The 130,009-nt window shown below is 44.9% G+C and overlaps 2 protein-coding genes and 2 pseudogenes across 6 annotated transcripts; 2 read left to right on the top strand and 2 right to left on the bottom strand.

The window, feature by feature from the left end:
* The first annotated feature begins 29,441 nt into the window (after positions 1–29,441).
* Positions 29,442–109,147, top strand: BICDL1 (BICD family like cargo adaptor 1). Of its 3 annotated transcripts, XM_045534688.1 has the most exons (10): positions 29,442–29,900; positions 36,445–36,660; positions 78,677–78,793; positions 81,723–81,869; positions 88,087–88,266; positions 88,987–89,205; positions 90,222–90,365; positions 99,575–99,705; positions 104,832–104,952; positions 107,735–109,147. In XM_045534688.1, the coding sequence occupies exons 1-10, from the start codon at positions 29,469–29,471 to the stop codon at positions 107,894–107,896; spliced, it is 1,869 nt and encodes a 622-aa protein (XP_045390644.1). In that variant the 5' UTR covers positions 29,442–29,468; the 3' UTR covers positions 107,897–109,147. The 3 variants fall into 3 exon arrangements, with proteins under 3 accessions (XP_045390644.1, XP_045390645.1, XP_045390646.1); XM_045534689.1 differs by lacking the exon at positions 90,222–90,365; XM_045534690.1 differs by lacking the exons at positions 88,987–89,205; positions 90,222–90,365.
* On the top strand, positions 42,514–42,639 carry LOC123626330 (annotated as a pseudogene).
* A 541-nt stretch (positions 109,148–109,688) lies between the features above and the next one.
* Positions 109,689–111,804, bottom strand: LOC123625979 (annotated as a pseudogene). The gene has a single exon (XR_006730699.1). The product of XR_006730699.1 is annotated as an uncharacterized LOC123625979 (transcript).
* RAB35 (RAB35, member RAS oncogene family) lies at positions 109,689–126,717 on the bottom strand. 2 transcript variants are annotated; one of them, XM_045534691.1, is made up of 6 exons: positions 126,465–126,717; positions 120,967–121,017; positions 117,952–118,075; positions 113,566–113,690; positions 113,353–113,477; positions 109,689–111,932 (listed from the first exon to the last, which is right to left on the bottom strand). In XM_045534691.1, exons 1-6 carry the CDS (start codon positions 126,514–126,516, stop codon positions 111,804–111,806), a joined length of 606 nt encoding a protein of 201 aa, XP_045390647.1. In that variant the 5' UTR covers positions 126,517–126,717; the 3' UTR covers positions 109,689–111,803. The 2 variants fall into 2 exon arrangements, with proteins under 2 accessions (XP_045390647.1, XP_045390648.1); XM_045534692.1 differs by lacking the exon at positions 113,353–113,477 and having other exon boundaries at positions 111,826–111,932; positions 126,465–126,646.
* Positions 126,718–130,009: the final 3,292 nt, after the last annotated feature.

Genomic DNA, 130,009 nt, shown 5'->3' with positions numbered 1-130,009 from the left:
CCTCTGTGCAAGTTAGCGGATGTCTGCATTCTATGCACGGTCCCCTTACGGCTCCGTGGATGTGGGTCAGGGACTCCTAGTCTGGGGACGAGGGGATGGGAGTCATCAGAGGAATAGGAATAGATCCAAGAAAAACACGACAAAATGTGGAAATGTTTCATAAGAGCTGCCCTGAAGTATTAAGACAAGCAGAGTTGGGGGGAGGCAACCATTGTTCCAACTAAAGTGTCAGCCCCTTGGGGACAGGGATTGTGTCATCATAAGGACTCTATGAAATCAATGCAACTTATCACCAGCTATAGACTGAAAAAATATTGCCTCCTGCATACACACATGAGAGTTTTTCCAATACTTGTAGATGACATTGTAATAAATAAAATAGAAATCTTGCTAAGAATCCTTAAATCATGGTAGCTGTTAGTCATGACGTATTTTCCCAGAGTGCTCTACAATCACATGGAGGTCATTGGGCCATCAGATACCCTGTTCTACAGCCTAGAGGGCTCTTACCCACTCCCGCCCCTCCTTCTGTGCCTGGCCAGCTCTTACTCATCCTTGTGTCTCGCCTTAAGCAGGAAAGCCTGTCTTGACCCTCTCCAAAAATTAGATCACCCCATTACACATCACCATGGTTCCTCTTCCATGCCTTAGCCCCAAGCACCTGTGTAATTAATTAATTGTCGGATATTTGTCTCCCCTTTCTCTATGAGGATTGGGACCATGTCTGTATTCCCAAACTAGGAATAAATGTTCATTGAATGGGTGATGGGTAGACAAATGGCCTGCTCGGGACAAGGACTTAGAGAACAAGTAATCTGTTTGAATACTTTCATTTTCTTCCCATTGCCTTATCGATTTTCACCAATTTTGCGTGAACGGTGTTTCGTGCGTCCCCCACCCCCACCGCCAGGTTTAATCCCCGTTGTCAACCCGTGTTAACTTCAGGCTCTGAACACAGAGATCGCTGTCACTTCCAATTTGCCCCTCAATGCATTTTCTTTTAATCATTCCCATGGTAGGAATTGGGAGAAGGGGAAAAAAACAGACACGTGGGTAGGTTTGGGGTAGGGACGTGATGGGGAGGAGGGGAGGAGAGACTAAAGGTGAGTTAACTGGATAGAAATCAGGGAGAATCGTAGACCATTTAATTTCCCTTCCCAAACCCCTGGGCTGACCAGACAGAGCCTTTGAGGGGAAACTTGCTCTTTGCTGCCATCTGGTGGCTATGATTGGAGCAGCTCCTGAAGAAAAAACTACCCCACAATTATGCAGCACCCACTGTGTTCAAGGTTCTGCACCAGGAGATCTATAATATTAATAATTACTTACATTTTTACATTCCTTTAGCAATGACTAAGCATTTTCCTATGCATTATTTCAACTCATCCTCTTAGCAACCATCTGAGGTAGGCCCTGAGTAGGTAAAATTATTCCCAATTTACAGATGAGGAAACTGAGACTCACCTTGCACAGGGCCTTGCAGCTGGTGAAGATCAGAGATCGTATGAGACTGAAACCAGGTTCTCCAACTCCTAGTTCACTGGTTACAACAAAACAGGTACGTATTACTTCCTTGCTTTTGTTCAGGGAATAAGACAGGAAAAAAAAATACTACATTCTTCAGCATTGCAGGTATGAAGACTTTGACAAATCACAAAAAAAAAAAAAAAAGAAAAGGAAAGGAAAATGGAATAAAAAGAGAGAGAAGGAAGAAACTACATCTCTACATTTTTTCCCAGCTCTAAATTTATTGATTTTAAGTAATCTCCCCCAATTTTAAGATTCAAATCAGTGAGAGACAAGTAAGAATCAACTAAGTTCTTCACTTGAAGCTTGGTGTTGCAAGGAACCCTGAAAGTCGCACAAATTATTCTTCCTTCCTAAGTAAGTGTCCTCCACCCAGTGTTCCCCGATCTTATTGTACACACAAGCCCACTGGGGATCACATTAAAAAGTAGATTCTGATTAAGCAGTTGGGCTGGGCACCTTGGAACTTTACCTGCCAAGTTTAATGCACTCCTCCCAAATGGGAAAAAACAGGACCTCAAGTGTACTTCAGTATTCTTGTATTGCCATATGGTATACTGCCAAAGTCTTCTTGTTGAGGCAAGTCTTTTGTTGGTACTACTTTAAATTCTAACTATAAGGACCATATCTGTTTTATAGATCAAGGCTTCTCAACCTCAGCACTAGTGGCATTTGGGGCCAGATAAGTCTATGTTGTGTCCCATACATTGTAGGATGTCTAGCAGCATCCCATCCTCCTACCTACTAGAAGCCAATAACATCACCCCAGTTGTGACAACCAAAAATGTCTCTAGCCATTGCTGTTGTCCCCCAGGGAGGCAAGATCACTCTCCATTGAGAACCACCAGTATAGATCAATGACAGCTTATAATTCAAGAATGCCCACCACCATCTGTTTGTGGGAGTATACATTGGCAGAAACCATTGAAGAGTGGATTTAAAAGTAGGCTCTGGAAAGCAATGATTAAAATATTTTTTCGTTGGAAGGAAAGGAATTTATTATTTATAGCCCTGGAAGTGTAATAGATTCATTAGGAATAAAGGTTTCACAATGTATAAGACTGTATTTTCCTCAAGTGATAGACACAGATTCAGTGGCTGCCAGCTCCTAACGATCCCTGAAGCAGCCGTGGGCATGAGAAACTCTTGGGTAATTGAATTGAGGTGTGGGCATCTGGGTTAACTGGCTTAGTCTACAAATAATTTCCTGGACTACAGCAATTGGTCCAAGAATGAGCCAATCAGAGTACTTGACTAGAGTTCTAAGTAATCTGAGGGGGCTGGGTCGGGGAAGAGGGTATCTATCCTCTCTGGTCATAAGGTTATAAAGATGGGAGCCCAGTGTCCAACAGTCACGCTCTTGCCTAAGGAAGAAGTTATTCTGGGGAAAAAAAAATGAAGCCAATAGACAGAGAGAAGAATGGGTAAGAGATACAAAGAATCCTTGTGATGTTCAAGTCTTGGCCATTCCTGTGGCCAACTCCAACCAGGACACTCCCCTGGTTTCCTCCTATGAGCCAATAAGTTCTCTCTTTATTCAAGCTAATTCATATTGGATTTCTATCCCTTGTAACCATGGGATCCTGCTAACGCACCTTGGCAAAGACGTAGAGAATGACCAAGAGCACTGGTAAAATTTTGACACGTAAAGCACCCCAAGGAAAGAATCCCTGTGCAAATTCGATGGGTGCAAATTCACCTATGGGCCTATTTTGTACATCCTAGTGTGGTACTTGCAAATGCTCAGCAGCTATAGCTGTGTCTTGGTGTATATAGATAGCCACCACCATGGTCCTCCTTTGCTTAAGGTTTTATGCTTCCCAAAGCTTTCGGGTTCATTATGTCACTTGCCTTGCACCACAGCTCAACCAGACAGAGAAAGGAGATTTTATCATCCCCGCTTCCAGGTGAGAAAATGAAGACACCATGAGGCTAAATGACTTTTTTATGTAATTCAGGGGTTTGGAAAGAGATTAGCCGTTCTCAAATTCAATCAGTCACGAACTGTGTTATGAGTGAATCGATGCTAATGGTTAAAGTACTGAAGCTTGAGAATGATTCATCTACTTTTAAATAATACATTATCCCTCTAACAACCTAATTCTTGCCGGCATTTAATATGTTTTCCTGAGTGGGAGAAAAAGGAATGGAATCACAGCTGGCATATTGGGAATTCCCACGGGGGTGACCTGCATGTATGTGTGTGTGTGTGTGTGTGTGTGTGTGTGTGTGTGTGTGTGTGTGTGTGTGAATGCCCGACCGAGTGCATCCGACGAGAAAACAAAGTGCAGAATCAATTGATGAGCCAGTCCGGGAAGTTGCTTCCAGCTCTAAAATTTGATGATTCACCGGAAGTAAACAATGACTCGATGACATTCAAATCAAAACTCACCACTCTTCCCTGTCCATGTGTCTTATTAAAAAATCACTCACTTCAAAGAGTGGTAGGATGATCCTAAAATGCATTATCCAAAAAACCAGGATACTTTGTTTTAAGAGGAAAGGGAATGGAACACCAGGCAACAGATTAACAGGAACTGTGTCGAGCAGACCAGAACTCAAGTTACCCGAAGTCTCTGTAATGCAAGAAAAGTCAATTTACAAAACCAGAAACCGCCAGCCCTGCCCCTAGGAACGTCACTCTAAAGCCGGGTTGGATACGTCCTGGTTTCCGTTCCCCCAGAAGCAGACCCTGAGACAAAGATCTGGGTTCAAGTGTTGTGTTTGGGAAGTGAAAAATGCACATTGTAAGGGCGTGGGGAAGTGAGACTAGGACAGAAAGGCAGGTAGTAAGAGTGTGTTGTCATGCTAGCTGTTACTCTGGGCAACTGGAACATGATTCCTGTGGTGGCCATAGAGATGAGCCACCCACATCCTGCCTCGAGAAAGGACTTGATGTCCAGCCCGGGGCGTGCGGTCAGCAGACAGCCTCCAGCTGTGAGCTCCCTCAGAGTCAGCCTGGGCTGCAGAGAGCTGTTCAGCCCACGGTCGTGCCCTTCCCAGGGCAGCCTGCACCTGTTGACCGAGCAAGGCAAGGGCATAAAGGCTGGTCATCTCCACCTGCTTTGGGACACTTTGATGAGCAGTCCTTGCTCTGGAGCTCCCCACTGGGTTGGCCAAACCTTTGCCAAGCCTGCACTGCAGCCGGATTCTTTCCTCTGCTCAATTCTGCTTCTTCCCATTGATCCTTAATGAGCATTTTGTACCCCCAAACTCCATATCAGCATCTGCTTCCAGAGAACCTAACCCAAAACCATGCCTCTGGGGAAACTCGAGGAGTAAAACAGAACATGCACCTCAGAGATTCATGGGATATAAAGCAGCCACTCAATCTCTAGCATCTGAGATTCCTGGGGAGCCCAGTTTCCAACATTGTTGGCAATTCTTTGCTCAATAGGGGTGTTATTAAGAACAGTTTGCCAGGACACCTATAAGCAAAGATTAGACTCATAAACAGGCTGCATCTGAATTGCCATTGGGTGTTCTTAGATGCACAAGGCCCGCTGGGTATACATTTTAAAGCACCATTTGTAGATCTATCTTTAGTCCATACCTCCCAGCTTGGGCTCATGAAACTAAGTACACCCACATGGTAATTTGAAGGGCAACCTTGACCTTGTGAAACACACAATTCCAGTATGTTGGTGGATTTCTAACTGGTGGCCTAGGAGAGGCCTTATTGTATATAGATCCTGTAAGTCTTCTAAGTTCGTTTAACACATATTTATTGAGCACCTGCCATGTGACACGCAGTTCTAAGCAGTTCTAGATTCTAGAAGGAAGGGATCAGAGAGGACTGTGTCTCTGTATCTGCATCTGGCCACAGCGTCAGCTTATAAACCATTCTGTGTATCTTTGTGCTGTGTGTCGTTCTATAGAACAAAAACCAAGTGCCTTCGATGTGCTCCACACCACGCTAGGCACAGGTGCATTCGAAGATCACAGAATGGGAGAAATCATGGTCAAAAATAAAGGAAAAATGTTATGCCTCACTTGTATTTATTTATTTATACCTTCCTGTGTTCCAGAAAAGATTTAAGGCAGCTTACACGGATACATAAAACATAGCCAGATAGCATACATTATAAGTAGGAGTGAAGGAAGAAAAAGAAAAACAAAACGAGAGCGAGGATTGAAATGGGGCCAGAGATGAAACTAACACGGAGGTAAATATGACAACTTTCTCTGTGCTCATAGCCTGGTGTGATCACTGGTGCAGTAGATGCTGTTGGGGCCCTGCCCAGATTAGCTAGCCCCAGAAGTTGCTTCCAGCTCTAAAATTTGATGATTCACCCAAAGCAAACAATGAGTTGAGCCCCTCTGCACTCGTCTCCATATGCCAATAGGATGCTCATTGTGACTCTGAATGAGAGCTTTGTTCTGGCAGTAGCAGCCCACCTGGTCAGCACGCGGGATAGCTCAGAAATCTCAGAGAGTTCATGTCCCTAGAAGCAGCCCCCACCCGATCAATGGGATGGAAGTTGGTAGATAAATTTCCAAGCGCCCTCTCCCCTCTGTTGAGATAACACTGAGCTCTGGTTGTCTAGGGCAGTAACCTGCTTGGTAACACACCTTTTATTGGCTGTCTTCCTCTCCGTGTCTCCGTTTTCCCCCTCCCCACACTGTCCTTTCCTGGGACCACCTACCAAGTAGACTACTTATCTCAGCCTTGTCTATTTATTGTAGAACTGCAGGTTCCTTCAAAGTTTACTCCCTGTCAGAATTTTCAGGAATGCACAGAAAAGGGTCACATATACTCAGAAACAAGTCTAGTCCGCTACCAGGTTTGGGGGATTTTCCTTCTTGCCTCCTGTTCAGGACACCCCTACGTCAACCAGGCATGCTGCTACTACTGCTGGTTGTGACTAGCTTGGGTGATTTCTGCTTTACCCAAAGGATTTCTCCACCTTGTACCACTGGGTACCCATTTTCCTGCCAGGCACTGTTGCCTCCTGTCAGGTACCAACCGACCCAAGATGCTGAAGCTATCTGATGTTCAATGGTGACATTCGGTAGAGGGGAATGCCTCCTATCTGCACGTTCCACCATGGTCATGAGATGCCAGAACGTTGCTTGGAGACAAAAAGAGGTTTGTATCAAACGACCCTCTTTTCATCACATAACCCTGTAAAAATCCCTTTAATTTTTACTTACAGGCAGAATGTAAAACTCAGGCATGGTAAGCCCATAAGGACTGGTTCTGAGACTTAATCTGAGTGACAGGTACCCCACTATCCTCGAAAATCACTCATCCAAACTCTGGACAAATCAGCCTCATTGTGAGTCAAACTTGTCTGACTGGCATTGTCTTCTCTTTTGATGTCTCCCGGGAGGTCCCTAGGTCCCTCATGTAAACAGTATCCATGCCAAATGTACACGTTGTCTTGGAACATGAGATTATTAATTAAATACTGTTGAATATTAGAAAACATCTATCAAAACTAATAATCAGTTTTTAGGTCTTCTCTCTGGCAATTATTAGGGGAAAGGGTGAATTATCCATTGAATCCCCTTCTCCATCATCTTTATGAAAAATGCATCTGGTTACTGCTGTGCTATAAAACTATCAATGGCTCCCCATTGCCCTTAAAATAAAATGCAGACTTCTTAATATGACCTACTGGCTTCTGCTAGCTCCTGTTTGCCAACTCCATCTCCTATGCCTTCCCCTTTTGCTCACCACATCCTAGCCATATGTCTTCCTTTCCATTTCTCAAATACATCAAACTGTTTCCCACCTCAAGGTCTTTGCCTCTGCTGTGCCTTCTGCCTGGAATGCTCTTCCCGTGGCTCTTGCATGGCTGACTCCTTCTGATTCTTCAAATGTTATCTTCTCAGAGAGGTTGGCCAGCCACCTTACCTAACGTAGAACCCCCCTCACCATTTGATGAAGTTACTCTTCGTCAAATCACTGTATTTCCTTTTTCTGTAGAACTTACAGAACCCGTGATTATCTTAGTCATGTGTTTTCTGTCTCCTTTCACTGGAATGTAAGCTCTATGAGGGCAGAGACGTTGGTTAATTGCTCCTAAATCCCCACCATCTAATGCAGTGTGGAGCACTATCACCCCAAACTGAAAGTATATCATTAAATTATGAGTTAACAAGCAAGGAGGCCAGCACAGACCCTTAATTTTCCTCATTTAAAACATTTCAATGATTATATCATAAGACCTGTCTTAATGATTCTGACCCTGTATGAGCACCAATAGCTGGCATTGGAGGAGGAAAACGTCATCAAACTCCTGCAACTCAACCCATAACCAATATCTGTGCTGGGCGAGAGTCTAAGGAAAGGTCAGTAAAAGTGGCAAACATAACATTCCTAATCAACTTTTTCACTTGGTAGCAAAAAACCATAAAAGTCCATAGTACCTGCTCAAAAAAGTTATTTTGAATAATATATGAAACCACAATGAAAAAAGTAAAAAGACACAGATGAAATTTATTTTAATAATACATTTTATTAAACCCAATATAGCCAAAATATCCTCACTTCAACATGCGATCAATATAGAAAATGATAAATGAAATATTTTATATTCTTCTTCTTGTACTAAGTCTTCGAAATCCAGTAGTTCTACACTTACAGAATACCTTAATTGGAATATTAAATTTTTTTTTTGAGACAGAGTCTCACTCTGTCACCCTGGGTAGAGCGCAGTGGTATCATCCTAGCTCACTGCAGCCTCAAACTCCTGGGCTCAAGTGATCCTCCTGCCTCTGGGAGTAGCTGGGATTCCAGGTGTGCCAGAAGGCCTGGCTAATTTCTCTATTTTTAGTAGAGACAGGGTCTTGCTGTTGCTTAGGCTGGTCTTGAACTCCTGAGCTCAAGCTAATCCTCCCAGCTTGGCCTCCCAGAGTGCTAGAATTACAGGCGTGAGCCACCATGCCCTGCCTGGAGTTGTCAAATTTGACTTGGAAATAACTCCTATGTATTTAGATTTCATAAAATTTATAGTTGAAAAAGTAGGTTCATATACCTAAGTATTCCAAAGATACTTAAAAGCTTTCCAATAACTGAATCAAGTATCAGTTGTTTAATTAATTTAAAATAGAACTTAATTACATTATGCTAAGCAAAAGAAGCTGGCCACAAAATGTCACATATTGTATGATTCCATTTATATGAAATATCCAGAATAGGTAAATCCATAGGGACAGAACATAGATCGGTGGTTGCCAAGGCCTGGGAGGAGAGGAGAATGGGGAGCTTAATGACTATGGGGGTTTTTTGAGGGGTGATAAAAATGTTTTAGAATTAGATAGACATGGTGGTTCCATGACATTGTGAATGTACCAAATGCCATGGAATTGTTCATTTTAAAATGGTTCATTTCATGTCATGTGAATTTCACTTCGATTAAAAAAAAAATCAAAAAAACAAAATTTAAATAAAATCACAACTTCAGTTCCTCAGTCACAGTAACCACAATCCACGTGCCCAATAGCACGAGGCTGTGGCATTGCAGGACACGGGACTAGGCTATTCCTATGCAGAGTCTACGGCTTTTGAAATTATTTATTTCTGTTTTCGTTTCCCGGCACTTCCCCAAAGCTTTCAAGGTGAAGTGTCCCAGTTACTTCAACACCACCTGGCAGCCACTGAAGTGTCACGTTTCTATTTCACAAGAGGCAGCCGTGAATCTGATTGCTACTGTTCCACACGATTAGCACGCTCTGGGTGACAGATTGTTAGGTTTGCCACGCTTCTGAGCGGGTTGTGATTCTTTCATCATTTCTCTGAAGGGCATGGAGCCGTCCAGAAGCTCGTGGTCTGTGCTTCAGGGAATGACTTATCACGGTTCTCAGCAGCCGTCGCCTCCAGGGAATTGCAGAGGAGCAAGGAACTCACACAGAGCAGGGACGGTGCGGGTGGTGACATGTATGAAAAGAGCAGTTCAAATGATAGGGGTGTGAAACTTCCAGAAACCCCAAGGATGATTCGTGGGACTCTGAAGGATGTGATGAGCTCGCCTGGGCCATCCCAGACAAACAAGAACAATTTGCCCTTTTCCTTCAACTCCCCAGAGATAAAGATCACAACCACTCTTGTTTTCTCATTGCACTGAATCATACCTCTCAGGTGTCAAGAAGTATTTCTCTAAGTCTCACCCAAACCTCTCCTATTAGTTTATCTGTTAAAACCTCTTGGGTAAATCTGACATCATTGAATGATGGCTGTTCCCTGAATGATATCAGGACCTGTTACCTGGAAATAACTCTTTAGCATTTTCTCATTTTTGATGCTTCTACATCTCAATATGATTATCCAATTTGTAGCTTGCCTGGGCTGTCTCTTCTCTCTCTTTCTTGTTGCTCATTGCTTTTCTCTCTCTGTGTGTCTCTCTCTTTCTCTCTCTCTCCTTTATCAGATTGGAGAGAAGAGTAAAATAAAACTTCCATTGATCAGTTTTTTCTTGGCCAGCCCAATAGTGGAAATGTAATCCAATTCTACCTTTCTAATATTGAGGTGAGAGCTATCAGCATAAATCTATACCTCTCTTATTTATTTATAACATAGGCCTTGGGTAGTTTCTTTAAAAAAAAAAAACAATAATAAAATGCAAACCATGGTAGCACATTCAATCCTGTTGCTGACAAAAGCGATGGCCTTTATAGATGCCTCAGAAGAAATGACAAATATTCCCAAAAGAACTGCTGTCATTCATACCTCTTTTAAGGTGAAATTTGACTGTATGCAATGTTTCATTTACAAACTTTTGGTTGCAAATAACAGAAATGTGCTATGGCTAGCCTAAGCAAAAAGAAAAAATGAAGGAAGAGGAGGAAGTTAATGAAAGGGTACTGGAGGTATTTTATGGGAGCAAAGGAAGAGTTTGATGACTAAAATTTAGAAAAAGGGGAAATCAGGGTAAGTTTTGAGGATTTGGTAGCAGCACATGAACCTGTCATTAACATCACTTTATTCCAGGACTCCCAGTTACATTTGACTTTCAGATAAACAATGAAAAATTTTTCAGATAAACAATGAATGTGTCCAAATGGGACATACACTAAAAAAATTATTTGTTGCTTATCTGAAAGTCAAAGTTAACTGGGTGTCAGATCTGTATTTTTACCTAATAATTCTGGCAATCACACCCAGATTGAAACACCTATTCTCTCTTCCTTCCTTTCAGTAATTTTAGCTCAGCTGGAAACTACCCTTCCCTGCCTCCTTTGTACCAGAAGTAGTCATGTAACTAGGTTCTCATCAACAGAATATGAGTGGAAGTGGAGTGTGTCATTCCCACCCAATTCCTCTTTCCCCCTTTTCCGTAGGCTCAGATGCTGTGTTGGTCTTGGTGATCTAGCTTGTACCATGCAGATGAAGATGGCGCCTGCCCAGGGAATGGCAGAGCAACAACACAGAAGGAACCTGGGTCCCCATTCAGCTTCATGGAGCAGAGCTGCTGTCTTAGTCTATTTTCTGTTGTTTATAATACCTGAAACTGGGTGATTTATAAGGAAAAGGAATTTATTTCTTACAGTTATGGAGGCTGAGAAGTCCAAGGTCAATGGTCTGCACCTGGTGAGGATCTTCTTGCTGGTGAGTTCTGTCTGCAGAGTCCCAAGGCAGTACAGAGTATCACATGGCAGGAGGGCTGAGCATGCTATCTCAAATCTCTCTTCCTCTTCTTACAAAGCCACCAGTCCCACTCCCATGATAACCCATTAATCCGTTAACCCTTGATCCATGAATGGATTAGTCCATTCATGAGGGCAGAGCCCTCACGGTCCAACCACCTCTTAAAAGCCCCACCTCTCAATACTGCCACATTGGGGATCAAATTTCAACACAAGTTTTGGAAGGGACAAATACTCAAGCCACAGCAGGTGCCTAATCTCCGTGGACAAATGCCTATTTATGGACTAGAACACAAGAAAGAAACTTCTAACTTGTTTCAGCCCCTGTATTTTGGAGCCTGTTTATTACAGTAATGTACCTATGCAATAATAGAGCTGGGATTGTTGCACAGGATCTAAAAGACTTTACAGTTCCCGCAAAGGATGTAGTCATTCAGAAACCCAGCAGGTTGCAGTTTTGATACACCGAGGGAGGCTGAAATGGTTGCACTTTTACCTGAATTCCTAGGAGGGCTGGCAATCTGTTAAGATCTCTGCCTTCCTTATTTCCAGTAATATCCTTACAGTAATAGGCGACCATCTGTGTCTCGGCACCAAAAACTCCTAAAACAAATTCTCCGCTTACGTACTGCACTTCCCATTTAGATGTCTCCTTTGTCTTCCCTGCTAAACAGTGAGCTCCGTGAAGACCAGGATCATCATCTACCTCTTCACTGCTGTGTCCTCAGCAGCTACCATGGTGCCCAACACAAAGGAAGTGCTCAATAAATAGGGGATGGATGGAGGGAAGGAAGGATGGACAGATGGATGGATAGAAAGAAGAAAACTAGAAAACTAGATTGTGGTTGGTAGGGGGAAAGGCTTTATGGAATTTGTCCCCTTGAACTCTGAATTCCTACTGTCCTGACTTTCTCTGAGTCACTGTCACAGGCACTTCTCCTTTTTCATCTCCCAATCTAGAGGCTTGCCTCAACAGAAGTGTTAAGTCATGGGGGTATGTCTTTAGGACCCTCCTTTTTAGTGTTGTCTACAATCTTACAACCCTCTTTCTAAGCACCTAGAGGCCTGATACTATAGACTTTTCCTTTATCACACTCAAATAATTATTTTCCTGGGTCCTACTTTCTTAGCCTGGTTAGAATGCAGAGCCTGAGGCAAGGATTAAAGTGCTAACAATTTATTTAGGAAGTAAAAGCCTACGGAGGTGAGGATGAGGGAAAAAAGGGAAAGGAGGCCAGGGAGACTGTGAAGCACCATGATGCGTTTCACACTGGCCAGGAGTCCCAATCATCCACCATCCAGATGGCTCAGCAGCTTGGCTTGCTGGGCAGTCTTTTCCAGAGGGGTCACAAGGAGACACCGTGTCTAGGAACAGGTCCTCGAAGGGGAGAAAGGAGAGGGAATGTACCTGCTCAGCTCTTTCCATCTTCCACTTCTTAGTGGTCAGGATTCATCATCCCTTGGGAAACTCTAACTCCCCCGTGCTTCTTGGTTGTGCGACCTAGCACCTTGCAGCCACGCAGGCTGGAAAATTCCCATGGTATGCACGGCATTACAATGGAGAGGCAATTCAGCGTGGGTAGGCTGCTGACCAGGACGGAAGAAAGAAGAGGGTAATCAAGGGAACCTGGGAAGGTTTATGACCAATTCAATCCCCCTGCACTATTCAGGTTCACGCATACCCTTCCACATTGGGCACCACTGCATCTGTAAGAACAAAGTTGCCCTCACTCTTTCCTAAAGAGGGGAGGAACAAGTGCCATCAGTTATAGAGCCTGCCTCTCAACGAGATTGCCAGTCATCAGCTCCAGGTGGGCACAATATTCTTCCTCCCTACCCCCAACGATATTCACATCCTAATCCCTAGAGCCTGTGAATACGTTGCCTTACATGGCAAAAGGGGTTTTGCACATGTGATTAAGGTAAGAGACTTTGAGAAGGGAAGACTAGGCTGGATTATCCAGGTGGGCCTAATCTAATCCCACGAGTCCCTAAAATCGGAGAACTCTTCCCAGCTGCGGTCAGAGAGACGCCACAACAGAAGAAGGGTCAGAGTGTTGCCTCGTTGCTGGCTCTGCAGTTGGAGAAGCCAGCCCCTAGCCCAGGAATGTGGGCCATCTCTAGAAGTTGGAAAAGGCAAGGAAACAGATACTCCCCTAAAGCTGTAATCCCTAAAGGAATACAGCCCTGATGACCCCTTGATTTTAGCCCAGTGAGATCTGAGTTGGATTTCTGGCTGATAGAATATTATATAAGAAAATTAATGTGTGTTGTTCTAAGCCATTGAGTTCACGGTAATTTGTTAGCGCAGCAATAGGAAACTAATACACTGTCTCTCTTGCCATAGCTAGTTCTAGGGCCATAATAGAAACTTATCATCTCTCTCTTCTACTACCCATCTAGATTTCCCTCATCTTCAGCTAATGCTTTAGTTGGTCTTAGTGATTTTCCTGGTGGGGTTACCCAGATATTTACCCCCAAGGGGTGTAAGTGTTTAGGTGCCCCTGCCAGGTCACAGTTGTAACTGCCTGTGAATAGTCATCTCAAGGATGGAAGAGTCAAATGACGCACTAGTGAATCCTTTGGGTTCCAGGCATTCTGTTTCCTGCCCCTGTTGAGAAGTAGTGGCCCTGCTTCCCCACGACAACCAGAAATGGTTAACCCAGGCAGTACAGCAACTCCCTTCTCTGTCTGTCGATTCGATGATATAGGAACCCAAACTAGGTACTGTATATATATAGTCACAGCATCCAATTCAGTGGAACACTCACGGTGTCCCCTGGCCTAAGTGTTCTTCCAGAAATTAGAAACTCTTACCCTACAGAGCCCAAGGTCACAGGGATGAGAAGCACAAAAATCTGCAAGTGGGTCACTGGGTGTAACTGTGACAAAGACCACCCCCTGTTTCCCAACCCCAGTATACTAGCTCTAGAGGCATAGTTCAATATATGACTTGTTAGCTCAAGGAATAAACCACATCCTTCAAGACGGCAAGGTATGGTTTGCCAGCACATTTACTGGGCCTTCAACAGGTATTAGAAAATGTATATTTTATTACCATCCAAGTATGGTGAGGCTGACAGATCAGGAGCCAATTGCCATTGGAAAGACAGTTTGTTCCTCACAGTGTGCAAGGGGAGGGGGCACACCACATCACTCAGGGCAACATGGGGATGTGCCAGGGTCAGGCAGGGGGCAGAGGAAAAGGGGAAACCGTGGGCAACAGCCTTTATTGTGGTTTCCATAGGAACAGGTGAGGCAGGATAAGCAGGTTTAGCATTAGCTAATTTGAATCATTTCGGCAGGCTCTGGGGTCTAGTAGGGACTGTCTAGGAAGTTGTCTGGGACCTGGCCCTGGGGTGATTAGGGCAGGGAAAGAGTGGCCCAGAGTGTGAGACCAACAGAGGAGGGGGGGTAGGGAGCTATGGCCTCTGAGTGATCAGTATGCATCTGAAAGGCTCCGTATCAGCCATTTACTACCTCTAGGAATCAGCTAGCCCCAGGAGGGCAGTCTCTCTAGGTCCCAGATATCAAAACATCAGAAACACATGGTTAATGCAATAGGCCATTCCATCACTCCATCAGACCAGCTATTTCCAGGTGACAGGTTACATGGTAATACCAGTGAAGCTCATAGCCACATGCCCATTATCACACTTCCTCCACTGTAAAATAGCTCCCTTGGCCCCCAAGGTTGTGTAGCATAGACATCTTCAGGCCCCCAGATGGTGGTGCTAGTGGAGACACTTGGAAAGGGGAAGCAAACCCATATCTGGACATAATAAACTTAAAAGGATGAATTTCTAATTTCTCCAAAGTGAGAGTGGTCTGATAGATGTCCTAAACCTGCCACCTGGTGGCCATGCCTGATCCCTCTGAAGATTGGTGCCATATTGATCTCTCCTGCTAGCAGTTGGATGTTCAGCAATGGCAAACCTACAGCATCTTTGGTGGACCCCTGTTGTTGGACCCATGCAATGGTCTCCATCCCTACTGCTGTGGTCACTTTGTTCGTGGGCCCATTGTACAAGCTATGGGAGCAGTCGACAGTAAGCCCCATGGAAGACAGAATTTCTTATTCTTTCTTATAGAACCATCATAATGTCTTTTATAATACACAGTGGTTACTCAATAAATATTTTTGAATTTGATTTATTTCTTCAACAAATATTTACTCAACTCCCACAATGTGATAGATAGTATTAATAAGATAGGTTAAGAGTACCAGCTAAACTTATCACTGTGTTGCAGGTTGGGTTCTCTGCAAGCAGACACTGAAGAATTTTGGGGGTGCAAGATGTTTAAAGAATGGGAAGAGGCAGAAGTCAATTTACAATGCAAGCCTAACAGAGTATTAGTTAACCCAGTAGGAAGCTCTTGGGCCAAGATAGCCACCCCATTAAATGCCCTCATCCTTTTAGCCCAGGTGTAGGCTTCCCTGGAAAGGGTGTGACCTTAGGTAAGGCTGGCCCTAAAGGAGCTGACCCCTGGAGGCCATCTGCTGACCATCCTCCCCACTGCTGGGCAGCAAGTTCTTCCGTAACAGGGGACCTGAGTGGCACATCACTGTGTCTACCACATCCCTGTCTCCATATACTTGCAGGAACCAGCTCCTCCGTGGCTCCAGGGGGCCTCTCTTCCTGATGGAGAACCCAGAGGAGATGGTGACTGGGATGAACTATAGCCTCTGCCACCACAATTGTCTCAAGGCTGTAACTGATACTCACCTTCAGCCAGTGATAGGATTCAGACCCTTATCGCTAGAACTTAGATTGCAGGAAATTCTTTAGGGGGAGTTCTTGGCATCAACATCTGTGGGGAAAGTCAAGGAAACAGGATTGGACGGAGGGTGAAGTTGGAATACCTCACAACCATTTCAGCTGATGCCACAGGGAACTCTGAAGCTGTGTTTGCCTGATTTTTTACCTAGCATAATGTCCTGAAGGTTCATCCATGTTGTAGCATGTATTAAAATTTCCTTCCTTTTTAAGACTGAAAATAATACTCTATTGTATGTATATACCACATTTTGTTTATCCATGTACCCGCCAATGGACACATGGGTGGCTTCCACCTTTTGGCTATCGTGAATAATGCTGCTATGAACACAGCTATACAAACATCTCTTCGAGACCTTGCTTTCAGTTATTTTGGGTATATACCCAGATCTAGAATGTTTCTGTCCAAGATGGGTTTCTGTCTTATTGGCTTACTTCCTTTTAGGCTCAAATAGAGGTGAGGGTGAACTACCTACAGTCTCCTTGGAGAGGCAAGTCTGATAGATCAGAACACTCTGGTTGGGTCAGGTTGATGGATATAAAACCTGGTTCATGATTAATTTAGAGCCAATATATGCCATCCAGTAGTTTCTGTTTTTTCCACCAACGGGGAATAAAACATCCACAAAGGAAATTTCCTACACGCTGCTTGAACCCACTTCACCTTTTGTTATCCCAAGCCCAAGGTTAGTTAATCATAAACAGGACTTTGAGAAACAGTCTCCATGACTAAATAAATAAATAAATAAGGCTAAGAAGCACGCAGGGGGCCAACTCATTAAATTACACTGATGCTAATGAGGGTATTTTGGGGGTGATGAGAGGAAAGGGCCACGGTTAAAGAAAAATCTACTAAGAGTCTAATAGTATTTCATTTTGTTAGCCTGGTTATAGACTTAGGCTAAGCAATACCTGAGATTTCAGACAGCAAAAATGAAAAAGTACATTCTTTATGAATTTTTAAAAACAACTCAGCCTACTTGTCTAGGACCTATAAATTAGGATGAACACATACACTTCAAGGTTTATTTCTTCTGTTTTTGTTAAGGCTAAACCTAATCGGCATGACTCAAACTTGAAGTTAAAAGCAGCATCAGATCTTTGGAGCTTTTCACTTCACTGCAGGTAGCCAGCTGGAATGGGAAAGTGATCAAAGTAAACTTAAAACCTCAGAATTCTCTTAAGGAAATTCTCAACTCTGAAATTCACACACACAGAGCTCTGTGCAAGCGGATAATTGATACTGAATATATTAATAGCAAAATTGTATGCATGCTTCCTAAAATAGTAGAATTGTACCTCGGGTAGTTCAGAAGGAGGCTAAAAAATAGATAACAGAAAGATCTTCATATCACAAAAGACTCATTCTTAATCATCATTTGAAATAATACTAGATGACTATGCTGGACCTCCCAAGAATATGTTTTGAAAAGATCAATCAACCCTAAGGGTTACATTGTTATTGTTCAATTTTTACTGAGCTGTAGGATACCAATGTTGGTAACTTTTATGTTCTTGGGATATCCATTTTTGTGAAAACAGTTGTATGTGACGCTCTATCCATTCTCAGTGTTGTACCATGATTCCATACCTTAGATGATTTGCCTGATGTGCATTTCAATAAGAAACAGAAATTGGCAAAGAACAACACAAAACAAACAAAAACCCCAGCATATCTCTGACTTTCTCCACAGTTCTCCTTTTAAATGTTAGCCTAACGGCTGACAAATTCAAGACCCTCTTTCCTTTTTCCCTTTAGCAAAGAGGAGATCATCTGCAATTTTCAAAAGAAGCTGCACTAGTAAACAAAGGAAGATCCAAACCCAAGAAAAGAAAAAAGCCAAGTTGAAAAATACAGGTTTCTGAGTTTCTGATCATGTAAAAGCTTGCTAGCATACTGAAACAGCTGGTCCTGATCTGACACCCTACTCAATTTCCTCATTTCATTTTTCTACCCCTTGTCCTTTAGCTCCTATATTTATACTCACCCAAAAAGCGTCCCAGTCACCCAGAACTTCAAGAGAAAAGTGAATGAAAGACAAGTGATGTTGGTCCCTGGGCCCATATGAGCAATGTACTTTTCAATCTTCTCCAGGTAGCTTCAACATAGAATAGCTTCCCCAGCCCTAGGAAATGATCAAGAGTTTGTTTCCTACCGTAACAGTTTGTGGTTATTTTGAATTTAAAATATCTATTACTTAAGAGTCTAATGAGACTCCACAAACTAGTTTGAGTCCTGAAGACTTCCTCTTAGACTCCAAGTAAAATTCTATTTGTATGAAAGAAAAGTTAAGTTTTATTATGGAAGTTGCAGCTGTCTTTGATATAAAATTGTATCATCACTTTTCACTTCCAAAACTTCAAATAGCTGAAACCAACCATCCAGATTTATTTTTAGACATCTCAAAGAAGCCCAGTTACCATAATAAGTGTTAAATTAAGGGCAAGCACATTCTAAAATATTGTTACTACTGGTTGATGTAAATGACCAGTATAGCAGATGAGCTTAAGTTAACACAGATTAAGTTCTCTTTTTTACGGTTAATTACAACCGAGTGATAAGCTCATGTGTGTATCATTCATTCATATCTGGATGTTCATCAGAACCACACCTAAACCATCCTATTTAAACTACATTCTAGCTTACCACCCCAGTTTTTTAAAAGCAGTCCAGAGCCTGTAAAATCAGTCAATGGTTCTAGAATCTGGCAACCAGCATTTTCAGAAAGTGTTCTTTGATATTTAATAAAATCCTTCAGTGCACTTAAAGAGTAGTTGATCACCACCATCTGTAAAATAATAGGGTATATTATTACTTCTCTCAGGTTAAATAATCCTATTCACTCACATTTTCTTTGTAAGTTCTATTTACCAATTGTTTAGTCATACTTTGTGATTTTTCTGAACCATAAGCTAGTTTTGGTGTCATATAGTAACACATAATTAGAAAGTAGCAAAGTGAATGGTGACTAGTCCAAATCCTTGCTTCAGTTTCCTTGGCCAAGACTAGTTTTGCTCCAGAAGAAACAGTCAATGTCTGTCCTAGGCTTTGATCAACTTCATTTCATGCTATTCTTCTGCCCTCGGCCCCAAACTTTGCTTATTTATGCTTACTGTTCAATGGCTAACCCACACCTGAACCTCTAATTTGGCCCCAGAATTTCCCCAGTCTCACTCAAACCCCTAAAGATTGCATAAAACCTCTTGAGGTCACATAAGTGCAGAAGTTCTTCCTATCATAGGCCCAGAATTCTGAAAAGGGACAGTGGAGAAAACAATAGACCAAGTGACACCAAACAGGCCTCATATGACACAAAGTTTTGTTCCTTTAGGCCTCTCTCAGTCAAGTAAATTCTATACCTTGAGAGCGTTGTTTTGGATGTTGGCAATACATTTCTAGAAAGGTTAAAACATACGCATAAAACATACACATATGTTTTAACCTTAACATAGGCATAGTCATTATCAGTCATGACTATATTGGAGCAATACATTTCTCATATTGCTACAGTAAATCTACTGGGTTATAGGAAGGCCAGATCTTGGGGTACTACCTCGGGAGTGCTGGTTTTGTCTCACCATAGTATAAAATCCAGAAGGTGTGGGGTGCTTAGAAGCAAGGGAAAGGGCACCAAAAGAAGAGGTGAGAAGACAACCAAGATAAACCACTCACAACTTTGTTTGCACTTTGAGAACAAGAGTTATGCAAGCTGGGCACTCCAGCCTGGGCAGTACAGCAAGATCTTGTCTCTTAAAAAAAAGAAAAAAAGGAGTTATGCATATTTCAACAGAAAAGAAGCCTATGTGCTCTACAAGGTCAGACTGTGTCTACCAAGAGATCTCTTAAGGTAATATTACCTTGGAGAATTTCCCATCAATAACAAGATTCAACACTTACATAGTACTTATTATGTGCCTGGCCCTGATCTGAAAGGCTTAGAAATCTGATTTTGCCAGCACATCAAGAGTGGGTCCATATTTTAGAATTGGACTCACATTAATTAGGGTTTACTCAATCCAACATTTAAAGCCAAGATCCAAATTATTAATTTATGATTTTAAAAAATTTAAGGTCTTGAAAACCAAAATTCTAAATGTTGGCAGAAATAAAAGCATTCTCCTTTTGTGGGCAGAGAAGCCAAACCACAATCAGAACACAGCTCAAGGAGCATATAATTAGAACAAAGAGAGTTAGATGAATGAGCTGAAAAAAAACATCCCTCAACTTAGCTTTTTAGATATACTCTGTTCTTCTTGGGATGGCCTCACCAGTGAGTCAGTAATACTAGAAGTCCGTTGCTGAACCATGTTTTAACAGGACCCCCATATTTACCTCTATGATGCTTCTTTTTCTATTCTTCCAAATAAACCAACTCCCCTCTGATAGACAACAAACTTTTAAATTGTGGTGAACCCCTGAATTCAAACCTTGCTCTGGCTAGGAGTGAAGGTATCTCTCTGTTCTGCTACATTGTATATTTATTTTATAGATCTTTCTCTTTTGTACCACTAGAATAGTCCTGTTTATAAACTCCAGGGAGTCTAGCACAGGCATTACACAACCCAAGTCCTCAGTAATGTTTGTTGAAAGAATGGGAGTGAAGGAATGAATGAGTGCATCCCAATGTCAACTGATTTAAAAATATTTCGTCTGCCACTTGGAAAACAGTATGGCAGATTTTAGGGAAAACATTTTTCTTAAAAAATTAAAAATAGAATTGCCATCTGATCTGGCAATTCTACTTCTGGGTATATACCCAAAAGCATTGAAAGCAGGGACTCAAAGAGATATTTGAACACCCATGTTCAGAACTGCATTATTCACACCAGCCAAAAGGTGAAAGCAACTCAAGTATCTATCAATGGATGAATGGATAAACAAAATATGGTATTGAGATACAATGGAATATTATTTATTCTTAAAAAGCAACGAAACTCTGACATATGCTACAATATGGATGGACCTTCAGGACATCATGCTAAGTGAAATAAACCAGTCACAAAAGGACAAACACTGTATAATTCCACTTATTTTAGGTACGTAGAGTAGTCAAGTGCCTACAGATAGAAAGTGGAATGATTGTTGCCAGACCTGGAGGCAAAAGGGAATAGGGAGTTATTGTTTAATGGAAACAGAATTTAAGTTTTGCAAGATAAAAAGAGTTCTGTGAATGGACGGTGGTGATGGTTGTGTAACAGTGTGATATACTTAACGACTGACTGTACACCTAAAAATGGTCAAGATGGTAAATTTTATGTTATGTGTATTTTACCACCACTTTTTAAAAAAAGCTTTTCCATGCTGATTCATGGCTTGTGTTTTTAAACCTGAGCTGTTTCCACAAAACCAACACATCAGCTCCTACATTTGTCCCCATGTTGTGGTGTAATGGGTCTGTCCTGTTGAATTTCACTCTGTCTGAGAATCCCTATTATATGGTGCTACTATATCAGCCATACCATAGAATTATGCAACATAGAACACAGCATTTCAAAATAAAGCCACAAACAATATTGCCACTACTTGCCAATTAAAAGGACAGACGTTCAATCAAGAAAATAAATACAGTATTCATGGCTGATAAACAAAGCAATTTGCTATTAGGTTGACACCAACTTTGACAATTTTAACATACTTGTTTTTTTAGATCTGCAAGAAATAAATCTACCAGCTGGGTGCAGCTGAAGAAAATCATTACAGGATTAGCAGTTTTCTGACCCACTTACTAAAAAAAAAGCTGAATCACTCAATTGAGACCCCAGGGAAATGCAGATTTTACCTTTGATGTATTTTTTTCATTTTTCTTCAATTAAATTAAATTCTGTAACCAGTTTTTGAGTCTTTGCCATCTCCTCTTTTAATTGGGTGATTTTATATATTTTCTTGAATATAAGCCTTTGCAAATTCTTGATTTTTTTTTTTTTTTGTAAATGCAAAGGTGTAATGAAACATGCGGACAGCTTTGTTCTATGCAATTATTTTCTGCACCCCTCAGGAAGGCCTGCTTCTCTCCCTAATCCCTTCCTTTATTAGATTGGCAGTGGGTGGGGAGGGGTAGGCTGTCAGGAAAAGGAGCCCAACACACTTTGCTGCAGATGGGAGTAAGGGAAGTTGGGGGAAATGGTCACTTCACATGTAGTCGTGTTGGCCCAATAAAGGCAAGGCGCTTCCATTCCCACAGGCATGGAGCCATGCTTAGCCCTCTCTACACCACCAATGGTTTTCTAAACAGAGAATAATTTTCCTTCTGCCAAGTATTCTCATTTCTCCTCCATCAATTGTAGCTTTCTTTCAGATGACGGAGAACTTTTAATTTTCAAGACCCACTGATACTTTTTTTCTTTTTTTTTTTTTTTTAGAGACAGGGTCTCACTCTGTTGCCCAGGCTAGAGTCCAGTGGCATGAATCATAGCTCACTGCAGCCTCGAACTCCTGGGCTCAAGCAATCCTCCCACCTCAGCATCCTGAGTATCTGGGTATGTGCTACCATGCTCAGCTAATTATTTCCTGTAGTGTGAGCTATACGTTTCCATGGTGAGGCCATGTCCAGTTTGCCCACCCTCTCTTATACAAACACTCATAGAATCCTCCTTGAGGATAGGGACCATGTTTTCTAAAATTTTCTAAAATCCTAAAGTTCTCATATAATGCCAATACCAAATCCATACCCAACCTTCGATGGTTACTCAACAAATATTTATTGGCCAACTGCCTTGATAACTATACAATCCAATGGATTTCTTTATAACTTGGGAACTTTAAAAAATTAATTTGCTCATAGAAATATTTCATCGCCAATACAAACTTCCTTTTCCCATTTGTTGTAAAGTATAAATTAAATTACCAATATTTGCCAGTGCATTCTATCTCCCCAGAATGCTTAATATGTATATATAGCCCACATTTACAGATATGTCCCAGACACAAACATAGCTACCTTCTCTAGGACATACAATTAAATCTGAACCCTTCAGAAAATAACAATGATTCTTCTGATCATCGGAAGACACCAAGAAGCCCATAAAGACTTTTTACTAAGAGTGAAAAGGTAGCAAGGTTAACACAAACCATGAAGAACACATTAAAGACATTTTACCTATCTGATAGCAAAAGTTTTTAGTTGTCTTGGCAACTGGATGATATACTATATTTACAATCAATTTACTCTGAAATTGACAAAGAAAAATAAAGGACAAAAATGGGAGGAAATTCGCTTAAGAAACAGTGTTAGTATGAGCAGTATCAATAGGTATAAATAACTTGCCTGCTAACAGTTTAAACCGGAATGTAACGCGGAAAGAACAAGATATAACAAATGTTTGGCAAATTCTTGGAATAAAACTAGGAAATGTTTTAAAATAGCTTCAGATGAATGATATTTAATATATGTGGCAAAACACATCAGCAATGTGTTTAGGGCCAAGATCATTGGAAAGCAGCAGAAAATGGGAACATATAGAAAATTAAGCCACAAATCTTTCTAGATGTCGGCACTGGAAGAACCAAAAATAGCCAACCTGAGCATAAAGCTGTCGTTTTCTGATGAGTTTGGGCAACGGAGACAGTCAAATCGTTATAAGAAGATGGGGGAGGGTAGAAACCAATTTAGTCAATGTTGGGAGCAATTCAGCTCAAAGCAGAGACGCTTTTTGTTTATTTGTTTGCCTAAGTGGTATGGCTCTATTTGGGGCTGATTTTGCAGAAGGAAATTCCTAAAAGCAGCCAAAAGCACCCTTGGGCTCACATCATAGCCTGTCTTGTGTATAGCCCATTTATATCTTTCTTGGGAAAGAAACCCCCTGGTCAAGTTGAAGAAGTCTGGCATTTTAAGCCAGAGTTTCTCAACTGGGCACTATTGACATTCGGGGCCAGATAATTCTTGTTGTGAGAGGCTGTCATGTGCATTACAAGATGTTTATCAGTGTCTCTGGCCTCTACCCACTAGATGCCAGTAGCACCTTCTCCCTCCCAGTCGGGACAACCCAAAATGTCTCTAGACATCGTTCAATATCCCTGTGGGCATGGGCGAGGGAGATGCAAAATCACCCCTAGTTGAGAACTGCTGGTTTAGAGAATAAAGGGATAATCATTGAGCCCAACTTTTTACCATACAAATGAGGAAACCAAAACCCAGGGACAATAAATGCTGTGTTCAAAAATATACACAGCTGGTTAATGACAGATCTAGCCCAGGGACCCCAGATTGTCACTCTCAATAACTCCACTATACCCCAACTTTAGTCATTTGCATACCACCACCATGATTTTTTTCATACCTGATACCACCTATATTATTTATTATTTTTATTTGAGTTCACTCTTTTTTTTTTTAGCTAAGTACATTTATTTTGAAAGGAAACAGGTATATAAGGGAAAAGAAGACAGACATAAATGTTAGGAAACATCATGGCATCAGAGGGAATTTGTGCTCAGTTACGTTATGTATTTATTTATCAAAAACCTGTATTGTACCCACCATATCCTACCATTTTAACAGCTTTACACATGTGAAATCTTTTTGTCTTAAGACCAACCTTATTAGGTAAGTACAACTGTTATCTCCATCCTATAAATGAGGAAACTGAGGCACAGAGATCCAAAGCCATCCAACTCATATGTGGCAGAACTGGGATTCCAGCCCAGAAGTCTGGCTCATGAATCCGTATTTTTTTGTCATGAAGGGGAAAGACTGCAGATGCCTAATCAGGAGGGAGGAAAATGGGTCGAGGGCTGAAAACAATACTGGTCAGGGAATAATGGGCAGAGGTAACAAGGCAGCTGGACTTGGGGGATTAGGCAAATTCTTGGGAAAGAGGAGCTCTCATTTGGAAAAGTTGGGCAGGGGTGTTGGTAGGAAGGGACAGAAGCTGGAGGAGAGGAAATCGGGGACTCACACTGTGTAGCAGGGTAGAGGCAAGATGAGGCTTCATCTTCTGGGCAGCAGAGAAGACACTGCCTACCCCAGGCAAGGCAGGGTCTCTGCTAAAGACTGAAGCTGGTAAGCACCATCTACTGAAGTTAATATTTTCCCCCTAAAAGTCAGCTTGAGAACAACCAATGGTATACACATCACACTTTGCAAAATGTGGAGTCAACTCATCTCTAAAAAAATACAAAATGCTTTGGGCAACACTTTGGGAATTTTTGAGACTTTTTTTTCCACAACTAGTTCATAAATAAAATATACACCTTAAATCACATGCGTTCAAGTGTGGGTGCATGCATGCGCGCGCGCGCGCGCACACACACACACACACACACACACACACACACACACACACACACATCATTGCTAAATGAAAACACCAAGCATAGAACTGCTTTATCACACATTTTGCCAGCTCTTCATGTTTCTTCAACACTTGGCTTTTTGCAAACAAATTTTCTGGGAAATGTTTTGTCTTTTACACTTCCCAGTTTTTATAGATCAAGATGTTAATAGAAGTAAACAACTTGGGAAAATTGGATGAGTGTTGTCATATTTGGAAATATCAGGATTTTGAAGAAGGAAAATTTCATGTTTTGCCCTTAGTGATGTAACAGTGCTTATGTGGAAATTCCTCCATAGTATGTTAAGATGGGTCATGCTCCAATTCACCAGAAAACCCAGGTACCAGAACCAACACTAATGCAAATATATTGTAAAGGAATATATAAATGATAAAAATATAAAGTGTGAATCATAATAACTAAGAGAAAGACCTTTAGAGTCAGACAGGCCTAAAACACAAACCTCATAGTATCATGTACTAGAATATATTGGTGTTACATACTAGCATTATAGAGTTATTGTGAGGATTAAATGAGATAGTATTATATAAAGGACTTAAGGAATGTAATGCTAAATATATTTTAGTCACTATTATTCTAGCCTGAAGAAGAATGAATTAAACAATACGCTTCTTAGAAGCTGGGGGGTTTTCATGACTTTGCTTTGATAAATTTTAAATCCGGGCACTAATTTCCATGTAGGCAGATACATGTTCATTCTGTTACCTTAAGGCTGACATAACAGACTTGCATGGCTCTAAATAAGCAGTTTTCAAAGTGTGGTACACCGACCCCTGAAGGTCCCCAAGAGCCTTTCAGGAAGGCTACCAAGTTAAAAAAAAAAAAACTATTTTCAGAAAAATTGTAACAATAGTAATGCTAATTTTATTAATAACAGTAAAACAAATTTCATAACAATGCTAATCATCTACTACTATTTTTGACTGTGTTGACATTTGCACTGACAGTGCAAAAGCAACGTGGTGGTAACACTACTGATACCTTGAGCATGAATCAAGGCAGTGGTACCAAAGTGTACTGGTAGATATGTTATTCTTCACTCCCATGCGCTACTTTAACTTAAGCATGTCTCTGATGAAGCAGTACTTTATCAAATCTAGACCCTTGAGTACGTATCTTTTTAATATTCCATGTGATGAAATGGGAAGTACCCAGAAAGCACTTCTGCTGCATATTGAACTATGATGGTTGTCTTGAGGTGAAGCACTTGTACTAGCATTTGACTTGTGAGCTGAGCTAGCCATGTTTTTCCTGGAACACTGTTTTTACTAGAATGAATGACACAAATTTGCAGTATTCTGATTTGGGTACTTGGCAGACATTTTTGCAAGAATTAATGAAGTCAGTCTGTCCCTTCAAGGAAATATCAATGATAAAATTCAAGCTTTCAAGTGAAAATAGGAATTTTGGAAAACTCATATGTACCCCAGGCAGCTTAATAGCTTCCCAACACTTAAAGACTTTTATGCTGAGATCAGTGGTGATATTAATAAATGTGATTCTTTTGATATTGTATAATGACATGTGATAATATTTGGAAGGTCTGCATAACTCAAATATTTTCCAAATGAAAATGCATGTTATTATAGAATCAATCATATGTAGGTAAAGGAGTTACTCAAAGTGAAAAATCAATGGATTTCCTTGACATGGTTTTAGATTTCACACTGCAACTAACCTTTAAGAAACTATCACTTGTCAAGTTTTGGTGTAATATCAAAGAAAAATAGCCAAAATTATCTGAAAAAGGATATTCAAATATTCTTCCTTTTCCCAACCATATATATTTGTGAGACCAGATTTTCTTCATATATGTCAATCAAAACAAAATATCACTACATTGAATAGAGAAGTAGATACAAGAATTTTAGTTTTCTATTGTTAAGCCAGACATGAGAGATTTGCAAAATGAAAAACAGTGCTACTCTTCTCACTAATTTTTTTTGTTTGGGAATATTCAGCTATTGCTCATAAAAATACATTATGGTAACATGTAATAGGTTTATTATAAGTATTTTAATATGAATTAAATAATTAAAAATTTTCTACATTTTAATTTCCAATATGGTAAATCGCAATACCTTAACAAATACCTGAACAAAGTCAGCCCTGAGGTTCAGGACCTTTCGGATTCTCATCTTTGGTCTGGGGTAGTGATGTTAACAGCTGAGTATTGTTTAGGCTCTGAATTTAATAAGGAATAAAGGCCATAAGAAACTGACCCACTTCAGTCTCTTGATGTCCTGAAATTTCCATCTCACTAGGATGAAAAAAATAAACGTATGATCCAAGAGGAAAAGGAAACAATAAGGACAACTTCTAGCTTCAGAAGGGATTGTTTCCGAAAATAGGAGACACAGAGCACCACCAATGAGGTCAAAGGGAGAACTGACTGGAAATCACCCTCTAGGCTCTTCAATCCTTTTGACCATTGCAGGAAGCTTTTCTTCTATGTCCACCCAATCCACCTTGGTCCCAAAGGACCCTTTATCTTCCTCAAGACTGGCCATACAAGAAGTGGCTCTACCAGTTGTAAGGACCTGGGTGGGCGACTCCATCTCTCAGGCCTTTATTTCCTCCTCTGTAAAACGAGAAGAGTGACAGTGTTTACTTTAAAAGGCTCTGTGAGGATTATCTGAGATAATGAATACAAAGCACTTACAGGACAGGGCACACCCTAAGTGCCAGATAAACAGTAGTTATGTTAGGGAGATTTTTTGCTCTATATTCCCATCTGAGTAGTTTTTTCCGTCATCTCTCCACATCAGCCCTTTCTCTCCGGGCTGCTGGTCTCCGAAGCATCTGGTCCTTCATATCCCTGAGTCATCATCATTAAGATGCGGGGTTTCCTCCTCCTGCTCTCTAGGGCTCCCTCTCCTGACTGCTGCGCTCTCGTGGGGGCCCAGACCTGAATTCCGTGACTGCGAGTCTTTCTAAGGCCTCGGCCAGTCACCCGTCTTGGAGGAATGTCCTCCGTGCCCTTGGCCCAGAGACCACCTAAGAGGCAGCGACAAGACTGAGCCCCACTGGCCCCCGAGACGTGCCCCCGCCCAGAGGTGACAGCCAGGCTGGGGGCGGGGCCGCGCCCACGGGAGCACTTGAGGCCGGGGCGGGGCGGGGCGCCGTCCGAGCTGGGAACGAGGCTGGGGGCGGGGCGGGGCGCCGTCCGAGGTGAGAACGAGGCTTGGGGCGGGGCCGTGCGCCGTCCGAGGTGAGAACGAGGCTGGGGGCGGGGCGGGGCGGGGCGCCGTCCGAGGTGAGAACGAGGCTGGGGGCGGGGCCGTGCGCCGTCCGAGGTGAGAGCGAGGCCGGAGGCGAGGCCACACCCCGAGGTGCGCGTGCCGGGGGCGGGGCTGAGGGCGGGACCGCGCCCCTAAGTGTGCTCTAGGCCGGGGGCGTGGCCGCGCCGGAGGGGCTGTGGGGACCGTTAGGGATGCGCCAGCCGCCTCCGGAGGCGGCGGGCGCAGCTGCCCCCAGGGCCTGAGGCAGCGCAGGGGTTAAGGCCGCCGGCGCCACCTGGGCGCAGCTGAGGAGACCTGCGAGCCGGCGAATCCCGCGCGGGCGCGGCGAACAGGTGCCCGCGCGCGTCAGGCGCCGGCGACGGGCGGGGAGAGGGGGCGCGGCCGGAAGCCCGGGGCGGGGTGCGGGTGGCCCGGTGAGCAGGAGGAGCCGGGGAAGGCAGGAAGGAGCTCGCTCGGCCGCGCGGCGCGCGATGTGGAGCCGCCGCCTCGGCCCCTGCAGCAGCAGCCGCCGCCGCCGCCGCTGCTGTTGGGGCTGTCGCCGAGCCGAGGGTCATGGAGCGCGGCTGCAGAGAGCGGCCGCCGGCAGCAGCAGCAGCACCGAGCGTCGCAGCGACAGCGGAGCGCAGCCCGCCCCATGAGACGCTGCCCGGCCGGCGGCGGCAGCAGCGGCAGCGGCAGCAGGGCGGCTGAAAGCCCGGCGGCGGCAGCGGCAGCGGCCTTCCTCCTCGCATCCTCCCCTCGCGCTTCGCGTCCCCTCAGCCTTCCCTTCCTCAGCCTCCCGGTTCCCACCCTCTCCTCCTCCCCCCCTGCGTGCGCGAGCAGCTGAGCCCGGGGGCGCAGGGCGGGGGCGCGTGCCGCCGGCGCGGGGGAGGGGCGGGCCGGCGCGCGCCGCGCCCAGGGCTCGCGGGGACCCGGGGGGCGCGTGCTGCGGCGCGAGGCGAGGCGCCGGGCGCGGGGCGGCGCGGCGGGGCCCCTCCCCCCTGCAGCCTGGCGCGCGCCGGCCGGGCCGCACCGCTGCGGGCTCCGCGCGCGCGGGCCATGTCCGCCTTCTGCCTGGGCTTGGCCGGCCGCGCTTCAGCACCCGCCGAGCCGGACAGCGCCTGCTGCATGGAGCTGCCCGCCGCGGCCGGGGACGCAGTCCGGAGTCCTGCCGCCGCCGCCGCCCTCATCTCCTTCCCCGGGGGCCCGGGGGAGCTGGAACTGGCGTTAGAGGAGGAGCTGGCGCTGCTGGCGGCCGGGGAGCGGCCGTCGGAGCCCGGGGAGCATCCTCAGGCCGAGCCGGGGCCTGCAGCCGAGGGGGCTGGACCGCAGCCGCCGCCTGCCCAGGACCCCGAGCTGCTGTCGGTAATCCGGCAGAAGGAGAAGGATCTGGTGTTGGCGGCCCGGCTGGGCAAGGCACTGCTCGAGAGGAACCAGGACATGAGCCGGCAGTACGAGCAAATGCACAAGGAGCTGACAGACAAGTTAGAGGTGAGGACCTCCCTCTGGGAGGGGTGGGAAGCAGGGACAGCCCAGGCACCCGCCCGGCCCTGGGCAGTTTGGGGAGTGACTCACCGTCCTCTTCCTTGCTCACCCTACCTCGCAGAAAATGTCCTGGAACGAACAGGAGGTAGGAGGGTTTCTGATTGTTAGATCAGGGCATTCATTGAACCCACCTGACTTTCCCACTCCGCTCACAGCAAATGGGTCCGTGCACAGCTCCAACCACTGTGGGCCGTTCTATATATGTACTGTACACAGCATCTAAAATAGAGCTTACAGTATGACTAATTTATACAGCACTGAGGTGATGTCTGCATACAGAGAAAAATGAGAAAGTCGGGAAGCATTTAAAATATGTTTATAAAATAAAAGTATTTAAAATTAAGTCTCCAGGTTTGCAGAGAAGTAGTTAATCTCTAATCAGGGTGTTAGCCTAAAGCTTTCCAGTTTTGACGTTAAGGCCTCTAGATGCCCTTGTCTTAACTTCCTGGCAGCTCAGAGTTGTGGGAAACAAGTGCCCCTAAAGGAGCTTTATATAGCCTTCAAATACTCGGGGATTAGGAAATGTAGTTCCATTGCAGAAATCAGGCGAGCCAGGGCTCAACATGTGACCACTGGTAGTGGATTTAATTTGGGCCTCAGTATTTATGTGTATTTAAACACTACTTTTCTGTGTTCTGGGTCTCAGGCTTGCAGTTGGTTAACCAAATGCAACCTCTGCGAACTATATTACTTTAACTTCTTTTATAAATGTTTCTTGAAGTATCTGTAATATTTTTGCCAATTCTTGGACCAACGTCTGTCAGTGCTATGTCTGTTTTCTTGCCCTTAACTAGAAAAGGGCCTTGAATGCAGCACAGAACGCCAGCATTTCTAAAAATTAGATTGCAAAGGGGAGTCATCTGTGAAAGTGGAGACGAGCTTATCCTTTTCTGCCTGTGCGTTTACTATTGTCACCTGGTTTGCAACCAGTTCTTTTCATTCTTAGTTACAACAAGAGAATACTACTGACCTGAATGAATCAGGTTTGAAATCGATCCAAATCAGGTTCCTTGTCACTGCTACCAGTTGAACAGTCATAATGTAGATGCAGAAACATTTCTGTAATAAGATTTGATTGTCTGTAGTCCAACGACGTAAAAGTAAATCGGGGGAAAAAAGGAAACCAGTGAGTGCCCTGTAGTTCAGTTGACCTGTTAACTGGGTCTGCCAGTTGATGAACTCCTGAGATACCTCTCTGAAAAGTTGTTTGTGAAACCTATAGGTGGACTGCCAAAAAGCAACCTAATGAATTGAATTGTTTAATTTTCACTAGAAGTAGAGCTCTAGAAATAAAAAGGCTGTCTTTTTTTTTATTCTACTAAGGAGATTCAATTACACGACTTTGTAAAGAAGCACTACTGCAGAGATTTAAACTTGTGATTTGAAATTCCTTCAGTGAGGGACTTGATTGAAGAGACAGCTAACTTGAAAGGACCATCATATCAGTTTGATTAGTGGTAGATTTCATAGTAATCCTGAGTGTGCAATTACACACATCCTGGGTTCCATGTGGAGCCTTTATACATTTAACAGGAAGAAGATTTCAAAATTCCATAACAAAAGTTTTGTTGTAAAAGAATAAACTGGACATTTTTCTTATTTACTTGATGGATAATAATAGTTTAAAACTTTCAACCTATTCTTTTAAAATCTTCACTACTCTGCAGGTCAGCATATGAACTCGAGTTTTAAAAGTTTATTTTTAAATTCTGGAAATTTGTTGCACAACAGTGTAAATGTACTTAACACTACTGACGTGTATACTTAAAAATGGTTTCGATGGTAGATTGTTGCATATGCTTCACTGTAATTTAAAAATAAATTTAAAAATTTTTTTAAGTTTATTTTTTAAAAGCCAAATATTGATCATTGTTGAAACTGAGTGATGGGGGAGTCAGTTATACTATTTCCTCTAGGTATGTTTGAAAATTATCATAAAAAGTTTTAAGTTTTTTTAAATGTACATTAAAAAAGGTATAATGAGATTGCCATTAGTGTTTGTCAATTCCTTTAGTGTTAATATGAGAGCGACAAACCTGATTTACAGAGGACTATTTCATTTGATACCTGCAAGTGAGTTTTCCCCACAGTATATTTTTTTGAGCAACCTAGATTTTAGAATGTCTGTCTAGACTAAGTACTGTCTAAAGTTTTAACACAGTTGCTGTATTTTCAATTAAATTAAACACTTGGGAGTAGAGGACCAGCCCTTACTTTAAGAAGTATTTATTCATAAGAGAACTTGACCAGGCAGGAAAAAAGCATTTATAATTTTCTGCAAACTGTCAGACATTGGAATCAAACACATTTTTTCACAGGTTGGTTTGAAAGGTAAACTGAGTGGACTCTGAGAGAATGGTGGTTTCACTATTAAATAATGAGACTGGTTGTATTTCAGTCCCATCTGCTCCTTTACTACTTCAGAATTGGCTCATTTCTAACTTCAGGACAAATAAGCCATTTTCAAGATCTTTTCTACCTATTCATTAGTTAATGGTGAATATCTCTGTGGTTCTTTGTGCCAAATCCCAGATTTTGTTTTGTCATTTAAAACATAAAGTACTTGATCTTACACTATTCTGTCATTAAGGGCATGCTGTTTAAAATCTTTAATGGTTTAAATGTTAACATAGAAGGGTTTTTTTAGGTATACATCTCTCAAGGTTAAAATGAAGATGCAGGTTAACTGGAAAAACTAAGATTTTGGTAATTTTTTTTCCACCCTTGAATTGACTATACTGTATTTTATTACTCATTCACTGAATTAGATTTGCAGAAGCTTAAAGTTCTGAAGCCATTTTAACAAAATTTATTTCTTTTGCATCTACATTTAGCCCCTTCCCTCAGTTATGTTGTCTTCCCCTAGGCCAATTCTCATGATTCTAGTACTATTTTTTTAAGAGAGCAAAAATAATAAGATGAAAATGAGTACATAATGGGAGTCATAGTAGATTTAGAGAAGAAAACCCAGGAGTCCTGATTTGCATTCAGTACTTGGTCCTCTTAAAGAACAATACTGTTTCTTTGTATTTTTAAAGAACCATGTCCTGGACTTAAGAGAACAGTGTCACTTTTTTGGTTTTCTTTGTTATTTTCTTTTTCTTTCTTTTCTTTTTTTTTTTTTTTGCAGAAATCCGTTTCTGTAAAGATCTATTTTATGTAGGCCAATGACATTTATTTGCTATTTTTTTTTTTTAGTGTTAAATAAACTCTATTTTTTAGAATGGTTTTTGGTTTACAGGAAAGCTGGGAAAATAGTATGGAGAGTGTCCATGCACCCGAACCCAATTTCCTCTATTATTAATATCTTAAATTAGTACGGTACATTTGCCATAATCATTGAGCCAATACTGATACATTATTACTAACTAAAATCCTCACTTTATTCAGATTTCCTTAGCCTTTACCCAGTATCTTTTTCTTGTCCAGGATCCCATCCAGCATACCACCTTACATTTTGTTTTTGTGTCTCCTTAGGCTCCTCTTAGCTGTGACAGTTTCTTAGCCTTTCCTTGTTTTTGATGACCTTGACAGTTTTGATATTAACTTTTAAAATGCCATGTAACCCTGAGAAATAGGGGAGAGCATAGGCAGAACCTGACTTCCCTAGACTTTACAGTTTAAGTTAGCAGTTAATTGAAAATATAATTGTAGGAGAAACTTTTCTTTTCTCAGAGTAGACCAAAGGCTAAATTCTGTATGTTCATTCATAGGAAAGTCTTGATTTTGTCAAAGGGTTGGGAAGCGTGAAATAGGAAGTTTGTCTCATGTCCAAGGAAACGTAAGGACGGAATAGACTGATCAGCACCACCTGTCCTCAACCCCCCTCCCGATTGGATTGGATTGTTTTAGTTGCTTGGTTGGGCTTTTCACTAACAGCTGTTTGCTGAATATTTTTAAGTCTCTCTGTTCTTTTAGAACACAAGCCTAATTTATCTGGCCTCTCAGTAACACTGTGATTACCGAGTTCTTGCTGTTGCCTTCTGCTCAATCTTTTCCATCTTGGAAAAATTCAGTAAAACCAAGTACACAATTTTAGGTTTGCATTAGCATTTGTTTCTGCATCCCATCTTTCTGAAGTTTCTGCAGTGACTAAAACAATCTCATTTTTTGGAAGTTAGCAATATGAGGAAAGCATAGAGCAAAAAATTCTCATACTGATGAGTAGAAGTCCCTCCCTTTTTATTCCTTTTCCCACGTGCTTCAAACTGAAACTGTATAAAGTAATGTGAATTTTTCAACAAAGATACTAGAGTGGCTATATCCAAATGAGTTATCTTCTTAAAGTGGTCAACTTAGGAGTTTTCAGTGCAAACTGCCTTTGCTAATGTGCTTAAAATTTTAATTTTAGATTGCCGTTTTTATCTTTTGGCAGGTTCTTTTGACTGCTCCCAATCATGGTAAATTTTCATCTATTGGGGGTAAATTTGACTTTCAGAAACAGTCACAAGTCACTCAGAGCAAAGTAAGGGGAATAAGATGGCAGGATGAAGTGGAATAATCTCATTTTTTAGACACACCTCAGATGTGAAGTAATGAGACTGATTTTTTTTTTGCATGACTGTAAGCTGTCCCCTAAGACTTCCCAAAAGAAGCATTCCAAAAAATATTTTGAAAAGTGATAACATCAATGGAATAGTAGTGTAGTTTCCCAAGGTGAAGAGATGACTGAGTACTCAGAAGATTCAAATGCTCATTTTAGCATATTGAAACAATCTTGGTGTTTGATGTCAACCTTCAGTGCATCAGAATTTCCTGAAGAACCAAGTATATGTACATATACAGATATATTAATACATGCATACACAGACATAGGTGCTTAGACCTCATCCCCTTTTTAAGTGAATCACAATCTCAGGAATTGGGGTCAAAGTGGGTATTATTTTGAACAATTACACCAGAACTTTTCTGAGAGCACCAAAAGTTAAAGGTCATTTACTTTAATTTACATTTCATATACTCCTTGAAGTATAGACTTGGCTGTTGTACATACTATGCTTTTTAAGTAAGAGAACATACTTGCCTCTGTAGAGAAGTATACATGTTTATCTCACAGAAACAAAAAGATCTTATTTCCTTTGATTCGAAGGAATTCTTTTTCATTGAGCTTCAAACCCTCTGTACTTTTCCTGGATACCATTTTCCACACACAATTTATTTTCTTTTTTAAAACAATTTATTACTTTTATCATTCTCTCCCACTAGATTGAAAACTCCATAAGGGCAAGGACTGTGTTGGTTTTGCTCATTACTCTGTCCCCAGGACAGTGCTTAGCCCATGGTAGGCACTCAAGATTGAATGAATGGATCAGAAATAAATATGCAAGGCTTAATTAATAGGCCATGACTTAAAGTAGTCCAGAACCTGAGCTTGCCTTAATGATTTTGAAATACAGTGCTATGTATAGCAACAGATATTTATTGAGCTATGACTTAGAGTACTAAGTCCAGTTACTTAGACACAAATCCCAGTTCTGCCATTTACTAGTACTGAACCTCTCTCTTATTCTCTGTTGCTTTATTTGTAAGAAGAGATGGTTAATCTAAAAGATCTCTGGAGTTCTTTTGATCTCTGAAACGTTCTGTGATTGTAAAACCCTAATATTATGTCATGAATAATAGATAATTCCAAAAGAAGCCTCCTTAAAAAAGTAACGAGCATTTTGGTTATGAGACTCATTTTTAGTTGTTTAAATGATTGATAAATCACTGATTGCTTAGATCTGTGATCCCCACCCCTCAGGCCTGGGACGAGTACCAGTCCATATCCTGTTAGGTACGGGGCTGCATAGCAGGAGGTGAGCAGTGGGCAAGCTAAGCTTTGTCTGTATTTACAGCTGCTCCCCATGGCTGGCATCACCACCTGAGCTCCACCTCCTGTCAGATCAGTGGTAGCATTAGATTTTCATAGGAGCAGGAGCCCTACTATAAACTGCACATGCCAGGGATCTAGTTTTCACACTCCTTATGAGGATCTAATGCCTGATGATCTGAGGTGGAGCTGAGGCAGTGATGCTAGCACTGGGGAGCAGCTGCAAATACAGATTATCATTAGCAGAGAGGTTTGACTGCACAATAAATGTAATGTGCTTGAGTCATCCCCAAATCATCCCTCTCTGCCACCCTCCACCCCCATCCATGGAAAAATTGTCTTCCATGAAACTGGTCCGTGGTGCCAAAAAGATTGGGGACCGCTGGATTAGATGACTTGCTAAATTTCAAGTGAGTTCTCAGATCTAAAACTTCATGCCCAAGGGTAAGAATAAACATAACATTGAGTATTTTCAGTAGGAATGGTGTTCTCCTTGTGAAAACAACTCTTTCCCTGCTGTGGAAGAAGGGAATATTTTTGTAGCTATGTATTGGGTAACTTGTCCTATGTTGCAGGGGATTTTATTGTGCTAACTGGGAAAAAAGTGAGTGGAGTGTGGGGAAAAAAAAGGCTGCGGAATTTTTATCAGTATTTAAATCCTCTTCACTTTTTACCCAGCACTTAGAACAAGAGAAACATGAACTGAGAAGACGATTTGAGAACCGAGAAGGGGAGTGGGAAGGGCGAGTGTCAGAGCTGGAGAGTGATGTGAAACAGCTACAGGACGAGTTAGAGAGGCAGCAAGTTCATCTGCGGGAAGCAGATCGAGAAAAAACACGGGCTGTTCAGGAACTATCAGAACAGAACCAAAGGTTGTTGGATCAACTCAGCAGGGTGAGTCACAAGAATTTACGGTGTAAAATACTAAAGTTGAAACAGAGCTTCTGTGTAATGTCATTCATGCATGTGGTAAGAACAATTCTAATCTTTGATTTTTTGCCTTTGATTTTGGTATTAACCAGTTAAGTATCTTCCATTTACAAGAACTTAGCAATACTAAACTAGGAGTCAGGAGCCAAAACCCATGCCTGGGATTAACCAGCTATAGAATTTGATAATCACTAACTTGGGAGATTTCACATCTTCAAAATGGAGTTGTGCTTAACACATTGACTGCCATGTGAGTTGTATTTAACTCAGGCTAGTTTTGAGCCTGGAACCTCGTGAAGCAAAACCCTGCAGTTGGTTCGTGAAAATCTTACTTGTTGATGTTCTTACTGTTACAGTTAATAGTGACAATTTAATTCTAAAAATGTGGCTTGCATTGCATGTAACTCACGCACAGAAAACAATAAAAGATAACAAATTAGAAAGGATCGTTTTGTTTTAATAGAACACCGTGGCCCCAGAGAAAACATTTTTTTCTAGTGTGGTAGTTGATGTGTTAATGATTTCTGATGTTTCTTATAGCTCTAAAAGTCTACGGTTCCTTTACCTAGAGAACATCTTATCACTGGTAAAATTATGTTAGTTCAAAGATTAAAAGGTGCCTTCTTTAAACTTTTTAAGTTTAGGGAAAATTTCTAGAGCAAATGATTTTCATTGATGTTGCATTTGTGAAGGTATATTCCTTCATATTATTTAAATATGAAAGATGTGTGTCTGTATTTAAAATTTGGTTTTTTCCACATTAAGTAAAAATTCTTTAATTGTACCTTTATAGGGTGGTGTCATGGAAGTATTAATTAACCAAGGTCAAGGCTATAAAATCATGGTAAAGAAGGAGGTTGAGGGCTGAATAGCTGGAAATCTAATTTAAATACAGAACTTACATTTTTAACAAATACAGGAATGTTATTAATGCCCTGGTCTGTAATTCCACCTACTTTAGAAAATTAAGACCTGGATTTACTATTGTACTTCAGCCCTTCTTATGTGTTGGAAATAAAACTACTAACTCTTCAGTTACCCAAGAAAAAAGAACTACTCTGATTTCATCCCTAAGCATTAATGTTCTCATAAGAACACTGCCTTGTTCATGTGGTTAGTATTTGGTGCTTCAATCTTGGGGAAAGGCTTAGTCAGGGAGTGTATTGTAAATTCCTGGATCTTCCACTACTTTGATGGGTGACACTGTATGGAGTTATTTCACCAGTTTATGTCATAGTTGCTTCCCATTGGTATTCTGAGACCAGTGAAAACCTTCATGCCTCACAAGAAATTGTGAAGTAAATGCTACTTGTGCAGGAGGGAGGAGAAGGAGAGGGAGAAAGAGAGAAAGAAAGAAAATGATGCCTGTTAACTCGGAAAGTAGCTAGTTGCTGGGAGATATCAGAATATTTGTGAAAGGTGAGGATTCAGGGGATAGGTAGAGCTAAAGATCTTGCCTGTAGGTTTCCCATCTAGAGAATCCAGTCATTTGATTGGCTGAAAAGCAAGAGTTGGACAGTTCAAGAAGTCATTTCACAGGGCCAGCTCAGTAACAGCATTTCTGACTCAGTTCTAAAACTTTTTTCAGCGACTAGGAAGGAAATCTATCCTTGTAAAAATTTTTAGAGGTTTTTGAGTCTTTTCATTCATTATTCATGAAAGATGAAACTAACCAGAGAGGGCTGGTCAGATTGATTTGTTCAAAAACATTTAACATGTACTCTGAGCAAATGTTTCTTATGGAGACTTATGGAATGAATGCAACAAATGAGAAAAATTAGGAAATTAAGATTTCTTGGGAGCTCAGTTCATGTTAGAAAATAACATGAGCAAAAGCAGACTCAGTCCTGTGAAAGGCAGGTGAACAAGAGGGATGAAAGGAGAAAGCAGGACTCAGTATGACAGAGTGAAAGGGCACAGATTGACTGGGTGACATTGCGCCTCAGTTTCCTTTTCGTTAAAATGGGTGTAAACATTTATACCTCAATACAAGTACTATTGAAATGAAAACGAGATAATGTATTTTTATTAAACAGCACAAGAAGAGAAAGATTTGTTTTAATGTTGGTGGTTATTTTATTAAAGCAGTATGTTTATAGTTGTTCACTTGCCTAATTTCTCTATAGAAAACTCTGATAAGCTGCTCCCAAAAGAATGTAGGAGGATAACATTTTCACTAGATCTAGATTCTTGTTATCCTCTCTGGCCTTAATATAGGCCCTTGGTGTGTTTTGCATCTTTTTTTCCTTTTCCCTTTTTAAGCAGGACAAGCCCCAGGGGTTTACGTTAGCAGCAAGTTTAGATGGCATTTTATTAACTGAATATTCAGGAATTAGCTGAGTTAAGTACTTTGATGTGAATTAAAATTCTCCTAGGACAAGATAGCAACCAGCAGAATTAGTAGAAGGCCATACTTTTGTCACAGTGTATACATATATATGTTTTTATAAGCATGAAATGTATAATATCTAAAATGTAGTACAATATTTCTATGATACTTTTGTCCAAAGTATTTTTACATCAATCTCATTTGTTGCCATGGCATCGAAGGCTGCTCTTTTTTTAATAATAGCTTTATTGAGATATATTACTAATTCATATACCATAAAATTTACCTTTTAAAAGTATATAATTCAGTGGTTTTAATATATTTAGAGTTGTGCAACCATTACCACTATCTAATTAGAGAGCATTTCACGCACCCCACAGAGAAACCTGTACCAATTCGGCAGTCACTCCTCATTCTTTGTAACATTATAAGGACACCTGTCATATTGAATTAGGTCCTACCCTAATGACCTCATTTAAATTTGATTACCTCTGTAAAGACCTCATCTCCAAATAAGTTCACATTCTGAGGTTCTGGGGTTTGGGCTTTAGTGTATGAATGAGGACAGGGGGACACAATTCAACTCATAAGAACCATTTTGGGGTGTTTTTTGCCAGCAGGTATAACTCTTGGGTCTTAGTGATGTCTGTGGGAGGTGTTCACAATAGTGAACACCTTGGGGGTTTCATACACTCAGCATATTTATACACCAAAATACATATGCTTATGACCATATCTAAGGGCTGCCATGGCCAATGGGGAGATATTTAGAACTCTGAATTTTATTCTTTGAAAAAGTCTGGATCCACCTCTCTCATTACTCTCTTTAAAGGCTAATCTACATCCTAGTCTTTCGGATAAAATAGTGAAAACCTTTATTATTATTATTTTTTGAGACACAGCCTCACTCTGTCACTATGGGTGGAGTGGAGTGGCATCATCATACAACCTCAGACTCTTGGGCTCAAGCAATCATCCTGCCTCAGCCTCCCAGAGAAGCTGGGACTACAGGTGCACGCCACCATGCCCAGCTAATTTTTTCTATATTTTGTAGAGACAGGGTCTCACTCTTGCTCTGGCTGGTCTCAGACTCCTGAGCTCAAGCGATTCTCTTGCCTCGGCCTCCCAGAGTGCTGGGATTGCAGGTGTGAGCCACCCTTTATTATTTTTTATATCTTCTTTAATTCAGCATTCAGCAAATATTTACTGATCAAGACACTGGGAATACAGTGGAGAATACAAGTCCTCTGTTTTATGAAGCTAGTAGAAAGAGATACATAAATAACTAAACAAACCCACACAAGATAATTAAGGATTGTGGTAGGTACTATAAAAGGTGATTTGGAGGCTGACTAAAAAGAGGGAGAGCCAGCTTGGAAAGGGTTGGTAGGAAAGGCTTCTGTGTGCAGATAACATCTGAGATGAGACCTGAAGGGTGAGGAGCCAGCCATGGAAGGTCCAAGGGAACATATTCTTTGATGAATACTGTTAGATTATAAACTCTTTGAGAGCAGGGACCACATCTGTCTTGTTTATTGCTGTAAACAGGTATCTAGCAGAGTGGGCATTCAATAAAAGATTGTTGGGCCAGGTGCGGTGGCTCACGCCTGTAATCCTAGCACTCTGGGAGGCCGAGGCGGGTGGATTGTTTGAGCTCAGGAGTTCGAGACCAGCCTGAGCAAGAGCAAGACCCCATCTCTACCAAAAACAGAAAGAAATTATATGGACAGCTAAAAATATATATAGAAAAAATTAGCTGGGCATGGTGGCACATGCCTGTAGTCCTAGCTACTCGGGAGGCTGAGGCAGGAGGATTGCTTGAGCCCAAGAGTTTGAGGTTGCTCTGAGCTAGGCTGACGCCACGGCACTCTAGCCCTGGCAACAGAGTAAGACTCTGTCTCAAAAAAAAAAAAAAAAAAGAATTAACATCTGTATCATCATAGAAAAAATAATTTAAAATAAAAATAAATAAAAGATTATTGTTGTTAAATGATTATCTAAGGTACCCAGTAAATAAATGTTTAGAACTGTAACTTTTCCAAGAATATACTGCCCCTCCATGTACTCTGTAGAAGAGCACTCTTGACTATTTCAGGCTCTCTCTTATGCTGTATATAAGCTATTTGAAAACCAGTGGTCAAAGGTATCATGGATGTCAATGCTTTGAGAGGCGAGCTGTCGATAATGGTGACTGTGTTGCCTGGAGATCTTGTGTTATCTTCATAGATACTCCTGGAATTGCATAAAAACCCAATCTTCCATGAATTGAAAAGAATGACTACAGATGAGAATGGACAGAGCTTTTGTGTATTGATTTATAAGACTGTGAATTCTTTGTGTTGAACTGTGTTTCTCCATTGGTCTTTAGGTTGGTTAGTAACTGAGTGGCCCTGTAGTATTCTGACCCTGCTGATGGATATGGAAATGAGCATTTTAGCTTTTATAAAAAAATTTCTTTGTCTCATGGAGATGATTAGCCATTATTTGGGTTTGAGTATCATTATGGCTTTCTCCTACTTCTTGGGAGCATACACTCTGGACAGAAGATCTCCCTGTCTCTAACTGTATGTCATCCTTATCCATTCTACCCCAAATGATCCGTGGTATGCGGAAGGAGGCAACCAGATGTTCTCCTTGGGAAAGCTGAATGGTGACTGCTTCTGAACAGAACCTCTTCTAGGATACCTAATTGCTCCCATGCAGCCCTGATGGATTCTTCCCAAAGGAGAACTCTTGAGAATTCACCTTAAAATCATTATTTTTTCTCTTCCTATTTACTTAGGTGTTGTGCTATATTCTTTTTGATTTGGTTTTCCCAGGGTCCTCTCCATTAATCACTTTTCCGCTCATTGCAGCTCTACAAGTGTCTGTAACAAACCTCCCTGATTCCTCACATCCAGAATTGGGGTCATGTGGCCAGTCACGATGACTTTGGGTATTACTATCTAAGTGTGCCAAAGAGGGAAGCTGCATTTGGGGCAATATACAAAAAGATCTGTTTCAAAGGCTGAGTGAAGCCAGAAAGGGTTTTTACTATAGAATCACTGAGATAGGGAGAGGGGGATAAAGAGCATTCAGCAGGAAGCTAGGCCTAGGTCCAAGGCCAGGAGAAACTCAAGCCTGCATTTTAAACTAGAAGTGTTTAGGCTGAGAGTTATCTGGAGGAATAATCTAAAGATTGGTGATGGAGAGATTGAAATAAAGAAACAAAGATCCAGTGTAGTTCAGGTGAAGCCAGGCCCAGGCAGTGTGAAATCTAGGTCTATGAAAGATTGGCACCCAGTGGGGTGTGGTTTTTGTGAACTTTGGTTTATCTGGCTACTTAAGGATCTGAGCTTTACTGGATATACCTTGTAGATATTCGGAAATTCTAATTTTGTCTCTATCCCAAGTTTCTTAAGTTTTTATACCTTCTTAAATATATATGTTTTCATCATTTTTTCTGATAGCAAAAAGAAGGCATGTAAAATAATATTGAAACAGTAGAAACCCTCCTTTTCCTGGGGTTGTGCTACTGTCCGGTGAGCACATAGTGAGGGCAGTACTGCTAATCCCTGCACAGCACACCCACATCAACTAGAGCTTTGCTTTACCTTGGTACAATTTTTGGAAAAAAGAAAACCCTGTTTTCAAAAAAGAAAACAGAAATGTTTGATATAAACATGAAAATCTCTCATGATCCTCCCCTGAAGAAAATACTAGTGACAGTTTGGTGTTAAATTTGTTTGTATCTTTTTCATGTATCATACACATACACCTATTGTGCATAATTTTTTTACCTTTTTTTTTAAGGGGGAGGCAGGGTCTCACCCAGGCTGAAGTACTGTGGTGTGACTATCACTCCCTGCAGCCTTGAACTCTTAGGTTCAAGTGATCTTCCTGCCTTAGCCTCCCAGAGTAGCTGGGACTATAGGCATGCACCACTATGCCCAGCTAATTCTTAAATTTTTTGTAGAGATAGGGTCATGCTGTGTCGTGTAGGTTCAAATGATACTCCCACCTTGGCCTTCCAAAGTGCCAGGATTACAGGATTACAGGCATGAGCCAGTGCACCCAGCCTTTTTCTTTCTTTCTTTTTTTTTTTTTTGAGATAGGGTCTCACTGTCACCCGAGCTAGAGTGCAGTGATGTTATCAGAGCTCACTGCAACCTCATATTCCTGGGCTCAAGCCATCCGTCTGCCTCAGCCTCCCAGAGTAGCTGGGACTACAGGTGTGTGCCACTATTCCCGCCTGGCTAATTTTTTTATTTTTAGTAGAGGCAGAGTCTTGCTTTTGCTCAAGGTGGTCTCTGAACTCCTGAGCTCAAACTAACAATCTTCCTGCCTCAACCTCCCAGACTGTTAGGATTACAGGCGAGAGCCACCGTGCTGGCTTCTTTATTTTTAAACAAAATGGTTTTGTTAAATTTTTTTCAGTTACTATATCTTGGACTTCTTTTGTATTTTAATGGTTATATATAATATTTCATATAGTATATATGGATGTACCGTAGTGTAACCACTATACTATTGAAGAGCGTACGTATTGGTTACAGTGATTTAGTGTTATAAACACTCTTCCAGTGGATGTCCTTGTTCATATATCTTTGTACTCTTATATTAGCCTTTCTCTAGGATAGAGTCCTAAAAATGGGATGGCTAGGTCAAAAGGCATGTACATTTAAATTTTTAATAGATACTGTCATATTGCCTTACAAGAATGTTTTAATAGTCTATACACTCCCTAACATCTATCTTTATTAAGAATGAAAAACCTGTTCTGCATGTGTAAGTAGTAGTACTTACAACTATAAAGAAAACTGAGGTAATTATCATCACCAAAGTCAGGATTTGGTTACCTGGGGAATAATGTGTGTGGTGGTGGGGAGGGCGGTTGTCATCATGGAATGGTGCTTGCAGGGAGGCTTCTGGAAAGCTGTAAGCATTCCACTTCTTGACCTGGGCGGTATTTATGTGGCTGTTTGCATTATAATTATTTGTTAAAACAATACATATGTTTTATGTATTTATCTGTATACATGCCCTTAGTTATATTTAAGCACAGTTGTATTTCACAGTAAAAAGAACTGATTCATTCAACAATATATATAATGCATATGTATGAAATCACCGTTCTGTATAACAGAAATACTGCAGTGAACAAGGTGACTTCCGTGTCCTAAAATAATGCAGGAGGTTGACAGTAAAGCAGGAAATGCATAAATAAAACAAGTCAGGTAGTGATAGTAGGTAAGGAGGAGAATGTGGTAGCTGCAGGGACAACTCAGCGTTTGATAGAGTTCTCGGGAAGGAACTTTTCGGGGGGGAGGCAAAGTTTGAGCAGGATAAAAAGGAGTGAAAATATGTTCTAGGCAAAAACAACATGTGAAAGCCTAGGAACTGATGTGGCTGGGGTGTGGTCAGCCCAGAAAGGGTGTAGGAGATGAGGTCAGAAAGGCAGTCAGCAGCCAGATGGGCTGTGATACTGAGTTGGGATTTTCTTTGGTGTGCTGGGAAGCCAGTGGTGTGTTTTTTGGCAGGGGAGCATAGTGACCTGATTGATAAACTACTTGTAAAAGATGACTGTGTTGCTGTGGGAGGATGGAGTATAGGGGCTGAGGGGTAGAAGCATGGAGATGGGTGAAGAGGCAGTTTTGGAAGTGGAGAGTTGATGGTAGCTTTGATTATGGAGGTTCGAAAAGGGTTAGATTGGATATATGCCTTGAGGGTAGAACCAGCAAGACTTGCTAATGGAATAAATGGATGTGGGAAGGGGAGTTAAGGAAAAAATAATTAAAAATGACTCCTAGGTTTTGTCTTGAGCTACTGGAGGAGCAGTGGCATCGTTAACTTGAGAGACTAAAGACTGAAGGAGGGAAGGATGGTAGTTTGGGGTATAAAAGCAAATAATTTTGTTTTGTACTGTATGGACTGCTAAATTTGAACTGCCCCTTTAAACATCCATGTTAGTTTCACATAAGTAAAACAATGAGAATTCTGTTGTATTCAGGTGAAATACCAAGTTAAATTTCCACAGCCATCTGAGCTCTCTCGGAACCAAGACCCTGTTCTAGTACCTTAGAACTTACTCATTCACAATGACTGAAGCTGTATTCAGACAACAGTCTCTCCCACTCTCTACCCCCCACCCACACACTCTCAGCTCCTGGAAGAGCCATTCTCTTGGGTTCATGTCTGTGAGGTGAGATGTATAGGAGGAAGTTGATGCAAACAGGGACTTTGTCTCCGTTTCCTGCCTGTTGGGAGCTGCATTCCTCAGTCGGCCTCTAATGTGTTATCCACACAAAAAGAATAGAGTTTGCATACCAGCCGAAACTGATCTTCCCTGAAAAGACTAATTTTCCTCTGAAGAGTAAACAGATCCCTGTTCTTTAAATAGCTCATTTTGGATTAGCAGCTCTGCATCTGGTACACTTCTTGAAGCAAATTTCTCCCAGGTTCATTTCTTGGGGCTAAAGGCTTTAAAACAGTTTCCATAACTGTCCCAGTCACTGTGCCTCTGTCGGGTGACCCACAGCCATCCCTGTTTCTAGGACATTTTACTGTGAACAACTACAGCTGCTCATCAGAAGTTTTAATTGCTGAGTGGGCTTTTGTTCCTTTCAAGGTGGGGGGCTATATTACTTGTTTTCTTCTTAAAAGTCTGCTTCATTTACAGGTGTTAATGTGGCAATTTTTAGTCAGCCTATCCCTGTAAGAAGTTAGGAAAACAAGATTGTTTTTCCCAACCAAATAACAGTAATTTAAATTTTCAAAGGATTTTCACATATGTGACCTCTTCTGATCTCATTTCTACCTGTGACGGAAGTAGTGGTAATTATTCTTTATTTGGCAGATAAGGAAACTGAGTGTTAGAAGTTTAGTGACGCTTGTTCAAGGCCTTATACTAGTTACAGGTTAACCACTGGTTTGAGGATTGGTTTTTATACATTTTCCAGGATGGGTAGTCAATCAGAAATAAAAACCTCTTCACATATATTTCTATCTCATTGGTTTAGTTGATTTTTTAGTTAATATTTGCTGGGTCATATTGTTTTGGATACCTCTTAACTTCTGAGTCACCGAGTAAAATGAATCCAAAGGTTTGGAATTCATTTTTAGCAATTTCTGTCTGATACATCAAGGTTGTGCTAGAAAGATTAAAGATGGTATGTTGAAAGTATCACTTAAGCTAACACAGGAAAGAGGCTTTTGCATATAGAAGCTCTACTTTATGAAGACAGCATTTCCAGACTGGTACTATTGCTAATTGGTAGATTAAACACATTAGGGTGGTAATTGCTTATTCTTTGAGCATATGGGTGTTTTTACTGGTAGATTCTTATATTGATTATTTGAGCCCGTTCTTAATTATATACCTGGAGAGAACCATGCCTGATTCAAGAGTCTTTGGGTTGGTTGTGTTGGTTACAGCTATATCTAGTTCTGATTTTCTTTTTCAAAAGAGGAGAGCCTAAGGTTCTAGCATATTAAGTCTAAATTTTGGAAGTTGCCAGGCCCAACATTCAGATTAATTACTGTAATGGTACATCTTTTTAATGCCGCTAGTTTTGACTTAATACAATGACAGTCGGTCTTTTTTTGACCTTGAAATCTGGACCCTCAGTCCCTGTAGACAGCTCAGTGTATCGTGTTGGAGAGATGAAAACAGAATTAAATGAGCTGCCCTTGTCTGATGTGAGGTGGGGCCCCTAACTGTATACCTAGCAAATGGGTTGCAGACGGTAGGAAGGTTGGAGTTGACAGGCAGGGGGGAAAAAATGCCAGCCAACTATGTACTCTTTTGTTACCTACTGTAAGTAGCCTGTAGTTCTAGCCCCTAAACATTGTTGCTTTGAAAAATCAAATGTCTGGCTGGGTAGGTGGCTCAAGCCTAGAATCCTAGCACTTTGGGAAGTTGAGGCCAGGAGTTCGAGACCAGCCTGAGCAACCTAGTGAGACCCCATCTCTACAAAAAAAATTTTAAAAATTAGCTGGGTTTGGCGGCACATGTCTGTTGTCCCACATACTTGGGAGGCTAAGACAAGAGGATCGCCTGAGCCCAGGAGTTCAAGGCTGCAGTGAACTGTGATGATACCACTGCACTCTAGCCCAGACAACAGAGTAAGACCCAATCAATCAATCAATCAATCAAATCTGTATTCAGTGAACAAACATAATCAGTAGAAAAGCAGGTAATGTTTGATTCTAATAACATCTTTTCCATTTCCCTTTATTGGAGTCCAGGACAATAATCCAGTGCTATCATATAATTTTTAGAGGTAAAGAGAATTTCTAATCTATCTGGACCAGTGTTGTATAAAATGTTTGCTTTTCAGAGATTCTGTAAATTTGATTGTTTTTAAAATTTGTAATGTTTTGAAGAACCATTACCAAAATAGACTTCACATACTCTCTTAAGATAGATGCCACATGGAAGATACAAGAGACCACTAGTGCCTTCTGAGCATTTTCATGTTTTATGTTTCTGCTTAATATTTTATTTGGGAAAAAAGTGAGTTTGGGGCTGTGTATTAAAGAAAAACATCCTTTGCGATCACTAATCTATTACTGGTTAAGGAAGCTGAGCCCCAGTGAAGTTTAAGTCTATAGTCCCAAGTCCTTTGCTACTTCTAGTGGGGCTCTTCTTGGCTCAACAAGTAAAACAAGCCATCTCTTTGGAAATAAATAATGTAATACTGATTAAGAAAAAAAGGGAGTACTATTCATTATTTGTAGAGGAATAACCCTAGTTATAGTTTTATTAATTGATACTGAAGTTGCTGCACCAGATAAATCCCCAAATCTTAGCTTAACAGAGGAATTAAAAGCTGGTATTCTTAATGATGGGTGGCTCTCAATTCAGGTAATTCAGTGATCCAGCCATCTCCTTCCATCTTGTGATTCTGCTGTCTTCAACAGGTGGCTTCTTCCAAGATCGTCGTAGCAGAAGGGAAAGAGGCTGGAAGGTTTCTGTGGGTCATGCCTCAAAATGGTAGCCATGGCTTCCATTCATTCACTCGTCAGAACTGAGTCACAGGACCACACTCAGTGACAAGAGAGGCTGGGAAGTGTGGGCCAGCTTTGTGTCCAGGGAGAAGATGAAATGGGTTGGTGAACAGCTAGGCAGTCTCAGCCGTAACGGTGTTAGTAGAAAGAGTCCTGGACTTTCCTCTTCTGGGCTTCAGTTTTCTGAAGGGGTTAGAGTAGCCGATCGCTAAGATCCTTCCAGTTCTAAGTAGGTAGGATTCTAAGGCAGACAGTTGTTAACGGTACCACCTTTGTGGGTACACATGCATTATTCTTTTTCAAATAGAGAGGCTGTTTGGTCTTTTTATACTCAGGTAATATCTCTGATAATCACATAGTTGGGTAAATTCCTTTGAAGTTGTAGCTTGATCCAGAATCCTCAAAAATTTTTAAATGGCTATCTTTTTCAGATTGCCTTTAGGGTAGGATAGGCCCTTTCATGGTTATGTTAGGTAGGCTAACACTGTTTGTTATAGCAGATAAACCTTAAGAGATCAATAGCGTTACATAATAGAAGTTTATTTTTCATTCCCGTAAAGTCCAAATGGTGTTTCCGTTTAAACATGAGAAAAAAGTAGCATTGTGTTTTAATGGGAAGAATTGTCCTGGAAAACATGTTCAAGCCCATGCTCCGTCGCTAACTTTCTAACCTTGAACAAATTCTCACTCTGGGTCCCAGTTTCTGGGAGTAAAACAAGAGGATTGAACTTGTTTTACTCCTTCACTCTCTAAATGTCCATGTTTGTATGTGATCTCTACTAGAAAAGAAAAGTCTTCGGGAAAAATTCTCACATAATGTGGTGTAATAAATTGTGTCTGGTAGCCTTGTAATGCTGCCTTCTTTGCATGTAGAATATATTCATCCTTCTCTGGGGTGAAGGGCAGCTTCTCCTCTCACCTAAATTTACTCTTCTGTATAATGAGAAATAGAGAAAGGTTGAGATGATTGGTGCCACAACAAAATTTATTTTCCATTCCAGTCATGACACATAAGGTACTTTCCATGCACACGACTGACAGTGTGGGGAGTGAGGAGGTGTTTGTGTGCTTTTCCTGTTTAAAATTATGCACCATAGTACTGAGGTTTTACGAGGGCAACATTCTCCGGTTCTCTACAAATAAGTCACATTCCGCATTAATGATTAGTTGCATTCAGTGCTGCATGGTTGTCATTTGCTGAACTGCAAGAATTCCCTCTTCGCACACCTCTCGTCATCAGTTACTAGGTTACAGCTTTTCACATTGTCCCAGTCTGGTGATGTTGCTATGGATACCAGTTATTCCTCTTCCTATGACACTGTCTGGTTAGGCTCAGAGTGCAGGCAAAATGTAACTGTGACGTCAGAGATGTTTTAGCATATGTCTTTTCCTTTACATTAATTATAAGATCTAAGGTAGCGATTCCATGTGTTCTAATATTATATAAATTAAATTAGCTGAATCCTCAACATAGTCCCCTTAGGACCTTTATTCCATTATTCTACAGAAACGAAACTAACAGATTACAAAATATGAATATGAAACCTGTACTATGTCCAGCCCATGTCCCACACAGACCAGCATCCTGCCTCCTGTAGGGATGGCTGTACATGGACTATAATCATTATCCTTGACATCTGCCTCAAAGTTAGGGACATCTGGGGATGCTTTTTGTCACACTCTTAATTTATTTAACTGATAAATCCTGTGGTCTAAATTTTATTGTCATTTAATGTCACACTCAGTTGTGTTTGTTTTCCTGCTAGGTTTTAGACAACATGAATGCAGAGACTGTGTCTTTAACTGGTTTTGTCCCCAATAACACTTAGTGCCACACACATGGCAGGGATCCAGAAAAGGCTTATTGATTTGTTCTAAAGACTGAAAGAGTGGGCAATTACTAATTTGATTTTAGATTTATAGCATAATGTTTTAAGATGGTGAGAACCCTTTCATATCACAGTTGTTGAAGGGCAAGGTTAACCCATGTTATTTAGCTTTTGCCTAGTCTGACCCTTTGATCTCGCAGTTGAAGAAACAGCTAAGGCCCTAAGAGGATGTGACTCATGTAAGGTCACAGAGCCAGTAAAGCTGTGGTTTATGCAAATTTTCGTTATAAAACATTTTTGTGAAAAACGGGGTTTAAAAATCGTTTCAGTAAAATAATTCTATTTACTTAAACAATAGTGTTTTGTTTTATGCAGTGTGTTTATTTAAAAAGCTGGCAGACAGATATATTATTAAAGAGGAACTTCAGTGTTCAACAGGACCCCTATGAAGAGCATACCAATTATTTCATGTCAGCTCAAAACCTTGCTGTCTACTTAAATATTTGACTTACTCCTCAAAAACCAAATTGAAATTTAATATAGCATAGGATTGAGACCAGTCCTTCAAAATGAACATCCTGTTTGAAAACTGGCTGAATCTGAATTAAAAAGCCATTCTTTGCATGTGATGGTACTTCCCTAAAGTGAAAGGAATTTATTTACCAGATAGAATCCTTTTGTTTGAAAAAAACAAAATGAATGAAAATGTGTCCTCTGAAACACAACCTGCTAAAGGTGTTGGTGGACTTTAACTTGTCAGTGGGAGAGACAGACAAATCCTGTGAGAGTCAGGGAAAGTGACAAAGCAGAAGTCCTCAGGAGAGGACATGTAATTCAAGATGAACCTACCCTTCCCCCCAGGACCAGAGAATTGAGGAGTGTGGCCCCCTCCTTTCCCTTCTTACTGCCACCTCTCTTGGTGAAGCTTTTTCATAACTTCATGCAGTATCCCGAAACATATCTTCCTGCCTTTAAGCTCTGTTCCTCCATTTTTTCCCATTGTCAGATACCTTCCTCCTTGGAAGCTCTGAGCAACTCACTGCCTTTAGGGGACCCTCTTTACATAACAAATAGTTAAGAATGGGCATGGCATTCAAAGCCCTGTACCATCTGGCCCTAGCATACATTTCCAGCCCTGTCTCCTGTAGCCTTTCTTTTGTGCCTTATGCTTCCACCAAATTAGCCTGTTTCCTGAGAATGCCCCGTGCTTTCCCACCTCACACTGTCTCCTCCCATTGCCACCTGTTGGGATTTCCCCCAGTCTTCAAGGCCAACCTCAGTTGCCACTTCCTTCACAAGGCCTTTGCTGTTCTTCTCCCACCAGTTTTGATCTTTCCTTCTACTGACCACCTAGAGCACTTTAGTGCCTTTCTTCTGTCATTTACAGTCTGCCACCTCTTATGGTTAAATCATGTACTTGACTGTTGGCTGAGTCAGTAACTGTGTGCTCAGAGTACTTCCCACAGAGGACTGAGCTCCTTGTCTGAAAGCTTAGTATGTATTAGAACTAGGTTCACAAGTCAATTAGGCGTATATTTTTTAGTTCTGTGGTTCAAGTGTATAGCAAATTTGACCATTTACTAAAAGATTTAACCCACTCAGGAATATTTCACTTCCTTTATACTCTTGCTGAATTCCTTTACCATTGTCTAGATCACTGGTTTACAGTCTTTGAATATAAAGACCCCCACCTTTAAAACCTAATCCAGTGACCTTCTACGAGATTTTGAAGCAGACTTATTGAAGTATAATATACAGTTTATAAAATTTACCCATTTGTAAGTGCATAATTCAGTTATTTTTAGCAAGGTGTAGAGTTGTGCAACCATTACCATAATCCAGTCTTAGAACATTTCCATCACCCCAAAAAGTTCCTTCTGTAGTTAATCCTCACTCCTGTCTCCACCTTCAGCCCTGGGAAAACACTAGTCTGCTTTCGACCTGTATTAATTTTCCTTTCCTGGATATTTCATATAAATGGAATCAGACAGTATGTAGTTTTTGTGTCTGGCTTCTTTCACTTAGCATAATGGCTTGTGAGGTTCATTTATCTTGTAGCACATAATAGTTCTTTTTATTGCCGAATAGTATTCCATTGTGTGGACATACTACATTTTGTTTATCTGCATTTATTTATACTGAATTAACCAGTTGATGGCGATTTGGATTGTTTCCAGTTTTCCACTGTTACGAATAGTGCTGCTATGAACATTCATGTACAAATCTTTGTGTGGACATATGTTTTTCATTTCTCTTGGGTAGCTACCTAGGAGTGGAATTGCTATATGGTATGTCTCTGTGTAACTTTTTAAGAAACTGCCAAACTGATTTTCAAAGAAGCTTGTACCCTTTTGCATTTCCACCAACAATGCATGAGGGTTCCAGTTTTTCCACAAGAGGACCCCTTTTTAACATTTCAAAAACTGTAGACTCACATGGTAATAGATGTTGTTTTAGTGTCAGCAGGTTGACAGAAAGTATTAAAATGACATATTAGGCATTGAGTAATACTTTTAGAAGGATTTATATTCTGTAATCAAGATGGCATGTAATCAAAATGATGTATTTAATCTATGGGGAATGCTCTTATAGCAACTCAGTGTCCCCAAAGGATCCCTGGCTTATAAGTTGTGAGCCACTGATCCAGATGACTTGTTTAGAAATAAATATAAGCTATCTTGTGTCTTTTTATACATCATCTGTAAAATAGAGATCTACCTCATAAAGTTGTTTGAAGACTACATGAAAACAATGTCAAGCTTTGGCCCATAATAGTTAAGTCAATTAGTGACAGCTATTAGTAGGAAGCAGTGTGAGGCTATGGAGCAATAATAGCTGAGAATTCTGACTTTCCTGAATCAGGCTAGATTAATAGTAGTCTCTTCTTTTCTCAAACTTTCCTTGAAATAGAGACTGTATCAATACTTGAAAATGCCTGTTTCCATGCTTAATTCTTGCTGACTTCAGGTTGTTGTTTGTATGCATTCATTTCCTTTGGTTTCATCTTTTTTGGGTAGGAATCTTCTCCCTCCCCTACTCCTAATCTGTCAAAGTTGCTTAGTAAATGTTACTCCTGTATTCTAAGGTTGTAATTCTCATCCCTGATTTCACATTAGGGTCACCTATAGAGCTTTTGAGCTGAATACTGATGCATGGGTCCCATCCCCAGGGATTTGATTTAACTGCTCTGGGATGTGACCTGGGCATCTAGATTTTTAAAAACAGGTGATTATAATATGTATCCAACGATAAGAATTACTGTTCTAATGTCAAACCAGGATTGGAGACAGCTGTTCTTGCCTAATTTAGTATCAGCAGCAGATGTTACAAATATCTTAATTCCTTCATCAGTAAAGAGGTTGAACAAAATGGATGCTCTTGGATTCTGTCTTAGAATCGGAGAGTTCCAAGCCACTGGAGGAACCTCTCAGGTAAACCTTTCTTCCACCTAAGTAGCACTCTCAGTGTCTGAGAAGGAGGTTGGGGAATGAAAGCCACTACCTTAAACCTTACTGAAGTCAGGGTGTATTTTATCTGTCACTCTGGAAGGCAGTGTGGCATAGACAAATGAATGCAGGTTTTGGTACTAGATGAATCTGGGTTTATTTTGGCACTGTTGATTACCAGCTGTGTTGGTTGAGGTTCAAGGAGTTTGCAATTGCACATTTTCCTCATCTGGAAAAAATAGGATCTTTTGGAAAAAAAAACAAAAAGAATCGTATTCTATGCCTTGCAGAGTTTTTGGGTTGTAGACTGTGTATAAAGTCTTTACTATTTGGCTTTGTGAATAGTGACTGCGTTCGTATTGTTACTTGTGTTGTGTCTTACCAACTGGGCATTAAAGCCCAGGGACTATGAAGTTAGAGACTGTGTTTTAGACTTGTTTGTATTTCCAGTACCTATTATAGTGCCCTGTGTTTGGGTTATAAAATTTGACAATGATATAGAAAACAGAACATTTAGTTTCTTTTTTAAAAATCTGGGTGATCTCATAGGTAAATAATTAAAAGAGATGTGGCATTATAACATTAGTGCTTAGCAAGCAAATGTTGCTACACATCATTTTTTTGTTTGTTTGCATGGGTTGGGGGGGGCGGTTCTTGCTATGTTGCCTGTGCTGGCCTTGAACTCTTGGGCTCAAGCAATCCTTCTGTCTCAGCCCCCTTGAGTAGCTGGGACTACAGGTGCACCCCACCACACCCTGCTAATTTTTCTTTCTTTCTTTCTTCTTTTTTTTTTTTTGTAGACACAGGGTCTCACTGTTTTTGCCAGGCTGGTTTCAAACTCTTGGCCTCCGAAAGTGTTAGGATTACAAGTGTGAGCCACCACACCCAGCCTACATTCTTTTTTCTATATCCCTTTATTTAGAATTTCATATTGAAGTATTTTTTGTAAAAATCGATAAGTCCAGCTTATCAATTTGTTCTGAAATTTACATGGAAATATATATGAATATGCATTTATACAGATGAATACCATAATGTCTGTGATTTATTTTAAAATACTTTAGAAAAAATTGACAAAGCAAATAGAGCAATATGTTAACATTTAATACTTCTGGGTGATGGGCACATGGTCATTCAGGTAGTATTTTCTCTTCTGTATGCCTAAAATTTTTTCAACAAAAAAAAATTTTAACTGAGTTTTCAAAAAGGTAAGATTGTCATTTAGAATAGTGGATGAGAAGTTAGGTAGATAAGAACATGGAAGGTAATATGTAACAGAACGCTTTGTCAAGTTAGACAAATGGGAACAAATCACTCTTGAGAAAAAGGAAAAAAACTGTAGAAGATAAATTTAAAAGACCTATAACAAGGAAATACACTAATAATCGAGGCAGCGGGCTGCTTCAGCTCAGGTTTTATGGATTACTGTGGAAGGGAGGACCAGTCCCTGATGCAGCTTCCCAGCACTTGTTGGCGTGGGTTAGGAGCAGGAGCTTCCCGCTGCATCGTTACCGGCTTTCCCTTGTTAGCCCTCTGTTTTGCTTTCCCGACTGCCTCTGTGGATGTGCTCCACTCACCTGCCCAGCATTGTGATGAGATCTCTGTGCTCTGGCATGACAAAGACAGGACAACAGGAAGTTGGGTTTTTTCCCCCACATTCAGCTGTGGAGTTGGTGTTAAACGGGGGTGGAAATTCCATGAGGAAACTGGGATCATATAAAGCATGTGAATTATTAACTGCTCCAGTGCTTGAAATGAGAAGAGAATGAGAAAGATGGTGTAATCTCAAATCCATTGAAATAAAGTTGAATCTCATCCCACTCCCCTTGAGGTACCACTTTACCTTGAAAATGCTTAGTATTGATAATAACAACATTTTTGTGCTATATAGTTTGAGCTCTTTTCATATATTATCTAATTTGAGACTCACATTGTATTGTTAGATATGATCTCTTTTTTTACAGATAGGAAACTGAATTAGGTGTTATTATCCCAGTTTTACAGATAAAGGAACAGACCCAGAGAGGCTGTGATTTGCCTAGAGTTAATCAGCGAGGTCCCGCACACACTCATGTTGTCAATTTCTGTGTTCTATCATGGCTGTTTTTCTCCAGATTTCTTTGAGATTTTTAAAAATCCGGTTTGCACTCCCCAGGTGTTGATGAAAACATGACTTTTCTTATAGAACAATGTATGCCCCAGAATTTTCTCTTGGGTATAGTAGGCATGCAAAATATCTTTGGTCCCCATAGGACTGGTTTAGCTATTTTCATCCAAGACAGAGGCTAACACCACTTAACACCATCATCCCTAATTAACAGATCTGTTTCCTCTTAATTTGCAATTATAGAACAAGATAGGCAAACAGCAAGAAGATTCAGATTCAGAGGCACTATAATATTCATTGTCATGTTCCTAAATGGGTGTTTTTAAGGCAAAGTTTTAATTGAGGTAGTGGTGGGTATTAATCTCACTCTGCCTTACCATGCCCTGTGTTGTTAATGACCCAGAATTCATCCAGGAAATTGGCTATTTTGAAGGCTAGCTGTTAAATGGCTTGTTTTCCTCATAATGTCCAATCATCAGGACAGTCAATTTCGTCAAGGATCTGGAATTGGAATGTAGCTCTATCACTACATGGGACTACAGACTTTATTAGAAATACTAGTTTGTAGAGTTTCTCCAAGTCTCATTTTTACTAGAGTTTTAATTAATAAGAAAATATCTCTATGTTTTGCTCTCTACCTTTTAGACTTTTATGTTTCTTTGGCCTTTACAAAGGCCCATTGTCTATCACCTATCCAAGAATTGGTCCCCCCACACACACCAAAAAAAAGGTGGATATTGAAAAGTAACAAGAAAATATGTTATTATATGAAGTAGGCCACAATGGGTCATGACTGGCCAGAAACCTAGCTATTGAGGCAGAGTCTACAGTTCCTATAGTTATAGATAAGCAAGGAGTCAAGTTGAAGGGCACTGACTTAGAAAAAAAGCAGGTTGGGAACAAGGACTGTTGAGGTGATTGTATTCCAAGAAGTCAATAAGGAGGCTCTAGCATACCGCACAAAGGCAGTCCCTGAACTGAGGGTGTAGGGCCTTCGAACCATGGCCCCTAATGCTTGTGGTCAGAGGCCCAAAGTAGACTATGCTTAAGTCATACAAGGGTAGACGTGTTAAGATCACCACAGGTATGAACAGAATGTACTGTGAAACCCCAGTGCAGTATTCTGCTCTGTATCTTGAATTGCATAGCTGTAATTTTAACCTAAAGTTAGCACCATTTTTTTGCCTCAATAAGTAAGACAAAGATCTCTCAGCTTCATTCTATAGAACACAGTGTGTGACTTTGTGATTATTATAACTAAGTGTTCTTTTTTATTTTTAACTTGGTTGCCATCCATGGACCCTGAATTGAAATGTAGATCTATTTAGAATTTTCAAAAGGGTTTAAAGCAACTTTCCTCAATAGAATCAATCCCAAGCAATGTATCTGAGAATAAAAAGGTTCTATGGTGGAGTGAATCCAGGAAACATTTAATATTATGTCCCTCTCTTGGAGATATGTAGTGTATATTAGTATACTGAAAGCTTTTGTAAGTCTTATAGTAAAGAAACCTGTTTAACCCAATGTTTCCCAAATTTTTTTGAACCCAGAATTTTGTTTTTTGTTGTCAATACCTGCTAGCCACCTTTTGTACTAGTATTTCTTTTTTCTTCTTCCAGCTTTATTGATGTATAATTGACAAATAAAAATTGTGCATATTCTTGATAGATGTCTATAGTGCAAAATGAACACCACAATCAAATTAACACCTAATTACCATTTTTGTGTATGAGTGGTGAGGACACTTAGGAGCTACTCTCTTAGCAAGTTTCAGGTGAATAATACTGTATTAGTGACTATATTTCTTAAACAACTGTGGGAACAGAACATACTCCTGAAAATAAGGGCTATATGTTAAGTGGATTGAGCTTGAAATGAGTAGAAGAGATGTAGATTATCATTAATGTAGTTGGTAGCTCCATGATTTAGAGAAAAGTTCAGATCCTCATTAAGGGAATAGATAAACCCAAGAAAGGGCTTAATAATGACAATCTGCTCTATTTTCCTGAAGAGATGGGTGTATTTTGGAAAGTGAGAAAGGCTTGTGTCACGTGGAGCTAACAGGATGATGAGGATACCTCACATTTGTATTTTACTTGAAGATTTACAAAACTTACATGTTTATGATCAGAACTCTGTGAGTTAGAAAAGCAGATATTGTCCCCATTTTACAAAAGAGGACCCTCAGACTAAATGGCTTGCCCCAGATCACATGACATAACTGGTATGTGATAAAATTGGTATGTCTAGAACTCTGGGCTTCAGGCCCCAAGTCCAGGACTCATGCCCATATCACTAAAGTAGTTGTCCACATCTGTGCTAATGTTTCTTTTATAGAAATGTATACTTTCTCTGATCTTGGACCTCCAAATACTGGGGGGGAAAAGAAGCATACACTATGTTGTTCACTTTCTTTTCTTTCTTATAATACTTATAGTTGCATTTCTACCCCTGAGTTCTTTTTTGTCTTTGCTACTTCCTGTGGCAACTCAGTGAAGAGCACAGTCTGGATATGACAAACACCAGTTTGTCTCTAGGTGTGAGTTTTGGTCTCAGAGGATCAAACCTTGCACTTGACCAAAATTCAAATTTTTCTTATAGAACATGCTTCCAGATACGAATTTAAAACCTAATGTGTCTAACCTTTTGCAGTTTTGACTTTGGATTTCACAAATTCAGCAAACATTTATTGAGGACTGACTACCAGCTACAGTCCACCAAGCTATACATATTTTTCCCCAACACTTTATTTTAAAAATTTTCACACATGCCAAAAAGTTGAAAGAATCATTCATGAACACTGTAAAACCATCACCTGTATTTTATAGTTAATATTTTATTATTTTTATCACACATCTATCCATCTGTAATCATCCATCACTTCATCTTATTTTTTGATGCATTTCAAAGTTGAAGACATCCGTATACTTCACTCCTAAATACTTGAAGATGTATATCATTAACTAGAGTTCAGCATTTACAGTTCTCTTTTTGTATGTTTAGCTTGTGTGCCAGGCACATGATAGGTGCTTATCAAATGTCTATTGAATGTGTAAATGGCTCAATCAGATAAAAATAACAGGAGAGAGAAGACTAGAGTCTGCACATTCATGAAAATGGTAGATTCCTATGTAGTTTGAAAAGGCCATTTCATGTCTGCTGTCTTGACAGTCTCAAAATTCCTCCCACCATATCTTCCCATCACAACATTCTGTGTATACAGGACCCCACACGTACCTGTGTTAGAACATTCCATTCTCAGAGGCAAAACATTCCAATCTTACAAGGCAGGAATAAAGAAACTTGTTAGGAAAATTAGGCCAGAATAAGTTGGTGCTCCTCTTCCTGGTAGTGATGAATTGGGTAGTTTCGGGGTCTGAACAATGACAGAAACAAGGAGCAGCTGGCTAGGATTTAAGGGGAGATTTAAAAAATTTTTTGTCCTAAGTATCTTATGGCCTAGCCAAGCTGTCATCTATATAGCTCTGTCACTTTTAGTCTGACTGATGGGTTAAAGAATTAACAGTTTCTACCTGTCCCATTTTCCAGGACCAGCTGATACTTCATCCCCGTGAAGGCTTTCCTCACCCTTCTAGCACACCGTGATTGCTTCATTTTCAGAACTCATTATCATTTACTTGGCACTGCCTTGGGAGATTTTGTCTTATTTAACTTATTTTTAAAATAACCTTTTGTGAGTACTAAAGCAGTACATGTGCACTACTTTTATAAATTTCTAAAAACTTAGAAAGTAGAGGCCAGGCATGGTGACTCACGCGTGTAATCCTAGCACTCTGGGAGGCTGAGGCGGGAGGATCACTTGAGGTCAGGAGTTCGAGACCAGTCTGAGCAAGAGCAAAACCCCACCTCTACTAAAAATAGAAATAAATTAGCTGGGTAACTAAAAATAGAAAAAATTAGCCAGGCATGGTGGCACATGTTTGTAGTCCCAGCTACTTGGGAGGCTGAGGCAGTAGGATTGCTTGAGTCCAGGAATTCGAGGTTGCTGTGAGCTATGATGATGCCATGGCATTCTAACTGGGGCAACAGAGCAAGACTCTGTCTCCAAAAATAAAAAATAAAAAAAAAAATAGAGACAAGTCAAACAATTAAAAAGTAAAAACATCACATTTCTACCTTCCAGAGATCACTACTGAAAACAGCTTAGTGCAAATCTTTAGGAACCTTCTTCTAGGCATGTGTAAATACATCTATAATTTTTTTAAACCAAAATCATGTATGTTGCATGTACTATTTGTAACCTGCTTTTTAGATCAGTGATGGCCACCTTTCTACTACAGTAATTTTTCATTATTGTAATACCCAAGTCATATTCAAATTTCCCTGATTGACCTCAGAAGGTGTCCTTTACAGTTGATTTAAACATCAGGATCTAAACCAGGACCATCCATTATGTCCAGTACTTTAAATATTATTTATTCCAGTATAATCCTTTTCCTTTTTTATGTCAATGACATGTTGAAGAAACTGGGCCAGTTTTCCTGTGGAGAGTTTCAGCTTTTGAATTTGTCAGGTTGCCTCCTCATAGTGATACTTAGCTCATTCTTCTATTTCCTTGTATTTCCTATTAACTAGAGGTTATATATAAAAACTTGAGGGATTTAGGTCAAACATTTTTGGCTAGAAGATGTGCACTTCTGATGCATTACATCAGATGACACATAGCTGGTTGTCCCTCCATCGACAATGCTGGGATTGACCCCTGGACTGTGGTGGTGATGTGAGATCCTCCATTGTTCAGTTTTGTTTTTCCCCATTTGACAAGAAATCTATGGAATTTTCAGGCATTGACTTTTGAAACATTCTTTTTTCAACACCACCAAATACTAATTTCTCATCTTTTGTGGTCATTGAGCATTTTGATGAGACTAGCCTATCACCAACTAAATTTTCACTTGTAACTTTACTACATGGTTTTGGTCCATATAACTTGTTTTTCTGATTTTGTAAAATGAACCAGTATTAGTTGTAGACTAGTAGAAATTATACTTTATCTCTAAGAATGAAATTAGGAAGATTTCAAACGTAATGGATGAGATCTGCCATCTGTAGAAATGACAAACTAAGGATTGTCTTTTAATGAGTACAGATTTAGGAACATGGAAAATACAATCAAGGTTACTTGAGTGTAACTCAGGAAGGCATGACTAGACTCTATTTTTAACTAAAGTTATGATACTAAAATTAAACACAAAGGGGTTTGAGAGCAGCTGCGTGGCAATGAGTGTCTTTCCCTGGAGTGGGACACTGAGCCTGAACAGAGGCATCTGGACACCTGGGGAGTTGATCCCCTGGAGAGTGCAGGACGCTGACTTTGTGACCCTGTTTGGGACATAAGATCATCTAAGAAATTGCTTTAGTGGGATTTGGCTTCACTCACCAATTTCCTTCAAGGGATGCAGGGGTCAGCCAACTTTTTATTATCTCACCATTGCCCAAGGTCAGGAGTTGGCATGGCTTGATTGGTTCCTCTGCTCACGGTCTCACAACATGTACATTCAAGGTGTTGGCTGGGCCAGGTTTTCTTTTCACCTGGAGCTCAGGGTCTCCTTCTAAGCTCATTCAGGTTATTGGCCAAATCCCATTCTTTGCTGCTGTAGGACTGAGGCCCGTGGCTTCTAGAGGCTGCCCCTGTCCACAGGAAGTTCACAGCATAGCTGTCTTCCTCCTGTAGGCCAGCAGCAGTATGGCTATCTGCCACTTCCGGTCTCCGTTTTATTTAACCTTTAAAATTTTTCCAAAAATTGCATTTTGTCTCTCTAGCTAGATTGGAGCTATGTGTGCCCCCACCCCCCGTAGCTCTTAGCATCATTATGTTTTGTACAAAGAAGATACTTTGAGTTGGGTTGTTTCTGTAGTTGTTGCTCTGGAGTAAGAATAAAAAAAGTTTTGCATGGTTACTGTGTACCAAACACTGTGCAAGACACTTTCTCTCATTTGAGCCCTGTATCAACCCTATGTGGTATGTAGCCTTATCACATTTCTTTGAAATGAAAAAAAAAAAATGAAGCTCAGAGAGGCTAAACGTATTACCTGAGGTCACCACACACAGCAAATAGATGCACTGGGATTCATATCAAAGGTGACTAACTCCAAAACCCTGCTCTTAAATCCCTAGTAAACTACTTACTGTAAACGAAATTCTGAGAAATGCCCTTGTGCTAAGATCTTTTTATAAAAAACCTCCTTAAAAAACTGCAATATGCAGAAGGAGCATAAAACATAAACGTATATATTAATGAAATGTCACAATAAAAGCATATACCCATGTAACCACCACACAGGTCAAGAAATAAAATGTTCCTGGCACAACTCTATTTTCCCTCCACAAATACAACCTCCTCTTCTCCCCAGAGGAACCACTACTTTTGTGGTAATTATTCCTTTCCTTTGCTTTATAGTGAGTTTTACCTGCTAAGTGTGTATCCATAAATAATACCATCTTGTTTTACCTATTCTGGGATTTTATATAAATGGAATCATATGGTGTGAATTATTTTGTGACTTCTTTAGCTTGGCATTTTTACAGTTCATTCATGTTGATGCATGTAGCTTAGTTAATTCATTTGCTTTGGTGTATTATATTTTGTATGAATATTAACAAATCTGTTTTACTGGTGCTGGTTTATAGGTTTAAGCTATCAATGCTTTTATAAACAGTCTTAAACATACAGTGTGGCACACATAAGCACACATTTCTGTAGGATATACACTGAGGGAATTGCGAGGTACATATATCTTTGACAGCCTCTCCAATTATTTTCTGGAGATATATTTCTAGCAGTAAAATCATTAGATCAGAAGGTGTGACCATGGAAGGTGATTTGAGGACTTCTGTGAGTTTACTCCATTATCAGGATAGCCTTTATTCTAATGTAATTCTTTCTGCCGCAGTATAAACCAGCAACACTTTGCTCAGTCTGTGCAAACAAGCTATAGAATCAGTGAGCAATTTCCTTGCACTGGGAGTGTTACACTTGTTTTTTTTCTAAATTTCATCTGAAAATATATTTCTTGCATGCCTAAACCCCTTTGTTTTGGGTTTATGTAGTAATTATGGCCAGCTGGCTAGGAAGCTTAGAACTGTTGGTGAACCTCATGGCACGGAAATATCATATATTCAAGTTCACCATGATCAAATGTATAATAATTGATTCTGTATGCTTTATTTGAGGATTCACTTTACAGAACTTAAGTTCTATTAATTGAATGTTTTAATGTATGTGCTTGTATGTTGCTTTTACTGTAGCAGGTGTGATCCTTAATGTATTCATTCCCTTGTTTCATGTCCTGCCTTGAGTGCAGGGCTGCATCTTACTCGCTGCATAACATATTGCCTTGCCTATGGTAGAGGTTCAGTAATTGTATGTTGAATGGTATTGGTACTACATTATTTGGAATTGTTGCCTTTGTTGTTTTTGTGCTCTTCCTCCAGTATGTTAGATTTATTAATGAATGATCATTTTGATTTATAGAGTCCTTTCTCACCTGGGATTCTGAAGTAATGGGTTATTTGGAACCATTTCTTTTTGGCTTGAAATAATTATTCTAGCATTTAAATGAGCATCGGTCTAGAGGCTCCACATTTTCATTTCTATCTTTTTAAGCTTCCCTGCTCCCGAGAGTTTTCGGGCTTATAAGACTGCAATTCATTAATATTCCCCGTCATGGCCTCCCAGATAGACGTGGAAGCTGATGACAGAAAGGCAGCAGAGATGAGTTTAAATAGAATTGTGCTCAGTGAGATAGCACTTTATACCTGAAAGCCCTCACAGACATTTAACTAATTGATTTTCCAACACCTTGGAAAAGTAGGAAATGGGTTTTTATTATGTATTTAGTAGCTGAGAAAATGAGATATGCTGCTTTTAATCTCTTAATTCTTCCTGAGAAGTTGATGTTCACTTGGAAACAACTTTGTTTAAAATCATAAAAACATTTTTGTAGCCTGGTCTACATAATACATTATTTTTTAAAAATTTGAATTTGTTTTAATAAACTTGTCCTTTGACTTTCCATTTTTCTCAGACAACTGAGTCAGCTTACTGGTTTCATCTTCATAAAGCTAATCTACTAGGCAGTTTCTAGAAGTAGCAAACTCTTCTTGCTCCCTCACCATCCTTGAAGAAACAGGAAAATAGATGCCAGCTCAGAACACTAAGTAGTGTCTGATTGCCTCTTCAGGGTGACCTAGTAGTGGTCCCATGTTTTTAAAGGCCTGAGAAGACGAGCCAGATTGTTTACATACATTGCTCATGTTCACCCAGTGAGCCAGCAACAGTTGGGAATGGAGCCCAAAGATAGGTGATCCCTGTCCCAAATCTTTTTCTATAAGCCGGTGGTTCTTAACCTGTTTTCCATCAAGACACATGCTCAACTGCTTCTGTAACCTTCAGTTTACCCAGAGGGCTACCTGTAACTATACCTTTTCTCTCCTGCTTGAGAAAATATAGTGAATGAGCATTTTGAACTTGCTCTTAGTGATATTTTTTTGAAGTAAAGGATGTATTTTGTTATCAGTAAACACAAACACCAAAAACAGTCTCTCCCTTCCCACAAGCTCTCATCAAAATTTTTTTTTCCGTTGTTGACTTTTTGTATATGTTGGGGGGGGGGGCGGCGGTGGCAGGCAGGATCTCACTCTGTCGCCCAGGCTAAAATACAATGTCACAATCATAGCTCACTGCAGCCTGGAACTCCTGGGCTCAAGTGATCCTCCTGCCTCAGTCTCCTGAGTGCTGCGAATACTCCTGAGTGCCATGACACCCAGATAATTTTTCTATTTTTTGTAGAGATGAGTTCTCACCATGTTGCCCAGGCTGGTCTTAAACTCCTAGCCTCAAGCAATCCTCCCACCTTGGCCTCCCAAAGTGCTGGGATTACAGGTGTGAGACACTGCTCCCTGCCTCATTGTTGATTTTCTTTAAATCTTTTATTTTCAATTGACTGACTATTGTGAGCCAAGACCTTTCTGAGTACTGAAGAGATTACAAAAAAAAGTTGAGCCAACCTTTCCTTTGAGGAGCTTACAGTTTATGTTAGTGATAAGGCTTATTTCGGGAAGTAAACATATTGTATTGGGAAAGTCACTTAACCTCTTCAGAGTTCAGTTTCCTCATTTAAACAGTGGGTTACTAATACCTATTAGGTAAATTATTAATGAGGATTAAATAGAAGACCATACGACAGCAGTTGGCACTGGTGCCTGGCTCATGGTAGGTATTCAGTATAACTGTTAATTCAACTTGCATCTAGAGAACCATGCAAGACACTATGAGACACTATCATTAGATGCTTAAATTATATGAAGGCTGTTTTTAAAAATATGAACTGAAAGACAAAAGCAACAACTGAGTGGAGTTCAGTAGAAAAGGCTTCAGGGAGGATGTAGGATTTAAAGGGGCTCTAGAATTTAGATTATAAACTGTAGGTATTAGAAGGATAAGGAATGGATAGATTCTTATTTGAGGGTGGAGTTCAGGCTCCTCCACACTCTCCCACATTCAGGGAGTCTCACCAAGTTTTTATCCCCACTTACTATCTGTGTTACCTCCCCAGTGACTTCATGCAAAATAATTCTGCCCCCAGTGGTAAAACCCTGTGGGGCTAATCCTTGTTAGCATTACTACTGTTTCCATGGCAACCATAAGATGATGCATAATCGTAGTAAGGCAAGATGTGAGAAGTATTTTCATCAACAAATGCCCAATTTTACTAATAGAATGTCCCACTGGGAGATTACCAGACTACTTAGCAGCTGTATCCAAAATCTAAACTCTGCTTTTCCATATTTCCATGTTTGAACATTTAGTAGGAAATATTTTTAAGAAAAAAAATCTTGCCGTAGATTCTTCTTCTGTAAGGAAATAGCATTACACTTGAATTCTGTTTGAATAGTTTGTTTAAAATGGACATAACAAGATAAATCTGAGAGGAAAAAAGATTTTATATATAATTAGAGTTTTTGTTACTATTGATAAGTAATTAGGGGCAAAGGCCAAAAATTGGCATGATTCATCTTCTGTCAGTTTTACTCAAAGGGAAGAGTTAAAGATAAAATTCTTCATATTTAAATTTTCCTGATGAAAAATGAACTCATTATTTAATATGAGGATTTTACAGAATTTGTTTGTTCCCTGTTATAGACAACGTTAAGTTGAAAATGAGTTAATATATTTATGTTTTCTTTGTATTCAAATTTGTCTACTATGTGCCTGGCCTGGTTCTGATTACTGGGGTTATGTACTCAAACAAAACAAAGGCCCTGACCTTTTAGAACTTACATCAAGGGCAGAAAGAGGGGCCATAACTCGATCATCAAAGAGCTATTACTGTATGGCAGCTATGATAAGTGCTACAGAGGAAGGAAATAGAGATCGACACAGGTATGGTTAGGGTGAACAAAGGAAGCCTCTCTGATAAGATGACATTTGAGGAAAGTGAGGGAACAGGCCTTTGAATATATACAAGAATGTGCTGGACGGGACTTGAGGACAGCAGAGAGGCCGGTATGAGTGGAAAAGAAAAGAGGAGATCAGAGATAAGGTTGGAGTTGGGGGAGGAATCTTGAAGACTCTTATGAGCCATGATAAGGACTTTATTATATTTTGTTCTAAGCTAGAAGGCTTCTAGAGGGTTTTGAGCAGTTTGACCTGGTCTGACTTGGGTTTTGAAGGATTGCTCTGCGGCATGGAGAACAGGCTGCAGGAGGGCCAGGGTGGGAGCAGAGACGAGGTAGGTGGCTCCACAGCCAGTAGTTGAGGTGGGCAGTGCCACAGGCTGGGACTAGGGTGGGAGAGAGGAGGTAGGGAGCAGTGACAATGCTGGATGTTTATTTTACTCAACAAAAACTCATATAGCACTTACTCTCTGCCTGGCACTGTTGTAACAGATTTATAAATATCAGCTTGTTTCATGCTCAGAACAGTCATCTGAAGTGAATTTCAGAGGTAGAATCACCACAGGATGTGTAGATGGATTGGAGGTAGGGTGTGAGGGGGGAAGAAGGAATCAAGAATGATTCTGTTTGGGGCCTAAAACTCTTAAGAAAGAAGTTGCTATCGCCTGAGAGAAGGGAAGACCGGAGGAGGAGCATGCTTGGTTGGAGGCCCTAGAATCAGGAGTTCAGGTTTGGACAGGTTGAGTGCGTGAAGCACGTTAGCTGTCCAAGTGGATGTGTTTAGTAGGCAGTTGAGTATCGGAACCTGAAGGCAGAGAGATCAGGCTAGGGATCAGTTACAAAAGAAATCTCAAAGCGTTCAGGAAGAAGTGCCGCTAAACCTAACCAGAAGCAGACATGAGGGTGGTCTTTTCCTTTGGGCATGGTCATGTAGTAGCATTATCATTGGCTTTGGGATCGTACTTACTTTTGAATCCTAGTTCCGTCATTTACTAGCTAAGTGACTTCAACTGTGTGGCTTAATCTCTTCCAGCTTTCTTTATAACAATACTCATCCCATAGCATCATTAAAATAAAATGAAATAGGATATGTATGTTACTTAGAGCAGTGTTTGGATATACAAAGTGCTTGCTTAATTAGCATTTGTTATCTTCGTTTTCATCAGGTTTAGTTTGTTGCATTCAACCCAAGCTAACAGAACATGAGCTTCTCTTCCTGGAAGAAGTCTGAATTTACAGCCTACTCTGATGTATACTTTTTTGGGGGGATAGGGCGTGCCTATTTAGTGACAAGCTCCCAAAAAGGATTTCAAATCCATCTCTTATCAAATGAGAATGACCTTATAAAACAAAGGACTTTAGTGAGGTTTATAGAGGACACAGGGAAAGAAGTTGTAGGTTATGAGTATTAAAAGATTCCACGTGCAAAAGCAGAGTGAAGGTACAGGTAGAAACCCCAAGCAGCAAATCCATGGATCAGTCATGGGTAATTTACATCAAAGCCTAAGTAAATCTACTTGAGCCATGGTGTTGACCTATAGGAGGAGATACTGCCCTTTCCTGGGGATGGGCTATTTAAATCAAAGGGAATTATCTCATTAATTCCCTGGTGATCCTGGTGGAACCTTGCTAAAGGGGCACTTCTAGGGTTTAGTTTAATCCCACTTCTATTTTCTGCAGTCATAGCTTGACTTTCACAAAAAGTACTCACCTAAGGTGTTCAGATTTTATCTCATACAGTAAACATTTTAGTATCTACTATAAGCTACATACTTCATTAGAGAAACCAAGATAAATACGAGATATAATTCTTGCCCATAAGTCCTTCCCAGTCCAAGAAAACACATGCAGACAACTAAACAAAAGAGAATATATGATAATTGCTTTAACAGGATTACAAGACCGCAAATAATGTAGTAGTTTTACCATGGGAAATTATAAGGGCAATATAGAGGTCACCCCTGAACTGGACGGTTAAGGTTAAGAATTGATCAGGGGAAAATTTCAGGGAAAGACATTGCAAAAGGGAGTACACCATGAACAAAGTCATGGGGGCATGTTCAGGGAAGATGGCACTTTGGAGAAAAAGGCATAATTTGATTAATAGTCTTGTTTTTATGGTGGTTAGAAAAATAAAGTGACCACCAGTTTGGAAAGCAATTTTCCCCTAACCCTTCCCCAGCTCCAGACAAGAACATTTTAATGTTCTAACCTTCTTTTCAGGTCTAGATTAAGTCCCCTGGTGAGCCATATGACCCAAAGGGGAAAAAAGCATTAAAAATACTAGAGTTTTCTTTCTTTATTAGGATTGCACATGACAGTTTATTTTCTGAGGGACTCCTGAATGTGTCCCTGTGGCATCATCACTTGTTTTCCAGTGAAGGACTCCTCAGTGTATACCCCAGCCCATACCCTTCACCGTTCTAAATTAAAGTTTGCTAAGTAGAACGTCACTCAAAATGTCTACCTTCCCCCAACCTTCCTTTTATGAAAAGATTCTCAACTTCTTTTCCAAGCATCTCCATGCAATCTCCTTTTGAAAGCATAAAACATTTCACATTCCAGGAAGTCCAAGGTCCTTATAGTATTTTCAACCCTGAGGGAACTGAGAGAAGCCTATTTCAAGGCAGACATGTTCTTGGAGACTATGCAGTGCCTCAGTTTAGCTGAATAGTAATTCTTCTAGCTTGGCTACATTTTCATATCCACTTCCCCCTTTACCTGCAAAAATTTTCAAGGTTTCTCTGTTATTGCTAACGACCATTCATGGACAAAAGTTTAAATTCCCTGCAACTAACTCTGCCTCTGTTGGGGCTGTCCTTCTCTGTCTTTTGTCAATCCCTATGGCAATTCTTTGTAGGCTCTTTCTTCAGGCTCTGTAAAGTCTGCCCTCATGTACATTAAATCTTTTCAACTCTTCTGTGCCAGTGACTTAAATATCAGGGTTAATCTTTGAGATTATTAGATCTGACTTATATTAATAATAATGATGAATATAATAATAGTGACAACAGGTAACACATACAGTGTCTGCCATGTACCAGGCACTGTTCCAAGCACTTTACATATATTAATTTATTTCATCTATATAAGCTTATGAGCTAGGTACTACTTTATGTTCATTTTGTAAGTGAGGAAACTAAGACACAGAGAGTTAAGCATTTGCCTGAGGTCACACAGCAGAGTAACTGGTAGAGAAGAAAGATTGTTCTTTTTAAACCTCGAGTTTTCCCGTTGGAACTATGTCTTACTCATTTCTGTATCCCCGAGTCAAAGCATAGTAAGTGTTCCATCCATGTCAGAATTAGTGCAAAGTGCCAGGCCATCAAGTTAACACAGACAATTGTGTCATTTTGGTTAAACAAAAAAAAGACTAAGACTGAATCAAAAGCTGTCATTGTGGGTAGAGTGTATTGGGAATATCTGGGGCCTGTTTTGTTATGAGTCTTCATAGAACATTTAAAAATAAAATTTAAAAATCTATTCTTTCTGACTTCTGAAATATTTTTTTATTAACTAGCAGTTAGGAATCTGACATTGAATAATAGTCTTTTTTCAGAAACAAAACCAGGATTAGCATTTGTCCTTTTTTCTTTTTTAATTAAAGCTTGTGCTGCTGGAGTTGCCAGTCTTTGATGCTGAGGGGGTACGTTTGTGATAGTGATTAAAAGGATGATAATAACAAAAATGCTATTGTGCTCCAATTTTAAAGTTAGCTGAAATAAAACAAAATTAGACATGGTTTCTATCTAGTGGGCGTGCTCCTTATAAATGTCAAAGAGCGGTTTTTACACATGCTTCCTATAATCAGGACTGCCAATAAAGCGTTGACTTTATCAGGCATTCCCTCACATGAGTAATAAACATTGTTATCTGACGTCAGACTTTCCTCATTCCAGGGGATGAGTTTTTGGTATCCCTGAAAATCATCCACTATGTGGCTATTAATTTTCGACCCAAAAAGAGGTAATGAAATAGAAACAAATTGAAATGAGAGTCGAGAGGTAGCTAGCTCTGTGTCTTGGGTGGACCCTTACCGCCACTCACTTGATAGGCCTAATGTTGTTACCCATGCCTCAGTTTCATCACCTGCACAATGAGGGGTTTGAACTAGATCCTCTTTGAGGTTTCAGCTGTCAAATTGCATGTTTTCCTTTGAGTGAAAGCCAGGATTCTATTTGGAGTTTTCACTTTATCATAAGTATTTATAATAGTGATAATATATTACATATTTAATCTGGGCTAAATAAACATTTCATATACATTGTTACATTTTAATGCTAGCGTAACTTGAAAGGTAGATCTTTTAATCACCATCTTGCAGATGAGGAAACTGAGGTATAGCGGTTAATTTTCTCAAGGCCACAGAGCCATGTACTTTATTATTCCTTTTCTTAAGACAGTTACCATATTTTGGCTTGAGTTATTTGTGTACTTCTCATACCACCTGCCAGTTTATACAAATATTTATTCTGTACATTATATTGGCTGCTTCATGAGTGTTAATCTCATGTTTTTCAGCTACTTAAGGATGACGATTATGTCTTACTCTTTATTTCTCTCACAGGGACGTGAAACTTTGTATGTTTTCAGAATTGAAGGTTTGGTTTTTTAAAAAAAAAAAAAAAAAAAAAAAGCAAATGACTTTTCCCTTTTCAATCTTTCTAAACTTACGCTTTCTGAAGTTTGTTGTGATTATTGTATCACTGTTCCCAGCCTTGTTATTACTGAAATTCCTGATCTTTGTTTCATGTTAACAACACAATTTTTTTTTTTGTACAGCTAGGGGGTCTCATATTTTACATTGGCTGGTCTCAAACTCTTGGCCTCACTTAACACATTTTTTTTCCTTTCACCTTTCTCCCTAGATATTTATGAATTTACTTTTTTTTTTCAGAGACAGGGGTCTGGCTGTGTTGCCCAGGCTGGAGTGCAGTGGCTGTTTACAGGTGCAATCATAGCTCACTGCAGCCTTGAATTCCTGGGCTCAGGCAATCCTCCTGCCTCAGCCACCCAAATGGCTGGGATTACAGGCATGAGCCACATGCCCGGCATAATACCTATTTCTGTACAGAATATTCAAATATTACAAAAGAGTAATTTTTCCAAAGTAAAAATGGCTAGCAGAGGTAATACTGACAACATTTTGATGAACAGCCTTCGAAGCATCCTTTTTTTTTTTTTTTTAAAGAGAGAATTTCGCTCTGTCACCCAGGCTGGAGTTCAGTGGCACAATTTTAGTTCACTGTGACTTCAAACTCCTGGGCTCAAGCAGTACTCCTTCCTTGGCCTCTCAGAGCACTGGGATTGCAGGCATAAGCCACCACGCCTGGCCCCAGTCATTCTTCTCTGTATGTGTACACATAAATAAATATGTACACATAAATTCATGTAAATGGGATCAAGTATGCTTTTTTTTTTACTTTACGAACATTGTTGAAATCCTTCCATGTTAATGGGGGTAGACGTGTATAGCATTCTGTTGCACTGATACACAATTATGTAGTGTTTTTAATCCAGTCTGCTAACAGTAAACATTTAGGTTGCCTCCAATTTTTGCTATTAAAATGAATGCTTCAGTGAATATCCTTTGACATAACTCTTGGGTACAGCATGAGTTTCATCTGCCTGCATCATGTATCTGAACTAAGGTAGTGTTAGTAAAGTAGTAGAGTAAATGTCCAGCGCCACAATTAACATCATGTAACAGCATAAACGTGTAAGAACCCAATAACTCAACATGGGTTAGATGGGCAAACGTCTGCCTTCACAGACTTCAAACTTTGGGTTGTTTGAAAAACAGATACTCATTAAACTCTAAAATAAAATGAAAAGCTTGAGCAATGTGAAGTTTCATTTTGTTAAAATCTCAAATTTTTCACTTGAATGAATTGTTCAGTGTTTATTTCTGTTTTCTTTGGTAGTAAAGTAGTGCTTTGTGAGGTCTAGAGAGAACGCTCTATATTATGAAATGAACATAGAACTTGAAAGGAAATTTGACTTTCTAATAAAAAAACCGAAACCATTCATTCTCCAGAGATGTATTCAGTACCAGTGATGTGCTAAATGATATCCCGAATGTTAGCACTCAAAGTTTAGCAGAGGAGAGATTAAAATAATTAGTAAAATAAATTTCAAACTAGTTGAAACCTAGGATAAGAGACCAGGAAAAGGAAATACTTTCCTCTAAATACATATTCGCAAACGTCAGGGCTCTGCTAAGCCTAAGTTTTGTTTTGTTTTCTTCTCTTTCTTTATCTTTTCTCTGCATTGGTGTTAAAGGTCCTTGTTGCCTGTGATTTACTTTCCCATCTGTCCCTACCTTTCTCCCTAAATTGGCATCTCCCTTGTTTATCCTTTACTCATGTGTGACTAAGGGCATCCCTTCTGGACCTCAGTTTCCTCATCTGTATAACGAAGGAGTTCAAATAACTATTTTTTTGTTTTTTTAAGTAAGATACAGCTCCAACATTCTTGGAGTCTAAAATGGGGACCAGATCTGTCATCCTCACTATTGTATCCCTAGTACCTAGGATAAATCTGGCCATACAGAAAAGGCTCATGAAACTTTTTTGACATTGATTTTAAATTTGGGGTCTGTATGTCTACTCTAGCTCCTTAGAGATTTTTTGCTTGTTTTGTTTTCATTCTGTAGTTACCTACTGTACATTTAGACATAATTCTTTTAATTTCTCAAGGGACAGTATCGATAAGCCTTGAAAGTTCCTTTATCCAGTTCAGTTCCGACATTTCTTGAGTATATACTATAGGCCAGGCACTGTACTAGCTACTGGGAATACAACAACGAATCAGACACAGTCTCCATAAAAAACTTAAAATGAGGTAAAGGAAGAGGATTCATAAGCAGATAAGTGTAGTAAAATGTAGTATGTGGTCTGCTAGAATTTGTGCCCAGGCTGCTATGAGAACCCAAAGGAGAAGCACTCTGGGAAGTCTAGGAGCATAGAGAGCTTCCTAGACAGGGTGATACTACAGCTCAGTCTAGAAAGACAAGGAATGAATAGTTAATCTTGTGAAAAAACTGGGAAGAAGCATATCTAGGGAAAGAGAACAGGGTTAAAGGGGACAGAGTTATAGGAGATGGAAGGTTGTCGGGACAGGCTTTGGAAGGCCTTTTGTGCCTGCTGATAACAGGGAACCATTGGAAGATTTCAGCAAGAAAATCTCTTTTCATATTTTCATTATTATGTATCTTTATTTTAAAGAGATCTGCTAATATGGGCCCTATTGGTGGGTATTAGGTGAACCAAATCTTTTCTTTGGAAAAATAATCTGTCTTTTTTGCTTCTATCTGCTTTTCAAGATCATCCCTTTGTCTTTGGTGTTCTGTAGTTTCTTTATGATATATCAAGGTATGGATTTCTTTTTATTTATTCTGGTTTAGGTTCATTGGGCTTCTTGAATTTGTGAATCAGTGTCTTTTATTGGTTAGGAAATTGCCAGCCATCATTATCTTGTCAAATATTGACAAGATATCTTGTCAAATATTGCCTCTGTCCCGTTCACTCTGTCCTTTCTGGAACTGCAATTTAAACTTATGGAGAATATACTAACATTTCTATTTTCTATCTCTTTGTCTCTCAGAGTTATTAGCATATGTGAAACATTACCGTGGCTCTATCACTATCTTGTCAGCTTTTTGATGCTTGTAAGAAGTCTATTCTGTTTATCCAACACTTTTCAGAAAGTCCAAATAATCTAGCCCACCATACTATCTGAAATGAAGCCTTTTCTTTGGAAAGGTATTGGTGAAAATCTCATTGTCTTCAAACATTAAGGAAAATATAAATACATGACAAACTTCACTTCTGAGCTTTATTTTTGAAAGGCTTTTGGGGAGAATTAGCACACTCAAGCATAGAACAGAAAATTATTTTAACATTTTTTGCATTTGTTGATCATCCAGTAGATGCCTATCATTTTTATTAGTATAAATAAGAAAGTAAAGAGGAGCCTTATCCTGTAATATGCTACTCGTAGGCTCATGGCACCCATTATCAAATGTGAAAGTTTTTAAACAGTAAAACCTTGAAAATCAGGAAATACACACATTGGTTAATTGGATTTTCAAGTTAAGCAAAGGCTAATCAGAAACCCATTTTGGGTTCACATTGATGTGGATTTTCTTTTCTACAGTGTATTTATTTATCTACCTTTCTGACACAGCAAAGTTGTCCAGTGCACTTCTGCTCAGGTTAGTTCTACCACCACCACCCCAGTGATGTGTTTTCATCAGTGCATTATCATTGCAAAATATGGGGAAATCCCAGATGCCTAACAATAAGGGAGTGGTAAAGGAAATACCTGGTGGAATATTACACAGTCATATAAAGTGATGATTAAGAAGAGTAGTAATACAGAAATACTTTTGATATGTTGCTAAGTCAAAAAAGAAAGTCTGTATGAACAGTGTGATCATAACTAATTGTGTAGAAGCACATACTTCTAGAAAGATTGGGGGAAAAATTAAATGCTATTATATTCCATGATGAGGTTTTGTTACGTTTAAATTTTAAAATAATTTTAGTTCTTTTTAAAGTATTGTCCTAAAGCACAGTTTTCAACCACAGTAAAGTACCAAAGTTTTAAAATCACCCTTTGTCCTAAATTAGAATAAACTCAAGATTGTTGCCCTAATGTCACTTTAATTTTAATAAGCATTTTGAGATAGAGAAAAGGGAGAGGAGGCACTATGGTGTTGACCAAGAGTACGACTGCAGAGGTAGCAGATCTGGGTGGGAACCCCAAGTCCAGCACTCACCAACACCGTCTGACCTTAGGAACATGACTTACTCTCAGTAGTCTCAGCTTTAACACATTGACTGCCACACTAGAAAAAGGCAGGTTTTTGGATAATGGTTTAGATATATAGGTGTGAATAAAAAATTTCTAGAAGGGCTAACAAGAAAGATCTCTAGTAGTGATTACTTCTGGAGACTGGCACTAACAACTTGGGGTAATGGAGATTTTTAACTTTCATTTTAATTATTCAGTTCTCTTTAATTTTCAAAATTTCTTTTACTACAGAGAAAAATTAGTTTAAAAAGAAAACAACAAATACCTGAAAATCTTGCCATCTGTTTTAGATTCACCTGTGACTACAGGTGTTGTTTGTTGCCACAACAGTTGTTAGCTGCTTAGTCAGGCACAATAGCCAACACTCATCATATTGAGAAGTAAAGTATAAGACCCAGGCCTGTCATTTTCTACTATAAGAATGAATTGTCCTAATTTCATCCCCCAACCACCACCACCACCAGAAAAGGTCACAGGGCCATGACTCTGCCCCAAACACAGAAGCAGGAAACTTTGTTTCTCCAAGAAAGGGCTCTGCTGACTATGGAATAACTGTGAAGAACCACCTGAAAGCAAAACGAAAAGAGTTGGCTGCCAAATATTTCTGTATTTCGCCGTATTTTGTGGCTTGACCCACTACCTAAATGATGCTGGCCAGGCCACTTTAACAGGCTGTTTTCAGGGCAGAATCCAAAGTGGACCATGTGTATGACAGTGCCCTGTAACACAGTGGTCCCCAACCTTTTTGGCACCATGGAAGACAATTTTTCCGCAGACTGGGGACAGGGGGGATGATTTGGGATGATTCAAGAACATTACGTTAACTGTGTACTTTATTTCTATTATTATTACATTGTAATATATAATGAAATAATTACACAACTCACCATAGGTTGGGGACCCCTGCTGTAACATATACACGGTGTCAAACAGCTAATCCTTGGAGCAACAGCTGATCCTTCGATTTTTACTACTTCCCACAGTTGCCCTAAATTTTGACAGTATAATAGTTCTTTCCTTTCTTGCTTCCCTAAACTTCAGTGGTTCAACTCAATCCTGCAATTAGAAATAGGGAAATGGAGTATTCTTTTTTGTGTTGATAGTTTTGTAGAGGAATATATTTATCATTTGGGAAAGCGAGACTAGGTTAAAAGACTCATGTAACTTGTATACATATATGCATATGGCAGGACAGGAACTCTAACCCTAATCATTTGACTCTTAACTTTTTTTCTTTCTGCAATACCATCTTTCCTCTCAGGAGCAGAATGTGGGTCCCTTCGGAGAGACTACTGGTACCCTGGCTAACTCTCCTACTTGGGGAGCTTCAAGGAACCTCTGAAATTTATTATGGAACTGAGGCTGGCTTTTTGTTTCCTGATTTAGCATTTAGCTTCCAGAAAGCATTTAGAACATTAGAGCTGTATATAAACTTAAAAGGTTATTATTTAATTTCCATGCAGAATTAGCTAATATTTATTCTGTTAGTGAAATCTAAAGATCTGAGCCAGATTCCATCTCTGAAAAAGAAGAAAATAATTTACTTTGACAGGTGCATTATCTCCTTGCAAATGTTAGGTTTATAACTCTGATCTTCCCCTCCATCACCATCCCAGGCAAATGATTGGCCCCCTGACTGGAAGGTGGTGTGGTGGCCAAAGATCAGTGGGGTACCACCTCCTCTCAGCCTCTATCTCCTTGTCTGCAAGAAGAGGCCAGTGATTCCTGTTTCTTAGGGCTTTTGGAAATTCAAATGAGAAATGCAGGTTAAAAGCCTTTGAAAAAAGTATATCCCTGGGCATATCCGAGGAGTCAAATATTTGAAGGAAACATTACAGGTTGGTGGTTAAGAGCTCGGGCTCTGGAGTCAAACTTCCTGGTAGGAAGAGACAACTTTCTGTTTCTAGGAAGATCGCCTTGAGAGGAGATAGTCTACAGGAGCATTTCTAATACCAGCTGGGCTAGATATGTAGCCCTCAGTGCATTTCTGTGGCTCTGTTGTCTTGTGATTCATGTCAAAGTGGTGATGCTAGGAATATCAGCTACCTGAATTACCCAGTGCTTTGCAAATCTAAATATGTTCAAAGCCCAGTAGTCAACTGAATGCAATATAGGCAGTGAAACTACAACATATGATTTCCAGATGGGTCCTATATTCTATTAGAAGAAATTTCAAAAGTCTCAAATGAAATTGCTTAGTATTAAAAAAGAAGAAAGGAAAGAAAAAAGGCTTGCTAAATTGGACTCATGTACAGTTTGGTTTCAGTAGTAAGCAACAGGAATATGAAAAACTATTTCAAAACACAAGAAGGTAGTATTATAGTCATAATTTGAGGGTAAAATAGCCCTAAGTGTACCATCCTGATGCTGTCACTTACTGAGCTCTTGAGCAGGTTCTTTCACTTTCCTCAGCCTATTCCTTCATTAGTAAATTGGGCGTAACAAAGAGATATTGTATTAAAAGCATTTAGCACACAGTTCTTGGCACATTGTAAGCACTCAGTAAATATTACTAACATGATTTTTAGGCAAGAGCGAGTGACAAACATGTTTCTAAGTAATGGAGAAGTCTAAAACAAGCTGCTGGTGTCTGAAATTAAATTTAGAATATAGAGGAAAAAGAATAGGGAGGAAACATTCTTAGGAATATTTACTGCCTGGTTTGGTCACAAGTTTCAGGGTGTGTTTGCTGGGGTAGGGTAGCCTTATGCTGACTGCCTGCTTCAGCCATTAACCCTGCTACTTTTAAAAGCCAAGCTGTGAAATTGTTCATTTCAAATTCGTCACTTCTTATAGCGCCGAAGTTCTAAGTTTTTTTTAAAAGGTTCAGTTGTGTATCAGAATCACATTGCCTCATGACTGAAACTTGGGAAATAAAGATGATTGATGGGAAGGAAAATTTAAAGGTCAGAGGGTATTTAAATGAAAATCAACTAGATTGTGGCTTGATTTTATTTTGTTTTGTGTTTTGTAATTGTTTAAAAAACAGAATTATAGGTTAAGAATCTTAAGTGGCTCTGTAGTCCAGTGAGACAACATTTGTTAAATCTGTGGAAACAAACAACAAAAAGATGGACAATTGATTATATAGTACTTGAAGATAAAAAGAACTATTGAACATGTAACCATTACTGTGAGAGCCTCATTGAGCAGCTAGCCTACCATTTCAACATTATCACCATCCCACCGCCTCTGAGAGCCTTTCCTGACCAGTCCAGCACACAGTGATCTCTCTCTAGAACCCATAAAACTTACTGACCCCATTTGGCCTCAAAAAAGCATTGAGGCAGTTGCTTAATTTGTCTTGTGGCTCCTCTCTCTGCAGGGCAATGGCCAGAGCTCTCCTCGGTGGGGTCTGGGTGGGCCCTCAGGAGGACGGCTAGAGTTCATGTGTTACAAAGTGAGCTGGCTTTCCCGTGACTCTCCTGCAACACCAGATGGTATTTTGATGTTTGCTGTGTTTTAGCATTAGAGAGTCAGTGGATTGCGGTGGGAAATAAGTACCTCAGCCAGCACTCTCTAAAGAATTAAAAGTTGCAAAAATGTCCTTGAGGATTGAATAGCAAAACTCTTAACAAACATGACAGGGACTTTCATATGGTGCCCGTGTTGAGTGGAAGTGAGAAGTGCAGACAGATGATTTGCCTGAGCCCAGGTGAGGAAACTGATGGGAGAAATAAAGGAATTTCCAAGGCAGTAGGTATATCAGTTTTATTCTTTCTTGTAAAATTTGCTGAACTGCTACTGTAGCCAAATAATAATGCTAAGTCACATATGAGAGCTTACTATCTGCTGGGCCTGTTTCCTCTGGTCAGTAATGTGGTCTTGGACCTAGACAGCATCATTAATGGTGGGTGGTAGAGATGGGTGTTTGTCTTTTTTTGGTGCTAGAGAATGAACGGATCATGGGTGGGAAGGCAGCATCTCCTGTACCGGTCTTTATAGAATGGAAAGTGCAAGAAGATGCATAAGTGAAAGGCAAACTCTTAACCAGCTTCCTTTGTACAATCTCTGAATCGGCTCTGAGGGTATCCTCTGTTTCAGGCATCAGAAGTTGAGCGACAGCTCTCCATGCAGGTCCACGCCCTCAGAGAAGACTTCCGTGAGAAAAACTCGTCAACCAACCAGCACATCATCAGGCTGGAGAGCCTTCAGGCTGAGGTGAGCCTCCCCAGGCCGCGGTGCGGGAAGGTGGAGTAGCGCTTTTCTCATTGGAGGCGCTGCACTGGGTCTTTGGATAAGGAGCCCTCTGAACTGGGAAACAGAAACCTGCTCTGTGCAAAAGAGACTAAAATCTCTAAAGAAAGACATTTCTGTGGGAAACTAAATGGGAAACACTTGATCCATGTTCCTCTGGGTAGCCTGTTGGCTGAAAAAATAAAGTTGCTCAGAGTTACTGCTGAGTGTGTTGAAATCATGGATGACCTACATTTTTCTGAATATGTTAATCTCTCCCCAAAAGTCCTTCCCAATCCCAAATAGAAGGTGGAGAAGAGCATCTTCCCCTTTCTCCATTCCATTTAGGACCAGTTCAGTCCATCTTAATAGGGTCTGCTATTATTCTCATCTGTAAAATGGGAGCAACAGAAGTTTATGCTTCATAGATTTTTGTAAGGATTGGATGGGTTAATACATGAAAAGCACCTTGTGTGGCACCTGGAACATAATATTATTGAAAGCATAGGAGAGGCCAGAACATGGCAGCCAGGGTCTACGGCCCTGAGTGGGCCGCAGGGAAAAACAAAGTAGCACTGGTGGAACAATCCTGTGAGAATCCAGTCACAGGAGGTACGGAGAGGACAAGGGTCTTATCACCAGCCCAAACAGGGCCTCCCCTTTGGGAGGCTTCCACCTATCTGCTCTTGAGGACCCCTTAGCCAAGTATATGAACAGCAGCCCTTCGGCTAAATCAAAGTTTGAGGGACGATCTAAGGCCAGACTGAATGTGCCCCTTCCACTGTGGTTAAGGAACGAGCCATCGTGGTCGGGCCAGAGACCCCCAGACAGGCTGCTCGCCTGCTTTGGAAATGACCTGAGGATGTTTTTCCTAAAGTCTATCTTCTCTTTTTCTCGTGCCTCCCATTTCCTTCCTTCCTTCTATCCCCTGGAATTCCTACTGGTATTGAGCAGCAGGTTCTTGAAGTAAGTAGAGTTTGTTCCGGTGGGGTTTGGCATGCCTGTCTGTGACCATTTGTGTGCATGACTTGCCATTCAACTACCTCTCCCAGGCTCTGACTCAACCGAGGTGCCTGTCTTCCTCTTTCCCCACCTATTCACTTTTTCTAGACCCTCATGGACAGGGTCATTTCCAGGGATGTTTACTGCCTGATTTGGTCACAAGTTTCAGAGTGTGTAGGGTGGGGTGGGACGGCCTTATGCTGGACTCCTTGCTTCATCTGTAAACACTGCTACTTTTAAAAGCCAAGCGTGAAATGAATCATTTCAAATAAGTTACTTCTTATAGCTTGACTGATCCCTCTAAGTTTTTTTGAGGATCAGTTTTATATCAGAATCATATTACCGCATTACTTCACTGACTGAAACTTGGGAAACAGATGATTCATGAAAAGGAAAATTTACAGGTCAGAGGGTATTTAAATGAAAATCAACTAGAGTAAGAATTCCCTTCACATGGGTAACTTTGCTTCAGTGCAGGAAATAGTGGGCCCATTCACAAAATGGGCTTTGCTTCTATCGCTTCCTTACCCAGGGGCACACCTGAGAGGCAGTATTTCTTTGTCTGGCCAGATACCTGATCTGTCTGGACAAAAGCTATGCACTTCATTTGCCCAGGACGGCATCCTATCTGATTGATTGGTGGCCAGAGAAGATCTGTGCCCTGTGAGCAGAATTCTAGTGTGCAGAGGGAGGACAGCCAGAAAGCAAAGGGAAGATGGCTCTCAGAGGACCTGAAGCAAGTTAAACATTCATTTCACAGTCTCCCCTGGAAAAGTGCTGAGGTTGATCCCCAAAACTTACGCAAGCAAGAGCCTAAAGGAATTGTATCCAAGGTAGAATAGAGAGCCTGGAGAACATCTTAACCATGTCAAGAAAATATTCACAAGCGAGAAGCTGGTTGAGAAATCAGTCCAGCAGGGAACTGATGAATAGGAGGACCTGCCAGGCTCCAGAAGTTCCCCTAAAGCCAGTGCCAATTGGGAAGGCTTGAGAAGGCTCTCTGGAGCCCCTGAGCTGGGCGGTGTTCCTTGGGCAGAGCGTCCCTGGCCTTGGGGAGACTGGCTCAGCTCCTCACCCTGCAAAACCTTGCAGCCAGAGAAGACTTGACATCTCTTTCCTCTTTTCCTCTGTTTTCTCACTGACACTGAAGCAATTAGACCTTCCTAAAAGAAGATTCCTGTATCTTGAGACTGACTAGGTACTCAGTGTACAAATATGTCAGCCTGTTTGATAAAAGGAGAGAATTTGCCTCTATTCTTGAATTGCTTGCTCACGTAAAAGTTGGAGTCAAGTCGGTGTTCAGTTGTGTCCTTGTCCTGCCCCTTCCAGGGACACAGGCTGATGCAGGCACCACTTTGCTTTCTGTGCCCTGCTAGCCCTTCCATGAACTCACGGCACCTGCTCTGAGCTGTGACTTCTAGTGCCAGAGGGGCTGGCAGTGGGGGAAGGGCAGAGGGGAGCCCCAGACTCTGGAAACACCTCGGCTCCAAAGGCTTTCTTGGGCATTTCCTCCTGTCACGACTGGAGAAGGAAAAGTAGTACGGCCGGTTAGATTCCATTTCCCCTGCAAATTGTAGGGTTGAGGTAAAGCTGAGGGCAGGCAAGGTGGGGCTCTTCTCTGTCTTATCTCTGGAATTTCCAGGCCCTAGCCTTCCCTCCCTCTGCCTGGCATCCCACATTCCAGCCTCCTCAAAGCTCAACTCCCACCCCTTCCCAGACAGGTTTCTAGAGGGGAGGGGTTTTCTCTTCAGCTTGGGATTTCACAGCTGTTCTCTCTTAGAGATGGGGGCGCCCAGTCCCTGGGCAGAACGCTGAGAGACACATGCCTTCGTGTTTTGGGGCTAGTTCCTCCTTCCCACTCGTCAGCCTGGGTGTAACTCCGCACCACCTCTGTGGCTCTCCACCCTTTCAGATCAAGATGCTGTCAGATCGGAAACGGGAGCTGGAGCATCGTCTCAGTGCCACCTTAGAGGAAAATGACCTGCTCCAAGGGACCGTGGAGGAGCTGCAGGACCGGGTGCTGATCCTGGAGAGGCAGGGCCATGACAAAGACCTACAGGTACTGGGCCAGAGAACTTGTCCTGCAGGACCAGGGCCAGACAAAAGGAGCAACTTAGTCAGAAAGAAACGGCTAGGAGGCTGGCATCACCGCTGGGGTCTGTGGGGAGTGGTGGCACTGAGGTCTCATGTGGGCCCTGTTGTGATTCCTTTAGGCAGTCACTCACTTGGCCCTTCTGGCTCTGCCTAGAGGAAATGCATTGCCACCCACAGGTCATTGTTCCAGTGTGTTCTGAACCACTGGCCCTTGGAGCAGTTTCACAAAGTTCTTTCTGGGCTATTAACATGGCTGGAACACTGGGATTGTCATTCTGGTCTCCTGGCATTTGTGAAATCTGCTGGAAGATTTCACAGGGAACCTGTAACTCTGTACTCAGTTCTCAGTGCTCTCTGCTGCTGCTTTCCTGGGCCAATGGATTTAGTCGGCTGGCACAAAGCAGAAGCCGAGAAGCTGCCCATTGAACACAGCAAGACTTAACATCCTGCTTCTGCCAGTTGCCAGAAAAGGCACAGGTTGACCCCCTTTGTGAGCCTCATTAGTCTTTTTTTTTTCACCTTCCTGAAGGATGTTGCTTCATGGCCATATTTGTCTTTTATTTGGGAACTGCCACCAGGCCCCAGCTGAATCCCCAAGCTCACACTTGACAAGAAACAACTCCCGGCTGGGCGCGGTGGCTCACGCCTGTAATCTTAGCACTCTGGGAGGCCGAGGTGGGAGGATCGCTCTAGGTCAGGAGTTCGAGACCAGCCTAAGCAAGAGCAAGACCCCCCCACCCCCCGTCTCTACTAAAAATAGAAAAAAATGATTTGTACAGCTAAAAAAATAGAGAGAAAAAATTAGCCGGGCGTGGTGGCGCATGCCTGTAGTCCCAGCTACTCAGGAAGCTGAGGCAGGAGGATGGCTTGAGCCCAGGAGTTTGAGGTTGCTGTGAGCTGGGCTGACACCACGGCACTCTAGCCTGGGCAACAGAGCGAGACTCTGTCTCAAAAAAAAAAAAAAAAAAAAAGAAACAACTCCCAAAACAAAAAGATAATCACAACGACCCCCCCCCCCAAAATAGAGTACAGCATCTGCCACCAAGATGCTTTGCTGGTCTGCCCTAGGAGCATCTGGGGACAGGGACTAGGAGTACACTGCTTCCCTCTGGGCATCCTCTGAGCATGACAGGAGTGTGTTAGACGGCAGCAGTGACATTTGTGTGGAAGTGGTTGGCCAGGTATACTTGAGTACCAAGTGGGTCCCTGCCCAAAGACCAGGCTGCAGAAGGTCCCACTGGGCTCGTAGGTAGGCTGTGTGAAAGCCCTGGGGTGTGGGACAGGGAAACTGCATCTTAGGCTAAGATCACTTGTCACTAACACCATCAGCTAAGCTGACATCTGAGTGATGAACCTCTTCGAGGGAAAATTAACAGCTTTTCTCCCATGTTTTTAGTACCATCAGCTGGTAACATTTCATATAGTAGGGCCTCAGTAAATGTTGAATAGAAAGTGGTCTCTCTCATCTGATCTTAGAAGCTAAGCAGGGTTGGGCCTGGTTAGTACTCGGAGGGAGAAAATGGTTCTGGCTAAAGCTTCATAGCAGTTTTCAAAATGGAAGGGAGTTTGCTTATTTTTCAAGGTTTATGATGATAGCAGTGAACATTTGTATGCTGCTCTACAGGGGACAGAGTACTTTCACATTCTTTATAAAGCTGAGGCTTAGAAAAAAATTAACTGTTTATCCAAAGTCCTTGGAAGAATCGAGACCAGACCCTCCTACCTGCTTCACCTGTTCTGGATGATATCTTCTTGTGTATCACTTGCCTCTGAAAGTCAGTGTGTGGCCAGCGTTTATTACCCCATTAAACGCTGTCCTGAGGGTTGCTGAGAAACAGAGTGTGGCAAGGAAGAGGAAAAGAACTACAGAGAAATAGAAAAACGGTCCTTGCCTAAAAGAAACTTTCATTCTAGCATGAGTTCACAAATGGAAAGTCCTTATTTCAAATCAAGAATTGGGGACCTGGGAAAGGGGGGTAAGATCTGGGCCTGGTGGACTGTTGCTGCCTGACCAGCACCGTGGGCTGCACGGTCCTCGGGAGCAAGAGCCCTGGGTCACGCCTCGTGCCCTTGTTCCTATCTGCACGTCCGCCGTCTCCCAGTTGGACTTCTTCACCAACGAGAGGCTGTCGCTCACCTGAGGACATGCAGCAAGTCAGTCCTTTCATGTGGAAAATCTACATTTATGGGCTGAATTCTAATTTTTCCTAACTATTTGTAATTCTGTTCCTCCTGTTAGTGTGAAACTCCCCTTAGGTTGCCACTAATTACCAGTGTCCTCCAGAAAGCCCTTTAAGTTGCTGATATGGCCTATATTGACACAGAAATAAAAATTTCTGCTGTCAAAAATAGATTTTTAAACCACTGATCAAATCTGACTCTGATTTTTTTTCAGGCTTGAGAATAGGCATAAAAATTATTATTCATCAAGCACCTGGTATATATCAAGCATTTTGCTGAACTCTTAATACCCAGTAAAGGAAATCGATTTGTTCCTCTAAAGGTCACCTAACTGCCTTGTTTCAGACCCAGCTGGGTATCTTACAGAGGTGTGCAGGGCCTAGTCCCATCAAGTGGGCAGATTTATCAGCAGAGCACAGGCCTCAGTCACTGTGGGGTGACCCAGGAAGCAGGTGACCTGGAGTCTAGACCTGGCTCCGACGCTGCTCATGTCCCATTAGGCAAATCACTTAGCATCTCACAGTCTCAGTTCCCTGAGATCCCTGAAATGAGGAGAGCACCCCCACTTCTGCACACATAAGTATTGTGAGCTTAAACTTAGTACGCTGTACAAGTTTGCATGACACGAAGCATTTAGTGTCATCCTTATTCATACATATAAGTATGCTTAGTGGCATCTTTGTTATATAAAGGATGATATTTCTTATTTTAAAGAGTTCTTATATTTAATATACTCCTCCTTTGTTTGGTGTGGCTTTTCTGTGTCCAGTTCCAGTTGGTGAATTAGTTATTGACCAGAGCGCAGACCTCTCCTGGTCCTTTGTTCTCTTGCTGTTATGATTAATTAAGCACCTTTGAGTGTGCATGAGTAATTGAACTAATTTTGTCCAGTGCATAAGAACTCGTACTTGTCTGTGCTGAACTTCTCCTGCTGAGATGTGTGTGGAGTTGTCTGGAAAATAATTGTGAAGCATTTTGTCAGTTTAATATACTGTTTGTAATTGTGCCAAATGCTTCTTAGGAATGTCTTTTTTTTTTTTTGTAACCCTGGGCCTGGAGGAGTTCCCACTGGGCCCACAGGTATTGCTGATCCCTGGGAACCATGCAGAGCGGGCTTGCCGATTCCTTTTTATTCTCTGAGCAACCAGGCTCCAAACCCTTCCTAGTTAGGGCTATTCCAGATCACTGGAACCATTAGCCAACCATTTCCTGGTACTGCACCGTGAGGGTGAGGCTCCCAGGGCACCTAAAGGATTGGCTGAAGGCTCTGCAAGGGAGCTCGCTTCCTTCATGAAAACTGGAGAGCTCTGAGTTGCTGCCAGCCACCCCACAGTCTGCCTCTCTGCAGGAGCCACAAGGTGACTTGGCCACGAGTCTGGAAAAGACCAGTGCAGTGTCCACTCTCTTTTTAATGTAACGGAAGTGACTCCAGAAATGCTACTTTATAAAAGAATAACTTAGTTAAATTTAAATCCCAGGAAGTTCTTCCGCTACCTGTCCCCGAGAAATCTTTTAAAGGGTGGGAGGGCACAGTACCCAAACATGAAAAGTAGGAAATGCCACTCCTGTGCATGTGGCATGTGGCCATGTGCCTAGCGGCTAGCAAACTGATGACAGTTCTGCAATTAGAGTCTGCTGTGTTACAAGCAAATTAGTGATGGGGTGCACAGATAAGAGGGATAACATCTCGCAGTCATGCTTGGGTCATCCACTTATATTTGGCAGTAGTAACCTTCCCAGAGAGTGGGACTGCTGTGGACTCCACGTGGAAGGGGCCGTAGAGCATGTGGACGGGGTGAAATAGGGAAGGAGCCCCGCCCACAAGTCGTGATTCCCTTCGTTGCTGTCTCTTCTCTACCTCTGGCATCACTCCCTTCCTCTCAGTTTTATCCTGAGACGGTTGGACTCACTGATCTCTGTGGCCCTGCCAGCTCTAAAAATGTAGGCTTATGTGAAAATCTCTGAGATCACCAAAAATCAAGAGAGAGAGTCTATGGGAAAAGTCTAAAGGGCATATAATATATATAATATTTGGCTTGCAGAATAGGGGCTATTTGAGAAACTGTTGAAAAGGAATGTCTCCAAGTAATTAGCTCTTTCCAGTGTTCAGAAAGGACTGAGAAAGAACAAACAATGCACAGGAGGAGGAAGGACTTAGATTAGACAAGGCAAAAAATATGTACATTTCTACCCCTGTGAGTTAGAACTTTAACTGTGGGACTTCCTGTACAGAGATCTTAGAATAGGTTGACATTTCATCTGTCTGAGACAAATAAGGTGTGTGGAGAGTGGGAAGGGTCCTGGACTGGGAGTCATGAGTCCAGTTCTGCTTCACGGGGGTTTTGGGAAAGTCACTTTTCACTGGCTCAGCTACCTGACCTGGGACATGCGGGGCTGGCCATAGGACCTTACCTTTAAGTGGTTAGGTGGGTGCGGAAACTCTTGGTATTACTCCCCAAATTCCACTCCCAGCTGCTTTCCAAGATACCCATTTTCCCCTTAATTTTTTTCATGAAAATAATAATATACATACAGTAAAGCACACAAATCTTAAGTGGACAGCCCATGAATTTTTACAAATATAGATCAAGATACAGGCCTGACAGCACCCCACAGGGAATACCCTGCCACATCCTCTAAAGCAAACCTCTATTCCAACATTTTTCTATCTCGATGAAGTTTGGGAACTTTTCATAAATAGCGTACATTATATCCCTTTTGTGTCTGGCTTTTGCTCAGCATTGTGTCTGTGAAATTCATCCATGACGTGGCATGTAGTAGCAGTATATTCTTTTTTCATTGTGTAGTATTCCAACATGTGAATATACCACAATTTATTTATCTGTTCTGTTTTCCTTGGCATTTGGATTGTTTCACATTTGTGGCTATTCTGAACATCCTATGTATGTCTTTTGTGCACATTTCATTTTTGTTGGATCTATGCCTAAGAGTGAAATTGCTGGATCATAGGATAAGCGTATATTTAACTTTATTAGGGACTACCAAACAGTTTTCCAAAGTGTTTGTACATTTTTCCACTTCTGCCAGCAGTACGTGTTCTAGTTGTTCCACATCCTGTCAACACTTGATATAATTTTTTTTAGTTATTTATTTGTGTTAGTCATCTTGGTGAGAGTACAATGGCATCTCACTTTGTGTACCTGCGTGTGTAATTTTTTATCATGGAGGGTTTCAAACAGGCCCAACAGTGAAATAGTGTGACAAAGCCCCCTGGGCCCCATTGCCCACCAGTCCTGCCCCATCTTCATAACATCCATTTCTTCTTCTCCCATATTAATATTATTTTGGAGTAAATCTGAGAATTTCAATAAGTTTACCTGTAAATAAAAAGTACTACCTCTAAAAGATAAGAGTCCTAAAAAACATAACCATAGTACTATATTTTTGTGTTAGACAGCGTCTCAGTCTGTCACCCAGGCTAGAGTGCAATGGTGTGATCATAACTCACTGCAACCTCCAACTCACAGGTTCAAGCATCCTGCTGCCTCAGCCTCCTGAGGAGTTGGGACCCACAGGCATGAGCCATGGCACCCAGCCACCCAGTACTATTACACCTGGAAAATTTAGCACTATTTCTTTAATGTCATCAAACACCCAATGAGTGTTCAAATTTTCAATTGTCTTATAAATGTCATAATTTTTTTCACATCCTTTATCAATATACACATTAAAATAGGCCTATACATTGCAGTTAGCTGATATATTTCTTAAGTCTTTTTTAATCTCTATGTGCCTCCTTTATCTTTTTTTTTTCCTCTTGAAATTTATTTGTTGGAGAAATGGAGGTATTTGTCCTGGAGAATTTCCCAGATCTGGATTTCGTTGATTGCATCCCCTGATGTCATCTAAAATGCTCTTCTCTCCTCCATATTTTTCTGTAAATTGATGGTTGGATCTGGAAGTGTGATCAGGTTCAGGGTCAGTTTGTCTTGCTTTTGGTTTTTGGCAAGCCTCACTACCATTTGCTCTCTCTTTGAAAGCTGCACCAAAGCCAGCTGGAGCTCCAGGAGGTGCGTCTCTCCTACCGACAGCTGCAGGTGAAAGTGGAAGAACTCACCGAGGAGAGGAGTCTGCAGAGCTCTGCCGCCACCAGCACGTCCCTCCTGTCAGAGATCGAGCAGAGCATGGAGGCCGAAGAGCTGGAGCAAGAGAGAGAACAGGTGCTGACCTCCCTGTCACCCTGCAGGCAAGGCTGCCTGGGGGTGTTCAGGACCCATTATCCTCCCTAGCGCTCAGCTGCCAGCCTGGCGGGGGCTGTGGCTCTGGCTCTGTGCCTGTGCCAGCCGCTCGGCCTGCTGGCTAGAGTGTCACGAAGCAGGCCCTGCCCAAGGCATGTCCCTGCCCCTCCATTTCCCACCTACCTTGTCATCAAGGCATTGAGCAGAACTGCCAGAGGACAGAGGTATCTGAGGTACAGCCAAGTCCCACTCACTGTCTCCCCAGTGCCTCTTAGGAAATGCTTGTTGACTAACAATCAGCCTCATGCCTTTTGTATTGGCAGAGTTCTGGAATATTCACGATCCATCTTTTCCACCTCAATGGCTTCTCTTCCCACTTTTCATAATACCCGGAACCACTAATTCCCCTAACCATTCCCTGACTCCCATCAAAGTTATTGATTATATAAAGAAATGCTTTCTGTGGCAAATGGGAAAAGCTAGAGAGCAGGGACATGAGAACTGGGCGTCTGTAGAGGGACTGGACCCAGAATAGATATCATTGTTTCTTGGAACAGATGATCTAAAAAAACAGAGTACTAGAACTTTCTCCTAGAACTGATGTCTCGTGTATCAGTATTTTGGGTTAAAGTGCTAGAAGAAGATGGCCAGGTGGCAGTCTCCTTTAGAGTCCGTAATCAAGAATAATTCTCTGTGGAACAGCTGAGACTGCAGCTCTGGGAAGCCTACTGCCAGGTTCGCTATCTCTGCTCACACCTGCGAGGGAACGACAGTGCTGACTCGGCTGTCTCCACGGACTCCTCGATGGACGAATCTTCAGAAACTTCATCCGCCAAGGATGTCCCAGCCGGCAGCTTGCGCACTGCCCTCAACGAGCTCAAGAGACTGATACAGAGCATTGTGGACGGCATGGAGCCCACGGTAAGAGGCCAGTCTGAGATGGTCCTGACCCCACGGGCTCTGGCTAGTGGGAGATTCCAACCTAGCACAGAAGGCGAGGTTAACCGCGGAACCCTATAAAATATCTGCAAGGATGTCTTCTGAGCCCTTACTGTTTGAGAGCACTGACTCCTGGCGATCAAGCAGAAGGACCAAGTGTCAGGAAAGGGAAGGCTCCAAAGTCGGCTTCCTGCAGACACCTGGTACAAATGGAGCCTTTTGTTCAGTGATGTACAGATGATGGTGGCCTCAAGTTTAAGGGCTTTCCTTGGAAACTTTGAATCTAGGTAAAAACTGCAAGTTACTCATTCTGTCGCCCTTTGATCCTAGTGGTGAGGTTAGCTATGAGTAGGTAAACTTAAAAGACCTAAAGTTAATAAGCATAGAAAGTTGGAAATATCAACTCCAAGGCCCTTTAGAATTGCAGATGTGGCCCACCTGTGGAGGAGAGGGATGTTCCCGTGGGCGTCCTAGGCAGACTGGCGCTCTCCCAGCGTCACTGCAGGTCTCTCCTGGCTTACCCTCTACTCGCACTGCCAGCTCACAGGCTGTTTGGTGTCTTCAGGTTTCATCCTCCTGCAGAGTAGCTGTTTCTTCCTACCTGTGTTGGATGAAGTAAGAGGAAGGGTGCTGCTTCCATCTGAGCACACTGTGTTGCTTTGTGGGATGTGCTGTAGTAAAGGCCAGGTTATCGTGGGAGAAGGGAGCTGTCAGAGTGTGCTGTGCTCTTCACCCCACGTGGCTTCCTTCCCCTGAAGCCTGAAACAAAAGTAAACATCTAACTATTATGTGCAGAATTTGAGCAAGAGCATTTCTCTTCCTCAGCCCTTCTTTCTTCCCCACTTCTCTCTCTCCTTCCCTTTCTCCCTCCCCCATCACCCCTACTGTCCGTCTCTCTCCCACCCTCCCTCCCTTCTCCCCTACTAATGGTCTCTCCCCTGTCTGCCTGTCTCTCTCCACCCTCACTGTCTCTGGTGCTCTCTCTCTCTTGCTGTCAGAGCTCCCGGAGACTTGACGATGACTCCTTAGAAGAACAGATAAGGCAGACCAGTGAGGACTCGAGAGCACTAAGGGAGCTCATGGAGGGAGAGAGGGGTAAACTGAGGCAAAGCCTAGAAGAGCTGCAGCGACTCCACAGTCAGGTGAGCACCCCCATCTCCAGTGCAGCGCGGGGGTGTGCATCTATTCCTCAGCACTCTCAGGACCCTCGTGCGTTTCTCTCCCGCTTCTATCTGGGAAGCGTCTCTCCCCATCACATCTTCAGGCAACAGTGACCTGAAGTTGAGGTAAGCTGATGTCTTCAAGAAAAGAAACCAAGCCGGGTGCGGTGGCTCAGGCCTGTAATCCTAGCCCTCTGGAAGGCCGAGGCGGGTGGATCGCTCGAGGTCAGGAGTTCGAGACCAGCCTGAGCAAGACCCTGTCTCTACTAAAAATAGAAATAAATTATCTGGACAACTAAAAGTATATATAGAAAAAATTAGCTGGGCATGGTGGCACATGCCTGTAGTCGTAGCTACTCGGGAGGCTGAGGCAGGAGGATCGCTTAAGCCCAGGAGTTTGAGGTTGCTGTGAGCAAGGCTGACGCCATGGCACTCACTCTAGCCCGGGCAACAAAGTGAGACTCTGTCTCAAAAAAAAAAAAAAAAAGAAAAGAAAAGAAACCAGTCCCTTAGTTTAGGCCAAAGTAAATTTGGCAGGGATAAGAATAGCTGGTCCTTGATTTCCTCCAGTGACACGCTGCCTTCTACAGAGCCAGAAGTTAGTCTGACTGCTGGATGCTGACAGTTTAAAGTGCCACAGCTCTCAGGCTGCTTTTCCAGCAGGGGCTGGGCAAGGAAGTTTGCAAACCATGGAACAATTGATCTTTATAGAACTCTTCCCTCTTTTTAAGTGCTATTGCCTCTGTCAGCCTGCTTTTCAGCTTTGGAGGAACTTACTGCTACCCTCACTGTTACTTTCCTTTTTGATCATGATTTCATCTCTCTTGAGAACATTAGAGGACATTTATATTCTGATCTGAAAAATTTTAAAAGACTTGGGAGCAGCCCCAACCTAGGAGTTCTAAAACCTATCCTAGGAGATAAATAAAGGCCCTTCCTTTTGACTGTGGTCATGTGTGGAGGTTCTGTCCTCTTTGGGAGTAGTGTAGGGGCTGGAGGAACACCAGACAAGTAGCATTTAAACCCTGTGGCCTGAGCCTGGCCTTCCCTTCCTTGCCCAACGCTATCATCCCTCCCTGCTGCATGAGATTTCTGTGAGATAGAATTGAAGCCTGGCTATCACTCAGTCGGTATTCCTTACATTTAAAATGCCTTTATAGAAAGAAATTCCTGCCTTTTTTGTATCATCCTATTAGTGTTCCTAGTATTATTTTATTGGAAAATATTGAGATACTCACATATAGCCATCACTGTGCTGTTTTTGCTGTGAATGACAGATAACAAGGACAGAAAGACACTGTTTAGAGTTGTGGCTTGCTCCTAGCTGAACCCTGGGGAGTGGACTTGAGCAGCCAGGGATGCTCTCCTGCCTAAAACCTCAGATCCTCAAGTGGTCATTGGCCAGGGAGAGGTTCAGGCTTAGGGACGGATCTTCCATACTGGAAGAATAAAATGCAATAGAAAGTTGGATCTAAAAGTTCTTTGGATTAATAAAAACTTTATTTGTTTTTAAGCCTATTTAAATTTCTGTGGGGTGCTTCTGCTTAGCAGCTCTTTGACATTGACTGGTTTTTTTTGTTGTTGTTGTTGTTTTTGCTTCTCAGAATCAGAAAACTAGAAAGTCGCCACAGGGCATTATTTCATTCAGAAACATAAGCAAAGTATAGGTTGCTAAGAGTCTGGCCTTGGAACTATTTAGGAAGCCATCCCCACCAGTGAATTTTCTGTAGAAGTTCAGCTGATAACTGGTTTAGACCAATTCCTGTGGATTCCCCTTCAAATAGTCCACCAAGCAGATGGTCGCACCCACGTTCCACATGGGCTAGAGAATTAGGCTTGTCCTGTAGGTCATTTCTTCCCAAATGCCCAAAGCAGAAAACCTCTCAGCCACACTGCCCCCACCAAAACTGCACCATGGTAGTAACACTGACATCCCGAGACAGTGGGTGGGACGCAGATTGAGTTCTAGAATGACTGTGGAAATCGCAGCCATCGCAGCAGGCGTGACATGCCTCATGCCAGGTTAATTCAGCATCTACCGACACCCACTGTGTGCCTGGCACCGCACTAGACCCTGAGAGGCACAAAGGTGGATGTGTAGGGCCCGTGTACTCCGGGACCTTGCAGTGTCGTGAGGGCAGTCAGAGCCATCTCTGGAGCCTTTTGGGGGCAGGGCCCAGGCGAGGTTAGGTGGACCAAGGTTCCGGCAGACAGCTCCTGGACCAGGCTCAGACCTCATCTGATGGGCGACCCAGCCTCTGAGCCAGCTGCCATCCTACTTGAGGGGGCTCTTTTTCCTCCTGGAAAGTTGGCCAGAGGTCAGAGGTGGGGAGCAGCACCGGCCTTGCAGAAGCCTACCCGAATTTTTAAATAGAAGCGGTTTAATTTGACTGATAATTATCTGTTTGAGGCAAAATCCATAGCCAGACATGATGACCAGTCTGCACCCATTATTGTGCTTTGAGAACACAAGTCCCTCTTACCGTGTTGTGCCCCCTCCTGCCTGTGGTGAGAAACTGTTCCCTCCCCCATGCCCCACAGCCCAGGTGGCCCACCCCTCACTTCTGGTGAGCACAACACAGGTGCAAGGAAGCAGTGAGGTCTTTGGCGATTAGTCTGTAGAATATGAGAACTAGTTATCTGGGAGGCCCCTCACCTGACTCTCAAGCCAGTAACCCAAGTTGTAGGAGGCTCAGTGAGAAACACAGTCACAGTTCTGTTGTTCGGATCCGTCGTGCTCAACTAGCGTGCATGCCAGTTACTCCAGAAGGGGCATGAAAACACGGGGGAGCAGGACAGGGAGCATGGAGGGCTTCACTGATCAAATCTGGGTGACTCCTCTGGAACGTCTCGCCATATTCCCTCCCCTCCCTCCTCCTAAGTCCCTGTGCTATTTCAGACCCACAGCCCTTCACGCCCTGGCTGCGGTCACCACTTCCCGATTTATCTGCCTTCCCCCAGCCTACCCATCCTCACATGATTTGGATTGATCTTCCTGAAGCGTGACTTGAAAATGGGACACACTTACGGGTTCTGGGTGGGTTCCCGTTATCAAGTGACAGGAAGCCTAGAGCCTGTGGCCATCCAGCCTCCTTCCCTCTGGCTTCCCTCTTACCCCCGTTGCAGTAGTGGAACTGAACATGGGATATAAAAGGGCAGTGGCACGTGCTCCCCATGGTTCCCGTATCTGGGACTTCTCATGACAGCTGTCAGCAATTAGGTCCTGACTTGAGGGCAGGAGAGGAGAGTGGAGTTTACAACCATGTGCCAGGCCCTGTGCTGGGCCCTTGGGGTTAATTTGTGTGATCCTTACAACTTGGTGGTGGGGAATAGTTATTTTTGTACCTGCTTTTTATGAAAAGTTTGTGCGGCTTAAAGGGTAAGTCCCTTGTCACCTCTCCTAAGGCACATGGCTGGTGGGCTGTAGCTTGACCAGGTTTTTCAGGCCAAAGTAAATAGTTCCTCTGGAGTTTTATCTGGAGCATATGAAATACTGGCTTTTCTCACCTAGCATATAATTTTACATGTCCGTTACTGAACCGGCAGAACACCTGACTGGCCCACAGCTGGCCCAAGGCCATGTCAGGGCTCATTTGGCCTGTGAAGGTCTGGCTGTCTCTGCCAGGTGCTTTCTGGCTCTTGAGTTCCGGCCTACCCAGCTGCAGAACCTGCTGGTAAATAGGGTGAGGCTGGGCTTCTTGCCTGCTGCCTTGTGTGCCTCAGGGCTGGGTGCGTGTCCGTGCAGCTGCTCTGCGGGGGTTCCAGCCTGTGCTTCCCTCGGGCTTCTGACGCTGCTCACCCAGCTGTCCCCACTGGGAAAGCTGATGTTCTGGGCTGTTCTTACACAGATCACCAGGCCCTGACGTTCCCTACCACTGTGGTCCCCAACCCCCAGGCTGCATAGTACCAGTAAGGGTCCGGGTCTGTGGCCTGTTAGAAACTGGGCCGCACAGCACTGCGTCATTCGTAGAGAAATGCTGGCTGATCAAAAAATGTCACCTGAATTAAACAGTGTTTTGCAGAATGTGATTAAAATTATCAACCATGTTAAAAGTACATCCCCTTAACTCAACGTCAGTTTGCTCAGCTCTGTGAGGAGATGGACGCAGAGCACACGTCTTCTTACATACATGCGTGACAGGCGAGGGAAGCTTCATCTATATTTACAGCTGCTCCCCACTGCTGACATCACCCCCTCAGCCCCACCTCCTGCCAGATCATGGGGGGCATTAGATTCTCACAGGAGCACGAACCCTACTGTAAATTGTGCATGCCAGGGATCTAGCTTGTGTGCTCCTTATGAGAATCAATGCCTGATGATCTGAGGTGGTGATGCTAGTCCTGGGGAGCGGCTGCAAATACAGATTATCATTAGCAGAGAGGTTTGACTGCATAGGGACCATAATAAATCAGTTACTTGCAGACTCATATCAAAACCCTCTCAATGAATGGCAAGTGACAATTAAGCTGCATCTGGTGACAGGCTTTATAGTGGCAGGTGAGTTGATGTACTTCAGTTGTACAGCTGAATCTGGTGGCAGGCTTTAAGTCAGAATCCAACATCTATTTTAGTCTGTACGTGGTCCACCCATTATATTATTTACCACTTCCCTCCACGCCTCTTTCCCACACTGAGCATTTGTCTCAGTCACAGTTTTGGTAAACCCACAAGCTAGCCCTCGCAAAAATGAGTGAAAAACAAATGTCACTGGAGAGCTTCTTTGAAAGGGGGGAAAGACCCAATGATCAGACCACAGAAGACTCTGAGACTGCCAGCAAAGTGAAAGCTGCATTTAAAAGAATATACCAAGAGTCCTACTCCTACTTAAATTACGGGGTCATTGCAACTAGGTGATTCACATTCTCAAAGCCCACTTTGTATAAGATGTGGCAACTGGCTATCCAGCGAAGCCATGGAACCTTCGAAACTGCTTTGCCACATGGAGACCAAGCACCCTGCATTAAAAGACAAGCCTCTGAAGTTTTTCAAAAGAAAAAAATGTGAACACAAAGAACAGAAGCAATTACTGAAGGCCACCACTTCATCAACTGTGTCTGCACTGAGAGTTATCATTCTTGGTGGCTAACCGCATTGCCAAAGCTAGGAAGCCCTTTGCTATCGGTAAGTTGACCCTGCCTGCTGCTAAGAACACTTGCTGTGTACTTTTAGGAGAGGCTGCAGTTCAAAAAGTGGTACATGTTCCTCTTTTGGCTAGCACCACAACTAGATGAATTGATGAAACGGCAGAGGATATTGAGGCACAATTGTTAGGATTAATGAGTCACCATGGCATGCAATCCAGGTTGACAATGTTGACAACAAGGCAACAATGCTTGTTTTTGTGCGATAATATTTTCAGGAGGATGTGCATGAGGAGGGTATGTTATATGCACTTTTGTGGCCAACCAACACCACAGCTGCGGAACTATTCAAGTCTTTGAATGATCACATATCAGGAAAACTGAATTGGTCATTTTGTGTCAGTCTATGCATGGACAGAGCAGCTCCCATGACTGGCCGACTTTCTGGTTTCACTACTTGGGTCAAGGATGTTGCTTCTGAATGTGAGTCTACACACTGTGTCATCCATAGAGAACTGCTGGCCAAAAAACGTCACCTGAATTAAACAACGTTTTGCAGGATGTGATTAAAATTATCACCCACATTAAAGTACGTGCCCTTAACTCGTGTCTGTTCCCGCAGCTCTGTGAGGAGCTGGACGCAGAGCACACACGTCTTCTCTCATACACAGAAGTGAGAGACGGCTTTCTAAAGGCAGATCACTGCCCAGAGTTTTTGAGTTATGAGACTCTCTCCAGAGATTTCTTTTAGAAAAACAGTCACCACTAGCTGCACACTTCAGTGACACAGAATGGGTCGCAAAACTTGCTTGTGTGACATATTCAACCTGCTCAACGAACTCAATCTGTCACTTCAAGGGAGAAGGACAACTGTGTTCAAGTCGGCAGGTAAAGTGGCTGCATTCAAAGCCAAACTGGAATTATGGGGGTGACAAGTGAACATTGGGATTTTTGACATGTTTCAAAAATTAGCAGAGATTTTGAAAGAGACTGGGCCAGAGCCTTCTTTCTCCCAGCTGGTGCATGACCACCTATGTCAGCTTTCAAAAGAGGTTGAGCATTACTTCCCAACCACAGAAGACCCCTACACTGGGAAGGAATGGGTCTGCGATGCATTTGTGAATAAGCCAGGTGACTCGACTTTGTGCTAGAAGAGGATCAACTGCTTGAGATCGCAAATGACGGTGGCCTGAAAAATATGTTTGAGACAACTTCAAATCTCCATACATTCTGGATGAAAGTCACGGTGGAATATCCTGAGGTTTCCACAAAAGCACTGCAAAGCCTGCTTCATTTCCAACATCCTGTCTTTGTGAAGCAGGGTTTTCTGCAGTGACAGCAACCAGAACAAGATTACAGAGTAGACTGGACATAAGCCACACACTTCGGGTGTCACTGTCTCCCATCACCCCCAGATGGGACTGTCTAGTTGCAGGAAAACAAACGCAGGGCTCCCACTGATTCTGCGTTACGGTGAGTTGTATAATTATTTTGTTATATAGTACAATGTAATATAATAGAAATAAAGTACACAATAAATGTAATGTGCTTGAATCATCTCACAACCATACCCCACCCCACCCTCGGTCCATGGAAAAATTGTCTTTCATAAGGCCGGGCGCGGTGGCTCAGGCCTGTAATCCTAGCACTCTGGAAGGCCAAGGCGGGTGGATCACTTGAGGTCAGGAGTTCGAGACCAGCCTGAGCAAGAGCGAGACCCTGTCTCTACTAAAAATAGAAAGAAATTATCTGGCCAACTAAAATATATATAGAAAAAAAAAATTAGCCGGGCATGGTGGCGCATGCCTGTAGTCCCAGCTACTCGGGAGGCTGAGGCAGTAGGATCGCTTAAGCCCAGGAGTTTGAGGTTGCTGTGAGCAAGGCTGACGCCACGGCACTCACTCTAGCCAGGGCAACAAAGCGACACTGTCTCAAAAAAAAAAAAAAAAAATTGTCTTTCATAAAACTGGTCCCTGGTGCCAAAAAGATTGGGGAGGTCGCTTCTGAATGTGAGTCTACGCACTATGTCATCCATAGAGAAATGCTGGCTGCCCTACCAGACTCCAAAGAGTCCAAAATCTATTGTTCAGAACGGTAACAAATTGTCTTTCTATCCCTCTTCATTGTGGGGTGTCCTCTGAACTCCTCCAGAGTGGCTGCTGCCCCAGGGGCTGGCAACACTGCTGTGTCACCCTGGGGAGCGTGTGAAGTGTCTCCAGGGAAGCTTGATTTTCAGCCTTAGTCCTGTGGCCTGTGCTCAGCTCCACTCTACCTGAAGATGATTAGACCTGGGGCTTGAAGAGCAGATACACTGAAAGGTGGCGTCTGTGCCCTTGTGGGAGGGGGCAGACAGACCTGTATGGATGGATCCTCCCTTGGAAGAATGTCAGCATGTATGTGACAAGTCACAGGAGGGCAGGGTCAGGCATCCTGACTCATGTCTGATCGTATCAGCTCAGAAGTTCCCACCCTTCCAGTATTCAACAAATACTTATCGACAATTCTACCAGGCAGGGTTTCTGGTTGCAAACCACAGAAATTTGCTCTGCTTAACTTAAGCAGGAAGAGAATATATTGGAGTTAAAACTGATAGCTTAACCGGGTGTGGTGGCTCACGCCTGTAATCCTAGCTCTCTGGGAGGCCGAGTCGGGCAGATCGTTTGAGCTCAGGAGTTCAAGACCAGCCTGAACAAGAGCGAGACCACGTCTCTACGAAAAAAATAAAAATTAGCTGGATGACTAAAACATATATATATATATATATATATATATATATATATATATATATATATATATATATAATTAGCTGGGCATGGTGGTGCATGCCTGTAGTCCTAGCTACTCGGGAGGCTGAGGCAGGAGGATCACTTGAGCCCAGGAGTTTGAGGTTGCTGTGAGCTAGGCTCACACCATGGGACTCTAGCCCAGGTGACAGAGTGAGACTCTGTCTCAAAAAAAAAAATAAAACTGATAGCTTATAAGAATCAATAGGAAGGCAGGAGAACTTGGCTCCAAAATAGGAAGTAGTCACAGGAAGGGGACAACGGAAACAGTCTGCTGCCGTTGTAAATATTTAATAATTCCCCACCTGCCTGTGGCTTTGCTATGCTCCCTGAAGAGCCTCAGTCTCAGGTAGGGGGGGGTGTGACTGAAAAGTTGAGGTCACTCACCCAGGCCCAGGCTGCCTAGGAAAGGAAATGTCTTTCCCCCATTGGCTTCCTTAGTGGGAGGTAATGCCCTGTGTCCCACCAAGACTCACACAACCAGGAGTGCCCCCAGAATAGGAAGAGATTTTGGATGATGACTAGCCAAAAAATAACCGTCCACTGCACAAGTATTTTCGGATTAAGCACTACACACAGGCTCCGGGATGCACAGATGGATACGACATGGTTCTTGCCACCACCGAGATCATGATGTACACAGGGCTACTGTGCTGTGGGGTGGCATAAGCTGTGGTCACTGATGGAGCCGCTGAGAGAGGGGCCTCATGCCAGCAGATGACTCCCAGGTTGAGCGTGAGGGCCTGAGTGGGCTGTGGTGACCTTCACTAAGGCATGGACCACCTTTGAAGTGAAAAGATGATCACGTTGTTTAGGTGTCTAAATTCCCTGTGGCTTTGACCTGGGGAGGTATGCCATGCGCCGTCAGAGATGGGAGCCAGGTCTCAGGCTGTTGACAGCAGCGTTCCATATTGAGTGGAAGATGGCTGGAAACAAGACCGGAGTCCTTACCCCCAGAAGTGTTTCAGAGCCCAGATGCATTTCTGGTCTTTTCTCATTAGTTAGCTGGAGCACCCTGAGCTGAAGGAGGTGGTGTGTTGGGCTGAGTACGAAGGGGACCTAGTCCTCGGCTGCAGGTCCAGGGCTGTACTCTGCCTACCCTCCTTGCCGCTGAGCTTGAGCCTAGCGTGTGGCATCCTTTCTTCAGGAGAGATGGGCCCTGTCTTGGACCAGGACAGATCAGGACTGCAGTGGGACACTCCAGCCTGCATGCCACACGGGCACCCTGTGCCTGCCTAGGGTTCCTTTCTTTTTCTTTCTTGGAAGGAGACCACCACAGGCCAGCAGCAGTGATACCATGTTCCTCCTCCTTTGGTCTCCCGTTAGGTGACACTGCTGAGTGTGGAGATGACTGCACTCAAAGAGGAGAGGGACCGACTCAGAGTGACATCTGAAGACAAGGAGCCGAAGGAGCAGCTCCAGAAGGCCATCAGGGACCGGGACGAGGCCATTGCAAAGTGAGTGGGGATGGCTTCATTTTATTTTTAAAATAAAATTGAATAGATAGAATTGAATATATGCTAAATTTTTAAAATTAAATCATATAGAAAAAGTCAAAGGTAAAAGAGTTTCTCCACTCCCTGCTCACGCCCCTAGTCCTGTTCTCCCCAGACAGACGCCGCTGTTGACAGCTGGGTGGGCACTTTCTGCAGATCTTTTTCCTGTGCGTATATAGGTGCATATACAATCTAGTAGTTCCATGTTTTTTAAACATCAATGGGTTGTGTCTTTTTTTCCCCCACTTATATCTTAGAAAACTTTCCAATTTCATACATATCTACCTCATATATTTTATTTTTAGTTTTTTGGTTTTTTAATTTTTTATTTTGGACATTTTCAAGCATATGCAAAAATAGAAAACACTAGATGAATCCCTCTCTGCCCACCTCTCAGCCTCAACACTAATCAACATATGGACAGTGTTATTTCATCTATATCCTTACCTACTTCCTCCACCTCCCCACTGGATTATGTTAAAACAGATCACATGATGTAGTGTCATCACATCCATAAACACTGTGGTATGTTTCTCTACCAGGAAAAACTTCTTTAAAAAAAACATACAACCACAATACAGTTATCACACTTGAAAAAACAATAATTTCTTTCTTTTTTTTTAATTTTTTTTTTTTTTTTGAGACAGAGTCTTGCTCTGTTTTCCGGGCTAGAGTGCCGTGGCGTCAGCCTAGCTCACAGCAACCTCAAACTCCTGGGCTCAAGCAATCCTTCTGCCTCAGCCTCCTGAGTAGCTGGGACTACAGGCATGCGCCACCATGCCCGGCTAATTTTTTCTATATATATTTTTAGTTGGCCAGATAATTTCTTTCTATTTTTAGTAGAGACGGGGTCTCGCTCTTGTTCAGGCTGGTCTCGAACTCCTGACCTCGAGCGATCCACCCGCCTCGGCCTCCCAGAGTGCTAGGATTACAGGCGTGAGCCACCGCACCCGGCCTACAATAATTTCTTGATAACATCAGGTATCCAGTCAGTGCTGGAATTTCCTCAGTTATCCCATAAATACCTTTTTATTGATTAAAAATCGATTCTAATCAGAATTAGACTCCAAAGTCCACATATTCTATTGAATTGATTCATGTCCCAAAAGTCTGTAACACTTTTGTTCCTTTTTTCTTTTTCATATTGCATTTATTTATTGAAGAAACTAGATCATTTGTCTCAGAGTTTTACTACATTCTGGGTTGAATTGCAACCCATAGTGTCATTTAACATTTTCCTTGGCCTCTGTATTTCTGATAAAGTAGGTCATTTTTTAAATAATGCTTTGGGATTTTATTAACACATAAGAGATGCATAAATGCAGTCTCTTACATACAGAAAATCTGGAAGTACATAGGCAAAAAACACCTTTACCCATTCCCCATCCCCCGTGAATTATTTGACGCACACTCATGCACCCGTTTCCTGAGCGTGAGCAGATAAAACTTACCCAAAAAGCGTCTGCTTTGGGGCCACTTACAACACATGAATGGCAACATTTGTACATCACTTTACTGTTTACAAAACACTTTCATCCTTTAATCCTCCCAACCACAGTAAGAAGTAAACATTTTTCATCCCAGTTTTACAGATGATGAAACTGAGAAATACTTTCCGAGGGTCACAGGCAGCTGTGGCCTCACCTCAGGCCTCCTGGCTCCTATCTTTCCAACATCCTTTCCCCGCTGTCACACTGCTGCTTGGTAGGAAGCTAAAAGAAGCTTTTCTGAAACAATTTATAAGTAAGATACCATATGCCTTTCTGAAAAATAATACGACACACATTTTAATTTCTGCCTTTAAAATTCCTCACACTCTAACTTTCCCCCCTTCTCACCTCCACACACACATTTCCCCTCCCTTCTGTTCTTCTGAATCATTTTCATCCTCTCCATTTCTGTTTTACTTTTGGGTCCCCTTTCCTATCTGGTCAGAACCTCAGATCAGGTTGTCTGTCAATTTCTAGTTCATTTTAGAAATTATTCTTGGCGGCTCACGTACCCCTGGACTCCTGGTACATTTAGTTAGTGGACGTTTGAGTAGCAGCAGTGTGATAGAAAGCGGAGGGACATACTTTTATGAATAACAAAGGGTGAATTTGTGTGACACAATTAGGGAATAAAATGGTAAAATTAATATGTTACTTGTGGAAGCTCACTGGGGATAAAAAGCAGAATAAAGTTACAAGGACACTGGTTGGTCACCTCCTCTCAGCCGGACAAGCAGAAGACAGCAGATGAGGCTGAATACTAAGGTCAGACCAGGCTGGGCATGGTGGCTCACACCTGTAATCCCAGCACTTCAGGAGGCCGAGGCAGGAGGATCACTTGAGGCCAGGAGTTCAAGACCAGCCTAGGTAACATAGACCCCATCTCTACAAGAAATTTAAAAATTAGCAGGTGTGGTGGTGTGCACCTGTAGCCCCAGCTACTCCGAAGGCTGGGGTTAGGAGTATCACGTGAGTCCAGAAGTTCGACGTTGCAGTGAGCTATGATCACGCACTGCGTTCCAACCTGGGTGACAGAGCAAGATCCTGTCTCTTAAAAAAAAAAAAAAAAAATCAGACTATATTCTGTCATTAGCATGGAAGGTGGGAGATAGAACCAGAGGCAGTGTCAGGGTGCAGGAAGGAAGAAAAAACAAGTTATCCAGTCCCCTTCTCTTAAAAAAAAAAAAAAAAAGTAAAACCTAGCTCTGCCACTTGGGTGAGAGAGGAGGCTACCAAATCTATATGAAACTATGTATGCTCTTGGCTGCTATGAAAGGAGACTCTGTTAATACCCTGGAGTCTGACTGATGATTTTGCAACTTCTCCTCCCTGCCGGGAAGCTCCCAGTGAGAATTCTGGAATGGGAGCCCTGTCCTTCCTGGACCCCTATAGAACAGGGCTGGATGAGAAGGAAGGCTGTTAGATCTCTCCAGAAGGATAGTTCTTTTTCTATCCCTTAGAAGTGAAATATTTGGTATGTAAGAATTGAGACAACAGACCTAAGCAATCACTTAAAGAGGGAACCACACACCCAATTGTATAGGATCTTCGTTTTACAAGATACTTTCATATGCATCATGTTTGACTCTCCTGGCTGCACTAGAATCATCTGGGGAGCTCCCCAGTGCCAGGGCCCTCCCCAGAACAGTACAGTCGGAATCGCCGGGGTCGGGGCTACTTCTTTACCCGGTGATTCTAGGGTGAGAATCCCTAAGAAAAATACCTTTCCTCTATTCACTGGACTGCATGAACCTTAAGGTTACCTTACCCTATACAACAGGTGTCAAGGAAGTTAAGTACAATTTTATCTCCTTGCAGGGGGAAGGCCTTCAGTAAAAAGAAAAATAAATTTGGGGCCAGCACTCTTAGAAAAACAAGTCAGTTACTAGGGGTGTCATTTAAAAAAGGAATTCTAGCCCTTGGAAATATTCCTTTTTAAAAAATATGATTAACACATTGACCGGCGACTTCTGTAGCTGCGTGGGGTCCTCAGTCCGCGAGCGTCCCCAGGGTGTGGCGCGTGGCCCAGACTTTGCGGGAAGGAAGGGCCCCCGCCCCGCGAGCTGGCGCGGCGTTAGTCAGCACATTCCGGGGCTCGGGGCTGCTCGTGGCGCCGCCTGCCGGAGACGCCGGAAGCTCACGAGGCCGCAGCGCCGCGGGGCGCCAGGGGTCGGTTCTGAGGTTCCAGAACCACGGGCGGGCGTCCCTGGCAACCAGCGCCACGCAGGGATTTCCGCTGTTTGCTGCCAACCAATGGCGGCGGGCGTGACGGAGGCAGACTCGGTCCCGGCCCCGCCTCCCGCACCACAGTGGGCGGGGCTGGCGCGGGGCCGAGCTGTCTGGAGCGGCTCCTCTGGGCAGGGCGGGCGCGCGGGGCACCGTCTGGGGTGTCGGTAGGTGACTAATTGCTCAGCAGACGTGAGGCCAAAGAGGAAGTGCTGGTCGCAGTGGCCCGGGCACTTTACAAACGGGGCCCACCTGCTCCTCTTTCTGGCTGGGCTTGGTTAGTGCTGTCGGGTTCCAGAGCGAGGCTGGAGCTGGCGGCCTCTGCAGGTGGATCCCCTGGCCGCCCTTGGGCCGTGCACGCTGGTTCCTGGCCCTGTGCAAGGAGGATGCGTTTGTTAGCTTTGCTGTTTCAAGTGCTGGAGGGAGCGGTTGATGAAGGCAAGGGCTAAACAATGCGTGTTTCCACAGCTGGGCAACAGGGCTGCCTCCGCAGAGGCCACCCAGTTAGTCCCCTCCACCGCCCCGAAAATTAATTTTCTTTTACATCGAATAGGAATTTTAGGAAAGGCAAACAAAGCAATATATGAAACATATACAAAATGTGAAAATACAAAATGCAAAAAGTAGGTGGGGGTAAGTTACCTATCAATGATCCTCACCCAGAAATACCTAATAGACATTTTTGTGTATGTCCTTCAACACAGGCAGTTTTTGTTTTATAAAGCTAGTGTCATACTAGACCTTGTTTTCTGGTGCTTTTCTGTATACAGCAACACATTATGAACTGTCGGCACATAACCCCGGGTCAGGTTTTTACTGGGGACTGTATTCCATCCTAGAATTCGTTGCCACCTCTTTAATTGTTGGATATTCTGATTAAGCTGTGATGGGTGGCAATTTTTGCACACATCTGCATCGTCAGGACAGTCCCCCTAAGGGGGGATTAGCCAATCAAAAAGAGTCCTCTGTATACCAGGAGGACCAGGCCCCCTTCCTTCTCCCGTAGGGACTGGCCCCTGGGGAAGGGTGAGTAGCTCCTTTGTGTTGTGTGAGGCCTTTGATCTCCTCTGCGTTCCAGTCCTCATTTTGGTATGATCATCTTTCAACTACTTTTAACCTCTGTTTCTTCATCTGTGAGGTGGGTATGATAATCCTTTCACCTACAAGTTGGTTATGAATTTGAGAAAATGTATGTGAAACCATGTTGCGAACTAACCCTCTGCAACCAGCAGCATTGCTGTTACAGTTACTGTTGTGAGTTGGGGTCAGGGCCTGTTTCCCCATCCTATGACTCCAGGTGGTTCCCCAAGTAAAGGACCAGATGTCTCTGGCAAAAGGTATCTGTGTTCACCCCGGCTTGTCTGTTTGCAGGAAAAATGCTGTGGAGCTGGAACTCGCCAAGTGCAGGATGGACATGATGTCTCTGAACAGCCAGCTGCTGGATGCCATTCAGCAGAAGCTGAACCTCTCTCAGCAGCTGGAGGCTTGGCAGGTAAGTGAGAGCCCCGAGACCCAGGGTGAGGGAAGATTCCAGGAGGAGTCAGAGCCCAGGCAGGGTATAAGAAGGAGAGTTTGCTACTAGAGGGTCCCATGAGACTGGGTGAACAGTAACCCCAGTCTTCACCTGGCAAAATCCAGAGCTCGTGTTCCCCCAGTCCCTAGGGAAGAATGTTCAGGGATGCTCTCGAGGGCAGCAGACCCCAGGCTACTGCTGTTTGGAGGTGTCATCACCTCCAGGCTTGGAATGGGGTGCTCCTTCAGTCTGGGCTCTGCTAAGAGCAGAAAGGAACAGCTGGCTGACACGGAGGGCCAGGGAGCCCTGTAGGATTGGATGCAGCTCAGCAGCTCTCTGGCAGGGGCAGCTGCTGCCCTTCCCCTTCTTAAGGGCCAGCCTCCTTTCTCCAGAGCACGCCGTGCTGGCACAGGCCCTGGGGACAATGAGTCAGTGTGTCCATCTCCGTGACCACTGTTTTCAGGGTCCAATGTGGCTCGCCGCTGGGGCTGTGATGGGCTTTTTGTCGATGAGGTTGAGGTAGTACAAGCTCAGGATGTGGGTGTCATAATTGACGTTTCTCTCCGAGAAATCCCGAGTAGACAGATGGAGCCCTCCGCGGCTTTACAAGGTGCGCCCCACCGTGGGAGGCAGGTGGTCGGTGACTGTTCCTCCCAGGGCCCTGTCGGGCTGGTAGCCAGAGCACTGGCCCCCCACACCCCACAGCAGGGTGCTGGTCCCCGGCCCCACTCCCGCCCGGCAGCCCGCTGGCCCGGCCCCGGCTTACCGCCGTTCTCTCTCTTCTCTCCCGGCTGCAGTTTGCTTCCTCAGGGCTTTTTACTATCTGGCTCCTTTGGTTTCTGATCTAGTGGCCTTTCTCAGTTCCCGTATCAACAGCTTTAGTTGTACACCCCTCCTGCCTTTGAGGTGAGACCGAGACTGCATCCCATCCACCCTCTCCCCGCTGCCATCGCCGTGCTGCCCTCGCCACCTCCCCTTGTGGCCCGCGTGTCTTGTGTACCAGAGCCCGGCGTCATTTCTGTGCTGTGTGACGTGCCTGTGAGCCCCAGCCTTGCTCCTCCCGTCACCGTCATGTCCAGTGAGCTCCTGGGCACATGTGGCCCAGCGCCAAGGGGCTGGCCCTGGTTTCTTGGTGCCACCTTCTCATAAATGGCTGTTTTGCCCACTGAAGGAACAGGCGTGGAATTATAGGCAGCATGTGTCTGAGGCTCTAAAGTGGGGTTACCTTGGCGGAGCTGATTGCTTGAAGTGTAGGAATACAGTTCTCAATGTGGCAAACAACACAGTGGCGGCTTTGAAAGGATTTTTTCTGAAAGGCCTTTTACATTCCTGTGTCGTATGTGACATGGCTTTTATTGAGCATGTCCTAGGGCAGGGCACTGTGCCGGGGGTTCTGCACTGGAGCCTTGGAAGTAGGTACCTTGTCGGATCTGAGGGGCAGGGGGCGAAGGTGAAGGAAGGGAAGGAGGGAGACAGGGGAGGAGAGGTGCCAGGACAGAGCTGAGCCTGAAGGAGGACAGGGATGGGGACAAGAGGAAGGCTGGAGAGTGGGACCAGAGCCAGGGAGAGTGAGAGGGCTGTACTCACTGGCACCTGCAAAGAGTGTGCCAGAGCCCAGCGTCACCTCTGTGCAGTGTTGTGCCCCTCAAGGTGAGACTTGGGAGGTGGCGGATGAGCTGGTGAGGCAGAGGGGCCCGGCCAGCCCAGCTTCCTGCCCTCATCGCCAGTGGCTGCTCCGCTGCAAAGGGGTCCGCCTGGCCGCAGGGAGCCCCCACCCCAAACGGTGCTTTTACCGGGATAGCCCAGAGCCTGCCAGGTTCAAGGATGAAGGAATCAGGCAGATGCTTGTTTACTGTTGCTGTTAATTACACAGGGCTGCTTGTGTCTTCTAAACCAGCTGTTTTCAAAGTCTATTAGTGGCGGAACCCTTTTGTCAGACGGCATCTTACACAGAATCTAAGGAGTGGGGCCGCTCTGTCCGGGGGCTGCACCGCGGAGAAGGTGCTGTAAGGTGGGGCGGGGCGCGGAAGCGCTTTCTAGACAACGTGAGACGATTGGAGGCGGAAAGGTCGTGCCTGCCCCAGTGAGGAAGCTAAAAGAAATGGCCGGACAGCCCTTGGGTGCACGACCACCCCTGGAGTCTGGGATGCCTGTGACTCTGCCGCAGATAGGAGCCTGGCTGGTAGCAGGGAGACTGTCTTTGCCACTTGGGGCTGCCAGTAGTGTGTGGCCATCAGTCGCTCAGGCTGGAAATAATTGGAAGGAAAAAAAGGATAGGAGAAGCCCCCTGAGGCCAGGCCATTGGGCGGGAGAGGTGGTAAGCTGAGGTCACCCTAGGGCCTGCAGGGGTGGGGGTGGCAAACCAAGCCAGAGACAGCAGCCAGCCCCATGGGACACAGGGCCCAGAGGGCTGGTCACGGGAGGCTGAGTGCTGGCTTAGGGACTGCACCATTATCTGGGCCTATAGGGACAGACCATCCAGGTGGTCACCTGGGAGGTGGGGATGGGTGGGGTAGCACTCGTGGGGAGAAGCCAGCCCAGGCCCTGAGGCGGCCGGAGGCACCGCGGGCTCTCGCGTCCTTCACTGCGCCCTCGCTCACCGCTTTCTCGGTCAGGGTAGCCCCTGCCGCAGCCACTCCCTCATCTCATCCCTCATCCTCATCTCACGTCTGTCTGTCCGACTTTGCCACCTCCCTGTCCACCCCCAGGGCTGGGTCAGAGGCCCTGCTCAGCCCCGGCCCCTCTCCCCTCCCCTCTGCAGGACGACATGCACAGGGTCATTGACCGGCAGCTGATGGACACGCACCTGAAGGAACGGAGCCAGCCGGCCGCTGCCTTCTCCAGGGGCCACGGTGCAGGGCGGGGGGACGAGCCCAGCACCACTGAAGGCAAACGGCTCTTCTCATTCTTCAGGAAAATTTAACTTGGGAGGAGTCAGGCCACCGAGGATGGGGGGACTGGAAAAGGGGGTGGGGGCCAGGGCCTCCCCTGAGGCCTGGGGCTGGCAGCTGCACTGTCCCCACCTAGGGCCCGGTGGGTGCCCCTTTTGCCAGTGGGGATGGAGACCTCAAGGTGGGGGCCCGCCTTGGCCTCTGAAGGCTGCCCTCACCCTGCCACCTGGCCCAGCCTTCCCCCGGATCCTGTCCTCGAGCAGGGCTCAGGCCGCTTCCCAGAGTGGCCCCTTGCTTGGGCTCTGCGGCTCAGACCACGGACTGCAGCTCCCCTGCAGGTACTGCTGCCTCAGCTTTAGCAAATGGGTAAGGGGAGGGATGCAGGCCTTCTCCGCATGCCTCGGGAGGCCTGGGCCTCTGTTTCTTCCCCGTCCCTGGCCCGGGGAGCCCCAGGGGAGGCGGTGGCCCCTCACCCCCGTGCATGCACCTCTGCGGGAGCCCCTCTGCGGGCAGGAGGCCGAGTGGTGGCCTCGGGGCCCAAGAGCTGGGGCCTATCCAAGCTCTCCTGAGGCCATCCTGAGCCCCAGGGAGGAAGGAGGCCCTGTCCCCTGGCTGCCACTGCTCTCCTTCCTCAGCCTCTTTCAGTGCGGTCCTTGCCCCTCAGCAGGGCCCAGGCCAGGCGCAGTGTGTTCTCACGGGTCCGCTGCTGGCTTCAGCCATCCAGCCCTTTCTCCGTCACAGGCCTGGGGCTCGGAGGGGTCTCTTCATCCTGTAGCCCCCTGCCCCTCACATATACAGCTTCTTGGCCCAGCCAAGCAAGTCTAGGCTACAGAATGGCCCCAGAGGGGTCTGTGGTCAGCCACCCCCCACCGCCAGGGCAGTCTCAGCACCACAGAGTGGCTGGGAGCGGGGAGGCCGCTGGGGCCTCCAGCTACTACCCGCCAGGCCTGCGCCAGGCCCGGGCCTGCGCCTGCTGCTGCTCCTTCCTCGGCGGCCACGCCGCCATCCGGCCCAGGCCTCGGCAGAGGCTCCACGGCCGCCCGCAGCCGATTCAGTCTCCCCTCCTAACACGGGAAAGCACAGCAGGGATGAGCGGAAAGAATGTTCCTATAGATATGTACATACCACAGTGCTGTAATTTTGTATGTAGCAATCATGTAAATACATGTATGGATTTTATAACATACTATATATATAAATCTATAAAGGCATATTTTTAGAAAAACAGCGCACCACTGCTTCTTTTGAAAATAGACTGAATAAGAATAAAATGAATTTCTACACACTGTCCTGTCTCGGTCTCTGGGCACTTGGAGGGGTGGACCCACTACTGGGCTGCTGGAGAGGTAGCGACAGTGCGTCCCCTGCACCCGAGAGGTCACCTCAGATGCTGGGCCCTAGGCAGTGGAGTTGCCAGGAAGGGGCATCTCTCCTAGTGCGTGGCAGCGTCCGCGGGGCAGGCCTGCCGGCACTGCGCCCCAGCCCACGGGCCGGGTCCTGGAGCCCGGTAGAAGCTTTGAGCCAGAAGGAAGCCACTCCAAGCAAAGGCTTCCACGGCCTCCGGGGCGTGCGAATAAACACGGAGCTTCCCCCGGCATCTTACCACGTGTGCTCCCAGCCACTGCGTCAGACTGGAGCGGAAACTCAACCCCGGAGCAGCCGTTCATGGAGAAAATGGACTTGGCTTCTGAAAGGTCCCAAGGCCCCAGCAGGCACCTGTGCAAGACTGAGGCCAAGAACAGACAAGAGCCGACCACAGCGGATGGAAGAAGCTAGGCCCACCCAGAGCACAGCTGGAGGGGAGAGCAAACAGACCCTGGGAAGAAAATTTGGCAGCTTGAACCTTTATTTTTAGTATTTTTTTTTTAAAAAGCATAATTAGAAACTTTCAATACAGAAATAATCCTAGCAAACCATTGAAAAGTTTTGACAGAATTTCACATCAGGTCCACTAGGACATCGGTTCAGCCCTGAGTCCCCCACCCCCACCCGCACCCCCCGTTCATGCGTGTAACACTCAGTGGGACAGGCACAGCGTCGTCGCCAAGATCCCCCCAGCACCTGGGCTGCAGGTCCAGCTGCCAGAAGCCACGGGTGCCTCTAGCCCGGCTGGAAGCTCCCAAGACACCCCTCTTATTGCTTGAATTCACAAGCACCCCTGCGCCAGCCTCACCTGGATACTCAGGGCGAGTGTGCCCCCCGCTCACCAGCACAGGAGCCCGGGTGCCGAGCATCCCCATGGGGCCATGGGCAGCCAGGACAGTCCTGAGGACAGAGCCCCCGCTTCTGCTCCTGGCTCCTCAGACCAGAGGGGGCTGCCTGTCCCTTTCCATCCCCCGCCCTGCCCTTTCTAGGCCCATCGAGCTCCCGGCCCCATCCCGTGGCCCCAGCGTGAAGCCTGCCACGCGGAACCACCGGCTTCTGGCAGTTTGGAGAGAGGAAACCCCCAGGTGAGAAGAAACCCCCAGTTTTATTGATTAAAAACCCTCCACAGTGTTAACATGGAAAATCTGCAGTGTGATCAGTGATGTGATTGTCCAATCAGGGCTTTGCCTGGAAATTGCCTAGGAAAGGAAATCTAATAAAACACACCATGGTGGTGAAATAAATTCTTCCCAGTTACTTGATCCTTCTAGGGGAAAGGGGAGCGAAGGGTCCGGGCTGAGGGGGCAGTAATCAAGTGCAGAGGACCCTGGTTTTTTCTCCAGGGGCTGAGGTGGGTCACAACTGCCTTCCCCCAGGTCCCCAACCACTCCTTTCCACCCGCTAACAAATCCTCCTGCCACCTCTGCGCTACGACTGTTCTGTCAGTGGTCCGAGGCTGCCTGCCGTCCCGGCCCAGGGGTGTCGTCCCCACAGCCCAGCAGCCCCTGGCACCCCTGCCCCAGGTCCACAGATGCCTGGGGCTGCATCAGAGACTCAAGCTCCAGGGGGAGCCCCTTCTCCGTTCCCACCAAGAAACAGCCGAGAGCCTGGTCCCACAATGACAGGAAGCCTTTCGCTCTTTCTAAAAACACTGGACCCAAAGTGAGGTGGCCACAACTTTTAGTGCTGTGCCAGTCAAACTTCAGGGAAAGAAAATAATTGTGAGGAGCTTAATTCATTTGATTTGGCTTCACTTTATCTGTTAAAATAACGCTTCCACAGCCCCCTGCAAGCCCCATCTCTGTACAGACACACCCCTACCTTTCTGTCGGAACTGAAACATGTTGGTATAAATTAGAAGCCATGACTCCCCTGGGTTTGCAGCTCAGAGGCATCTAGAAGGCAGGAGAAGAAATCTGTTGGCCAAAGGGCAGGACTGGCTGCCTCTGGGGAACCGCAGGGCTGGGGCCTGCCTTGAGGCCGTGTCCCCAGCTCCCAGAGGACAATGGGGAGGGACGAGAGCCAGCAGGGGCCCCACCGAGGCCAAGACCCTGTGTGCCGGGGACAGAAGTCGACGGCCTGGAGGAGAGAACAGGCAACACGGAGCCCACTTCACCAGCCCAGGGCGGCCGGCGACGCAGCCAAGAGCTCGATGCCGTCTCCGCAGGAAGCTGCTGGCAGTGAGATGGGACTGGGAGGGGGCTGGGGCGGGTCCGTCGCAGCAGGTTGGTGTTAAGGAGGCAAAAGCCAGAGCAGGACGAGGTGTGCGGTTGGTTAGAGCAATATACACTATGTACAGACTGGTTAATCAGTCCGCTCGGCTGGCAGCGTCCTCGCCAGGTCCAGGCGCCTTGGCCGGGGAGGAGGGGCACCGGCGGGGGAGGGCGGGCTCGTCCAACACCTTCTTGGCACTGGGGGAGGGGGAGGAGGAAGTGCCGATGGTGCCTCCCAATACAAAAACGTGGAGAGATTCTTTAAATAACGGCACGAAACTGAGACTGTCCCCCGAGGAGCCCCCCACGGGCCTCGGGCTAGGGGAGGGACCGCAGCGCAGTCTCTGCGTGGGCTGGGTCATTAGCAGCAGCGTTTCTTTCGTTTACTGTTCCTCGTGAGCTTCACCACGTCGTTCTGTTGCTGCTGCTGCTGTTTCGCCAAGTTGTCTTTCTTTGCTCGAAGGACCAGCTCCGTGATGCAGTTGAACATCTGTGGGAGGAAAGAGGTGGGCAGGCCTCAGACCTAGCGAGGGGCCCTGCTGGCCCAGCTCTTTCCACTGTAAGTTTTTTGTGTATGTATGTCCTCAAAACCCGTTCTAGAAAGAGATGGTGAATTATTTTATTTAAAGGTCAAAAAGGAACAGCGTTGCTACTTGGGAGGCTGAGGCAGGAGGATGATTTGAGCCAGGAATTTGAGGCCAGCCTGGGCAACATATAGTAAGACCCCATCTCTTAAAAAAAAAAAGAACAACATGAAGACCCAAGAGCTGTGTGGACTTGGGGGAGTCAATTTCTCAGGGGTCTTCCAGTCTTTTTTTCACACAGAAGGAACCCCTTTTCATTCAGCTAGAATCTTCTGACAAGAAAGATAAAGGTGCCCCTGTTCCACTCACAGGCGGGAGGGTACCCAGAGCCTCTGGCTCCATGCTACCTCACTGCACGTGGGGCCCAGAGGTCCTGCCTGGAACCTTTCCCAGACTCCCGACTCCTTCCGATGCCAGGATCCAGTGAGGCTCCGCCGTCTACCACCACAGTCCTCTCCTCCCCTCAGCCCCGGAAAGGTGAGTAGCAGTCACCGTGCTGGTGGGAGCAGTGAGCGTTACGGGGAGCCACTACCCACAGGGCGTGCGCTGTGCACCGAGCACTGGACGTGACTCTGCACTCAGCCTTCACGCGTGGAAGGCAGGGACTCTCCCTCCCCAGTCTGCAGATGAGCAGGGGAAGCCCAGCGAGGTTAAATCCCCACCCAAGGTGAGGAGCCTGCACTCCCGCCTCTGGGCAGCACGTGTCCCCAGTGAGGGTCCCGACTTGGGCCTCTGGACTCCACACACCCTGGGGCAGGACTCCCCTAAGGCTGGCAAGCAGAGCCAGGCGGGGCCTGTGGAACCCAACTGCTTTCCCACCAGCAGGCAGGGGTGAGAGGGAAGCTGCCTCAGGCCAGGGGCTGGACCAGTCCGCAGGGGCTTGCAGGAGGGAGCAGCCCACCCGAGCTCGAGGCCACAGCTCCTGCCTCTGCGGGCAGCCGAGGCCCCAGGGAAAGCAAGAGCAGGAAGAGGTGACGGCGGAAGGGCCGAGGAGGCCGAGGACTGGAGACTTTGGCGAGGGCCAGATCAAGGTTTGACTCAGCCTCTTACTAGCTGGGGGATATTCCTTATGTTACTTAAACACCTGGAACCTCAGTTTCCCTATTTTTTCTACCTCAGAGGACTGTTGAGATAGGAGCTTAGAACCTCAAAGGGCCTGGCCTAAAGCCTGGCATGCAGCAGGCCCTCAGTGAATGGCAGTTACAGTGATGCTTTCCGCTCGTCACTCAGATGCCCTGCGCAGGCCGGGCGTGGGGAGAAGGGGCCGGGGGTGGGGCAGGGGCAGAGGCGCACGGGGCCGTCGCCCCAGCCGCAGCCGGGGCTCACCTCCTCCACGTTGACGTTCTCCTTGGCGCTGGTCTCGAACAACTGGATCCCCATCTGCCCAGCGAATTTGTAGGCATCTTCTGTCTCCACCACCTTCCGCTCAGGGTCGTCATTCTTGTTACCCACTTCAAGGCAAAGCAGAGTCAGCCTGGCCCTGAAGGCCACCTCCGGCCACCCACCACCCCACCGTCCTCCCCCAGGGTCCAGCCTCACCTAATATTCGGCACACATCGTCACAGTTCTGGTTGATTTCGTGAAGCCACCGCTTGACATTGACAAAGGATTCGGCACTGGTGACGTCATAAACCACGATGACCCCATGGGTCCCCCGATAATATCTGTAGAGCCAGGGGGTGTGTCAGAGCTGCAGCCCCGACAAGAGCAGCCCCTTCGCCAGGACCCGCCTGCCCACGTCTGGACAGCAGGCAGGGTGGCGGCCAGGGGGTGGCCAAAGCTTCACCCCACGACCGACCCCCCGGAGCCTAGGTGCTCCCTGGCCTCACGCCCGGGCCACGCCTGGCCAGCAGGAAAGGCAGCCCGGGCAGACTGGCTTCTCTCGCCAGGGCACGAGCAGAGTAGGAGTGCTCGGCCCTGAGGAGTCACCCCAGGTTGTTCAGTCTATTGCTAACTTAAAACTTCTTGGAAGTTCTCATTTTTTAATTCAGGCGATTTTTGTATTTGATATCATGTCTTTACTGTCTTTGAACATTCAAAAAATTTTCTCTCCTCTAACCTGTTTTTAGGGGAATGCCCAAGAAGCTGCACCATCCATGAATCCCTAGTGAAGTCTGTGTCCCCCTCCTCCCCCCCGACCCCCCCGGGCAGGTGGGCACCTCCCTTCCTGCTACTCTAGGCTCATCCACGCTGGTGGCAGGGAGAGCCCTGGTGGCAGGGAGAGCGTGGAGGCCGCGTGGGGATCCAGGGACAGCTGGGAAGAGGGGGCCTCGCAAAGCCATCGTGCAAACGCACAGAGCCCAGGGCCAGCTGGAAGGTCTGGGAAGAGGAGGCACGTCAGACGTTCCTCTGCAGACTCCGGTCCCCTCCACCCCGCCAGTTCAGGAGGACACAGGAAGGACCGGGCCCGTGTTCCCCGCCGAGCCGTCGCAGAGCCCGCAGCCAGGCAGCACGCCCACCAACACTACAGAATCAGCCAGAAGCACCCTCTGCGCCTTCTTCCCAAAGCTGCCGGGATTCTCCCTCCCTGTGGGCTCCTCAGGACACCAAGTGGCAGACCACAAGTGGACAGGCTGCTTCCCCTGACCTTGGGCTGCCACCTGCCCAGCCCTAAGCACCTCCACGCGCTCGAGGCTCACGCAGATACAAGCGCAGCCACCCAAGCCAGCGCCAGGGCCAGCGCCAGGCACTGCAGGCCAGCCAGGCTGGTGGAGGCAGCTCCGGTCCCATCCGCCTGCCTGTCAGCTCAGGCCACCTCTTCACATCTGAGGCCCAATCCGAGGACAAAGACCAACGCTGGGTCCAACTCTGAAAGGCTGTGGACCTTGGGAAGGCCACTGCATTCGCCTCGCCATGCCTCAGTTTCCTCCACTGCAAAACAAGTCCGCTACTACTTAGCTCCTGGGGGGCTGTGAGGGACAAAGGAGGCACCGTATGCTACCGAGGGCTCGGAAGCAGTCACAGTCGACAACAGGTACCCTTTGTTATCATCACTAACGGATGACAACCTGGAGTCCCAGAGAGAGGGGGAAGGAAACCAAGGGGCAGCTCAGGGGCAAGAGGAGCCCCTGCTGTGCCCGGGGGTGCAGCCTCGCCTGGCCCTGCCCTGCCCGTGGTCTCCCCGCTGCATTCTGCCCACAGCTTAGCTCCCAGGGCGGCAGCGCTCCTCGGCTTTGGGGGAGCCGTGGCCATCGAGCCGTCTTGGCACCGGGCCCAAGAACCAGCTCTGGCCTCGGCCGGGCCCGCCGGCAGCTGCCGCTGAGAGCGCCAGCTCAGCACACGGCGGCGTGGCGGAGCCTTCCGGAGCGGGCGCGCGAGTGCACCCCAGAACCACAGCCACAGCCGACTGTCCCTGCCAGCAACGGAAGTGCGAGGAGTGGAATGCCTCTGCAAACTCTCGCTGCTGAAGATCATTAAAGATGCCCAGAAATGCCAAGGCCACGGCCCCAGTACCAAGCCCCCCGCTGCTCCCCCGGGAACCTCCACCTTCTCTGGGGCCCAGGGAAGGGCTTTGCCCAAGAGCAAGGAACCAGTCTGGGGACGAGGTTGGGGCCCAGAGCTCTGGCTGGGAGGGCAGCGGTGCCTCTGGGCTTCCCGGCCCATCACCCCCAGGAATCACTCGCACCCACCAGCACGGCTGTGAGCCAGGCACAGCGCCGGGACTGCATGGCCATTAACCTCGTCAATCTGTACAACGACCTGGTCCGACAGCCAGCAGGATGGCCTCGCTACCAGTGAGGACGTGAGGCCCAGGTCTGGTGCCGGGGCCTCCCCTCCTCGTCACCCTCTCACCTCCAGCCCAGCCTCCCCCCTCCCCAGCCTCTCTCCTCTCAGGACCAGCAACCCTCGGCCCCCCACGGCAAGAACTCAAGAGGGGCTGGCGACGGGGCCCTTTCTTGTCGCGCTATCAGGATGCAATTTCCATTTCTCTTTTAACGCCCTGAATCAGAAAAGGTCACGCTGTTGCACCGACTGCCCCGTTGCTGAAAACTCCTCAACTTTCCTAGAACCCTTCTTTCCTCGCCAGCAGCCATCACGGGGGGTCGAGTTTCTCGGGGGCCCTCAGTGGGCCCTGCAGTGCCTCCTGGCCGTGAGGGGCAGAGCCTGAGACCCTACGATAGGGCTAAGCTCCCCAGACAGGTGGGACGGCCAGCAGGTGCCCACGGGCACCCCCTTCTCAGGCACCCTGGAAAAACGAGTGACTCCTCCATCTCCCCACAGAGTGAAGGCGCCAGTTCCCCCCCTTCCCACCCCACCCTGCCCCGAAAGGGCCGGGGAGGGGCTGTGCTCCCAGGGAGCGGGGCCAGGCGCTGCGTAAAGGTCTCAGTTCTCGTCCCTTCTACTCAGCCAAGTGAGGCTGCCTCATCCTCTCTCTGGGCCTGTTTTCTCGTCCTATCAAGCTTAAATGAAATAAAGCAGGTGAAGTCCTTGGCGCCAGGCCTGGCCCCAAGTCAGGATGTGTGAGGTCAGTGCCCAGACCTACTGACCGGACACAAGGTCCTACCTCGCTCGGGTGCCCAACACGCTCATGCCAGTCCTACCCTGAGGGGCCTGACCCCAGCGGTCCTCCTCGGGTCCTCACTGGCAGCTGCCAAGACACACGGGGCCAGACAGCCCTCGCTTAGGTAGCCAATCCGCAGGGGGTCACAGAGCACTGTGCCCAGGCAGCGCCAAGACTGGGAACCCCCAGGGTTTTGGGGAGTCCCAGGCCACGGCACACATGTGCTCACCACAGGGCTAAGCCCGTGACAGAGGCCCTCCAGCTCAGGGCTGCTTGGGCTCCAGGTCCATGAACCCTCGTGCCCAGCAGGGCCCACACGGCCTGTCCCTCCTCTCTCCACAGTCCCAGCTACCGCCACCAGGGCGCCTCAGAGGATCCTGGGATGGGTGACGAGCCTGGGTCTGCCCTGCTGCCGGGAGGAAGGGATCTCTGGCCCGGAAACTTCCTTGTCGGCCTTCCTGAGTCCACTCATGGAGGAACTTCCCTGGAATCTGCCCACAGCCGGCCAGACACAGGCCCGACTGCACACAGCACGGCCTGGAGCTCAGGCTCTGCCACCGCTACGAGCAGACCCCTTCTCAGAGCGCCCTCCTCTGCAAAATGGGGTGACAGCGGCACTGCCCACAAAGCTGCAGGAGGGTGCACCCAGATGGTCCACCTGGCACACCCTGCACTGAAGCCAATCCTAAGACAGTCCCTCTGGGAATCTGAAACACACAGTTTAAGCAACCTGCCAAGGGCATGCAGTAAATTCCAAATTTGTCTGCCTTCACACCCTGCTCTTTCCTAAAACCTGTTCCATTAACCCCACAACCAAGAGTCCCTCCACAAGACACTCACTGCTTTAAGCTAGAGCTGCGTTTTCCTCCCGTTTGCAGCTAAAAGCCACAAAGGTGGGCAACCCGCTGGGCGGCTGGCTTTCCCAGGGCTCTGGGGAGGGAAGGAAGGGCCGCCCGATGGCCCCTACACACCAGCGTTCCCCGCAGGCCTCCCCGGAGAGCCACCCCAAGGAGTCAGGGTGGGCGCCAGGAGCCTGCACAGGCCGACCCCAACTGACACCCCTACCCAAGTGTAACTATCACTAAGTGCTGGACGGGCAGGGCGCTTCACACCCATCTGGTGAGGCAAATGCTACTGCTATTCCCACGGGAGCCACAGGCCTCAGGGTAAGCTGACTGCCAGCGGGGAAGGTCCACAGTCACTGTCCTGCTGCCCAGGGCAACAGTGACACCACGTCCCTGCCTCCTCTCGTAGCTTCAGGAGGAGGAAGGGCAGCGCTGAACACTGCCCACTGTGGCCAGCAAAGGGCTCCCTTCCCGCCAGCCTCAGGGAGCCACCAGTGACACTTCTACCACGACCACTCAACCGTGCCCGCACGTCAGTGGGGGTGGGGGGGGCCTCGGCCAGGCGCGGGGCTGACTCACGTGGAGGTGATGGTGCGGAAGCGCTCCTGCCCCGCCGTGTCCCAGATCTGCAGCTTCACCTTCTCCCCGTTGATCTCCACGGTCCGGATCTTGAAGTCCACTCCAATCGTGGTGATGTAGCTGCCTACACGCACACGCACACACACACACAGAGCGCGTGAACAAGGCCCAGACCTTGGGCTCCACCATCCCACCCTGCTCATTCCACGTGTCCCATATGTTCTAGATCCCAGGGACACAGCCCTGAACAAGGAAGACAAGGCTCAAAGTGAGGGTGACAGACAGGATACAATGAAACAAACGGATAAAGATGACAATTTCAGTGAGTATAAGAGCCACAAAGGAAATAAAACAGGATGGGACTTGGGGGAGAGGGGCAGGCTCCTTTAGAGTGGCCGAGTCGGGACATGTCAGCTGTGATCTGAGAATGGTGGCAGACCTATAATGCACTCTGGTTTTTTCTTTTCAATTCAAAAAAATTGTAACCTCCCACAAAATTAACTTCCTAACACACAAACAGGTGATGACCTGCGATCTGCAAACCGCTGCTCCAGCCAGAGGGGCGACAGCGTGTGCAATCACGGTGGGTCAGGCACCTGTGGGAGGCAGGTAGCAGGCGGCTGAGGCCAGACTGTGGGCCTTTGTGCCATTTTCAAGAACTTGGACTTTCTCTTGTGTGACGGGGAGGCACTGAAGGGGTTCAATCAGAGGCAGGAGCTGCATGTGAAGCAGCTCTCTCGGGGTGTCTGTGTGAGATGATCAGAGAACGTCTTGCTGGGGTAACTGTCCAGTCCAGGCTTCCACAGGCCTGAACGTGAGGAACAACAGAGTCTTACTCCATTAGGAGCTTACAAATAACACGGGGAGGGAGACATGACACACACATGGCTACATGAAGGGTGGCAAGTGTATAGGAAAGGCCCAAGTTCACGGTGGGGTGGAGACTGAGGCAGGCTGCAGCGAGGAAGTCACACTTGGGCCTAGCTTAAAAGAGGCGGCAAGATCTGGAAGGCTGAGACACCCCACACAGAGGCCAACAGCCGAGGCCAGTGCACAACCAGAACACGTTCAGAGAACAAGCCCGCACCTGGTGCTCCTCCAGTCCTGGATGCGCCAGGGAGTGTGGCCTGGAGCCTAGCAGGGTTGGGCACTTAACAAACAGCTGGTGGCTAAATGAGCAAACGAAAAATGCACAAGCACTATGAGAAAGAAAGTGGGAAAGGTGAGCTGACAACAGATTATGAAGACCAGTGGTTCTTCCAAAATCACAAAGGACACTTGGCAATGTCTGAAGACATTTTTGTTGGGGGGCGGGGGGGGGAAGAAAAATGCAACTGGCACCTAGTGGGTAGTGAGCCAGGCTGCTGCTCCACACCCTGCAACACGCAGGACAGCCCACAATAGAGACTGATGGGGCCCGAAGGGTCCAAGTAGAGAAACCTTGCTGTGAACTCCTGCTCAGGGGACAGAGGGCCACTGAGGTTTTTAAACAGAGGAAAGACCCTGCCAGAGACAAGCTCTAGCAAGAGGCATCAAGCAGTCTGGTTCAGGGTGGGTGGGAGCTGCTGTAATGCTTCCAGCTGGAACCAGCAATGAACTGAGATGCTAAGAGTAGGAAGGGAATGGAGAAGAGAGATGGCCAAAGAGCCCTCCAAGAGTTGAACACTGATTACGTGGGGAAGTACAGGGGCATTTTTCAGCATAATGACAGGCTATCCAGTAGTTATCATTCTTGAACAGAAGATAATGGCAACAAATGGCTGGTATTCACTGAGATACTACTTAGTCCCAGGCACTGCACCATGTGCTACCTCAAGTAATCCTACAACAAACCCACATGGGAGAGACCATTACAGTCCCACATTACACATGAGCAGAGGCTTAGTCACTAGCTCGAGGTCACACAGAGAAGTCAACTCTTTTTCCCACAGCACACCACCAGTGGTGTTGCAGAGCCACTATGAGGGATAGAAAGGGGTCAAAACCCACTTCTCCACCGAGAGGTATCTGCCATGTAATCACTTCCTAAGCAGAGCTTGCCCCCCAACCACAGAGGGACTCCCCACAAGATAACCACATTTCAGTCCTCAGAGAGGCCAACCCAGCCTCTGCAACAAACCTGACGTATTTAACAAACGCTCAACATCACCAGCGAGCGGGAAATGCAAATTTAAACGAGTTAGCCCTTTTTGCCTATCAGCTTAGCAAAAATGAAGGCAACTCCCAAGATCTACCTTGATCAAAGCTGCCAAGGGGCACTGTTAACCCCTTCACGGGTTGTAAATTAAATTACTACAGCTTCTTTGAATGGCAAGTTGGCAGTAGCTTAAGTGCACGCACCCTGTGACCCAGTAACCGCACTTCTACAGAAATGCACGTACAAGAACATACAATGTATCCCAAGGAAGCAACATCACTTAAAACAGAAGCAACCAGAAACCATGCATTTATGAACAGCACAGATGATGAACTATGGTGCATCCATACACAGCACAGAAAGCTTCGCAGCCACTCAAGAAAACCAGAAAAGTCTGCATGCAGCCATGATGCAGAAGGATGTTCCTGGATACGACGAGCGGAAAGCAAGTTGCCAAACAGCACGTGGCGTTCAGAAAAAAGTCACAAAGACACACACTGACCAGAGTCTACAGGGGCCAGGTGCAGGGACAACTTTCACTTTTCACTTTATTGACGCCTTCCTGTTTGAAATTGTATATAGTATCTTACTATCTTACAATATGTGAAAAAATTTTTTTAAATGTTGAGCACAAAAAGACCCTGATAGGAAAAGGATGGGCAGCAAAAGGGTTTTTTTTAACAACGTGCATGAAGACAGACCACAGAGGCTTCTATCTGAAGCGTCATAAGGACCTAAGCCCCCATCCTCTTCCTTCCTTTGGCAACCAGAATGAGAATGTTCCCTGCCACGGGCAGACGGGGAGAGGCAAGAGTGTTGGGGGCGGGGGACGGTAACGAAGGAACAACACAGCCAGCAGTACGCAGGGGAAGACTCACCTGAGAAAGTGTTGTCTGCAAAGCGTAAGAGTAAACTGCTCTTGCCCACACCTGCAAGAGAGAGAGCACCAAGATGAGAGGGGCCAGGGGTCCCTCCCTCCAGCCCCAGCCCTTCTTTGGGGAGATGATGCCTGAGCCTCAACTCTTAAGAAGCTCGGCAGGACCCAGCTGAGTCAATGCTGTTTCTACCTCCTCCACCAGCCACACACCAAGAACATCTCCACTCAATCCTCGACCTTTCCCTTCATCCTCCTGTAAGACAAGCTGCTCCCAAATCCCCTGGGAGACAGACGAGAAAGGGACTCACGTCCAGGCCCTGTGCTGAGGGCCAGCCCAAAGGGAGATACCAGACAACAGAGACAAAGCAGGAAGAGAAGGAAGGTCAGCTGAAAGACGCCGGCCCCGCAAGTACGTCAAAAACAGGGTCCCTAAAAAACTGCACACCGTGTATGCTTCAGACAGGAGGCGCCTTGAAACGAGGTACTGTAGAGTTGGAAAGAACCCTCCAGATCATCAGGGCCATTTGGCAGGTGAGGAAACTGGCCCACATCTTCCCAGGGGGCTGTCCCTGTCAGCTGGGTCAGTGGAGAGGGGGCGGCTGCCTTACACCCGTCAGGCCAACAGCCTGAGCATGCTGAGACCACAGCACTTAGCACAGTGCTCCTGAATGCTTAGTCCACGAACAGGCGTCCGCCTGGCCTTCCCCAGCACACAGCTGCTTCAGCCTGCCAAGCACGCCTGTCCCCCGTCTTCCTGTTCCATCCCCGACCCCTGCCACCCTGAGGCCAGATGGGTCAAGTGACCACAGAAGGAAAGAATTAACACGATAGAGTTGTCTGTGTGGTGAGCACTTTGATGCTCCTATAATTGTGAGTCTAGCCACATCTCTGAAGAGAAGGAAGCCAAGACTCTGAGACACTGAGCAGCTGACCCAAGGTGTCTCTGCAGAAAGGAGGAGCTGAGATCCGAATCCAGCCCGTGGCCTCCAGAAGCTACAGCGCCTCCAATGCACACTGCTGGGAGGGGAGTCTTCTTGCAACGGTTCAGGAAGGGGAAAAAAAAAAAAAAACAACCCCACAGGAGCTCCTACATCTCACTCCTGTCAATAGTTTCAATGGAAATGCCACCACAGCTATGAGGAGATCTTAACCTAGGGGCTCACAAACCTCCTGAATCTAAGTGCAAATTTGACCGTATGTGCCTGTCTGTGGGAGAAGCCCACGGCTTTTAGCAGAGTCTCAGGGCACCTGCCCCCTCATCCGCCCAAGCAGCCAAAGATGCAAACCACTGGTGCATAATAACAGCTGCATTTTTCTAAACCTCACCCAGACATCCTCTCTGGGCAGTCCTCTGAAAGCTCTCTTCCAGGGCCTTCTCCCAGGGAGTGAGCTGTCCACGACGCCCAGAAGAACTTGTTTCCCCGAGTGAACCTTGGTCTCACCTTCCCAGAGACGGGCTGGGGTGAGGCTCCTGCACAGACAGGTGCCACTCAGCCCCTGCGCTCATGCTCAGAGCCACTTCCTCATCACCCTGCCGTGAGGCTGGCTTCCTGCTAAGCCCGAGGAGAGCCGGCGTCCTGGGCTGGGTCCCTCACAGCTCTGCCCAGTGCCGACACCCCATTGGCCCTGCCGGCTCCTCTGCTTCCTCCTGAGGCCTTCTGGGTCCAACTTACTCAGCTATAAGCTCATCTCCGGGCTGCTAGGCTGGGAGTTCCTCCAGGACAGAGCTCTCGCCTCACTCACCTCGTGCACGCTCAGTGCTGTCCGCCAGGCCCAGCACTCAGTAGGCACCAACGAAACACTGCTTGATGCATTTATGACTAAACAAATGCCAATCTCACCGACAGCTCTGCTATCTAACACTGTCACTGCAGCATCAACAGGACCTGAAGCAGTGGTTTTCAAACTTCTGGGGGATAACAGAATTTTTTTTTTTTTTTGACACAGGGTCTTACTGTCTCCCAGGCTAGAGTACAGTGGTGTCATCATAACTCACTGCAACCTCAAACTCCTGGGCTCGAACAATCCTCGAGCAATCCTGCCACAGCCTCCCAAGTAGCTGGGACTACAGGCACATGCTACCACGCCCAACTAATTTTTCTATTTTTTGTAGAGATAAGACCCAGGCTGATCTCAAACTCCTGGTTTCAAGCGATCCTCCCACCTTGGCCCCCCAAAGTGCTAGGATTACAGGCGTGAGCCACCACGCCCAGCCACAATCCTTTTTTAAATTAAATTTTATCCAAATCCTTTGTGTCTAAAATAGACAAGGGAGAGGTGCTCTCCCTGCAATGACATAGCAGCCCCTCCACTGACCCCAAGGCTCCTCAGCAGAGCAGTTAAAAGCCACTAGGCTGCAGAGAGATCGCTACAGTCACCAATTATCTGCTGCTTTGGACCCAACACCAACCTCTGACACTGCTCTAGAAGAAGAGAAATCCACCCTGAGCAATGCCACCTCCTATATATCCCTGAAGTGGGTTCCTTGGAAAAACGTGCTGCAACCATTTCCCCCACAGCACTGGCCTAAGGGAGGAAGCAGAGGACACCCATTGACCTTCACCCACAACCACAGCCGAAGCATCCCATGGCCACATCTAGTGTGACCCCAAGCAATCAAGCCCCATCATCCTTTACCCTGCAAGGTGCGCTGGCCTGGTGGCATTCAATGCCCCTTGGCAGCCAGGAGACATCATACTCTGTCACTGCCATGCTCCCCTGGCTGCTTCATCTGCCCCATCGTGCCAGCCGCACACACGTCTTCCCTCACCCTGCTCCTGCCTGGGCACCAGGCCCCTCACTCCTCTTTGCTTCAGTTCCAGCCTCTTGAAGACCCCTAGACCTTCCAGTGAAGTGTTCTCAGTTTTAATCCCGCCTCCGCTACTACCTCACTGTACAACTTCAGGAAAGTCACGCCCCCTCTCTGAGCCGCAATTTACTATCTGTCAAGCGAAGAGCTTTAACTGCTGAATGAGGATGGCTGGTCCAAGGGACACAGACGAGAGGCTGTTACAAACCAGCGATGTCAGAATAGCATAAGGGAGCGTATAAGAACCTCAGGCATAAAGAAGAGACACAAAATCCAGAAGCGTGTACAATGTGGCAGAGGGGGAAGAACTCTACATTTATAAAGAGACCAACATTCAACGAGGGCCTACTGTTTGTCAGCCCTGACACCAGCTGCGCTCACACACATTAGCATAGATGTGCATTAACTCCCGGCTTTGCTTCTAGATGTGCTGTGTGATTTGGGACAAGTCAGTCACCTCCTCTGAGCCTTAGTTTCCTCATTTGACAAACCACATGAGCAATGGGCGAGGACCAGATAAGAGAGTGTCCAAAATCATCTGCTCTATCTTAAGGAGGCATACACACAAGGAGTCCAGTTCAGGGGAGCGCATGATGTCAGATTCCTTGCTGGGCTGCCAAAGCTTAGTTTGAACTTCCATGGCTACCATCTCCCAGGCTCACAAGGGTTCAGCTTTGAGTATCAGCTCAGTGTCAGGAGAAATCAAACAGCACAGCACCTATCTCCTCTACACAACCTAGGCTAATATGCTCAGACTGAACTTGGAGCCAGACCACAGAAATCTTGACCTATGGAGTCTTCTCCCACACCTGACTTTGGAGTGAAAAATCAATACACCATGTAAAAGGTACCGTGAGCACACGGGCCAAAACCATCCCCTGGGTTTTATGGGGGAGAAAGGCCAACAAGCTGCATCTTCTTGCTGAGTTTAGGCTTTTCATTTTTGGATATCAACGCACAGATCCAAGATGTCTCGCACAGGAATAAAGACCCTGACCTCGGCGGGCTGCCTGCAACTCTAAAAGGAGAGAATTCACCCTGGGGCCAGTCCCTAGAGCCAAGGCCAGAGCTGAAAGCAAATCTGCAAAGGAAGAAGCCTCAAGACCCCGAGGAATGCCAAAGGCCATCTCCAATAGCAACACTACACAGCCTGCCTGTTTTTCTTTCATTCAAACCACAACCAATTGGGCCTCCACCTTTCAGCCTCCTTCCTCCACCACACTTTTACTCTTCTACCTCCCTGACCGGCCCCTAACTTCCCCGCTTACCTCTCCCTCTCCTCTGGCAACCAAGGAAACCTCAGCCATCCTTCACCTGATCCAAACCACCGACCACATCCCAATCCAGCCTCACAGGCAAGACCAAAAACCACCCACCTTCCCTGACCCAGCTGTGACACTGCCACCCAGCACTCCTACACCCTGGGTCTCACAACCCACTTGATGTGGTCCCCCGTTTCCTTAACAATCCGTGGGCTCTGCCACCAACCTGGCCTCTGCCTCCAGTCACACGCCCTCCTTCCCCACACTCCAGTCAGGTCTGGGCTATAAACTCAGCGTGCTCCCAAGCCTCCTTCCTGGACATCATATAATCCCAGCACCTCAGCTATGCTCCCATAAACTTGGGGCCTGCCTCCTTGACCTCTCGGTCACCCCATAAACCTGCTCACCTGCCACACTCCAAACACCTCTACAATCCTCCTTCCTCTCCCAGAAACCAGTAAATCTTTTCTAAGGACACTTAACATTCATTCACTCAACAATGTATTAAGCACTTACTGGGTGCCAGGCACTGTGCTAGGCACGGGAGATTGAGCGGTGATCTGAGCTAGGAGCCCTGAAGGAGTGTGTATAGCCAAAGCACTTCTGTAATTTTGGCTGACCCACCGCCGGGACCCCTGTGCAAACAGCAAACACTTAGTGACCACTCGCTGTGTGCCAGGCACCGTCCTCAACACTGTGTGTGCAACATCTCATTGAATATTCACACTCACATCTACCCCATAAGGCAGATCCCACGATTACTCCATTCTACAGATGAGGAAATTGAACCATGCAGAGAGATGACAATAATTCACCAGGAATGTGCCAGGCCTTGTGCAAAGCGCTTTACCCGCCTTACCTCATTTAAACCTCACAGCAAACCCATGAGACCGGTTCGGGGAACGTCCCCACTTTACGGAGAAGGAAACTAAGGCTCACAAAGGACAATGGTCATCATAACAACATCAAGCTAACATTTACTCAGAGGCACTTTTCCTACTTATCTCATCGAATACTCACACCACCCAGCAAGGCAAGTCCCCACTTCTCGGATGAGGGAACTGAGGCTCAGAAAGGTGAAGCAACTTGCCCAAGGTCACACCGTGAAGAAGCTGGTAGTCCCAGGACTCGAACCCAGGTCTGTCCAAATCCAGAGATCGCGCGACTTGACCAAGGTCACACGTGAGGCCGGGGCAGGCGCGGTGAGCGGACCAGGCGCGCCCGGCCCCTCGGCTCCGCAGCCCCGCGCCCCCCCTGCCCGCGGCGCGGCCGGGCGCCCCTCTGCGCGCCCCCGGGGCCCAGGCCGCCGGGCAGCCCCGCCCGCCCGCCCTGCGCGGGCCGGCACCTCCCCGCCCGCCTGCCCGCCCCGAGGCCCCCGCGGGCCGCGCCCGGCAGGGCCCGCGCCGCCTCCGGCCGCTGCGGCCTCACCGCTGTCGCCGATGATGAGCAGCTTGAAGAGGTGGTCGTAGTCCCGGGCCATGGCGGGCGGGGGCGGTGCGCGCGGGCGGGCGGGGTCGGTGCTGGCCTCGCGATCCGCGGCTCCCTCCGGGCTGCTCCGGCAGCGGCGGATCCACTTCCCGAACAAACAGCCGGAACTGACAGAAACACCTCCCTCCGCTCCCCCTCCTCCTCCTCCTCCTCCTCAGCAGCCGCCGCCGCCGCTGCCACCGCCTCCCTTCTTCCCGCCCCGCCCCGACACTGCGCAGGCGCAGCGCCTGGTACCGCCTCTGCGCAGCCGCAGCGCCGGCCAGCCGCGCCCTCGCCGCGCACGCGCCCTGGCAGAGTGCCGGTAGGCGCGGGCCCGTCCTCCTCGCGTCCCCTCGGCAGGCGTGGTTGCCACTGTCAGCGGCCCAGAGGGCCCGCGGAGCCGAGCCGCTGTCGAGCCCTAACAGAAAGCAGCCCAAGGTGCCGGAGAAGCCCGGCCGTGGACCTTCTTGCTCCCTCATCTTCAAGACCCGCACGCGCTGCGGAGAGGAAATGACAGGCACGCGGTGACAGGGGGCGGGGCCCACGCCGAGCTCCCGGTTCCCTGAGTCCCGGGACTGGGATGTGGCAGGCAGAGCCGTGCGGCGTCGCAGGCTCGGCATCCCGCCCCTTTCTGCATCGATGCCGCCTCCGTGGTGCTGGCTCGGGCCCCCCGCCCCCACCGTGTCGGGCCGAGGGTGGCGGGTGGCTGCAGGAGTCGCCTGCCAGAGCGTAGCTCTTGGGAGCCTTTGAGGGCAGCGACGGGTCGAAATCACGTCCTAGCCCTGTGACCTCTGGGAGCCCGAGACGCCTCTTTGGTAAAATGGGGAGAATAGTCCAGACCCAGCGTCCCGTCCAGCTTGAAGCTGAGCCTGGGAGACGAACGGCGCAGTGTGTGAGCCGCACCTTGGAGACCAAAGCAACCGTTCCCTCGGCTGCCATTTCCCACCACCTACAGACGCACAGCTCAAAATCGTGTGGTTAGGAAGACGGGCCGCCAGAAGTGGAGCGGTATTCATTTTATCATCAGCCCCCGGTGTTTCGAGTTTTAGAGTGAGTTCCCACGTGTCCTGCCTTTAGGTCCGAAACTGAAAGTAGTTATGCCCCCACTGCCATCCTCACTGCAAAACTGCAGGTATTTTTAAGCCCCTTATTACCTGCTTCTTATAACCCTGTCCCTCTCAAGTACCTGTTGGATGTTTCTACTTGTCATCAAACTTCCTTTTGACTTTATAAAAAGCAATGCTCGTGGTTTAAAAAAAAAAAAGTGTAGAAGCTTATTGAAAAATACAAGTTACTATTTTTCCTTCTGAACCACTCAGCACAGGTAACTGCTATTAGTAAGTTTCATGTATACCTTAAAATGCTTAACACGGGTTGAGTGAACAGTTGCCCTTCCATGAATTTCCTATACGTATACAAACGAACACACAGGTGTAGGTACCTTGCTTTTTCTCTTTAACAATACACTTTTATCATTTCACAGCTGCGTGGTATGGTACTCCATCTGATGGTTGTGCTATAACCACTCTGCTGTTAATAGGTATTCATGTTGTTTACAATTTTGTTATTATAAACAATGTTGCAGGCAGGATCCTTGAACAACACATGAAGTATCAGACTCAAGTGTTGAGTTGTTTTTCCAGGAGCTGTGAATCAGTGTGGGGATATCAAAGAACATGGGCTTGGGATCTGAAGGCACAGGCTGGGGAGAGAGGCTGCTCACGTGCTCTTGACTGAGAAGTCCTCCTGGGTCTGGACGTGTAGGACTGTCCCCTTTTACTCAGCGGTTTTAGGAAATAGAGGGGGAGAAGGAAGCCTCAGTGTGGCCACCAGGCAGGTACACCCAGCCAGTGAGGCAGCAGGACATTCCAGCTCATCTGCTCATCCTCACAACCTGCTCAGAGTCAGAGAGACTTTGGTTCAAATACTTGCTTTGAAATCCTGGCTCTGTCCTTTAAAAGCTTTGCGATTTTGGATAACTCACATCACACTATCTTAGAAACCCTGTTTCCTCACAGAATGCTTGTAGGGATTAGAGCTATGTTTGTAAGTTACCTGGCACATTTAGGCATGTGACAAACAGTAACTTGGTATTGCTAATCAGGGTCATTTTGCACTGACTCATTCATACTTGGAGCCATTTCCTTTCGTAGACTCTAGCACACACTTCCAAGGCAGCTGCCTGACCTTAGGGCTACAGGATCCTTTGGGGAAGTAGAGCAAAGCTGGCCAGGAAGACGACCAGTTCCGTCACTCTGCCTGGATGTGCCATCTGGAAAGCAGGAGGCATTAATTCCTTCATTTATTCAGTAACTGTTTAAGGAGTACTTATCTGCCATGCATTGTAGAGGATGTAAGAAAAGAGCCCTTCCCTCAAGGAGTTTACAGTCTCATCAGAGTTAAGACATACTCATGAAGAATTAAAAATATTAATACAAGACAATAGAGTAGATAGAAGAGCTGTCAAACAAGCAGTCTAGACTTCAGAGAAGAAAAGCTATCACTTTTAGCTAGAATGATGGGGAAAAGATTTCATCATAAAAACTTCATGATGGCATTGGAATTTGAGAGCACCTTGAGTGTCATGTCAGGTATGTTTAGACAGCCGCTGTCACAGCCTGTGAGAGGCATCAATTTTGGCTTGGAGGGGGAATTCCCTACGGGCCTGGATATGTGCCTGGCATCGCCAACCAAGTCTCTGAGCACATTTTCCTCTGGAAACATTGTTTTACATTTATTTAAACTATAGTTCAGTGACAAGTTATATTAAGGTGTGTGTGTCTCTCACATACATATGTAAACTTTTGTGATCTGAGGTATCAGTATGTACTATGGATAGGAAACATTGTTCCACTATTCTCAATAGCCAATTTGCAGATGAGCCTTTGCAACACCACCTGTTTGTACATTACAAATTACAATGGGGAGGCCAGGCATGGTGGCTCATGCCTTTAATCCCAGCATTTTGGGAGGGTGAGGGAGGAGGATGGCTTCAGCCCGGTAGTTTGAGGTTACAATGAGCTATGATCGTGCCACTGCACTCCAGCCTGGACAGCAGAGCAAGACCCTGTCTCTTTAAAAAAAAGAAAGAAAAAGAAATTACATGGGGGGCCAGGCGCAGAGGTTGTGGCTCACACCTGTAATGCCAGTGCTTTGGGAAGCCAAGGTGGGAGGATCACTTGAGGCCAGAAGTTCAAGACCAGCCCAGGCAACACAGCAAGACCCCGTCTCTACAAAAAAATTTAAAAATTAGCCGGGTGTGGTGGTGTGCGCCCGTAGTCCCAGCTAATCGGGAGGCTTCAGCAGGAGTTCAAGGCTGCGGTGAACTAATATAGTACCAACAGAGTGAGACCCTGTCTCAAAAAAGAAAAAAAAAAAAAAAACTACAATGGGGAGGCATTGAAAGTTTCTGAGCAGAGGAGCAATCTCTGGCATAAGCATGCAGATAGATTTCAGCTGCAGAGGTTTAAAGGTTATTGCTGAAGCCCAGGTGTAACTGAAGGGGC

This window comes from Lemur catta, chromosome 21, assembly GCF_020740605.2.
Source record: "Lemur catta isolate mLemCat1 chromosome 21, mLemCat1.pri, whole genome shotgun sequence".
Lineage (NCBI taxonomy): Eukaryota > Metazoa > Chordata > Mammalia > Primates > Lemuridae > Lemur > Lemur catta.
The sequence above is the reverse complement of the archived record's forward strand: the minus strand, read 5'-3'. Positions and strand labels throughout refer to the sequence as shown.

Bases quoted from the DNA above. Each gene is read 5' to 3' on its own strand.
- BICDL1 (XM_045534688.1), top strand. From the start codon at position 29,469: ATGTCCGCCTTCTGCCTGGGCTTGGCCGGCCGCGCTTCAGCACCCGCC. The intron at 29,901-36,444 runs GTGAGGACCTCC...CTTTTTACCCAG, and splicing joins AGCTGACAGACAAGTTAGAG to CACTTAGAACAAGAGAAACA. The intron at 81,870-88,086 runs GTACTGGGCCAG...TCTCTTTGAAAG, and splicing joins GCCATGACAAAGACCTACAG to CTGCACCAAAGCCAGCTGGA.
- RAB35 (XM_045534691.1), bottom strand. From the start codon at position 126,516: ATGGCCCGGGACTACGACCACCTCTTCAAGCTGCTCATCATCGGCGAC. The intron at 113,478-113,565 runs GTGAGGCTGGAC...TTTGCCTTGAAG, and splicing joins CGATGTGTGCCGAATATTAG to TGGGTAACAAGAATGACGAC. The intron at 111,933-113,352 runs GTGAGCCCCGGC...TTCCTCCCACAG, and splicing joins AGAACGTCAACGTGGAGGAG to ATGTTCAACTGCATCACGGA.